The 144179-nt window shown below is 46.2% G+C and overlaps 2 protein-coding genes across 3 annotated transcripts in view; one reads left to right on the top strand and one right to left on the bottom strand.

Annotated features, from left to right (window-relative positions):
• Nucleotides 1-548, top strand: part of LOC149360214 (uncharacterized) — a 7923-nt gene extending 7375 nt beyond the window's left edge. For both annotated transcript variants that reach the window (XM_089569217.1, XM_089569216.1), the window contains one exon: nucleotides 1-548. This exon is cut by the window's left edge and continues 97 nt beyond it. In XM_089569217.1, the coding sequence (XP_089425343.1) occupies nucleotides 1-128 (128 nt within the window). In that variant the 3' untranslated portion in view covers nucleotides 129-548.
• A 25170-nt stretch (nucleotides 549-25718) lies between these two features.
• LOC149360213 (uncharacterized) lies at nucleotides 25719-111031 on the bottom strand. Its single transcript, XM_089567807.1, has 6 exons — nucleotides 109794-111031; nucleotides 109600-109736; nucleotides 96906-96979; nucleotides 96607-96787; nucleotides 26007-26060; nucleotides 25719-25904 (listed from the first exon to the last, which is right to left on the bottom strand). The coding sequence occupies exons 1-6, from the start codon at nucleotides 110887-110889 to the stop codon at nucleotides 25719-25721; spliced, it is 1728 nt and encodes a 575-aa protein (XP_089423933.1). The 5' UTR covers nucleotides 110890-111031.
• Nucleotides 111032-144179: the final 33148 nt, after the last annotated feature.

Here is a 144179-nt window from a genome sequence, read left to right as displayed (position 1 = left end):
ATGTGGCATTAATAAAGCCAGTTAAGGTGACCTTATCTATGTCCTTTTGCAAGCATGCTACACACATGAGAACCATCCCACGAAGCACCGTTTCTGCAAAGCTTGTTATCTCACAACATGCATGCTGAATGAGGCAGTGACAGACAGATGAGGAGGCCTTAATGCAGTACATTAGCGTACCGTGTTGAGCAGTGATGTAGGAGCCTTGCAGCCATGCAAGGTATTATCGGCATCATGATGGTAACTCCATTAGACACTGTCTAGTGCTCTGTGAGCCAGACTCGGCTCTTGAACATTCTGGGACTCACCCTTGGCTCTCGGACATTCTGGAAGCCTCACCCGGCTTGCGCATATTACGCGAGGATGTCTCCTGCTGTACGAGCCTTACGTGGCTTGCGCACTTACGTGAGAGATGTCTCGCGTTTGCGAGCTTGCTCAGCTTGCGCAAATTATGTGAAATATGTCTCGCGTTCTGCGACCTCGTTCAATCGTCGCATTTTGCGTGGCAATAAACACGCAAAGATAGGCACGCAGAATTCACGCTCAATATTTTCAATAGGGTCGCCCATTATTAAGCTTTTTTTTCTAACAGGCCAGAGATGGCTCGGGTGAGAAAGCATCATGTAAACCGGTTGAAAGAGCTGCTCCAAAACAGGAACCCCATACATACAGGAACCCTGAATGCCGAGGTTAGCAAGCAAATTGAGGAGCTCTTGGAGCTAGGGCAAAAAGCAAAAACGCATCTCACCGAAAGCATTCCATTCGGTGTCCGGACAGACAGGCATATGCTTACCATTTTTAAATAGATGCGATAATAACTCTCCATTCCAAAGAACAAGCGTACAAGCATACTTTGACTTAAACGACCATGAAAACAAGGTAAAGCCCTGTTTTCTTTGTCTTTTCTTTAGGAGTGCCATTATTGTTCCTGTATCCATGGAAGTTTGCGCACATAAGCTTGAAATACAGCTCTCAAGGTTTTGGAGGCTTGAAGACTTCAGGAGTCCCTCAATACACGAACCATATTGGCAAAGTTTTCTTGTTTCATAATCGTACTCAGAGCAACAACTAAATAAAGCAGTAATTATGCTCAAAATCAGCAGTTGCATAGCGAGATACCATTAATACGAAAAGCAATCCCTTCTGAATAGGCTGAAATGCTCTCCGTCTCCTGCTTTAGATTTCACAGGCTAGCAGTCATATTTCCACCTGCACGCTAGCAACGACCGCCGTTCTCTGTCGCTGAAAGGATGGAATTGTTTAGCAGCCTTTTTTTACAACCAGCGCGCCCTTGATGCAGAACACTAAAAAAACTCAAAAAGCACTGGCAGGTTTTAAGTGACGACGCTCCTGACAGAATACACTGCCAGTGCAGGACAACAAGGCAGCCTGTGCCGCTGCACACAACGGTGATGGGTGATGGGATTTGAATGGAGGCCTATGCATATCCACGATTTCGCGCGACAGCATTCGTTTGACCTTACTAACTCCGCCTGTCATGCCTGGGGCGATGAGGCTAGCATTTAGACGCTTGAAAATAAATCAACTCGCATGGCATGGCATTGAAGTCGTGATGATCACATTGAATGACGTGGTTGCAACAGACAGTCCTTTTTTTTTTCTGCGACACTAATGAGTCCAAAAAAAACAACATGCTTCGCCCTGAATTGACGTCGTTTTCTTGGTAGCGCTGGCAGAGAAGAGTTTTTATTTTCAATATGTGAAACGGAGATCGCATTTTGGTGCGTATATTGATGACAGCAGCCAAGATTAGGGGCAATTCAGCAATAAACAAGAAAATAAACTTACAGACAACGCACGACGTGTCCTCCAAGAAAAAAATAAACCGAATAGAAAAGAGCGCTGATAAAAACTATTTGCAAATGCATAGGCGTTCTTCCTGCTATCTTCTGGCACACTTAAGTGACAACTTTTTGCCCTGCACTGAGTGAAGTACATCGTGCAACTGTATATACTACAGGATGCTAAAAAAACAGAAATCGAGTAGCAAACCAAGATATGTCAGCATATTTTTCTGTTAAATGGGCCGCGAAAAAAAAATAAAATATGACATCCGCTGAAATTTTAACAACTTCCTGGTAGCTGTTATGACGGTGTCGTACGGTAGCAGGAAATGAGCTATTCATTTCGTTGAAATTGGCCCGTGGTATAAAGCAAAAAAAAATTAATGCAGCCCATCAGTGCGTCCCAAGCGCATGAAACGCATGGGGTATAGCGAACAGGCGAAACGAAGTCCCGAAAAAGTAAACATGTAGCGCGCCTCCTGCCCTGCCTGGCCGAAGCGGTGAGGCTGTCAAGCAGCAGCGATGAAATATTCAGAAGGGAGACCCCAATTATGTCCGTGTAAATTATGGCCATGGTTTGAAACTTTCAGAGGGCTACCCTAGAAGTTCTGAAAAAGAAACGACGGCAAACAAAGAAAGGCAAAAAGTTGTCATCTTTTTCCTGGCGTTCGGAGAGTTTTTTATTCGCTGAAGGCTAAAACTGCAACATTTAAAACGGAAAACTAGCTCAGAAATTCAGATTGCAGACTCGCATACAGCCTCTAGATAGCCAGAGTCCATGCAAGTTTCAGAATTCACGCTAGATAGTTTTCATTCTGAGCGATATTGTTTATCAGACAAGAATATTGAAACTCGTGGTCTTTGCGAACCACCTTGGGTTTGATTTATTAGGATTTAACGTCACAAAGTGACTCAGGCTATGAGGGACGCCGTAGTTCAGGGGTCCGGCAATTTCAACCACCCGGGTTCCTTAACGTGCACTGACATCGCACAGTACACGAGCCTCTAGAACTTCACCTCCATCGAAATTGGAGCGCCGCAGCCGGGATCGAACCCGCGTCTTTCGGGTCAGCAGCTGAGCGCCGTAACCACGGAGCCAGTGCGGTGGGGAACCACCTTGGGCTCTACGAAAAAAAAACGACTTAATTCTGCTTGTGTTCAGTCCCTTCGTCTGGAGTAATGCGCGAGAAGACAAATTTGCGCACTCACTCAATTCCAACTTTCAGGAAGTAACGGAACGCGATTCTGTTGGCGCAGGCACAGCACTAAAACTTTCAGTCGTGCCCACAGCTTGTCTAACCATTGCGAAGCACACTTTTTGTTCAGAAGCGCCGCAACATCGGATCCTGTGCGGCAGCGCGCACATACACCCTTTTAAGGTCATAACTAATCGGAAAGCAGTTAATTATTTACATGAAAGAACAAGAGAAGAAAATTTACCCAAGGCAAGTGGGTACAAACCGTCACATACGTGTCCAAACCTGCAGAGACTATTTTCACCGCCACAACCCCATTTTTTTTTTGCTGCTTGAGCTCTATATGCATAGACGTGGAAAAAAAACGTTACCATCACACTTATTGTAATGGTTACAGAGAAGCCATGTATGGGTAACTAGAAGCATTTTTAGAGCGAAAACTCGGCTCCTCCCGTACAAAGCTGAAGGTCATGTGGCTATGAAATTTCACTTTCAAACCAGGAGGAGTGGAGGCTTGGCTCTGACGTCATGCCAATGTGACTCCACGCGCCTTGCCACAGCTGCGCGCAAATGGAGGAGTCAGGAAATTGTACCCAGCAGAAAAATTTCAGAATAAAAATAGAAATTAATGTATCAAAAATGAGGTATCAAGAAAGACACTGCCGAATGATTTCACACGCCAAATGCGCAAGCGCATGCATGATGAAATGATGTGAGCATTGATCAATGATTGCTTTCTTAGACATTTTTCCCCAAGAAGACCGCTGGCAGCGTAGATTTGTCCTACATCTCGGCCCATGTTCTAATTTAGCATCATCGTTAGAGGAGAAATATCCAGCACTTTTTTTATGTGCGCGTCTCGGAATTTCTTTTAATCTAGTCTTTGATTCGCCGCTACAGTCGTAGGTACGTAAGAAAGCAGCACGCCTCTTTTTTTTTCTGACAAGCTAATATGATAAGAGTAGTATGGAACGGTACGTTCATTGATTTTTTCTTGTTATGGATGAACTATACTGAGCTACAACAAAGAACAGCATAACTGGGCCTTTGCAAGGTTCTCCATAGAGAAGATAACAGAGTACTCTATTTTATGAACTTACTACTAATACCAGGTCCAGGATATAGTTTGTAGTGTGCCGAAGGACGAAGCGCTCTTAGGATGCTATCCCCGGTGTAACCCTCCTAGTACTACTTGCTACAGATAACGTTTCAACTCTGTCTTCCATTTTTGACATCTGTTTTGAGTGGTTTGACTTTATACTAATTTTTTTTGCCCCAAATGGTTTAAATTCATTCAAAACATGTTCGCGTTCTGTATCATCAAATACACGGGCAGCGTTTTACACATGTAATCTTGCCTGCTTTCCCATCTCCACCTCAGTAGTGGGAACGATGATTTATATCCGTCCGCCTGAGCGCGCCGCTGAGCCGTTGTATACGTCGTGTACGACATTTGCGGTTGCCGCAGTTCCTGAGAGACACACCTGCTTCTGCCGGCGTTTCTACTCCCTAGCTTCGGACGGGCAGGACATGGTAGGCGGCATGTGTTTCAGGCGTATTCTCTCGTTCCTTGACTGCGATCTAGCAGAGATAGGAATGTCTATGTAAGCAATTAGAGGATATCTTCCACTGCAGCACCTGAAGTTTACGCGTGGGAATAGGGACAGAGTTCTGATTTTGTCCCTATGTTTACCAGGCCCGTCAGGTTGGTGTTTAAGCTTTCGTACTAGACGAGACATGTGTAAACATAATAATTCCGTCAGGCTCCGCAGTATGCGATACGAGGCTTGCAAGCGGCAAAGTGAAAAGACGCTGCAAAGGCTTTAGGCGTTGCAAGGGTTATGCGGGTGAGCAGGTGGAGTTAGAGTGGCACGCTTTAACTATAGCCCGAAAAATCGCGGAGTTCTAAAAGCTTTTGGCTCATGACATTTCTGCAAGAACGTTGAGTGGTGTGCAGCCCTCAAGCACGGCAGTCCCGTGCAGCAAGAACAACAGCAAGAATAATGCAGTGTGTTTACGACATAGGGATGCTTGCGTTAGCTTGCAAACTCCAAAATCTCAGCAAAGAATCCCAGATTGTCTGGCCTAGGCTGGACCACTCAAGTGACAAGAATTGCTGCGCTGAGAGAACACGAAAGGTGGTGGACTGAGAGTGGTAGCTAAAGGGGCTTCAAAAACTGAAAACTGCTGACGAACACGAAAAAGGGGGTAGAACGACATGTCCAAAGGTCCCTCAATTTGCAACCGTAAATTCCCTAGATTTCTCTAGATACGCAAAATAGAGTTAAATTCTGAAAGGACGTGTACTTATGCGACGTTCATAGGCAAGTTTTATTATGCAGCTACCCTATACCTGCGCGGCCAGCTGTATTTGTTCAGTTCTTTCATGCGCTAATGTCTTAGTTTTGAGTACATCGCTAAATGTCGGTTTAATACGTGTTCTTTTATCCTTGGTTCGAGCTTATTAAACACCTTAATGAACCACCAGCAGCCAGCCGCCCTGCTCTTCGTTTTCTCCATTTTCAGCTCCTTGTCCATTCAGGTGGTAGGTAAGCTATTCTGATTCATAGCGATGGCTTTGTCATCCTTTACATAGGTTTCCATCCGGGCTATCCGTCTCCATCCCGCGCTGATGTCAGGAGATAACGACCACACAACCCCTGGCGGGGCGGGGCTAACTCGCTATACGCCTCTAGTCCTTTAAAGCAGTCCTTTATCACTGCCAACATTGCCAACCACTGCCAACGCAGCTATGACATTAAGGGTGGTCGCTGTACCGTAAGATTGCAGAATGACTTCGCCCAGCGGAGTCGTCTTACGGCAGAGCAATGTACGGCCGAAAGCTCGGCTGCAGAGAATTGCTGTGTAATTATTGTTGGACGCGCCGAACTCGTTCATACAACAGGCAGTAATCGCGCACTAGGCGAGTCGCTGAGCCATTTCGCAGAGCTGACGAAAGGCCATACTTCGCAGCGTCCTGACGAAAAAACATAATGGCTTGTCCCGATACATTGTGCAATTATCGCGTCTTTTGCTTCCGAACGGGCTTCAACGTACAGAGAGGGAGGCATGCAGGTTGTTTTTATGAATATGAAATGTTCGACGGAGTTGTCCTCAAAGTTGCGGCGAAAAATTTGCACCATTCATGAATAACGCTGGTTTCTGACAAACGCGAAGTAGATTAGATATCATCCAGCAATTGCTGTATGATGTAGATCACAAGCCTCTTAACGTAATCGCCATTAGTACAGGAGGATAAAAATTGGCCGAATAACTCAGTACTTACTGCATTCAATTTTCGCATCGTATAAAGAATGAAAAAGATCACGCCTACTTAAACTACGACTTGTAAACCATTCATAAAACCAGTAATTAGAGCAGCAGAAGGCATGCGAAAGTTGAAATGTGTAGTTTGCCAGCTCTGTCATCGGAGACCAAACTCTAGAGACCAGAACTTAACAAGGCTTGGCGGAGTTCCTCCTGCTGTACCTGTACACCGTCTCATACCTCTTGTGGGCAAAATATGAGCTTCCTGACAGGCACTCTTGTCTGCACAGGGGGTGACTTTGCCTTTCTTTCCCAGGTAAGATTGTTCGGGGAAAAGTTCCAACATTCCCTCGGACGGACTATGTATGGGCATGACCGCCTATGCCAGCACTATTGATTATGTCGAGATCGGTGAGGTCATCGTCACCGCCGCATTGCGGCATAGGCCACAGATTTAATGCACTGAGGCTCACGTTGTTTTTTGCTTATGGTGCTAATGGCGTCTACCCTTTTTCACCATTCCGCGACTCTGATCTGCCTGAAAGAAATCTGACTTAAATGCCACGGTCTCTAGGCGCAAAAAGCATTTGCGGCTGCAAACTTGCTTTAAGATCGGAGTATTTTTTTTTCACTCCTGTTTCCCTTAACTTTGCGTTAGCAAGCCACACTTCATGGAGTTTTGCTCGGATATTTATTACAACATTCAATAGCAACGTAAATGCTTGCACCCTGACAGTGGATGGACGTTTCAATCTGTTCATGTTTTGAAGGGTATCTGTCGCCGACGCATCCATCGTAGTCGCATCGGTGGACAGGGTTGTAACGAGGTGCGTCTTTGCTTTTCATCTTTCAACTATCTTCCTTTGACCTCTATCCTGCATGCACGTGACACAGTTGGTACGAGTCGACAAGCCCACGCACTTTTCTCAATATTCTTCTTGCGGCCACATGTATCAACAGCAGAAGCCACAGCTAAACAGTGTTGGTCTTAAATTCATTTGTCTCTGTGTCCGTACGAAGGCACTGGCAAGACTAGCGAGCCAACACCAATGACTTTCAACACGTTAAACCAGCGGAGAAACGCGTATTCCTCAGAAACCGATAAAGTCGCTTCATGCTTGGATGTGCTCTCGACGACGAGATAGCCTATGACATGCCGATTTTTATTATTTTTTCCGTAAACATTTGTGACATTTGTAACTAAGCTTGAGAAAATGGAAAGCGTGATAAAACAACCGACAAGTAAAATCGTTTTTCTCATATCCACAGCCATGGTCGTGTCCACACTGCTGCGTAGAAAGACGTATCAAAAGTGAACGTCGTTCTTTCGGTCACTGTTTCAATACTAAGTAACCAGAAACTAGGAATATTCGACTCAACGCAGAAATAAAAATGTATTTGCTGTGTCGCTTAGCTGAACGCAGCGTAGCTGCGGCACATATTACAGTATTCCACAGCTACAGTGGCATTAAAGTGCGACAGGCTTCGCGAACCGCACTGTTGCATTTCGGCGCAGCACTATCAGCACAGTTTCGAGGCTAATTTAATAATTTTTTAAACCACTACATATTTCCGCGTCTATCAAGAATATGCACTGTAAGCCACCTAGCAGTCAGCTTCGTTAGTACGCCGATAGGAGCAGTGGCCTACGTTGACTCGTCGCCGTCAGGACAGCAAACGTTTTGGCAAAGACTTCTAGTTTTATTTTCAGGCTCCTCATTTCCTTCAGTCTGACAAGTAATGGAAGAGGTGAAAGTCTGTGCAAAAGCGCATATGTTATGGAATAGCAATATAAAGCAAAGTCACCTCAACAGAGCAACAAAGGGCAGGGAAATCAGAGGCTGGTTACTGCATGCATATCAAAGGAACCACACAGCCATTGAAACCAAGCAATGGATAGGGAAATACACAAGGGTGCCTAGAGCTCGCGAGTGAGAAATTAACGGGAGGCTGCTACCGACTCGGGCAGCAGAGAGGTGAAGTGTTTGCCTCCTGGTGCACCAGCATTTGATAGGGGCGATGAACGCGGGTGGTGAAACGTGAGCACCTAGTACGTATTCTATACTAGAGGCCCGAAAGGAGTTCTGTAGCCTGCCTAAACGGCGCTGATTATGCAGAGTAGGAAAGGCCCCTTCCTGGTATTCATTTCTTCAGTAAATTCGCTAGCACGCGGGACTTTCTTTTTTGTTGTTAACATCGCTGCCGGTAATTGAGTGTTATTCTCTTGAACTTCCTTGTTGGCTCCCTATATAGAGTTTGTGGTACATATTTTGCCATCTTGCCTTTATATGTGGTGAGTTCCCTGAACTTCTGTATCGCTTAATACCTCCACCTTGTGTAGGGCCGCAGTTGGGGCTGCAGTATTTGTGCGCAAATAATTCAATCAATAAGTGGTTTACAGAATAGAGGTTTAACGCACCAAAATGATTCAGGCTATAAGAGACACCTTAATGAAGGCCTCTGGAAATTTTGAGCACCTGGACTTCTTTAACCCGCACAGACATCGCAAAGTACAAGGGTCCTCTGGCATTTCGCCTCCATGGAAAGCGGCCAGGGATCGATCACGCGTCTTTCACGTCAGCAGCAGAGCGCCATAACCACTAAGCCACCGTGGGGGCTGACTTAACAAATTCCTGATACATATATATTCTTTAAAACAATAAAATAAACTGCAAAATTCATATTAAATTATTACAGGGGTAGAGTTATCAAGTTTGAAGCTTAAGAGAAATCGCATGCTCGAGAGCGCAACGTTGGTAAAAACTTGCTCGTACCTGCAAGGTGAACCTCCCCTGGTGTTTCGTAATTACAGATTCTTTGCACAACAAAAGGGACTCTAGGGCAAAGCTACTTTCAGGGTACTACCGCTTTTTATGTGATGGCGGGGTCGTGTTATGAAGTACAGAACAGTCAGTGGTCTAGACGGAGCGAATTAAGCGGAGCGACCTAACTTCTGTCTGCAAACAATGGCGACATCTGCGGATTGCATATTCGTTAGCATTGCTGCGACATGACAGCATTTTTCAACAGCAGTAGCTGTCCGCCACAAAGGAAACGGCACAGAACAAAGAGACCTGCAGCCTCATAAATATACACTCATGTGCATTAGCATACACCCCCACACCCACAAACAACAATCCATGTGGATCCGAGAGTGAGCATTACGACGACAAATATCCACTGGTCGCGCGAACAATCTCCTGACAGTTAATTTGTCCGTCCTTCTTTCCGAAAAAAACCGGAAGTACAAGTCACTGTAACCGACACAGAGAGAGCAAAAAGCAGCGTCAGGTTCTCCTCGTATAACGGCTGATATCATTCCTTGCCTTTCTGTCGAAAATAAGCCAACGAAGACATGCTGTTTCCTCAAGCCACTAGTTTTCTTCATATTTGTATACTTCTCCACGTCGGAGGGACACCTGGGGGGCTCTAGATTTTTACCGAGAGGCTGTTCTGGATTTTTGGAGCTGCTCGTGTTTCCCGTTTTCAAGATCTCGACCTCTCTCAATGGCGGCTACCGTGGTGGCATCTCCATTAGCACCGAGGTTCTTGAAGAAGACGGCATCTCATGCTACGCTGCGTATTTTTTTATTTATGGGGAGCAGGTGGGCCTCCTGCATCTGCGATTTTCCGGACCCTCTACAATGCACTTTCCGGTATTCATACTCTTAGTAAGTATCCCAACATGCTTTTTTTCAATCGTTTGAATCTTTAAGGATGTGTTTCAGCCGCGATTCGGTTCAATCTTTAGTTTCAGTTTCAGTTTATTTCCATAAAAAATTCTAGTGGGACACCTGGGCTAAAAGATTCTTTTGTCAGCTTGACGAGGCCCAGGGCCCAGCGTATTACAAGGCACGGCAAGCCATACATATATTGAAAACAGCAAAATAAAGGAACATAAAAATGTAAATACTTAAACACACAGCACAGATAGACGCGTAAAATGTGGTTACAAGTAGAACGTGTATACAGTTTTGAAGTAATGTAAAACTGAAAAAAAAACATGCATATGGATGATTTAAACACATTCAAAATCAAAATAAATAACATGAGTCGAACAGGAGAGAGAAAAACAGTGGACAAGAAAATAACAAACCGTTTATATAATGTGGTTACAATGGTTGTGTGGTAGAAAAAAAATATAAAGAAAAATATTTGGGACAATGGAAAACAGTTATTCACCAGAACATCTATACGGATACAAAGTACTGGCGTAACTGGTTAAGGCGGTGTTTGGTAAATTGCGAGAATTCATTTAAAATTAACGGGAGGTTGTGCTTAAGGGACTGTAGTTTGTAATTGGGGAATTTGTAAATGGGGAATTTGCCATAAATCATTGCTACGTGTAAATGCATTATTGCTGCTATGTTAAAGGGATGAGATTGTAGAAATAAATTGTCTGAAACGGCCTGATGAAACATAAAATGAGTGCAACATGCGAAATTCATACATATTTTGTATGGCGATGATATTGTACTGACGAAAATACTGTTAAGTAGAAGAAAAGTAGTCAATGTTAGCTATGTTGCGCACAATCTTTTTTTTGTAAGATGTGGATATTTTTAATGTTCCCTTTAATAGTTGTTAGCCACACTAAATTGCAATAATTAATATATGACGAGAACAAGGCGTGATATATTTGAAGTTTAATATGAACTGGGAGAAAAGAACGGCATCACGATAAGGCGCCGGCTGTTCTGCAAAGTTTTGTGCATATGCTGTCAATGTGTGAATCCCACGTTAATGTTTCTGAAAAGGTCACTCCTAGAATTTTATGTTCCCTAACGATAGCAATTTCTTCCCCTTCGCACTTAACAACATATTGGTCAAATGTTTAGGGGAATCCTCCAAGGTGGAGTAAATTTGTAATAAGGGAGTAATTACTCATTGGCATTACTTTTGTTTTTGCCGTATTAATCTTTAGTTCGTGACACTGTGACCACAAAACCAATTTTTCGAGCAGGTCATTACACCATATTACAAGTTTGTTTTCATTAGGGCCAGATAACAGTGTTACTCCCATCGGCATAAGTAATAAATTGAGTCTTTGAATCAATGATTAAAATGTCATTAATGTATACATTAAAGAGAAAGGGTCCTAAAATACGGCCCTGTGGAACTCCGGCACCAATGGGGAAAAGAGGACGGCTTATTACAAACATGCACATACTGGATTCTGTCGCGTAATTAAGATCGTATGAGATTAAGAGGTGTTCCTCGTACTATGTGTAGATGTAATTTGTGTAAAAGAATGTCACAGCTGAGGGAGTCAAACGCCTTAGAAAAGTCGATGAATAGGCCGAGGGTGAAAAGCTTATCTTCTATGTTTTCTAGGATGTTTTCTTTCAGTGTTAGCAAAGCGTTTTCAGGAGACCTCCCCTTTCTGAATACATACTGCGCGTCAGAAAAAAGCTTCATCTTATGAAAAAAATGTGTTAATCTAGATGACAGTATTTTTTCTAGCCCTTTCGAAAACACGGGTATTACTGATATTGGCTTGTAATTCTTAACATCATTTCGGTCGCCACCTTTTTGTATGACGGTTACCCTTGATTTTTTAATTTGCATAGGAAACTCACTATCCTCAATGATGAAATTAAAAATGTACGTGAGAACAGAAACAATTAACTGTAAAACATACTTTATGGATTTTATTTGCAAATTATTAATGTGAAGAGCTTTGCTAATGTTAAGTTGCATAAATGTCCTAGTTACTTCTTCCTCGGTAACAGGGTGACAAACAACACTATTAACTGGGCTATTGATTGGAGGTGCTGCAGAGGACTGTCATCTGGCGTTATGCTATCGACAAATTCCTTATTGAAGTGATCAGTCAGTGCTTGGTCAGAAATTTCACGTTATTGAACATTATCTTATCAGGCGCGGAATTTTTAGTTTGATGACCCAAGACTCTGTTGATCGCTGTCCAGGTGGCTTCTGGTTTTTCTTCGCTACGTCGAGAAACAGGTGCTCAAAGTAGGCAGTATTTGCATGCCGAAGTTGACTGTTTAACTTATTTCGCGCAGCTTTGAATTCTTTGAACGCATTCAGTGCGCGCGCAGTTAAAAATGCACCATACAGATTGTTTTTCTTTCTTATCATAGCTAAGTGTACAGGAGTCACCCATGGCTTTTTTATCTTTTTGGATTGGTGAAATGTTCTGAGGGAAAGTGCGCACAATATATTTTTATAAACGCTTGAATGTAAGCTGTGTATGCATCATTCGAATTTCGTTTCCTAGGTGTAAACGGCCAGTCTTGTGTTCTAATGTCTTTTTCGAAAGATTTAAGGGCTTCGTCTGAAATGTGTTGGAAAGTAAAAGCATCGGGACAATTTTTTTCGGAATTTTGGGTGAATGATAAAACATGGAAACAGGGCAATGGTCACTTATATCTGCAGTGATCGTACCAGCGAGGGACACAGCTGTTTCAATATTTGCGATTAACCGATCAAGAGGGAAGGATGTGGACACAGTGACAGGGGTTGGTGTCGTGATCACATTTGTGAAACCAGTTGAAGTTAGAGTTGTCACAAAATCATAGGTACTGGCGCTAATGTCTAGCATGTTCAAATTAAAATCACCGTCACAAATTAACAGACAATTATTGGCGCACGAATATTCCAAGATACTCTGAAAAAAATCAATAAACTGTCCATACCTGCCATGAGGGACGGTAAACAACGGCGAATATTTCGAGGTTACGCTTAAGCGTTAAAATTTCATAGTCACTCGTAATCAGGCAGTATGCAGGTACAGGCTCATAATCCCAGGAATCATCAATATAGATGGCTCCGCCACCTCCGCGGCGGCCACCACGATTACTGACGAAGCTTTTGTAACCATCAAGATGAACCCTATCACCGCCATCATACTACCAAGTTTCGGTAATCATTATAACATTATATTTAAATGAAAACTTGCTCAGTAGATCGACAATATCACCTTCTTTCTTTTTATAGCGGAGCGCGCATTGAATTGTAATATTGAGTTTTCTGATGGGAGAGGAGATCGAACAGTGTGTGGAAAAACAAGCTCGAGGTAATTCATTTCAGGGAAGGCAAAGATGTACGCCTAGTGGGCTGAACTGCCGGGGGGCGCGGCGAGACTATATTAAAAAGGGCTTTCTCACTGATGGTCTGAATACTTTGTGATGCGTCACTTTGGCGAGCGAAAATCTTCCCGTTCTGCATCCAAACAGACTTCCAGCGTTGCTCCTTTTTACGTTTGATTGCCTTTCCAAAAAGCCGCTTCAGAGTTGGGCAGAGGTGCTCAATAATGGAAATGGCGCCCGTGCTGATGAGTCCAATGTCTTCAATACTGATTCTGGCCTTCCTAGCTTTATAGAGAGTGGCGTCCCGTTTTGCCCGAGACTTGAATTTAACTACAATAGTTGATGTGTCAGGTGTTCGAATCGGAACACGGTGGCAGGCTTCAATATCGCACTCAATAATAGGCTCCTTGATGAGTCCTCTAATTTTGGATACAGTTTGCAAAACATCCTCATTGTCACTCTTCGCGACTCCTTTAATCTCCAGACTGGCAGATCTTCAATACTGTTCTAGACCCACCAGCTGATTTTCATGTTTGGTAGCTTTCCTTTCTCATTTAGCGCATTTAGCGTGCAGTACCCCGTTCTCTGCGGCTATCATTGCATTTTTGGCAGTTTCAGCCTGAAGTTGTTGCTTTAACTTCTCAATATCCTTATGTGCGAAATCAAGACTGTCAGTCATGTTCCTCTGCTCAGTTCGCAATTCCCGTATCTCGTTGCGCAGGTCTCTTTCAAGTGATTCTCGTGCCATTTAGATTTCCAGCTTCAATTCCTCTCTCTGCTTTACAAAATCATTTTTGAGCTCTTCCTTATATTTCGCAAGATCTTTAGTGATGGTTTAATCTGTTCCACGCAGAAACAGCCACTCAAAAACACCACTTGGCAGCAGCGACGAAAGATCAGGAAGAATGTAATAAATCTGCAACGTAACATGCAGAGCGAGCACCAACCTGCAGCGGAAAAGCAGAGCGATGCTCATTCCGTGCTCAAAGCGGTTGTAGCCACTGCCAAGTAATGATCCGGTTCCCGAGCACGCCCTTTTGTAGATGTTGCGATGACGTCACTGCCCGCGTGACAGATAGCAGGTGTCGCTGATGCAGCCGATGTCGATGATGTCGAGGATGCAGCCGATACGTGTCCCAGCAGGCGCACACGGCTGATGGCAGTCACTGTCCCTTTAGCAGCTGCACGGTGCTGATAGTGAAGACACCACTAGTGCGAGCACCAACCTACAGCGGAAAAGCATGCTCATTCCATGCTCACAGCGCTCGTCGCCACTGCCAAGTCAGTCAGTTCCGCATTTCCGCCGCAGTGGATGACTGGCTTTTGGCGCCCAGCTGCTGAGCGCTAAGTCGCAGGTAAAATCTCGCGCTTCTAAGCAGACGAAATCCAAGACGCGCTCGTCCGCAGTGAGCCTCGGTAGTGAGAAATTAAAAACAAGTGCACTGTCCTGTGACGTCTCGCGTAGCGTTCGTACAGCAAAGGAGCATTGAAACCTAGCACATAGCAATTTATACCGCAAATACCTTCAGTGCTGCACGCTGTCATCTGCAATTTGTTATTTTCCCTGGTGCCTCATATCGTCACCAACTATCTGATGACGCCGAAAAAAACCCAGGAATCAGTACCTGTTTTAATGATGGTCAAGCGCCTTGTGACATTTTAACTGCTCTTCCAGAAAATCTAACTGCACAGACATCTTTGCCGAACAAAGTTAAATCAATGCACAATAAACCGTGTGAAAATGAGAAGTCACTAGACGATATTAAACAACGGCCCAGTAAAATAGAAAATGACTGCGCTCTGTCAACAGTGAGGGCGCCAGTCGAAGGTGTCCAGATGCTGGCCGAGGATGAACTGATGACGAGGACAGATGGCCTTGCTGCAACCTTCAGTTTTTCGGCCACGGTGACAGCAGAAGTTAAACGTGGGCGCCGGCCAGAGGAAATTATCCTTGGCACTGCAGCATTGATCTGGGTATCCACATGCAGAATAGAATGCAGAAACTTATCCAAACTTATAAACCCGTGTTCATGGTAGCCTAGAGCATAATATTCTCACGATTCAACGAAGCTGTAACTTGTGTCTATAAAAAAAAAGCAAGTATTTCGTATCGGGAAACAGTCTTATAGCACATGAGCTTGGAAAAAAATATCACAATGCAGAAAACACATTTGATTCTTCGGCAAAAAATAAAACGATGCGATTATTTTATTTATTCGTCATATCTTCCATGCTACGTAAAATTGTTTAAAATTTTTGATAAAATAATAATCACCTCATTCCATGCGCTTTTCAGGGCTCGACGAAGGTGGGACCAATATTCCGGACCTGGACACTGACCGATTATTAAATTCAACTTTTTATTGTGTGTTCACTCGTGAACCTTACTGCACATTTTCATATTTTTCTTGTTTTTCATCACCCTCGGATGCTTGACCTAATATTAGCACCCAATAGAACCATAAAAATTATTTAATAACTGAAAGTTACTTCATCCGATGGAGTAGACGTAATCAATTCAAAAAGATTTATGAACACCACGCGTGTCTCAAGTAACATTTTATCCCATCCTTTCAACAGTTTAACTAACTCTCCATAAAAACAAACCTACTGTTGTAAAGTCGGGGTAAGCCTCTTGTATGGCTTAAGGAATCGTAGTACCGCTGATATTGTCTTGAGGTTTTTACGTTCTTTCATGCGGAATGGTTCTAAACAAAGGCGTATTGACGAGTCGATGAATAGGGGAAGCGGAGCTTAATGCACCGCGAAGTCGATAACGGTTGTAAACACTGGCGTTAAATTTTTGTGGTTTTTGGACCTGCCGACCGCTTTATAGTGGGCGCGCACATGCTATAAAAATTCATCTTTAAAGCGCGGGTGACCTGCGTGGAGCATCTTTCATCACCCTGTCGCTTCTTAAAAACAATTAATTTCTGTCCCTTTGTCTTTTTATAGTGTTCGCGAGTTTAGCGACGTCGGGTACACGCATTGTATACAATTATCGGAGGTCTCTAAAGAAAGTTGATGCGCCTAGAGCTATGAAGCACGAAGAACTATTTATCTTACAAAATGCCTGCAGCCATCAACGCTTTTATAGTAGATACAGTCAACCTTCTTCATAGGCAGTCTTGATAACGTAACCTATCGTTTTCAGCAAGCCACAACTGAATTTTATGCATCGTTTATGTATCAATTTTAAGTATCATTATATCTCGGCAGGTAAAAACTAACTCATCCAACAACATGCAGCGCCTTTAACATTGCTCAGTTTTACCACGCTCCAAGATTACGCAAATGTATGCTTGAATAATACGTGTAAGCAAGAATCAACTCAGTGATCGAAGCATATCGCATAGATGTATGAAAACCACTCACACCTTAAAAACCTCAACAAAGTCTACACTTTGGTCACATGCAATCCTCGAAACCACTCGCAATGATGGCTCAATGGCTTTGTTTCTCTGCTAACATGCAAAAAGAAGAGGCGATGTATCAACGCTGATAAAAGCATAAGTGCCCGCATGCTTCACGAAGCGAGTGCGCATTGAACAACCCGGAGTGGTCTAAATTATTCCGGGGACCGCTACGAGTGTATCGCTCGTATCTTCTTATGGCATCGCGATGAAGACCATATTATACGCCGTCTTCTAGTATACTGTTCTATTGCACAACAATTTTCAACAGTTTAACTAACTCTCAATAAAAACAAACCTATTGCTGTAAAGTGGGGATAAGCCTTTTATATGGCTTAAGGAATAGTAGTACCGCTGATACTACGTGTGCTTGTACTACGTGTGCTTTTTTCCGTGAGCACCGAGAAATGAATTACATGTTAATATATTAGTTATATTGTGTAGGTCCCCAAGTGCGGCATAGTCACTGTATCGCTCCTTCTGCCTTACTACCAATCCTTTAGTCATAAGGAGTTGCAGGCCACACATGTTCCTCCAGTTGACCTCTCCTCGCCTTTCTGGCATAGTCCTTCTGTGCATCTCCAAATGAAGCCAAACGTAACGCCAGACAAAGGTACCGACACATTAAAATGAACCACTATAAGTGTACTCTACGGGGCGTTTCGAGCTGCGTGCGTGCTCCAGGGGAATATATTAGGGCCATCGCACTTCGATTTTTTTTTATTGAACACAGTTGTCACCACAGAGAGCAATAATCGTTTCATAATTTACGCCGTGGACACGAGTTTGTTTCTATCTGACAACATTAATAACGAGTTAAAAAAATGCTACAGACCTCCTGAAAAAATTGAGGTATAGTCCAATAATAATCTTCTGTCCAGTCATGGTGCAAAATCTAAGGCAATGCTTTTGCACCCAGAAAACAAAAGATGTAACCACCACGGCAACTTATTTTATAAAAAAGCTTAAAATTAGGTTGTCAGAAAATTCAGGTCACTTGGTAAAACAATCAATAGAAATGTGCAATAGGGCGACTGTGTAAACAGCATAGCATTGAAGACATCCAGAGCCAAAGGATTATGTAAAGTTTCAGAACATGTCTCGCACAAAACATTAAAATATTGTACTGAGCATTTGTTCCCTCATGTCTGAACTACTGCACATTTTTATGTTGCACATCAATTCAAACCAACGTGAAAAAACTAGTTTTTTAACTTAGGAGGGTAGATGTGTAGGCCAGTTGGTGAGACATGAAGGAGCTAGACACCGCAGCGGACACGGGACAGAGAAAGAAGACGACACAGGGCGGTACTTGCAACTAAAATTTTATTTGAAACTTCATGGCTTTATAAAGACAGAGGCACGTGTGATCTTGCAATCGGGTAAAAAAGGATGAATGAAAAACAACAGATAACAACACCTAACTGACAACAATGCACAGGAAAGATATGCGAGTCACAATGTACAGAAATCAGACTTTAAAACGTTATGCAATGCTCATCATGCGAGTCACAATCTACATATACCAGAAGTGTTAAAAACCGTCGACCGCATGTGGAAGCATGAAAACCACAAGACAAAGGAAGAAAAGAACGTGAAAAGGAAGCCACCCAACCTGTTACCTGTCAAGGAAACCCAGTTCTTTTTGGAGGATGGAAACCGAAGGCGAACTAACGCATTCATCCGGTTGCGAGCGCAAGATGGCAATGGCCTCTACAATCTCTCTCTCAAGCTGCCCCTTCCTTCTTCCAACAATCTGGGTCTGGCTGAACTGAGGGCAACAACCCCGACACTTGCGGCAATGAACAGGCAGATTCGAACCCCCCGCCTCCCCCAAGGAACGCGCATGTTCTCTCAAGCGATCATTTAAGCACCTACCGGTTTGTCCAATATAAAAACGCCCACAACTGAGGGGGATCTTGTAGATTACCCCTGTTGCACATGCGACACGCTTATTTTCTTCCAAATGTTTCTTGCCGCAAGTTCCTCGAATCGAGTCCCCTTTTCCCACTAGATTGCATAATCTAGAGAGCTTACAGGGTGCCGAAAATACAATGTCGATGCCATATTTGCCTGAAATCTTTTTGAGATTATGTGAAACCCTGTGCAGATAGGGAATGACTTCCACTTTTAAAAACGACCGCTTCAGTTTATTTATAACCTGCCGCATAGGCACACAATAAAAAACGAATTTTCAAGACACAAAATTATCAACGTATTCAATTAAATCTCCATGCTTCGTGATTATAGCGCCCTTATAAAACAGACCAGAGGATACGTTAAATATCTCACTTAGCTTCGGTGCAGTTATGCCATTCCACGTATCCACACCAGAATAAATCGCACAGGATATTACCGGCAGTCAGAATAAACTATCGATGCCAACATATGGACTTCCATCACTCCTAATAAACTAATTGATGCTGCAAGTATTGACATAGAGATGAGTAGAACCTCGGACCTCCTCAACTACTTTCCCCATAAGAGCTCCCTTTCCTAATCTGCCATAAACCCGTTCATGTCGAGCAACCTAGGCATCCTGTCTTGGTTTTTCCTAGTGCACACGGGAACTTGTGTCTTTGTGTAACATCGTGCTTACGCCTTTTGTCTCTAGTTTTCTTTCTTTCCTTTTTCTTGTTTTTACACTGTAAAATAAAATATGAAAGTGTACTGGGATTGTATACTCCAAAGTGATAGAATGATGCCACTGCGTACTGTAGAGAGGGGGTGGAAGCCTTGTCCAGTGGTAATCGCTTTTATTCTTCCCATCCATCGTTAGGTAATAATGATGGAAAGAATCATATTATTTTTCTCACGTATAGGTATGTCGGCGAAAAACGTATTCTCTGCAGATGCTTATCATCACCTTCAGCGAAGTACTAGAAATGGTAAAAAAACAAACATTGCTTTTATTCGTCAAGAGATCGTTACAAAATTTCAGACGTAAACGGTGCAAAGTAAACAATAAAAATTGCACAAACATTCACGGCAATATGATGACGCCACTACAGGCCTTGTCCCTTATCAAAATGGTCTATATGCAGTCTACAGACTTCTGGTAGACTCTATTGCCTTCCTATAAATATTTCTTTTTGTGTACTCATAATCAACAGACTGTCTATAGAAAAAAGTCGACTAGACGTTTATGGCCATAAACCTAGAGACTGTCTATAGACTGTCAATAGCATTTGTATTGCCTATAAATAACTGTTTTCTAGGAGTTGTTTATAGCAAGCAAATAGACTTTATAGAGAGATGTCTATACACAGTCTACAGACTGTCTAAAAAATTTTTGTAAGGGTGTGGAGCCAAACTTTGCGAGCAATGGCCGCTTGTCTTCTCGAAAGGTATGTACTTGAGCAAAGAAGAGGCTTACAAACGAAGCAACACATCAGACAGGTACAGAGCGCCGTTTTCTCGCCCTTCTCAAGGTTTAGTTATGAAGCCTAGGAAGTGAACCACGACGCCGTGTCTGGCTCCATGTGCTTTACTGGTGGCAGAAATCGATTTGCCTTAGGAACTTTCTCTGCATGTCTTACACGAAACACCCGCCGAGGTAGCCTTTTTGTTGCTCAGTAGGAATGGATACTCTTTAACAGCATTGGACTGACGTAAAGAACGAAGGCAGAAACGATGATGAAAGAGCGTCAGGAACGTGTACATAATGTACATTCGGGATGAATGGAGAGACTGAGCCCAGCCAAGTTGCCCTTAAAGTCGCATCACCTGTTTACTGTTTTTGTTCATGTGCTAACTTGCGAGACCATAGCGAGCAGCTGGCGTAGCTCCTGTTAGTGTACCAACACAGGCGTAGGAGGAATAGGCGTAGGAAGCAGTCCGGTGGAGCACCGAGCTACGTGCTGATCTTGCTGCTTACTTCTAGGTCCTGTTTTTGCGATCGCCTGCTGCCCCCGTTCACTTTGCCGCCTGCCGGCTACTTGCCGGCTGATCAACGAGCGAGCAACGGAATACGCACGGCGCAACATCTAAGCCAAGAGCGTGGGCGGGCCAGCGATAACATCATCGCTTGATGTTCAACGGCAGCGGTGACGTCAGGGGCCTGGAAGGAGCTGAAGCCTACAAAAGGAAGAGCCAAACGATGCTGGGGTGCAGTCCGGTGGAGCACCGAGCTACGTGCTGATCTTGCTGCTTACTTCTAGGTCCTGTTTTTGCGATCGCCTGCTGCCCCCGTTCACTTTGCCGCCTGCCGGCTACTTGCCGGCTGATCAACGAGCGAGCAACGGAATACGCACGGCGCAACATCTAAGCCAAGAGCGTGGGCGGGCCAGCGATAACATCATCGCTTGATGTTCAACGGCAGCGGTGACGTCAGGGGCCTGGAAGGAGCTGAAGCCTACAAAAGGAAGAGCCAAACGATGCTGGGGTGCAGTCCGGTGGAGCACCGAGCTACGTGCTGATCTTGCTGCTTACTTCTAGGTAAGAGGCCTTTCAGCTGAGTTCAGACGTCTTTCTTTGCTCCACTGGACTGCATTCCTGTATTGAACCATGCCGCCGCGAGATTGCATGAAATGTTCAAAGTTGCTTGAAAACGGTCAAGAGAGTGTATCATGTGCTAAATGCAAAAAAGTATACCATGCAGGTAAATGTGCGGGAATGACTAAAAAAACTTTCAAAAACATGACAGCACGCGAAATCGACCGCTGGATGTGTGAGAGCTGTAAAAAGAAGGACACAGAGGAAGAAACATCAGAAACCAGTGACCCAGAACTAAGTAGAGAACGAAGGGGAGAAAAGAAAAGTCGAATGAGTCATGTAGCAAAACTGATTGAGGAGATTAGCCAAAAGATGGCTGCAGTCTTGGTTCGGCTGGAAGCGCTGGAAACAAAGGTAGACAGCCAGTGCACGACAACAGCAGGAATAGAAGCATCGATGGAACTCCTGTCGCATAAATATGACGAAGTTATCGCCACCATGGCAAGGCAAGAAAAGGATATTGCTGAACTAAAAACCACTTCAGCAGAGCTGATGCAAAGGATTTCAGAAAAGGACACTGAAATCGCACGACTGAAGGAAAACGTTGAGAGTGCTGAACAGTACTCAAGGCGGAAAAACGTCGAGCTGCATGGCGTTCCCTATAAGCAGGGCGAAGATCTGTACAAAGTTCTAGCGGAACTGAGCGCAAAGCTAGAAATAGCGACAGTCGAGCGTCACTCACTAGAAGCCGTTCACAGGTTAAAAGAGCAGAAAGATAAGATACCCCCAATCATTGTCAGATTTAAGGACTTGGCTGATCGTGACCTTTGGATTTCGAAGAAGTATGCACTGAAGTCTGATGACATTTACATAAATGAAAATCTCACACGAGCACAAAAGAAGTTATTTTGGCAGAGTAAACAGAGGGGCAAACAGCAGGGCTACAAGTTTGTCTGGATGCGCAATGGCAAAATCTTTGCAAGGCGGGAAGAAGGAAGTACTGCTATCAACATTGCAACGGAAAGTGATTTGGAAAAAATTAATTAATGGCTGAGTTCATGTCTTTTTTTGAGTGGGATTCTCATGTAAAACAGGTTGCAAAAGAAGAAGGGTTGATTCAGGAACTAAGTTTATTGCATGTAAACATACGTAGCATAAAAAAAAACTGGGATCAGCTATGTGCTTATGTGAATAGCCGGCAGAAGAAAGAAGATGTAATTGTCCTAACCGAGGTTAATCTAGACGCAACCCAACAAAACATTTACAGCCTTGTTGGTTACTCTCATTACACTTGGTGTCGAGAAAACAGAAAAGGAGGAGGTGTGATCGTGTTTGTTAATGATACCTGGCTGTCATACGAAATTCAGGTATCCATAGACAACGCAGAAATGGTTGTTGTTTCTCTTAACAAATTGAATGTAACTTACACTGTGTGTGCAATATACAGACCACCCAGCAAGAACACCACTTTATTCCTGGAAGAACTTAGCTCACTAGTAAAAACATATATGAACGAGAAGCATTTTATTTTAGCCGGAGATCTAAATATAGATATAATGCAAGAGTCAAAGAGGGTAGTCAGGGACTATCTTGATCTACTGGCAGAGTTTGGCTTAGCTAACCTTATTAATAAATGTACTAGAGAGGAATTTTTAGGTTCCAAGATAACGACATCGTGCATCGACCATATAGTTGTTCGCATGGCAGACAAACACTGCTCTTCAGGAGTAATTAAGCTGAAACTCGCAGATCACTACTTTGTGGCACTAGTAACCATGACAGAAACTTCCAACTACGAAGGTAGTGCGAACATAAGACCTATAGCTAGGAAAATTTTAGACGACAGGAGTGTAGACAATGCAATTCAGCAAACAAACTGGGATGCGATGTTATCTCTGGATCACATGACTTTGTATAATACATTTCTTGCAAAGTTGCACCTAATATACTCGACATCATACAAATCTGTCAAAATTAAACAAAGAAAACCAGACAACCACTGGATAACGCAGGAAATTATGGAGTTGTGTTACTTAAAGGATAAAGCCTGGCAAAACTGTAGGAAGGACCCTGAAAACACTGCGCTTAGACAGCAATTTCGCACATTGCGAAATCTTGTAACAGCCAAAACGCGACTGGCTAAAAGAAGATACCTATCCCAGCAGTTTGCACTGAACAAGAACGACGGAAAAAAGACATGGAAATTAGCAAACAGTTTAATGGGCCGGGTCAAACAGTCTACGATTGAGGAGACGATCGAAAAAAACTTTCCGAAGGAAGAAACACAGTCATTGTGTGAACTGTTTAACGACACATTCATTCACGCAACAGATAAGCTGCGCGTCGCTCATGGAACAAAACGTCTAGAATACAAGCCAATACTTACATGCGCACAAACAGCGTACCTTCCCGAGTTAACAGATACTGAGTTGTGGAACATCATACGTAGAATGAAGATGTTCAAGCCGCCAGGTTTTGATAAGATCCGTGTGCGCGATCTGTACTGCAACTTTAACATATTAAAAGGTGTGATCCTCAAAATACTAAACGGCATATTAGAAACCGGAATAATGCCCAGACAATTTAAAATATCGATAGTGAGGCCTGTGTATAAAACCGGAAAAAGAAATGACTGCGCAAACTACAGACCGATTTCTATTATATCTGCTCTTGCGCATATTTTGGAAAAACACGTGGGATTAGTTATGCAGTCTTTTTGCGAGAAGTTTTCTTTAAATAACCCGGCACAATACGGCTTTACAAAGGACCGGAACACAACTACGCTCTTAGAACAATTCTCGGATTACGTTAACACCGCAATTGAAAACAATCATCTTACATTAGCACTATTTTTAGACCTATCGAAAGCCTTTGACACTATTGATCACGCATTAATGTTGCAAAAGTTAGAAAACATGGGTTTCCGGGGACGATTTCATCAATTCTTTCAGGGCTATTTCACAGACAGAGCGCAGTGCGTTAGAATTGATGATAAATACAGTGAATTTATGGCGATCAAATTTGGTGTTCCACAAGGAAGTACACTGGGCCCATTACTATTCAATATGTACGTCTCTGAACTCGGTTTTTTGGAATTAACGTCGAGAATCTTTCAGTATGCAGACGACACAGCACTAGCACTAGAATTCACTGATCTTCATTTTGCAAGCAAAAGCTTTCAGCAGGATATATGCAAGGTAATAGACTGGCTTGCTCAAAACTCAATTTATTTAAACCAGCAAAAAACTAAACTTCTCTGTTTTAGAAACCCGCACAAGCGAGTACTCCTAAATGAGTCACTTTTTTTACATGGCTCGCATTGTGATTCGTGCACATGTAATGTCATACCATTTGAACCTTCAGTAAAATATCTCGGAATAATATTTGATGAGCATATGACATGGACTAATCATGTGCAGTATGTATGTAACAGGCTTAGAGCCGTGTCCGCGATGATGTACAACCTCAGAGGTAAGACTTCGATGCACTTAAGGCGCGTCATATTCAAGGCACTAGCTGAATCTATTATAACCTACGGCATTACATTATATGGCACCTGCTCTGATCACAAAATGGGATCCATAAATCGCATAATTAAAAGAATTGTAAACAGTATAACTTATGGTACTATGCTGCAGGAGGTTGATAAGGAGGAAAAATACAGTATACTAGGTGTACTGGAAATGCGGGAACTATTTTATTACACAGTGCTCACACGTCATTACTTTACAAATGCTTTCAAAATACCCGTCAAGAAAAACGCTGCCTTAAGAAAGACAGAAGCTTATATTAAGCCGCGCTGCTTCACGCATTATGGGAAAAAGATACGGAGATATTACGTACCACAGGTATTCAATACACTTGGTGAAGAATTTTACAATTTCAAAACAAGACGTAAAATGACTAAAACAATAAGAAAATGGTGCATATCCTTGCAGATAAATCACTGATGGCCTCTTACATGTTATAATCTACTTTCTCTGTTTTTGCTATAATCTACTTTCCCTTTTGCTTCAGATTTTAGAGTTGTTTAGATATTTTTAGATTTGTTCAGTTGTTGAGATGGCTCATTTCAAGTTGTGATGACGTCTGTTCATGTTTGTTTTCGTTTTTCTCGAGTTGCATTCCTATTTGCTCAATTGCATACATAATTTTTGTATAATATGCATGCATTAGTGTTCTCAAATTTATTGTTTTGTGCATAATTTTTTGTACACATTCGGTGATTCACTGTACTGCCTGAACAACCAACAAGCACGCTGTGCTTAGGTTGGACGGGAAAACTCATGTACTAAATGAAAATGAATAAATTTGATTTGATTTGATTTGATTTGATTTGAAGACGAAGACGAAGTGTCCCTGCTACGGTGGCTGCACATCGCTCCAGTGAAAAATCTCGCCATCCGCGTAAATACGTTCCTTATACCAAGAGTTCCTTATACTTCATACCATCTGAAGAAGCTCCCGAAGCTCATGCGCCGTCTGGCTGTGTGGCATTGACAGAATGTCCCACAGTCATCCCTGCAACCGGACTGTGCTCCGAGACTAGGCCTAGGGCCTCCGGTGACGCGCTGGCGGGGGTAACTCCACCGGTGTCGCTCGTCGCGACGGCTTCAGCGGCACCTCTTCTGACAACTGAGCCTGGGTCCCAGCTCCTGGTTCCTGCTTCCGGTCCATCAGCGGCAGCGCACATCCCGCCTTCTCCAAATGTTTCTCAGCCCGTGAGCGATCTGCCCTCTGGGCGGAACACGGCAATGGCTACCCAGCCTCGACTTTTGGACGGGGCCTCAACCGCGCTGCGTGAGGAGGAGAGCTCTCCAATGGACATGATTTCAGCACCTGCACCCGTGACTCCGGCTTCTCGCGGTTCTCAAAAGCGTCCATCAGGGGACACTGCACAGGATTCATCTTCGGCCAACAACAGCTCACAAGGCAAGCGTTCCTGCCTAGCAAATGCCAGCCACGTTGTATCGACGCCTGGATCGGCATCGTATAAAGTGGCCATTAAAGCTCTGGCAAACACAAGCCTCACAGACGTCCCGAACAGGATCCTTCAGGCAAACCTGGACGCTTGTCTTGGAACCAAAGGTTTTCGTGGCTTCACGGCTAGAACGAATTCCAATACCATCGCTGTGTGGCTCCCGACTCTGGCTGCTGTCGAGCGTCTGCAAACGCTCAAGTGTATATCGATTACAAGCGAGATTTCGGTGCCTGTCCAGGTGTACCTTGTAGAAGGTTCGGACCTACAACGGTGTGTTGTGTACAACGTCGACGTCGCCGAAGAACAGGCAACCCTACAGCGTGAGCTATACTGCCCTTCGCACCGTGTTATCCAAGCGCGGTATATGGGCAAAGGGCGCTCCTGTATCGTCACACTGCAAGGCCCACCAACTCCTCCAGAACGCCTTTACTATTATGGCTGTATTCTGCGACCTCGGCCATACAAACCGAGCGCTGTCTACTGCTACAGTTGCTTCAGATCTGGCCACATGCGCCGATCATGCCCTTTTACAACTCAAGATCAGGCTACGCCACAAGGCACACCGTCTTACCGTTGCGGACTTTGCAAGACCGACGACCATGAGATCACCTCTCCAACCTGCCCAACAAAACAAAAGGCAACTGAAAAGGTTCGGCGTAGGATACATAAACTCGTGCCTCCACCTGAAAATGCAGCCCCTATACAGACATCCAACAGGTTTGCGGCCCTCCAGTGGGATGACGACGACTGGCCAGAGCTTTCCGAGTCCAATCCGCCTGCAGCCTCTGTTCAACTGTCTTACAGAGATAAAGTGCGCAAGGATCGCCGTCGCCTTCAGGCTACAAACAATACCAGCATGCTGGAGCCACTCCCTGAGGACATGGCAGCAGTTGACGACCAAATCGCACGCCTTTTAGCCGAAGTTTCTAAGCTACGACAGCGCCGTGAGCTGCTTGCTCGTCGAAGACCAACAGCGGAATCCAACCTTGCGCCACTGAGTGCTGCCGCACCGTCGACTACGTCCAGCCCTCACGCATTGTTTGCTGACTCTACCAGGTCTTCTGCTGCACTGCGGGATAATTCTACAACATCCCTCCTCCGATTTATGGTAACCCAGTTATCTAACCTGACATCCGTTCTTTTACAACGCTTGGACGCTTAATCGAAAATGACGAGTACACGTTGTTGCGGCGTGCTCCAGTGGAACTGCAGAGGCCTCTCCACAAAGGTGGGAGAGCTCAAATATTGATTTCGCATGAACAAGCTCCAGGTGTGGGCCCCGCTACTGCAGGAGACCAATGCCTTGCCATCCATTCCGGGCTTTAATGGATACATGTCTCCATCAATGACCGACCGTCGTGTGCACACTGCAGCCCCTCCAGGAAAGGCGGCGGTATATGTCGATACGCGCTTTCCTCAAGTTCGCCTCTCCCTAGAAAAATGGTGCACCTCATATCAGGAGGTAGTTGCAGTGGCCGTGAAGTTTCCCAAGGCAACTGTTGTGGTCGTGTCATGCTATGTAAGGCCCGCCGGTGGAGCTTCCTCCCGCATTAATCTGGGGTGGTTATTAACTCTGCGACGACAACACCCAGGGTGCCCTATTTTAGTCGGTGGTGACTTTAACGCCCCTCACCCAGACTGGGAATACCTCACTTCTAGCCCCCGTGGTAGGCGTGTGCGGGACGCCTTCGCGGATGCGTTGCTTGTATTACTCAACCATCCCGATTCAGCAACGCGGGCTGTGCACCATGCTCGCAGTCCAACGTATGCTCCGGACCTTACGTGGTGGTCCGGTCCCGGCACTCCCTCGTGGCACCTGGAGCCTGACTGCTGGGGTAGTGACCACCACCCTATCATCATCGGTCTTCATCCGTTACGAGCCCGCCGATTACGCCGTAGGTGTTCTGTGGTCAATTGGGACACCTTTCGCACCACGCTCGAAGATCTCTCTGTGCAGTCATCTACACTACGTATGGACTGCATACAAACTGCGCTCAACAAGGCTACAACTGTCACCTGGACAGACGTCAATCGTCCGGCGCCGGATGTGGGTCTGCTTAACTTGTGGGCTGCTCGCCGACAAGCGGAGATGGCAGCTTCCCGAGACTCGACTTCTGCCCAAGCACGCACAAGGCTGAATTACCTTACTGCCAAGGCTCGCAGATATGAACGTACTCTATCGCGAAGGCAGTGGCATGCGTGGTGTGACCAGTTTTCAACACAGTCATCGAATGCTTCTTTATGGCGAACATTTAGCGCTATGGAACGTGGTTCTCGTCGTCCTGACGCAGCGGCCACAGCATGCTTCGCTGCTAACTTAGCTCCGGATGATTTCGCAAGAGAAGCAGCGCGGAAGTTTTTTCCGAAGTATGACGTGTTGCCTCCAAGGACCGCAGGAGCCTCCTTGGCTGGCATTCCAGCATATGTCGACAGGTTACCATCTACAGCCGACGCTGAGGGTATCGCAAGCCCATTTTCCATGCCCGAGTTGCTTGCAGCAATAGATGAGGCCCGTCGGAAGACTGCACCCGGCCCGGACTCCATTCCGTACGAGGTGTACAAGAACATGAGTTCCGCTCTACTGCCTCAACTCCTCGCCACCATCAACAAGGTATGGATAGAAGGCGTCGTACCAGAAACTTGGAAATCGGCTATTGTGATCCCCATCCCAAAGCCAGGGAAGCCGCCGACAGACCTTGGTAATTTCCGGCCTATATCACTTACGCCCACTTTGTGCAAGCTTACTGAAAAGATGCTTGCCACACGCCTGTCGTGGTGGCTTGAGCACCACGGTTTCTATCATCCCGCCCAAATCGGCTTTCGAACGTCCATAGGTACAGAAGATGGATTGGCTGTCTTGGCGTCATCAGTTCTAGCATCAACACGCAGCCACAATGTGCGTACCGTACTGGCCATGGACGTTCAAAAGGCGTACGACAATATCAGTCATGCTGCTATCCTGGAATAACTTGACATGCTGCATTTCCCCGTTAGAGTGCGCAATTTTGTAAAATCCTTTCTGGAAGGCCGACACTTTGCCATACGCCTCAGTGGTGAGGCCGTCGGATCCTTTGTGCCTCTTCGCGGCGTGCCCCAGGGATCGGTACTATCGGCAACATTATTTAATATTACTTTTATCCCCCTTGCTTGGCGCTTACATGAAGTGACTGATATTAAGTTTTTATTGTACGCTGATGACATCACTGTGTGGAGCACCCACCACGACCTGTTGACTCAAGCCTCCGCCCTACAGTCAGCCCTAGATATAACGTCGACTTATGCCTCTTCAATTGGTCTTCAGCTTTCAGTGAGCAAAACTACGTATGTGTCTGTTGCCAACCGCTGGGGACGCCGTAAACTCGCTGCGACACCAATTCGTCTCCATCTATCCGGAACTCCACTTCAAGAAAGTTCGATAGTCAAAATATTGGGCTTGACGATTCACGAGTCAGGAACAGGGACTGCTTGGCTTTCTCGAGCTAAAAAGCAAGCGATTCAGGCGTTAGGTCTGATTAGACGAATTGCTCCTAAAACAGGCGGCGCCCGCTCTCATGTTGCAAGGCAGTTGGTGCGGGCGGTTGTGCAACCGCGCCTCGTGTACCAAGCCCAATTCCAGCATTTGACGAGGGCTCAGTGGGATCGCCTTGAAGCCGTAAATCGAGAGGCAATGAGGGTCATCACTTGCCTTCCCTGCATAACCCCGATCGTGGCGCTCCAAGAACATGCGCAGCTGAATACTCTAGATGAGCTGGTGCAGCAAAGACGTGATGCTCGCCGGCTGAAGTCTAACCTTACACACGCAACGTGTGCACTCAGGGCGTATGCTTCCTCGCACTCCATTCGACAGCCGCCTCCGCCAGTTCTCCCTCCCTGGCATTTTGTGCAGCTAAGCGATAACAAACCAACAGATCTATGCCGGCCATCATCTACCCTCGCGGCGGCGTCGTTTCGCGAACGAATTACACAAGAAGACGCCCATCTGCCGCATGGCTCCATCGTTTTATACGTTGACGCAGGCATCCAGGCTTGCGAAACCACTACTGCAATTTACTGCCCTTGCAAGCCTTCCCTCAACAAAACGTCCAGGTTTCGCTTACCAGAACCTCCTTCCTCCTTCTGTGTGGAGATGCTTGCCGTTCAAGAGGCACTATGCTCAGTGGCCGCCGTTCCCCTACTACCTACGGCTCGCATTGTCATCCGCACCGACGCTCTTCAAGTCATACGCCTACTACGACGCGTCAGTCGCACCCCAGGCATTTGTCAGGACATCCATCGTCTTGCGACACGCATCCCGCAGCCAATCCGAATTCAGTGGGTCCCACGAGACCTCCTGAGTTCGCAAAGCCGTGCAGATTCTGCGACCCACCTTGTGACCCCAACTTCGTCTTCGCCTCGAGTCCTAACACTGGATGACACCACCCTCCTTTTAACAAAAAAGGAACACCTCCGGCGCCGCACACGTGCTCTAATCCCTCCGTGTGCGGTAACCCTCCCCCGTGGTCTTACCCGTGCAGAGGAGGTTGCGCTTCGGAGGATCCGGGTCGGGATTGCCCTAACTCCAGCCGTTACACGAAAGTGGCCGCAATTTGAAGGTGTATTTCCCCGCCCCGGGTGTCCAGTCTGCAAGAACCGAAATCTTGAGGCCGACATTCACCACCTGCTGTGGGTTTGCCCGGCGCTGAAGCCTACAAGAATTCGGCACCTGGCGGCAGCGGGTCTTTCGCCCGATAACAGTGCTTCATACACCGCTTGGACACAAGGACCTCATCATCGTTCACTGCTCGATTTCATTAGATCAGCGAACCTTTACTCATTTATTTAGGCATCCTCATTTATCATTACATGCCGTTTTATGCCCTGAGGCAATAAACATCGCATTAAAAAAAAAAAAGAATACGCCCCGAATGTTCCCTTCCGGGTATGCAGCCAAGATTCTATTAATCACTGTGAAAACGGACCCTCCTAATGCAAACCGCGAAACAGGTTACAAATATAACAGCATTCCTGTACTCTGGTTTTATTTGTTCGAGTAAACCAGGGAATTACTACTCAGTTAAATATCGCAAACAAATAAGCAGCGAAAGGGCAGCTCCCCGCGAAAAGTTGCGAATGCCCTTTCCAACTACTGTCCATCCTGCTACCCCTCCATGACTCACTTAAGAACAACACACCCTACTACATCAAGCGAGCAAATTCATTATCCCGCATCACCCATGAAGTAGCAAGCGTGCAGGAACTTTCCGGATGCTGTTGTTACCCGTTGTCGGGATATATCCATTAAACCATAATGTCACGGCAAATCCGTATGTTTAGCAGCCCGTTTAGTTTTACTCTCGGTAACTGCATAGGATATTACGGGCAGCAAGTTTTGCAGCAGGTGTTGGGAACCTTGTTCGACAAATCGCTAGGTGCAGTCTGAAATGCGACGTGCGAATCCACACTTTTAAAGATTCCGGCCTGTTAGTTACAAGGAATCTGCTATATCTTGATCCCTGGTATTTATTTCTTGACCATTTCGCACATTGTCGGTCATATTTAGTTGGGTTAAGGCGAGTCAAAGGATTGCCGAACCAGATCTCCTTTGACCAATATTTACCTTTTACCAATATTTACCAATATTTAATATTTTATTATGGCTACTTTGTACGCTTAGAGCGCGTTTAATTCTTTAGGAAGCATTAGCGCTGCAAAAGGCTCATTATCGTGATTATACAATGTTTATGTAGCAATTCTTCATGATAAAAAGACTTCAGAAATCATCAATAACCTTCTGCACAGAGTTTAGGGGCGATATTTGTTCATACAGAGACGGGTAAAAATTCCATTTTAAAAAGTTCCTGCATTTCATTCCCTGTTTTTCTCCTTACTGTACAACATTAATAAACTTAATGACGGTTGATTTTTGTCATATCATCAGCAGGAGCAACAGCAAGTTAAACAGGTTTTGTGCGCGCATATTGGCGATCACAAGTGCCGTCCGGGTTTCGTAAAACCTCCTAGTCAATCCATATTAGTACGTACTGCTTCTATTTCTGTAAAAAAAGAGATGTTCTATGCTTCCCTTCGCTTTATTCCTTTCTCATCTATTTTCCACAGCAGCAAGATATATCTGTAACCGTCATTCCAACAAAAAAGTCATTGGTTCTTTCTCAGTACAGAAAAATTTGGCAAAAATAAGTTTACTTTACGGTTTTTTGAGTTCCTTTTCTTCCACTCTAATGAATCAGCAGTTAAATCGAGGAGAGCGGCCAGGTTGCACCTGACCATTCCCGAGGCGCCTTTCGCAATTGATGAAGCTTCACGTGATCTCTGAGGGCTGACAAGATCTGCGTACAGTTTGGAAACGCAATGAAGAAATGAAAGAAAGTGACCATTTCAGGAGGACAGATTTTAAGCTCCCCCTCTAACACCATCAATATTCTCGGTTGGAGAAGCCCAGCTACAAAATAAGATTCAGTAAATAAAGAAGGCACCATATTGAGGACGCTAGGGATTTTAAACGTACATCGTCGGGAGAAAAGTCACAGGCGACAAACCACGCCTGCGTTCAGGATTTGCTTCTTCGCCTTTTTCCGGCAACACTAATGGGCTCCATTCGAACGCTAATGAATAGTGGCCCCCTTCACCGTTCGAAGAAGGCAGGAATGTTTCGCACAGCAAGTCAATTTCTCTCACTTCACAAAAGGCGGATCGTCTCTTTCGATCTTAGTAGATTGAGGAAGGTTTGTTAAACATTCTTCTCTTACGAGAACATCGAGCTTTAAGAATGCCCGCTGACTGGATGGTGGGAACACCGGAACCGGTCTATTTCAAACTCGCGGCTAGTGGCTTTTGCTCCAACCGAGGGCTTTTTTGTGAGCCGTAAAATGTGAAGGTTTTCGGGAATTCAGATGAATGATTTCGATTAGCAAGCAAAAAAATTCACAGAGGGCTACGATATTCGGTAATGCGAAGTTTGAGCGCAGCTCTTCACACTCCACGTGTGGTGGCGTGTGTGTGTGTGCGTACACACCCCCTGGAATGTGTCGTATTACGGTGCCAGCCGTCCTCCGGGAACATCTCGTGGCAGCCACCTTACGAGTGGCGTTTGGCTGTGGTACAGACAGCCAGTTATGCCGACAACGCGGAACGCAAGAACGAATGCGTAGGAGCTGCGCTCTAGAATATGAATACAAGAAGTTGTTCCGTCTGCGGTACATTAATGAAACAATTTTGGACTAACGGGCCTCAAGGAACGTTTAAGAGAGAGGGGAAAAACGCGCGAAATGGGGGAAAACGCTACTTTTTGATGCTTAGCGCCCCTTAACCTATAAATGATCTACCATATAAACTTGATACACGTATGATGTTCTCCAACTCATGTGAACTACGATGAAATTCAAGGCTTACTATATAAGCCCCTCTTAGAGGAAAAAACATGGCGCAGTCAAGGCCAACAACTCTGCAAATAAAACTGAAAAAGGTGCAATAGAGGCACGCAATTTTAAAGCATCTCGTAGCCACGCTACACAAAGAGTACGGAGCTAAAACTACATGAGCATGGAGCGGGCCACGGGACGAAAAATTACCATATTCGGTCTTAATACACGTCTGCCGTGCTAAAAGGCTCGTAAAAAAATTGTAGATGAAAAAAAAATGAAAATTGGTGTTGGGGAAAGGAAATGACGCAGTATCTGTCACAAATATCTCGGTGGACACATAAACCATGCCGTAAGGGGAGGGATAAAGGAGGGGCTGAGAAAAGAAAGGGAGGAAGAGCTGCCGTAATCGAGGGCACCGGAATAATTTCGACCACCTGGGGATCTTTCACGAGCACTCACATCGCACAGCACAAGGACGCCTTTTGCGTTTCGCCTCCATCGAAACGCTGCCGCCCCGACCGCGTTCGAACCCGAGTACTCCGGGTCAATAGCCGAACGCTCTCATCACTGAGCCACCGCGGTGGGCAATTTTGGAGATGTTCATGGAGCTAATTTTGTGTGCATTCATTTAAGGGTGAATAATATGGTGATTCTGGAAGGGCATCTCATTTTGTCCCGTGCAATGTCTCATTGGCCCCGATCTTGTGGAGCAAAATGCGACATTTAGGAGTTTTAAATTTCAAATCTTTTTCAGTGTTCCCGTATAGCCGGACTTTTGTAATTTAGTGGGCATGACGACTGGATGGTTGGGAATAATTCGGAACTATTTTTTTATATGCTATGGGCGAATGAAAGACAATAGAGACGATTTGCACATTTGTGTCGCGTTTTGTCCGACTGTCCCTGATACGTCTCATCTCTCGTACATGTTCTATAAAACCGGTGCTGTTTTTTGTGCATTCTGCCTTTTTCCTCTTTCGCCTAGCACAATGTTGCCAACCGAGCACGAGTATGGGTATCATATCGGCTTTTTTTCCCTTTATTTTTCTCCTGCTCTCTCATCATGCTCCAACTTGCGCAACGATTGCACTGAGCTCCAGAAATTTCCATTGTCCTACAAAGTGTGCTCAGTAGTGAACAAAATATTTGTTACTTACTCAACATAGTAAAGTACAAGAGGTACAGCTAACTGCAAAAAATAAAAGTGATTGTGTTATGGTTTATTGACCGTAAACTTCGTTCACGTGTGCAACAGCCAGTCTAGGGTTTTTGTGTTAGAGACTTTTGAATGTTTCTCTGAAAACGCTGCTTATATGATATTATGTCCAGACAGCTCTTGACAGCCGAACGTCTCTCTCCGGAAAAGCACTGCGTATTTTGGTCTTGCAAAAGGAACATTTTCAGCTCTCGTGACTGTGAACGGTCCCAACCTCCGAATGGTTTTGATTTCCAGAAAAGAACAGCTGAGGACGAGATTAGGTGACTAAAGGTGGTTGGGAAAACGTTGAGACTATCGTTGTCGTTTTCATTATACATCATTAAGCCAAAGGGTCAGGCGTGTTCTTGGCTAGGAGTCGGATTCCTTTCATGACCACATCAGGTATTCTTGCTTTCACAGCATCGTGTAGTTTCTGCAGCAGGCTACAATAGTCGGCACCCATAATGGTCCGGACTTTCGCAAGACATCCTGTTATGCTTATGCTCAAGAGTCTAATACTACTGCAAGAGCGTCCATGGATGTTCCTGAATATTGGCTGCTTGTGAATTTTCGAATAATCCTGGCTTCCATGTTCACGGAATCATATATCGGCTGCCAGAATTCATCCACATTTATTCGACACGCCGAATAATTATTTTCATGCTCCTCCTACACCACCAGCCTCTTCTGTGAATGTTCATTATAGGTTTGCGTTTGCACTGGTGTGAAATAGTAAAGAAAACAGAGTGCTCACCCACTAGATATGTGCAGTTGCTCGTGGGCATATTCTTCACACATCTGCGCAGGGAATGCGCTCCTCACATGAGCTAGTTTTAAATGGTCAATTGTGGTTAGTCAAGGGCTACTGCCAGCACTTTTACGAAGTGAATACCATCCGCAATGCAGGGGAGCCTAGACTTATACTCGATCATTAACCACGAGTGTTCACTTGCAAAAACGTTTTGCCCAGCTCACGTCTGTGTCACATGATGGATGGATACAAGCAGCCTTCATTTGACAGCACAGAAACTTGATAGCACAGCGGTCTTCAATATTGTGCATCACGTAGACAGCTGATGCAACGTGCGCTCAAAAGAAATATAGAATTCTGGTTTTTCACTTTTTCTACAGAAGGAAGAAAGATTATGCTGATAAATTTATATTTCAGCAGTTAGACAAAAGATCATCTACGGGAAAAATCTTTTAACTCATGTCCCGTTTGGTGTTCATGCACAATTTTTTGCTAATTTACGTTGTGCACAGTCTTGCTCATGACCGTTATTTTAATGTATGGGCCAGAGTGCAACAGTAACCGAGGGAGACAAAAAAAAACAGTGGTTAAGCCACACTGGTCACTACAGAAGTGCACGAAAAATAGGAGAATACTGTTACAGTTAATGCAGTCGGTGCAAGTGCATGCTTTTGTCGACAAGAATAGAAAAGAAAATTGTTCGAGCACAATGCGCGAGTAAATTCCCAACAACATTTATCATGTGTTGCTGCCACTGATGCCGTCGGAAACAGCGATACCGGAGTAAACGTTCTCTTCACGCTGGAAGGGGCAGGGACCAACGGATGCGCTAAGCCTTGTGGTGACATTTTTATCCAATCTGAGGCGAGGCTACTGCGCTCGCTGCCTTATACTGCGACGTGCCAGCGCAGTAAACGATCCTCGTTGGCCAGACAGCAGCGTGTCCAAGCCATGCGTGCCGGGCTGTCAGAAGCTGTCACGAATCAACTTCTTCCTATTCCACATTTTTCTCTACCTTCCTTTGCGACGGAAGAATTACGATCCATCTGGCAGTTATCCCGACAGCGATGAAGTCCGCTCATGTCTTCCTTACGTATATAAATCGTTGTTTAGTCAGATCCGGCCAAATGTGACGAGGCCGAGCAGTCAACCGTGCCCAACTAGCACTGTTCGTAGGTTGGAAGTATGGCTGAAGAATAAGGCTAGCACTGACATAGAATGAAAAAAAAAAACAATGCGCTGTGCTCTTTACTTCATTTTTACACTTGTCTGCAAAGAACATACAAGCAGTGCAAGAACGGAGAGAAACTTCATGAGGCTTGCTCTTGGTGGAGATGCAGACTGCTATTTACGAATATTAATTATAATCTTTCCATCTTATGTAGGCGCAGAAAAAGGGGAGCAGCAGTCTCAAAGGCAAAACAAAAGTAGTATATCCACGGAGCGGGACACTGACCCTATAGGAAGCTGGCATTATATTTCGGAACCCTGACACTAGTGTCTATCTCGAGAGCACAGACTTCGTTCTTTAAAATGAAACCCAACTAACAAAACTTGTTTCTGCCTCAAAACTTGTACTTGCCGTATTTGCAGCGCTGTATTAGGGCTCTGAAATACTAGGATGCACACACTTCCTGGTATCCACCCGGTTTCCTTATCCGTATCAATAGTGTAAGTTTTGATCTTTTTGCTCAAGTTTGTGTATTGTATTGTTACTTGAAGGCCCAGTTGACAAGCGCTGCGTACTTTAAACGAATACTGGCACAATGCGTGTTCAACAACTCGCAGCACTTCTCATTCCATGCTTTGGCAACAGTCGTCAGCCGGAGTGTTTCCTTCAAGTGTTCGGGATAAAGGGAATATTCGCTTCTTTTCTCCCTAGCCCAAAGCGCTTTGAAATCTCCCTCTCGTGGCTCATCGTGACTAGACTTCGCCTCGGCCTCCCTTGGGTGACGATGGGCAGCGACACACCGTCGCCAACTTTGTAGACCGCACCCGGCTCCGCCGTTCTTTTCTCTGTGCGCTCAGGGGGTGTAAAAGGAGAAGCCGAGGGCGACGGAGGCACTTTAAGGTAAGCAAACGGAGCGGGAACACCGGAATGATGGCCAGGTGAAATGTAAGGTCTTCCATGCCGGCCTGCTCACTGCGCCTACTGGCTCTTCCATTGTGCCACAAGTGATCGACTTCAAGGCCAGAGGCGCGGAGCGGAGTGGTCTTTATATATATAAAGACCACTCCGCGCCTCTGCCCTTGAAGTCGAGCTCCGCACCACACCTGTTGCCTGGATGTAAAGCACTCAGCAAAGAAAAGAAATAAAGCAGTAGCAATTGGTTCGGCTTCCACTCGCTTTAAACGTCAACAAACCAGACATTACCGCAAGGAATGATAAATGCTCAGAGTGGAGCGTGTGATGGCCAAGCATTCTAAGTGTCCATGTGAAAAGCGTCAACCATCTTATTCTAAAGATAGGTAAGTGTGACTGATAGTATTATACAAGTGTGACTGTTAATATTGTGACTGATAATACAGCCAACGAGAAATCAAGAAACAAGAGCTAATGTTCGCACTTCTTTGACTATCACGGCTCCATTCACACTGTCCATTGCATTATTCAATCGGGTGGTTCTGGCATCACCAAACTATTGCGTTGTGAAAAATAGAAAACAAAGCCTGTCTTCCGACCTTCATGTAACTGATTATGGAGATGAAATGGGTCTATCACGAAAGGAGAAGTAATTGTGTCTCCAATGCGAGCTGTACAAACCCAATGATAAGTCATCTATATTGATGAGTAGCAACATTCCTTCAACTTCAAAAGTTTCAGAAATATGCATACTTCATTAGCTATAATACTGAATGTAGAAGTCGTATACAGAATATTACCGCCGACGCATCAACATTTCTTCTTTGCGGAAACTAACAGAGACAGTGGAGCGAGATGCATCAAATTACTTATCGATTCTTTGCATTAATTTTCGACTGTCTTGTCCTTTGACAGCGATTGCTGCAGGCAGTTTTTTTTTCTCAACTGACTACTTTGTCAAACATGGTTTCATTATTCACTCTTGTGGAATTTTCGTTTCACATGAGCTAGTAGGAGTCGCCGCCACAATTTGAAGCACTGCTCACACAAACTGCTGTGACGACCTACTCCTACCAGTCCTCGTTGCCTCACAGAAGCCATCTGTTTGAATGCATAGCCTTTACTCGAAAAGCCATATATAGTGTTAGATTAGAGGAACTACTCTTTCTTTAATCAGATCGTGGCATTTAGGGTTCCAACATAATAAAGTGTAAGTACGGGAGGGATGTCACATTCGGCGGCCCAGTCATAACTGCTGCGGCTGTTACTGCGCAGGCGTTCAGGATGACTCAACCTGCAGACATTTCAGGATGTGATGTCAAGCTGCGTTTCAAGGCGTCAGGCTATGTCTTGCGACCGAAATCTCCTCCCGATAACGACGAACTTGGACCGCGCCACCGGCTTGGTCCACGGGGTGGTCAAGCTATCTTAGGTGCTTTTACACGGCGAGCACAACAACACTACTGTGCATTTTTCTGCAGCCTTTTTCTTAACATCTAGAGCTGTAAAAGAACCGATTTGCACCGCTTAACATTGTGCTAAGCGAAATTCTCTCTGTACCGTTATAAAAGCAGGCAGATGTACGGCAGCTTTAAAAACCCAACATTTTTTTTTTTTTACTATGGAGCTTTGAATAAAGGAAAAGAGCATTGGTATGGCCTGTGAACAATGGATGCCTCGTTGTCAGGCGCATAACAACCACCCATTTCTGAATTCTTTATTGATATCTGGAACCCTCTTTTTTTATGAAAACTTGCCTGGTTTCAAGCGCCGGCATTAAAGTTGAAAATTACACTCCTCTCTAGATGTTTATACCCTTCTACAATTACGCTGATTAAGGGAATGCTTATTTCAGAGATCGCTCGAGAACTACCTTGTAAAATATCATTACCTATTTTACCAGGAGAGGCTCGGTTGCAGCTGCATTGTGTTTGCCACCTCCATCGTCGATCCTTTTCAAAACAAAATCTTTTAGCGAAGTCTGCATATGCAGCGCGTTACGCTTTTTATTGGATTTACTTGTGCAACGTAGTCTAATTTGCAAGCAAAGAGGTTTATAATACCAACTTATATACTGGATGCTTCATGTTGGACCGCTACTAATTTAAAAAAAAATAGGTGTTTCAAGTTATGAAAATGGCTTCTACGGCAGTATTTTACCAGCGCCGGCTGACATCAGAAAATAGGTGCACAAAGTCGGCTAATTAGGCGGTTAACTAATTTCAGATAAATCCTTTTAACTATCACTGTTATGCAACTGATTGTCAATAGAGATATTAGTGGGTCGTTATTAATAGGCATATCAATTTATAGAATTTAGAAAATGCTACTACCCTCGGCAATGTGGCCCAACTAATTGTCGATACATAGCCCCAAAAAAACATGCGCTTGCAAAAATCATGCAGGCAAAGACGCGCATTCATAGCTGAAACACTCAAATGTTTAAAAATTAGTGGTGGTCTTCCCTGAAATACCTGGTATAGTTTATTTCAGCAAAAGTAATTAATTTCAACTTCCCTCTCCTTGGGGCATAGTAATTTTATACTAGATTGGGGACTTCGCAGGACCTGCCCACTTGCGACCATATGAATTCAAGACCCACCGCTAAAAGTAGCGTAACTTGATAATACAAATATTAGAATTCAGACAAAATAACAACAATCGATACTTGCTTGATATATTTATTTGCTTTCATAATAACAAACAAATATTATTTTTTACTTGTACAAGAAACCACAATGTTTATTAATCCAGGCATGTCGTTGAAAGCAGCGTGTAAGCCCCCCATTGACTGCGCTTAGGAGCAAGAGTTAAAGCAAAAAAGCAAATAGATCATTCCACCGTACCCGAAGCAGACATTTTTATTTCAATATACGCGTTCGTTGTACTGCTAGAATCAGCGTGTACTGAAACAAAGCATCACGTAGTCTTGCTGTTCTGCAAATGTTTCCAGAACGCTAGCTCAGCCAGAAGCAGTCCTCAGCACTATGCGTGTAGCTTCTTTCTAGGTGCGAATATTTTGTGTGTAGCCACCAGCTATGTACTCTCTGCCAGCTCCCGTGCCCAAACGCTGTGTGGCACATAGTATTTTTGTTGGATATTCTCGCATTTTCGCAGTGGAGCGTATGCCACCACTGGAGTTATATAACTAAGGTGGCAAGGGAATTTGGCTCAAGCGAAACAATAATTGCATGGTGCGAGCGACTCGAGGGAGGTTGGAACAAATATTCAACCTACGTGCTGAGGTTGGTTACACCAACTCATTAAGTTGGTTCACGAGCAGCAAAAAACAAAACGTGAATACACCACGCATAGCTTTGTTTTGACGGCCTGATTTCGAAAGTTCTGTTACCCTAGCCGTCAAGGCAATGTCATCGCCAAACTTAAGCTGGCTGCTGATGCAAAAAAAGAAAAGGGGAATGTGAACATGCCATATTATCCGTGTAACACTTTTTTATCAACGTGTCGCTGGTAAATGAACAAGTGGCGGAACTGCATACATTTTTTGGTCATCAGATTAAAGCTGCTTCTTTCGACCGATGAAACTTTGTCAGGAGGCTCACGCAACAGCTGTCACCAATATGCTCCCCGGAAGTGTAAACACGACTGCTGAAAACACAAATCGACGAGAAGCGGCGCTTGATTAAAACAGGAGAGGCAGACAGATCGTGTAGCGCGGTGTTGTCGGGACATCGTAACAGCATCTCTCCCGCAGCTTGCGCCCCCGTTTTGCTCTTCTCCCTCTGTCAACAACTAAGAAATCAATACGTCTGCCTCGTCGACGCCCGAGATAGGAAGAGAACCAGCAACAAGGCAGGCATTCGTAATTGCTTGTTGCGCTGTGTGGCAGCAGGCTTGGACCTCATTAAGCGTCGGACTTTCAAATTTTATCTGCGACTTGCTTCTACCTGTTATTTTCTCGGGACTGGTCCCTGTTGCTGCGCATGCCGTCGGCACGTTACAGTTTGATAATCATGCCTTGACGCCAGCTGCAGTCTGCATGAGTGCTTTGGGACGTAATGCACCAGATGTAGCCAGCATAGTTTAACATTCTGGAAATACTGAAGCAATGAATAAGCTGCTAACTTTGAAAGGGAGGCTCAAGGCTGTTTATTGAGGAAGTGGGTTATTAAAGAACGGAAAAGTAGAGGCATCCTATATATCGGTGAGATGGCTTGGGTTTTCGAGCCACGCTCTAGGCTACTTTGTAGAGGCCCCTTGTCTTAATATGTTTCCCAATGTCTCCCCATATGCCGTTCGCTCTGGCTCTGGTCATTGCACGGAATTCCTCGCCATCGGTGAGAAAACCATGCTTGGCGATGAGGCTGTTGAAAGAAAATCATTAGCTTCTCGTCCTTTCCTACGGCCCGACAAGCAGGCCCAAAAACGATAATCACTTTTCACAGGACTATGATGACATTTTTAAAATTGAACCTTCTATTTTCTCGTTTCTCGGTGAAGTGTGTGCCTTTAATCTTCGCATGCATTAGTTTTGCTCCAGGTCTTTTCTTGTGATGCGACTTGTCATGGGTTGTCATCGCGACTTTATCTGATTATGACCACTGGTGCGTGGCGGTAGGCTGAGCGGTTTTATTGCGATCTATACATTATTGATGGCGTGATTGAAGCCAACAATTAACGTACTTTTTTAATTTAACTTATAGCAGCCGGCGTTGCTTAACAGCGTTAACGATATCTCCGACAGCTCCACTGTACACTTGGCCTTCTTGACCATTACCCGCTGAAAGAAATTAAGGTCCTCGCACGGGGAAGCAGCGGTCACCACCTCTGGAAGTCTGCCAGACCCTCCTTTGTTTTTCAAGGACGTCGTGCGTGCGTCATAGGCTATGACTTAAGCCTAGTATTCATTTTAGCTCAAATTTTCCTTTCCCTTTTTTCTATCCCGCCTTCATTTCCCGCAGTGCAGGATAGCAAATCGACACCACCAACCTTCCCGCCTTTCCTACTCCGCTTTCTTATCCATCTATCACCGACACAGCTGTGAATCCTTCAGGCAGGCGAAAATATAGCGGCAGAGTTCCGACCTGTTTCTAGCCAGTATACACGCGAGAAACATGGGAATTCGACACTGTTCTGGAACTTAGTTGCAAGTTTGAATTTCAAGCGTATTACTTCAGCCACTTTTGTTCGTTTCATTTCGGAACTTTTGTAAGTAGACGGAAGCTCAGGGCCACTCATAGCTTTATATCATTGCATGCCCAGGATTCCGGGACGTCCTACGGTCGCTCCTCTTGGAGGTGATCAGACAAACTGCCGAAAAGCAGGCACCTACTGCGGAGAACCTGGTGGAGGTAAAAACCAGCTTTAAAGGTAACAATAAAAGAGCTGTTTTTGAGGCATTCTGGTGACACAGATTTCTCGAACACTAAGGGTTAACTGTTGTTTTGTGCAATACGGCAATGCTCTTCGCATGTCGGGAACGAGAAAATGCCGACCTGTGCTCGACACTTTCTTGCATAGTTTTCTCTTCCTTCGTTCCCTCCTTTAGACAATGTAATCTTTTACTTCCTGTTTGTGCATAGCCGGGTCTGTAGTGGACTCTGGACAAACTCAGCCTCTTTTCTATAACTTTCGTCCTTTTTAATTTAATATATCTTTAGGCATGGAATGCTTTAGCTCTTATTTAGGCAACTCCAGAGGAACACCATTTTTGTGCCTTTCCATAATGGCACAGACGGGACACATGCTCCTCCTCTCACACTGATGCATATTTTTAAAGCTTCTAAACGCAGGCGTTTTCGTTGAGGGCAGAACACCAACGCAATGTGCACCCTACTCAGCCACGGGAAAATTCCATTTCGCACCATGGCTCTCATAAACTACTTATTTCTCAAGGGCCACAGATGGTCAGCGGTTTGATTGCATCGCTGGCGCAAAAATTAATCGCAGGTTGCCGCATGCAAACCGGCAGAACCAAACCTGCTACTGGTGATTGATTATTCTTCCGTATCGCACATGCCTCAGAATTTTGGAGGCTTACCTTTTCATATTAGCGTTTTATTCCGGCTAGAAGTTCTGGCACGCTGTTCAGCGCGCTTATACATGGCGCCGCTGTCAATCGCGCTGGCTCCGATCACCACCGTGGTTCGGTGTGGCCTGAATCGTATTGCTCTTGACGATAAACGTACCCTGCAAAAGTGTAACAATGAAAAAGGAACGGGATCATTAGGGATGTTTTTTTTATCTTTTCGGCTCCATCAGGTTTTCTTAACCCCGCCATTGGCTCCTTAAGGAACTCAACCAAAAGGGTGAGCAATCTATCACTTGAAGCTACATCCGCGTTTATACACATGCTTTTGCCTTCAGAGTTTGCTTCTTTAGCTCAGCTACGCCTCTGGAGAGCGCCAAACACAGCGTCCTGCGCTACCCTACGTCTTTATCTTGACTTATGAACTAGAGTGGACCAGTATCATCGTTGAATTGAGTAGGGCGAAAGAGAATGCAGAGAGGATGATGTGTTTTAGTGTGCCTTGGTGTATTCCATGTGCTTTCATCTTCTTCTACCGTAGTTCAGTATAAGGTTAAGGCGGTTTGAGGTTCAGTTTTATGGGGTTTAATCTTCCAAAGCGACTGGGGCTATGAAGGACGCTGTAGAGTCGAGTTCTAGGTACCTTCGATCACGTGGGGTTCCTTAGCGTGCACTGACATCGCACAGCACACGGGACTCTAGTATTTTGACTGTACCGAAACCCGACTGCCACGGCTGGAATGGAACTGGCGTCTTGCGTATCAACACCCAACCATGTATAACTACCAAGCTACCGAGGTCCCCCTGATTGCCGTGTAACGGAAGCCCGTTGTAGCTGTAGTAGTTGGAGTTCTCCTCAATCGGCTTGTCTTGGCTTGGCACCAAAGCAGGTAGGAGAAAAGCGAATGAAAGCCAAACCAACAACCAAGCCATACCAAAGTAAGAGAAGGAGAGAGAATGATGGATACAAAATAGAAGATTGAAGAGGGTTGGATCTTAGTGGATCTTGCCTGTGGGGAATGAATGTGATGACTATCGAAAAGGGCTGTACTTGTATTGTGGACAACGCACCGAGCTATGGAAAAGAAAAATATACCTGACATTAAGACCGAAACAGAGAGAAGAATGGGTCGGTCACAGAACAAATGCGGATTAATTTTCAGCTATTGAAACTCAAGAAGGAACGGCATGGGCGGGGTGTGTAATGTGAATGCAAGATAGCCAAAGGTCCTTTAAGGCAACGGCGTAGATACCACGAGACGGCAAGTCTAGCAAGGGCTGAGAGCGTGAGGTCAGTGGATGAGATTAGGGAAGCTTGCGGGAAAAAGGTGACTGTCATGGGATATCGCTGGTTGGAGAGATATGTTAGAGTTTATGTTTTGTGGTGAACGTACACAGAATCAAGGAGATGATAATGTCCTACTGAATTTAAGCATCAAGCATTTGCTTCAAAAAATTGTTTACTCTTTTCTCTCCAAAGCTCCTAATGGTGGATACCCTCTTTTAAGCTATCACTACAAGCAGAGAGACGAGATGAGGAGAGAGATAAATATGTGTTACAGCCAGCTGTGCCCCATTTGCTCTTATTCAGATTTCACACCACGCCGAGAACAGAGCAGTGGCTTTAACAAGACAGCACAGGTCGCGCCATTTTATGCTCTGGAACGTCGCCTTCCCGTTATTTTCCCAACTTGGCGCGAAGAAACTATTATTAGGTGCGACAGCTTTCGCCAAGCACATACCGCTGGGCAACTGGGCAATCTCTTTCTACACAGACCCCATTTCTGTCAGTCCTCAGCGTCGCTCTCACCTCCCAGCCTTCTCATTCTTCTCGCGCAGAGATGATTACTATAGCAATATCTGGCACAGGCAGAAAGTTATGTGCAAGGGAGTCAGCGGTGCAGAGGGGCTAATAAGAGGAAAACCGCAATGACATTTTCAGAGAAATTAACGCTCATGCGACGATGTTCTGTTCCTGGATTGAAGCGCTGTCGGTTGCCCGCAAGCTTGAGCTTCTTTGAGTAGTAGTGCTTCGCAAATGTCAAAATCACTAAGCACGGGAAAGCAATATAGCAGTGGAATCTGTGCTTTCATGTCGACGAATGGCATTTAAAGAATATAAGAGCAATAAAGCTTGAATCATGGACACTGATATGTGACGAAAAATAACCAAAGAATTTCTTAAAAAGAAACGGCGCCACTATCATAGAATGTCGCGATATTCAAAGATTCAAATCTGTATAGGTTGTAGGTGAAGAATGCCAAGTGTTTTTGCACTAGCAAATCAAATAGTGACGTATTCGGCTATTGAATTTTGTGCTTCTTCTCGAAGCACGGCCGCAGCGCGAGGAGGTTCGGTGTGACGTCACAGAAGGTATGACTTCATATTAGCGCTGCCGTCAGCCGCACCCCGAAGTGCCTCGTTGGAAGGAGGAGGAGGAGGATATAGAAGAGGAAAGGCAGGGAGGTTAACCGAAATAATAATCGGTTTGCTACCCTACACGGGGGAAGGGGGTGAGGGGATAAAAAAAGAACGAGAAAGGAGAGTAACAGAAAATTGAAGTCACTATAAAACGTCACTGTTCGTTAAAGTCACAGCCTATCGTGCAGGCCAGAAGTTCTCAAGAAGCGGAGCAGTGCCTTGCAGGCCTTCTCCGCCGACGACCACCGCAGCCAGTAGCCGAGAATCTTCATTTCCGTGAAAGGGCGTGTATCTAGGCGCTCCAGCGCACGGCTGAGAGACTGCCTTTCGGTGGTGTAGCCAGGGCAGTCACAAAGAATGTGGGTTATGGTCTCGTCATGCCCGCAGATGGAACATGCAGGACTATCAGCCATACCGATTAAGAATGAGTAGTGGTTGGTGAACGCTACACCAAGCCAGAGGCGACACAGCAAAGTTTCTTCTCGTCGTGGTAGGCCTGATGGTAGCCGGAGCTTCAGATCTGGGTCCAAGGATTGTAAACGGGAATTGCAAAATTGGCCAGAATTCCACGCGGCAAGCGTGATGTCCCGCGCAAGTGCGCGAAGCCTGCTCGCTGCATCCGATCTCGAAATGGGGATCGAGACAAAATCGGCGTCGTCGTGCGCAGTTCGCGCGACCTCATCCACGCGGTGATTACCTGCTATGCCGCTGTGCCCCGGTAGCCATTGGTAGATAATGTCATGTCCTTTGTTGATGGCAGAGTGATGTAGCTGTCGAATTTCTGCGACCAGTTGTTCATGGGCTCCACGGCGAAGAGCTGCTTGTAAGCCTTGGAGGGCAGCTTTCGAATCGGTGAAAATAGACCACCGCTGAGGGCGCTGCTGACTGATGTATCCAATGGCGACACGAAGAGCGGTGAGTTCTGCACGCGTCGAAGAAGTGCGGTGACCTGTCCTAACTCTAATTTCTGTAGTGCTTGCAGGTATGACGACGGAGCCAGAAGAAGAGATAGGGTTCACTGAGCCGTCGGTGTAAACGTGCACCCGGTTTGCATGGTGCTCGTGTAAATATTCAAGGGTGACTTGTTGTAGTTCTGTCGGCGATAAGTCTATCTTCTTCCTGATGCCAGGTATCGAAAGAAGCACTCGGGGATTGTGCAGGCTCCAAAGTGGCGAGGACGGTCTAGAGGCAGGTGTAAACTGGGACGGCAGAATGGCGGGATGTGCGTCAATGATATCTGTAAACGATGTGCGCGGCCTGATAATAGGAAGACTGGCAAAATGGTGAGAGGGAACCCGGGGAATGTGCCGGAAATGTGCCCTCAGTGCGTCAACTGTCAAGTAGGTAGGGATTGGATGCTGCTGGGCGATAAGTACAGATGCGGCCGTAGAGGCACATTTCGGCAATCCTAGGCAAGTCCGTAGAGCTTGAGCTTGAGCGCTTTGCAGACTTCGTATGTCTGTTTTTCGAATATTTCCAAGTACAGGGAGGCTGTAGCGAAGAAATCCCATGAACAACGCTTGGGGGAATTTGCCTTCAGTGGTGTTGGTTTTTTTCCGTTTGAAAGCAGGCGTTTCTGCGTGAAAAATGCGCCGATGCCTTCGATGACGTCATCATGCGCCCTCCATTTGGCGTTTGGCGCTCTGAAGAAGCTTGAAGGCCGTTGCGATTTTAGCCGGGGATTACGGTGACGTCCTTTTGGACTTCGCATGCTTTAGCTGCAAGTTTCACACATTCGATCCTTTGAAGAAGTACTTGCTGTTGGGCTAGTTGGCTCATCATAAGTTTGAATGGCGCAAGAGAACGAACACAGGAAGACACGGGGACAGACCGAGCGCCTTTCTGTCTCCGTGTCTTCCTGTGTTTGTTCCTTTGCGCCATTCAAATTTATGACCCATTGAAGCTCGTCGATTTCTAAAACATATGCATAGCCCTTTAATGCTTCTCGCAGATGTTTATTGGTTGTTTTTCTGAGATTTCTTCCGTCCTCTAAAAAACGTCAGCATTGAAACTCAGTTCTCTTTACGATATTTATATCCGAGAGAGTTCGAAAGGCGCTCGGCTCGACTATCACTGCTAGTGTGCCAATATGACGAAAGGATTCATAAGACGGCTCGGCAGAAGAAAGAAGTTCTCGTAATATTTTTGCCATTTCTTTTATTTTTGCGCATCTCGGGAAAATATGTCGCATTTTTTTCTTTCGAGTATCGCGTCCCTTTATTTTCTCGTCGTTTTTGTAATGTGTTTCCTTTGTTAGTTTTTCTCTGTCCTGGTTATTTTTCAGGTGTTCTTTTAATTGCTATAGGAAGGTGTTTTCACAAAATATAAATGCGAATCGTCGTTCACACAGCCGCCATATTACCTCAGTGAGGGGAAGAATATATTAGCGATTTCCGTGGAATATAAATTGTACCACAATCGAAGTTGAGAGTTGTATTTAAAAGAGACAAAGCGCCGACATTGAAGCTGGCCTGTATAAAAAGTTTCGTGTTGTAATGACCAAAAAGCTGGTTTCACTAAAAATGGAGCTTTTGTAGGCAAAAAGGAGTCCAGAAAATTGTACATAGGTGTTGTCACTAATTACCGGAGTTTTTTAACCAAAAAATGGAGCGCCACGGTTTTTTTAGCGCCGATATTCCATGAGACTAGATTACACCGCCACTTATATCGAAACCATAATCATAGTTTCTTTTCCTTCTTGGCGTAACCTGTTTCAATCAAATAGACATAAATTGTTATTTTCAATTTTCGCTACTATTATTGCTTGTTTTGCGGCAAAGAAAACATTAACACGGCCGAAAAAGCACAAGGCCGGTGTATATTCCACAGCATTGAAACTAACAATTGCTTTGAAAAACGTTTTGAAACGGCATCTGATCGGTTCCTTTACCGGATGATTACGCATGTGCGTCGTCGCTAAAACATCTAAGACAATTGTATGAGTTAGGAGTGCCACAGCTCTAACAATGTGTATATGTGTTAAAAATTTTCTATCAGTTAGGAACAGAATCTTCTGGTGCGATAGATCTGCGATATGCATAATAGAGGCGTTTGATCATGATGTATTACACCCTGGGATCCAGCTATAGGTGTCATACGCCGTGCAGAAATTGCGGCTCTTCCAGATGCACTGCGGGGAATTATTCGCAGTGTCTTAAATTAAAATGGTCTATGTTAAAGCGATTTGTTACATTATTTTAATCATTGTCGCAATAATTAAATTTAGACTAATGACAGACAAAACGGAGCTTATGAAGACATGGCTCGTTAGCGACGCAAGCTTCCTGAAACGAAGCCTTCCCATGGGATCATGGGCTGTGGCATTAACTCTGGCATCCTGCTGTTCTCTACCTCTTGATGGAGGGCGTTTGGAAAGTTGGACGAAGTATATGGAGACCTTATTCGCGTGAGCATATAAGCCGACTTGACATGATCCTGGTCAATGACATCCCACTATAGGTGTATCTAGTCAAAATACTTTGTTCTAAGTTTCACATCCATTTTCAGGCATGGTCAGGAAATCCTCTACTTGAACAGTTCGAGGATTCTAAAGAGTCGCTGGCTGCAATGAGCAAGAGATGATAAGAAAGCAGTTTGAATACCAACAAGCAAAACCGTTTTACGGCTGAAATGGTGTCGATAATTTGGACAAATAATTCAGGCGTTCTTACATTTTTGCATGATTCACACGCACGCAGAAAGAAATAACGCAACTAAGCACTGTCATTGTACCTTGAGTAATTATTGCTATTTTTGTAGTACTTGCCTCTACCCTACTAGAACAAAGGCGCTATTGAACGGCGCCCATTTCTTTGCAAGCAGTTTGAATTGATAAAGTAAAAAAGGATTTGAAAGTGGACCTATTTCGCGGTTCCTGCAACTTTTTAATTACATTTCAGGTGATAAGTCTGATGTTGATCATGCTTTTTTATCCAACCTTCAGTGACTGCACTACGTTAACATAATGCGATTGTGTGGCTATTTTCATTGTTTCTTCGCAGTCCTTGAGAACCGCTGTTCATGCGCGAATACACTTCACGCGTCATCTATCTTTGCCAAAAGCATAGATGATGCTGAGCAAACAACTTGTAGCTGCGTCTAAAAGCTAGTTTCGGCAGCAAGAATAATTATATGAAGGTATCGAAAAAGAAGAAAATATGAGCTGGTTTGATTGTTGAGCGAAATCTTGCTGCGCACCATACCTTGGGAAAATGAAGGACTACTCACTGATCTAAACGCCTCCGTTTACTGGCAATGATTGCTATAAAAAAAAAACAGAAAAAGATAGCGAATTGTATAGTGAAATAACCGGGAAAGACTTCATAAAAGACACGAGAAACTTTAGACACCGCTCATAGGTGATGTAAATGATACCAGGCCCACGTTTGGCGAGAGAAATATAACCGTTGGGCACAACTAAGAGGAAATGAACCACGTGGCATTCTAAAAAAAAAAAAAGAACCGAATGGTGATTGAGTATCTCAAATTTCTACAAAGAAATAGACCTGTCACCTTTTCGTAGCTTATAGTAACAAAAGATTCAATGCTGAATTGATTACAGACATCGAACTTTTTGCTGTTTTGGTAATATGCTGTCTTGACAGAATCCTTCCGACCTGCGTGTACTTTTGTTTGTATGCCACGGAGGTTCATGTCTGCGCATTTGTTTTACACAGGTCTTGAAACTAATATCAGCAAAATATATGAACGTCTTTTCTTTGTCGTGTGCCTCTGTAGAAAGTGCAAGAAGCTTTCAGGTTGATATTCTGTTTTTGTCGTCTGCTAATGAAATATTAATTCTTCCAGTTTCAATACCTTGGCATTTGTTTCCAAAGAAAATAAATGTGCTTAATTAGCATGGCTCGGTTTATACGGCCGCGAGCTACGATGCGCTTTTCGGGAAAGCACTCTAAGATAGATGGAGGGTGTAAAAGACCGATAAAGTTGCGTTCTAACTACTTGCTATGATGTCGTCAGCTAGTAGGAGGCATAATATTTCAAGTAACATGATTAATAATAGCCATTTTCTTATTGAGCTGAAAAGGTCACTGCCCTGGACTTTCGCTAACTACGCCGCCTGCAAGCCTAGAGTTATAATTATCCCAAGAATTTCAACAAAGGTTGATAAATAAGAGCTGAAATAACATCTAAAGCTAGATAACTGATCGAAAAAAAAACTGAGCTGTGCTGTCCGCGACCATATTTCCGCACATTTTGAACATTCGCTTATGAGCACTCTATTTTCATCTGTCCATCAAATACAACATACAATAGAGCAAGCAAAAAGGACTGAACTGCTCTCACGTTTGGCAGCCTGTTAGAATAGTGGGGATGTTCGTGAGTCCTGCAAAAAAAAACTATGCCCATAACTTTCCTTTCTAGCCCTGTGCCGGTGCTCAGAAGGATGATTGTTAAAACAACTTCCCCACCATAATTACGCAACACTTTGAGAGGCCAATACCAATGCAGCTGCGTTGTGCCAGCTTGGACATTGAATAATTCCGAGTCACTCTGTTACCGTCTATCAGTTGCAGGCCGTCGTGGCTGGAGCGTCGCGGCGAGATCGTCGTGGGACTGGTGTGGGGTCTATAGACAAGGGGCCGCATTCTCTAACGATCAGTTTCATTTTCCATTTTATTTGGCCGTGGCGCCAATGTAACTAAAGAAACAGCAGGCAAGAAGAGTTAGCAGAGTATGCTGCTAATCCCTGAAAAAGCTTGTCTGATGGCGGCAAAACCGCTCGCAAACTTCGCGACGCCTCACTGAGTCCGTCTGAGTGACGAGGACAGTTCTGCGCCGATTAGTCGCATGAACGACGCTCAGTTTCTTTGCCGAGGCTGAATTAGCGGCGATGAAGCTCGGCAAATGTGTGAGAAGCATCGTCGTGCCCCGACACTCATGGGCATCGTAGCCGGCCACCCAGTGCCACATAGGATCGAGCCGTGTTCATGCAAGCCGGGGCCGTATTCCATAAGCTGTCCATTTTCCGTTGTCTATTTCGTGTTCATTCGGAACTCTTGTCAGTGGCCACTCAGATATGCCCGCGACTTTCAAGTGTCTATGCCTAGCGACGCGGCCGGCGGCATATCGTAGCCATTGGCAGTGGCAAATATCCGACTGCCGAGAGTAAGCTGTTTTGCTCTTGCGGAAGCTCCAGAATACTGGTTCAGTTTTCTTGAAATTAAACTTTACTCCTTAGGTTCTACTTTTGTTCGTTATTCCATAGTAACTGACCACATTATTTTAGTGCATTTGGCTATGGCCTACATTATGCAAGGTTCGCCCTTTCCTCTACCTCCTCCATCGAATTATTCAAATACTTTTAATGCACCGAATGCGTATCATATATCGTATCTGCTGGTGTTGAACCATTGTTATATCAATACTTATTTCTAATGATATAGAGAACTATGGATGCCATGGATTCCCAGCTGGCCTATTTTTTGCATATTTTCTTATGTTCTTATCCCTGCTTGGTGACACAATGCCGGTACGCGATAAAAAAAAACGCGCACCCTTATAGGTGCATTTCCGTGTCTACAGCTCGCCCCCTTGAACCCTCCAAAATAGGTGCAAAGTATGCTTGTCACACTGTCATAAACTTCAGCGCATTTCGAAAAAAGAAACAAAAACAACGCCGCGTAAACGCCTCTTGCATTCGAACGTTGTGAAACAGGGGAGAAGGAAACCCCGGAGAGCGACTAGCCTTGTGTGTGTGACTGCCCCCTCCACCACCACGCCAAGGGATTGCGTCAGAGCCTTCTAGAATGTCGGAGTCCTTTCTGTTCGATGTTGACGGAGGGGCGTAGCCTTGCGTGTGCTAAGAGATGCCCCCTCCATCTTCACTTGCACGTCGGCGGCGGCGCCAGACCAGAAAAATCTGGAAGCAACTCGAAGCCAGCAGACCAATAGGGACGCGCGCCCGGCGCGAGAAGGAGAACGAGACTGCAAATCCTATACTGTGTGTATGTGCGCGCCTACCTTGGCGCGTAGAACAAACAGAGGAGGACCAAGCCTATATAAGAAGGGCGTTGATCGCTGCCGGTTAGTCCGAGCCGCCGTTTAAGCTTTAGAAAAGCGCGCCCACTCGACTGCCGGCACCACATCACTCGCCCAGCCGCGGTTCAACGAGGCAGCGCGCGCCAGTCTGTGGGACGGCATCGTCATGAGCCTGTGGTCGTTGGACTGTCGCAGTGCCCGGTGAACAAACTGTGTTTTGTTTGTCTGCCTCTCTCTTGTGTTAGTGCGTACTAAGTGCAATAATTCTTTCGTATTGTTATCTCTCTCCACTGTTACTTTGCACGAGTTGCATTGTTTCGTTAATCACTTTGTTATGCTTGTACTAGAGATTGTGAAATCCTCTGTATCGTCTCATTGCTGTACAAAGTTTGTTTTGTTTGAAAACCTTTGGCGCCGACCCATTCTCTGGCTTGCGACCGGCGAAAGCTGGGCGCCAAACGACCAAAACATCTTGTCACTTCATAGCTGTTCTCCGCTGAGCTTGCCACGCTGAGTCGAGGGCATCTTCTTTAAGTCCGAAACTGCTACCCCCACACGCTATAAATGTGTCTGGGAACGGACGCTAAAGTGCGTGCGTGCCTCGCTCGTTGCAAATTGCCCTGTCCAACCAAATACAACCCAAGGGCCCAAGTCACATTACTGCACTGAATTCGCTCTGGTTATTGAATTTCAGCCTATATGCGTACGTCAAGCCTTGCATCGTCTCCGCTGTTTCCTCACGGGGTGCTTACAGTGATCTACATCATTGTTAAGTACTGCAGAGGGCACAGAACAGAGAGTTGAATCCTGTTCACTTTTCTCAAAGAAGACAAGGGTGCCACATGGTCCTTTCCAAGACATCGTTTTCTTCGTACAGGGTGAGGCGGCATGCTCGAGGACAATCTTGAGATTCGGTCGAACAACACCAAACGATGAACGATCTAACCACGCTTTGATACAGACAGCAGCAGTTTTTCTGCCCCTGCCTCGCACATGAAGCCTTGTCCTGAACATCCGACGTAGCATTACTTTCATTTTTTTTTCGCCGTAGTTGTTCGCTGAGCATTAGAAAGAAAAGCTGAAGTCATGAACGAATACCTACTCCATTCACCTAGATTGTGATTGTCCTTTTCTCTCCGCCTTCCTGACTTCACTCCAATTTATCTGGCCGAATTATTAGCTGTAATTTTAGCCTTACGTAAATTAAATCCTACAGTTTCCCAAGTCATGGTTATGACGGACTCTATCTATTTGTTCTTCATTATCATCACCCACTGAGTCTCGGGTATTACTCCTCCTTAAGCAGCTGATCCCGTTCCATCTAACTTCGGTGCGGTTGCGTTGGGTACCAGGGTACATGGGAATTCAATTAAATGAGGTTGCCGATTCCTTAGCAAGGGCCCCGCTCCGCGACCAAATAATTGCTGTCCTGCCATACTGCGCATATACAGCTGCGCTGAGGCATCGCAGTTACACATTATTTCAGGAATTTTCAGCCTCGGAACTTACTTCATCTCCCGAATATCAGCATCTTCTGCATCCTTGGAGTAGCAAATACTGGGGCTCGTGCAGACTGGAGGTCTCTTTCACGCGTTTGCGAGGCAGAGTACCTCTGCTAAATTTCTATATTCTTAGATCTGGGCTGGCGCTTTCTCCACTGTGCCTATTTCGTGCCGAGCCTGAGACAGTGGATCACTACCTGCTGTTCTGCCGCCGCTTCTCTTCTTTGAGGAGGTGCCTATTAGAAATTCCGTTTCACCACCTGCGTCTGCCTGTGTCCACTGCGGTTGTTCCTTCCTTTGGCGCTTCTTCGCTTGGGCGAAGCAACAGGAGTGTGCGCTGTGTTGTTCAAAATTTTCTTCTAGAAACGCAGTGATTGCCATGTTATTTTATTTCTTTTTTTTAGTAATATTATTTTTCTATTTCTTTTTATTTTCTGACTTTCAAAAGTTAATTTCAATAATTTTTTCTCTCTTTCAGTCAGTGCAAAATTGAACTATTACATGCATTGCATTCCAATTTGCACAAAAAGCCATCGTCCAGTCTTCGATCTCCCAGCTAACAGGTCCCCTGTCGTTTCGTCGTCCAATCTGTCAGCCTAAACCCTATTACTACTCCCTTTCCTCTATAAATGCTCCTCTTTCCAGCAGTTCACCGCCTGTGTGTTGGCCACTCCCCCGTGGTGGGTATGTGCCATTTTATTTTAGGCCGACCAACCAACCAACCAACTTCACACTCCAGATGTCTGATGCAACGAATGTGGTTGACACTAGAACCAGGTTGTATGTTCCAAAGCTGTGCGACGGAGCGATTCAAAGGACTGCTATTTGCTATCTGTCTGACGAGGAACTTAAGATGTCAAAGTCTTCGTTCTGGACTGAAGAGGCGGTTTGGTGAGTGCTCCTAATATCACAAAAATAAAAACCTCCGCTAACAAAAGCGAAGTTATGGCTGTATCTTGGTATAATCTAAGAGAGTTCATCATCACCATTTTCTAAAGTTATTCAAAGATTTCTTGATTATGGTGTCCAATTTGTGACGTGAGTTCGGAGTTTGAAACGGAGTTCAGAGTATGATTTCACGCTAACTGGAGAAAAGGGTTTAACCACGACATTCATATAACCGGTCGACGCCATTAGCAGGAGGGCCTCCTTTATGCAGCATTTCGAGATTCGTTCTGCAGTTGTGTCGACTCTAGTTCTCTGTCAACTGCGTTAATATTTACAGTCAACTGCATTTCTTCTTTGGCGCATTCGTTTCGATTTGAATCAGTAGAAGTTCACATTTTGGTGGTAAAAAATCCTATTGTCATCGATCAGTGTAGATAATTGGTCACTATTTTTAGGCATTGACTATATTCGGTTGCAAGGCACTGAGAAGGGACAAAAGTTTCTAGTCTCTTAGATGCTAATGCAGATAATTCCGGTTACCTGCGCGAGACTTAACACGATGAAATGAGCTGAGACTCTTAGAAATTCAAGGCGTTCTTTTGGCTTGCTCGGCTCCAGTGTGGTTTGAGAAATGTGTTAGGTATACCGAGAAAAAAAAAACTACTGCTCTATTCCATCGCGTTACTCAAACAATTTGTGCCAGCCATACAGATAACGAACGGCATTATCATATTTCTTTTTTTTTTGCCATCAGCTTTCACATTTACAAATTGTTTTCCAAACGAACGTTTGCGTGCTGAGAAATGGGGCTCTAAGAACACTTGCGTCTTGGGAGGCTTTATTGCCTGTCGTGGGTTTCTGTTTTAATATTATGCACATGCACATGAAGGGCATCCATGCACCTACCTCTCGTACCAGAAGAGGTCGTTTCCATGCAGGCCGCGCTTCGTATGCTCCAGGTTTTCCTGCATAAGCACGCAGTAGAAATCAATAGCTGCTCAGAGAGCAGAAGCGTAACGAGAAACGGGTGCCAAATGGCCTCCTCCTTTTACCGTTTCAGCTATGAATCAAAAGCCATATACTGGGCTTTGGCGTTCTGCCGTGTTCCATTCACATTTTACACCCCACTTTCCTGCGGAGTGCGGTGGTAATGGGTCGAGGGTATTTATTGCCTGTGTGGAGTTTAACGACCCGAAGCGACACACGCGCCAGATGGAACGAAGTTTAGGGAGGGCACCGAAATTATTTAGATTTGCTGGAGTTGCGTGACGTGCGCAGATGTCGTACAGAACGCAAGGCTTTTTCATGTACTTTGTCTCAGTCGGAAGAGAGCCGGAATGTGAGCCGCCTTGATATTGACATAAAGGGTCCAGAGAGAAAAAGCGGGTAGGTTGATGCGGTGTTGGGGGCTACACTACAGTGTGAAATAGCCAACAGTTCGAATCATACTGTAAATACGTACGTCCCCTGGCACATATTTAGCTAGGAAATGTGCAAACATTATTTGAGCTCCGTAATTCGTCAGTCCGCCCGATCATATATAAAAGTCTCCATTCGTAGAATTGGTTTAACGCGCTTATTCCACGCAAACAAAGATCAGCTGCCAGGAAGTTGTTATTAGTAGTAGAATTAGGCTAAATCATAAACTCAGGGTGCGCACTGGTGCTTCTCCTAAGTGCACTGGAATGTTGAGCGTTGCAAAGCTGCAAAACTGCCTACACTACAATCATTGCTGGTTTGTGGCGTATATAGATTTTTTTCTCTGTGTGTGAGACTAAGCCAACACGAAGTATTGCGCTCAATTCCAATGCCCAACATTAACATCAGCGGCGTAAAATTCATTCTTTACTATTCAAAGCTTGATCAAGGAAACGCTATGCTTGTCACCTTGTTCGAAAGAAATGTTTGGCACGGATACCGCAATCAACCTTTAACAAAATTTTTGGGGGGTGGTAAAACATTATGACAGATGAAATCTCCACTACCAATAGTAAATACGGTATTAAGATCAATACACTAGAAAAAAGTTTTTTATAACGACCCTTACGAGCAAAAAAGTGTACTTGGAGTTATTTAGGTGTTTAAAATGTCAGTGCGAAATTATTATAGTTTGGACATGCACTTCTAAGGCATTAAACGAATGATGTGGCAAATTTCCGTAAGTTGTCTCAGTACAGGAATGCGGCAAAGGTAGTTGCATGTGCGAATGCGGAATAGAAAGGCTGGTTGGCCGGAAGGTTGACGAGTATGACTTGAATGAAATGCAGTCATGTACAATTGTACATTGCAGCGGCTACGCATCAGTGTAGGCCTAGATGCCGACCGCATACTTGAAGTTCACTTGAAGCAAGCGGGCCGTGGACGTGCATATCGCAACGCCAAGAACAGTCCTGCGGAAAGTGCGAATTACGACGTCGACCTGATTCAGGACAGTGCATGTCAGTTGATAAAAGGGAGGCTATATTTTATACAGCTGATGGCAAAGGCCATGACTAAACGAGTGACATCTTCTTCACGCATCCCCTTGCGGTGTCTGCGGCTAGTCATTCAGGTAATGTTAAGGATGTATGTGCGAAGAATGGTAATGGTGTGGGAGGGTTTGCCGTCTTGCTGGGTCCACAAACCAATGACTCGCAAAGGCAGGCGCCCTCAATGGGACGTTTGTGAATTCGTTGGTAAATAGGTACGCGTGACTTGTAGTGTCCGTGAATTCGAAGAAATTCTGATTTTTCCGCGGCACGTTGCACGCCTTTTTGCATGACAAATATCTCGACAGTTAATAGCTTTTTTTCGACATTAATCTTATCCGCGAGGGTACATCGGGCAGACCAGTGGGTGACACCGCCGACGCACATGGTGGAGCCTGTTTGATCGCGCGCAGTTTCTTGGTGGGCAAATAGAGCCGTGACAGTATTGAAAAGAAGGTGTAAGAGGACAGCCCCTTGCGGGGTACTTTTGTGGTGGAGCGGAAATGTGGGGATCGTGTGGAGCCGATGCCAGTGCTGGCAGTGCGATTGGATAGAAAGGCCGAGACGTAATGAAATATCGGAGAGCCGAAGTCTATGTGGCTGAAGCCATCAAGAATAGCGCTATATGCCATGTTGTCAAAGACTGCCTTTATGTCCAGGGTGAGCAGGAGGTGCTAGACGCCGGAGGGTACACTAAAGAGTAGCTCTTGTTGAAGCAGATGAAACGCATATTGAGTGGAGAGACCAGGACAGAAAGCAAGCATGGAGGGGTCGGAGAAACAAGCCGGGTTTCTTAATATAATTTTCAAGGTGGGTATGAATGACCCATACGTACAGCTTCGTAAGGCAGGCGGTGAGAGAGGTGCGTAGAAGCGCAGAGATGGAAGGTGGTTTTTTAAGTTTCGAGATTAGGCTAGCTTCTTCTTGCTTCCGTTCTTGCAGAGGCACCAAGGAATCTTTATTTGACCCTTCATATACTTTGTAAGGGCTTGAAGTGCATCGATAGATAAACTGCGCAGAATGGCGTTGGTGATTTTATCCGCTCCTGGTGCACTCGATTTAGTTGCAGATCGGGCAGCAGCGTCTATCTCCTCAAAGCCGATGGAAGCGTCTAATTTCCCTGTGGAGATCTGCGCAATTTGGGGGAACTTGCGTAAGTTGATAGTCACCAATGTACTGTTTGCAGAAGTCATCGAGAAGTCTGAGGAGGAGCTACGGTATTTTCCTGCCATATTTTTATAAAGAGGATATGAATGTACGGGAGTGCTCCTCAAAAGGAAAGCAATTCTATCACTTTCTACATTTGCTATCTAAGTGTTTATAGCGACAGCTTTTGGTTGTCCTCTGAGAAATTGTCTCTGGCTTCTCTGTCATGAAATTATGTGATTGGTTAAGAGAGGTCACGCTGTCTTGCGGCGTCATTACAACCTGGCCAACATGGCAGGCGGAAACCTACTCATCGGATTGTGAGCATGTGGAGGTCACCTAAGAGGCGACCGCGGCCACATTTCTTAGAGGGGTACCGGAGAGGAGATAGCGGCAGAGCAGCGCCGGCAGCGTCCGGCCGGGGATTGGGTACCAGGGCATTCTCTAGCGCGTGCCGGTGACCTTTCGTGCCCTTCGGCATTTCGCCACTCTCGGTCGCACGGGTCGCTACAAGGGGAGAGCAACATGGGTGCAAGAAGCCCCACCGATGGCTTTACCTGAAAAACAACCTACCGGGGAAGTGGCGCATCGCTTAACCACTGCGCCACTGCGTGGAGTCCTCATACCAGCCTATGAGGACTCCCCACAGTATATGAATGCGGTTGAGAGGGTCTTGAGCTCATCGACACCACGTGACTATCATAGGACTAGTCATAAGGCACCGCCAAAATTTAAAATCCGACGAACCCTAAATTCGGAAGTCCGCCCACCTATGAAAGATCCAATAGGCCCTCCAAATTTTATAAGTAGGCCGACATCAGGAAATGGATTAAGATGGATTAATGGGCAGTGTGTGAATTATTGTGGATTAACAAAGTCGCAACACGTGTGATCAATTTAAAGGGTGTTGACTGATGCATGCCATGCAAGTGCCATGTAACTGGTTGCAGCAGGAGTTTTGGCGTGAAAATGGGAAGAATATTAGAGACTCGTTGCAACTACCACACCAGGCAGCTCTAAATGGTGTCATATTTTCTTCTTGAATAATGTTTTTAAGAAATCCCTGTTTTTTTTGTATTCGTTAGCACCTAATATTGTGACCAGTTCGCACTCGCTATATTTTCGCGCTATCCTACAGAAAATGCGCAAGGGTTCGGTAATAAAAGCTCGAGATTTTTAGGCAAGATGAAATGTTATTACAAAACTTTCAATTTTGGGGGGTTTCCTTGCTCGGTGCAAGCTTTTTCAACCTATATGTACCATGGTGTTTGAAAATGGCTGACATGGCGGCGTCTAATGACAGCAGTTGAATGCGCAATCAAGAAGAGCGAGGAGTTTAATGGAGGAAAGCGCTCGTTCTAGCGACACAGCTTCATTTCTGAACGAATGCGGGACTCGGGCGGCCTCCTGAGGGGAATGCGGTTCGAATGTTCGGCTCTAATGACAGGCACTGAGTGGCGGAGATCGGATGCCTGGCGAAGACAGCGGGGCCGATGGGGAAGGACGGCTGTCGTGGCGCATTAAGGGCGCTCCCTAAGGTTTCTTGGACGGTTTGACCGGCTGACTCTTATCAGGAGATCGGCATGATGTCATCAGCTTTATGGCTGCTTGTATCGCCAATCTGCTATGTGGATGTGGGAATTGGACTGCGGGCTGCTTAGAATTTCCCGGTACGGTTTCCGTTTTCTTGAACACTCACTGTTTGTATGACAGCAAGCAAGCGTGGACGTCAGATACAGGTGGTCTTGTGCGACAAATGTAGCCGGCAGATCAATTAATGGGACGCTCAACGCATGTGCCGTTGACGGAATGGGCTGATTGCGACTAGCTTGGTTTGGTTGATGGTGTTTAATATTTAAAAAGGTCTCATGATATAAGGCGCGCCGTAGTGGATGGCTCCGTATTATTTAGACCACCTGGGATTCTTTAACATGCACTGACATAGCATATTACACGGGTCTCTGGCATTTTGTTTCCTTATAATTGCGACCGCCGCGGCCGGGATCCAACCCGCGTCTTTCGGAACAGCAGCTGAGCACCATAACCACTGAGCCACTGCGGCCAAGTGCGACTTACGTTTTTCAAAAAAAAATCGGGCCAGTGTGATAACAAAAGAAAATTTCAATCTTAGAGCAGAGCTCTGCAACTCCAGCCTCCAACGAGGGAAACAATTGAAGCCGTCGAAATCGACAAAGATGGTAGCACGTGCGTAAGCATAACACGATATCGCTCACAATGAACAGAAATGAACTTCACTGAAAGTAACACCAGGGCAATATTTATGCAGTTATGCGTGCAAAATTAAGAATGGGAGTTAGGCGAGAGACGACGGTTGCTACAGCACTCTGATTCTCTACTGACACTCCTGTCACACAGACTGAAAGCACCACTCACACTATTAGAAAAGCCATGTGAGTGAATCAGTGAGTGAGTGAGTGAGTGAGTGAGTGAGTGAGTGAGTGAGTGAGTGAGTGAGTGAGTGAGTGAGTGAGTGAGTGAGTGAGTGAGTGAGCCGCCACTCCGGAGCAGGTTTCTCTCACTTCTTTCACCCTCCCCTTTCAGGTGTTCACACTACGAGAGTTACTGCGCCTTAAATTTACATGCAAAATTACTGTCCTTATTAGTCCTAGTAGTAGCGCCTTCATGAGCACGTGCGACATATTCAGGACCTTCGTAATACAACTGGCTGAAAGCGGCAAAACACTTTTATTTGCCTTTTATAGCAAGAACTCTCTATTGCGCAGATATCAATGGCAATGCAACCACATCACTTAGCGTCTTGGGTAACGCATAGCTTGCACGCCTTTCTTGGTTTTGAAATGAAAATAAATGCAGTGTTAATTTTAGATAATAAACAAGAACGCATTTGGTAGGTATAAAAGCAAGAATTCGTTTGAATTTTTACGTACGCGTTTGTGTTGGGTGCAACAGGTCAAAAGTACGCTTAGAGATTCGTTTTTATCTTCGCACGTATATTTCCTGGATTATTTTATTGCGGGCATTCAATATAAGTTTTTCTATTCAAGCACCTATATCAATAATAGCCTTATATTGGTGTGCAGTGCTTTGAACGTCCTAATGAAGGTCGCTTGTTTCATAACAGCCACAGCTCGCATGGGGATTGAATATGGCAATAAGGTGCTTTGTGGACATTTTATTGGCATATTTTGTTAAAATTAGAAATATTAATAAAGTAACAGTCGGCTCATATAGAAAGGCTTCCGAAAAGCTTGAAGTGCTATACCACACCTATTTGGAACCGGAGTAGGCTGAAGGAAAGGCGCATGAAACACGGGTACGAGGTACGCAGCAAGTTTCTTGGTTAAGAACTACACTGTAGTGAATTCTACCATTTTGAACATAATAGTATCATCAAATATGCTAGGGCCTGTTCGAGGAAGCCTATCCTGTGTTATTTTCTCTTTTCCGAAAGCTTCTCCACAGCTTTGATTATTTTCTAAATCGTTCTTTTGCCCGAAGTTTAATTAATTCTTGGTTATTACAAGCATCTTGCCTGCAGAGGTGCTATGGTCTCTTACAAAAATGGTCTCTAGGCAGTCTATAGACTTCTTATAGACTCTCTTGCCTTCCTATAGATATTTTTTGTCAATTCAAAGTGTACATACTGTCTATAGACGAAAGTCTACTAAAACGTATGGCCCTAATTCTATAGATTATCTATAGACTGTCTATAACATTTGTATTGCCTATGAAATGTTCTTTAAGACTTATCTGTAGATAGTCTACATACTTTATAGAGAGAAGTCTATACGCAGTAGACTGTTCAAAAAATTTTTGTAAGGCGTGACAGGGCGGCTTAGTTTATTTTCCATTAGAAATATACGGCATTGATGTGCATCTTCAAGTACAACATAAGTTTTGCTTGTGGTGAGCATATTTCCGTATTTACTTGGAGCGCGACAAACTTCATCTATGCAGTTACTTCATATAAAAATCTAGCGCCTCTTTTTTTAATTGTTGACATCTATTACTGTAACATGCGGCCATCAAAGGGGCTCTCTTAATTGTCTGTTGAAAAGCGAGACAGAAAAAACAAGGTAACGATCCTCAATATTCAGAAATAAAACGTTTGAGTGGTTGAATGTTCTGGTGGTGTAAGTCATTACGTTTGGGAGCAGCACTTTCGCTGTCACCACCGCTATCTTATCGGCCCACATCGCCGTCATCTTTTTTTCTTCAAGACTACATTTGATGCGTTTTTCTTGGTTGGGTGTCCTCGGCAAGTGGCTTCCGAAGTGGAGGCCAGCGCAGCTTCTTTAACGCAAAACTGCCCTATCTAGCGATATACCTTTTTCGAAGGAATAAGAAACAAACCTGTGAAATACTCATTCAAACCTGCATGTATCAGACAGCGTTGAAAGACATAAAACTGCCGGGGCTATTTTTATGGCTGCACGGCAGAAGACCTCATACCTATTTTTTTTATCTCAGATATTCGGGCACTGGCTTTACAATCTAGTGGAAGGCGTTTTTACACAACATCTAAACAGCTATATCTCTCGTTCTTGTGACGTATGATGTGCGAAGAACGGCTGTAGCATTTAGTCGGTGTCGTAATCGTGAGCTACGTGACCCATTTCAGGCTCACGAAATGGTTACAAGAAAATGTTTGGTACTCTTTGTGCCTCTAAAACACTAAAATGACGTTACAAACAGTTCTGTAATTGTTTCTTCGAGGAGGCGCTCCAGCTCGTGGCCCATTACTATTTGTTCAGAGCAAGCAACGGTTCCTCTTCATCAAGCGGACAATAGGCTCCCTTTACGCTGATGTGGGCCTGGAATGTTTGCGTGGGCGAATAAGTGCCGTTCCTCAGGAGGCAAGTAGCGGCGCGGGGACTACAGAAGGAATGACGACAAACACACCGGGCAACAAAAGCGCGTGTGTGGGGATGGAGTCGATTCCTTGGAAGGTTTTACTGCAAAGTTCGTATTTGCCGGCAGACAGTAGGAAGACAAATATCACTCTCGAAAGCGGCAACGGTGCGCGTGCAAAGAAAGATTCAAGGAGCGTGACGAGTCTTTTCGCGAGCTTTAGATGACGGGTGCAAGGTTCCTCTTACAGCTCCTTCTCATTCATTGTGTAGGAGCTGCGAAATTCTCTGATTGACGCTTAAGGGAAGCACAAGATGGCGAAGGGCGAGGGAAAAAATACGCTTGCTTTGTAGTCCAGTAAAAAGTATGCATACCCTCAGAGGCAAAGACACATCATTCACAACGGCGGATAGCCTTTCCTCCGTTCCAGGGGCTTGTAACTGGAGATTTTCGTATTTACATGCGAAAATGCGAAACAACTGCTAACTCTTCTAGCATTCGACTAGTGCTCTGTAATTTTTGCGGCGTAAGATCTTGGCTGCTGAGAGGTGGCTATGCGCTGATCGCTTGGCCAGCATGTAACCTTCGTAACTGCTGAAGTAAACGCGCCGGTCGTATTTATTTAAACCGAACATTTTGCGTGACGGCTACCCTATCACGTGGCTCTGCGTTCATCGGCAAAATGTAAATATCAACAGGTCAGGATGAATAAATTTTTTTTGATGTAGAACACATACATAGAATTCATTTCGATTTTTCTTTGTTCTAAAATTTCGCCCTTGTGGTTACCTGAACTTGCAAAGGTTCTACGTTCATTCGAGGACCGGCTCCGTAATTTCACCAAAGATGCTGGCAGGAAGGCCATTCGCCTGAATCTGCTCACCGGGCCACGATTCATTCGCTAAAAGGTTGCGGTAGTGGTTTGTTCTCAAACACCTCTAAAACTGTAGTGGTGCTGTCGGTTATCCCAATACATCTCATGTTGTTTTTTTTTTATTTTGCATCCAAAGTAGTAAAACAATGCTCAAAGATTATACTGGTTTAGAGACTATCATACGCATAACTGCACCGAAATTACATGTACCAGGCCACGCTGAGAGTTGGCGCTGCTTTCAATCAATGTTATTTTAAATATATTGTAGAAAGGGTTGCTTGAAAAAACAGGCAAGCATTTATTACTTAACACTTGAATACGTGCCCAAGACAAACCACGTAGCAGACTTGAGACTACTTTTGTGTTGTGAATGCAAATGCACGCACGCGGGGTATTCGGCCGCGGCTATGGTGTACTGCTCTAATGCAGCGACGAGCGATGCTGACCAGTTCACGCTGCCCGAATGGAAGTTCAAGATGGCGATACCCAAGCACAGCGCGAGTGACTGGAAGTCAGGCGCGCGTGATGCTGTGCTGCAGCATAGCACAGTGCAATAATATGAAAAAAGGCACACCACAGTGCTGTAATGAAGTGGCCAGCAAAGCTGATCGGTTCGCGCCGGCCTCGGTTCGAAACCCACTTCGAGAGTAATTTTATTTTTCTGCCTTTTCTTACGATATAAACACAGTCGATAACATCATGAGGTCACGTGAGTTTTGACACCGTGTTGCGTGGACAAATACAACGCCGGATTTTCCGCCTCATGGGCAATTGATTGTTTTCGCATTTTAAAACTGCTACTTATTGCGTGCAAAGTTGTCTCTTGGTATTAGGCCACTGGTCTCTAACGTATATTTCATGCGCTACATTGCAATTTTTATGCAGGTTAACGGTTACTAGAGTGGTTAAACCCCTGGCAGCCCATTATTTTCTTTTTTCATTATTTATGAACTGCCGATTCCATTGGGCCGGTTGGGAAAGATAGCAGGAGTATTTTCGCTATTTATTATGGCTCGTTTAGTGCCTACGATGAATCCTCTGCATGTTACACAGGTTACTTAAACATTTCAGTACCTTCAAGCATAGATGATTCATAAGATTCAAGTTTGTGACGATGCCCTACATTTTTCGTTTCCCTTTTCCATTGCAAGTTGTTCGCCAGTAACTACTATGAGTGTCAGTGCTGCGTCGATCACACTGGCTTAAGTACCATCGACTCCCCCATTGAAACGCTGAAAATAACAAGAAATTGCCTTAATTTCCATTCAGTAGTAAAATAAGAGGCAAGAAAATAGAGGTTACTCGCACAATACCTTTTTATTTGCCCGGTGTCTCAACTACCACTTTCAGGAGTGTCGGAAGCAGCGCAGCAGATTAAAATATTCCCAAATTAACACGGGAATTAGACCGTTTGTAACGCAGCGATGAAGAGGACACAGCAAAGTTAACCACTCAAGCTGTTGGTCAGGCGCTGTGCACCTCTGTATGAGTAGAGAAAAAAAAAGAATTAAAATGAGCTGTTCGAGTAGCAAGCAAGAATGACATCAGTAAGCTTGAATGATATCCGAAACTATGCTGCCGCTATTGGAAAGGTGTGTGTGTTGTGTTGTGTTTAATGGCGCATAAGCGGCTAAGGCTATCATGCGCCAAGAACAAGGTTTAGTAAAATTGGCTTGGGCAGAGTTTGAAAACAAAGTGGATAAAAACGGTGGTGTAAAGGGCCTAAAAGTTATTTTTACTAACTAGCTGATGAAAGACAAGAATTTTAAAAATGTCTGAGAGCAGAAACTTTTAAAGGTTGGGTCGCCTCCGCAGACATCCTTGGCTCGGCAAGGATCTCGAGGTCCCCAACTACTCAGATAAAAACCTCAGCCTCCTTCTCAGGACTGAGAAAGTGGCTGAGGTGTATCGTTCTAAGTAGAGAAGCACAGGGTCGGAACATTACAGGTTTTGAAGCACACCGGCTTCCCTTAAAAAGCTAAAAACATCAAGTATACTAACGAGTGCATGTTCAGCTAAAATCAGCGCTGGATGAAATGGGATATGTTCTTTGTAAAATGCAGCAAAATATTTTTTTCTTAATGGTTCAAGTTTTGTGCATGATAGTAGTATGTGGTTTACGGTAAGTTCATGCCCGCATTGCTCGCAAACAGGTTTGTCTTTCTTTGTTAGCAGGAAGTTGTGTGTGAGATGTGTGTGTCCTATACGGAGACGGCATAAAATAACTTCGATGAATCGTTTTTGGTGTGAGCATGATTTCCATTCGTCTAGGATGGGTTTTACTAAATGTAGCTTATTATTTCTTTCGATGTTCCATTGCGACTGCCATTTATTTCTTAATTTGCACTGCACCAACTTCATACCATCTTTGTAGGGAATGTACACTTTCTTTATTTCTTTTTTTCGAGCTTTTCCAGCGCATTCATCTGCTTTCTCATTTCCAGCTATTCCAATGTGACTGGGAACCCAGCAAAATTTTATGTCTTGTCCCTGTATTGTGGCGCTTCTTATGTTGTGTATGATATCACCAATTAGTGGTGTCACTGCATTGTTATGGTGAAGTGAGGTTAATATGCTCAGAGAATCAGTGTAAATGATGCTGTTCTGAATGTTCTCATTTATTATTTTTTCTACAGCTAGCAAGACTGCGTAACACTCGGCGGTGAAAATGGATGTACACTCAGGTAGCCGTACTGTTTCTTCCCAATTATTCTCAACTACAGCACTTCCCATGTAGTGCGCCGATTTTGATCCATCGGTATAAAATGCTTCGTATTCTTCGTATTTTTCGTTCAGTGCTAAATATTCTTGTAGTATCTGTTCATGTGGTGTATGTTTTTTCCGAAATTGTGTTAATGTGAAGTCGCACACAGATGGTAGGCAGTACCAAGGCGGGAGTGGATCAGGTTTGCGGGCAATATTAGGTAATACGTTTATTATGTCTAGTTCTTGGCATTTCTCTTCAAAGCGGAGAAGAAGTGGTCTGATTGCTAGAGGTTTGTTAGTAAATAGTGTTCGGGATGGGCACTTTGTAACGAGTGGGTAACAGATGTGTCTAGGCTGGGAACGGATCTTTAAAATGTATGAGCATGTGAGCATTGTTCGTCTGTCTGCAAGTGGTGGTTCATTGGTTTCGACGTACAGGCTATTTATGGGTGACGTCCTGTATGCAGCAGTTGAAAGGCGCAATCCCGAATTGTGCACAGGATCCAGTCGCTTCAAGTACGATGGCCTTGCTGATCCATACACTATGCAACCATAATCTAAAACGGAACGTACTACAGAGCGATAAATGTGTAGAAGACATACCCGATCAGAACCCCAGTGTTTGCGTGATAGGACTTTCAGTATGTTCAGTGCTAGCGACGCCTTCTTTTTCAGTGCGTTTATGTGAGGCAGGAAAGTAAGTTTTTTGTCGAAGGTGATGCCTAGAAATTTGTGTTCCTTTTTGAAAGGCAGCTCGGTTTGGTTGAGGTGTAATGTTGGATTTGTGTGCAAGCCTCGTTTGAGTGAAAAAAGTAAGGCTACTGTTTTCTGTGTTGAGAACTGGAAACCATTCTTGTCTGCCCATGTTGCCATTTTGTTGATTGTAAGCTGTACTTGTCGTTCGCATGTGGATATATTGGAAGATGTGCACGCTATCTGAAGATCATCAACATACATGGAGTACATAATGGACCTTGGGATTATTTTTCTAATAGAATTCATTTTTACAACGAACAGAGTTGTGCTTAAAATGCACCCTTGAGGAACTCCATTTTCCTGAATGAAGTCCCTCGAAAGGGTGGAGCCTAGGCGGACATTAAATGAGCGGTTAGACAAAAAGTCTTTAATGGAGTTGAGCATTCTGCCACGGATGCCGAGCTCAGCTAAGTCCTGGAGAATCCCGAACCTCCAGGTTGTATCATATGCTTTTTCTAAATCAAAAAAGACGCTAAGACAGTGTTGTTTGTGTATAAAAGCTTCTCTGACAGTATTTTCAAGGCGGACTAAGTGATCTGTAGTGGAGCATCCTTTTTTAAATCCACACTGATGGATATCAAGCAGTTCACAGGATTGAAGAACAAAGGTTAGTCTTATATTTAGGACACTTTCGAAGGATTTGGCGAGGCAACTGGTTAAGGCTATGGGTCTATAACTGCTAGGAGAGGTTGGGGGTTTACCAGGTTTGAGAAACGGTACAATAATAGCTTTCTTCCAGGCTACAGGTATTTTCCCTGACATCCAAACTGTGTTGAAGAATCTTAAAAGTGCTGCTATGGCAGGCTCAGAAAGATGTGCAAGCATTTCATAATGTATATGGTCGGGTCCTGGAGCAGTTTTTTTTCCGGCAGACAGTACTCTGTTGATTTCTTGGCGGGTAATTAGACTATTGTATTTTTCATTTGCACCTCCAGTTGTTGGCAGCCGCTGTTTTTCAGCTGTATTTTTGTATTTTAAAAAGGACTGCGTGTAGTGTGATGAACTTGAAACTGCAGTGAAATGTTCCCCCAATATGTCTGCCTGTTCCTGTATGCTTGTTTGTGTGCCAGGTGTTGTTAAAAGCGGAATTGTGAATGGTGAAAAGCTACCGTTTAATTTGCGAACCTGCTCCCACATTTTTTTAGATGTCATCTGACTGTTAATGGATGAAACATAACTCTGCCATGATGCTTTCTCGGAACCCCGACGGACGTACCGAGCTTTGGCTCTTGCCTTCTTAAAATTAACGAGATTTTCATGTGTCGGGTACCGGCGAAATTTACCCCAAGCTCTGTTTTGTAGTTTTTTTGCTTCCTTGCACTCTTTTGTCCACCATATTTTATGACTATGTTGCACCACTCCTGACGACTGTGGAATAGCTGTGAGTGCGGCAGTTATGATACAATTAGTGAACTTTTCATTTATCTGGTCGATGGAGAGATTATCTAAAAGTATATTTTCTAAATTTGCCTTTGCTCTAAAAAGTGACCAGTCGGCGAGGTGAAGCTTCCAGCGCCGTGGCCTTGTGGGGATTATTTCGGGTGGGGACGTTAAAGTGATTAGTATAGGGAGGTGATCGCTGCCATATGGGTTGTCAATGACATCCCATTTAAAATCATTAAAAACAGAAGGTGAGCTAAAAGACAAATCTAAAAAGGTCATTTTCCCCGAGGCAGGGGAGCAGTAGGTGGCTTGTCCTGTATTTAAAAAACATACATTGTTTGTGAGGATAAAATCTTCGATTATTTGACCCCTAGAGTCACAGTGCTCGCTTCCCCAAAAGGGGGAGTGAGCGTTAAAGTCCCCAACTACTAGATACGGTTCTGGAAGTTCATTGATAAGTTCTTGTAAATCGGAAACTGTTAATGTAGAATGTGGAGGAATATATACAGAACAGAGAGAAATTGTTTTATGGCTGACGACACTGACCGCAACAGCTTCAAGCTTCGTTTTGAGTGCGATTTCTCGAGCAGGGACGCCGCTTTGCACGACAATCGCGACGCCTCCAGAGAGTCTATTTGCCTGTTCACGATCTCGTCTAAAAGTTTTATAATGCTTCAGGATGTTCATATGTTGCGGACCTAGATTGGTTTCCTGGAGACATAAGGCTACGGGTGACATTGACCCTAAAATGTTTTTTATGTCATCGTAATTTCTCAATATTCCTCTACAGTTCCACTGAACTAGAAAAGCCATGTTTATGTTTTGGGGTAGGAGCAACGAGAGGTTTACTTATGTTCTGGGGCCGTTATGGTAGCCCTGCCTTTTTTTCGCTCAAGAGAGCTGTTCCGCCGCTGTAGAGCAGGCGGGCTGGGAGTTTGGTCCATCACCTCGGAAGAGGTGCTGGACGACCGCGAAGAAGCCGCGGGTGTGTGGGTGTCAGGCCTCCCCCGACGGGGGGAAGTCCTGCGGGATGCCGACTTGTGGGCCGGCACTCCCTGGCTTGTAGTTGGCAGAGCAGCTTTCGCTGTCTCTGCCTGGGGCGTGGATGGCACTGCCACAGGCGCGGTGGAAGTGGCCGCGGCAGGTGCCGGAGCGCTGTGTGGTGCTACGCCCCCGCGCACCACATCAGCGAAGTTTGGTTTCGCTGTGAAGGAGAATGAATTGGTAAGCGCAAAACGCCTCCTCGCTTCTTTGAATGAAATGTTTTCTTTGGTCTTAATGGTGATGATTTCTTTTTCCTTTTTCCAGGACGGACACGCCCTGGAGTATGCAGCGTGATCTCCTTCACAATTCGCGCAGCGTAGGGCTGCGTCGCATTCCTCAGAAGGGTGGTCCTTCGAAGCGCATTTAGCGCAGGTTTTGCGGCCGCGGCAACTCTGTGAGCCGTGGCCAAACTTCTGACAGTTAAAACAGCGGCGGGGATTGGGTATGTAGTGTCTCACGGTGATTTTCAGGTATCCAACATCGATTGTTTCGGGCAAACTGCTGGTGTTAAACGTGAGGACCATGTGTTTGGTGTCTATTTCTTTGTTGTCTTTGCGGATTTTGATTCTGTGCACGTCAATTACATTTTGATCAGAAAGTCCTTCAAGCATTTCGGTTTCTGTTAGATGGATGAAGTCAGCTTCTGAGATAACGCCTTTAACTGTGTTAAGAGATCGGTGGGGAGTCACGGAGACAGAGATGTCCCCTATGGAAGCAATGTTTGAGAGTTTCGAGCATTGGATGCTCTCACGGAGTTCGAGGAGTAGGTCGCCACTGGACATTTTGGATACCTTGTAGCCAGGCCCTAAGGTATCTGTTAAACATTTGGTTACAAGAAATGGGGATATTATTCGAGCTTGCTTTTGGTCACTGTTGCTATGTATCACATGAAACTTTGAGAATGTAGGTTTCTTTTTCGAAAAAAAGTCTGATGCTTCGTTCCGCACTCTTTTAAGAGAGCGATCAGGTTTTGAAAGGGGGGGAGCCATAAAAAATTGATGTTTTTCGGTCATGGTGCCAGCCACCCACCATGGAGTCCAACAGGGGGACGCGACAGGAACTTGAAAGCAAGTCCTGCCCACGCCAGCTGTACACCTTAACTATAACCTAATATGACTCAACTCAGGGTAGTTGGTCACACACGGTTAACCCTCGCCGCCAGGAAAAAGAGGAAAAAACGAAGAAAAGAGGAGGATACAGGAGAGTTGTAAGAAAGGAGATAGGAAAGTGAAAGATGAAGAGGAGAACAGGAAACGGCGACTGCCGATTTCCCCCGGTCGGGTCAGGCCGGAGGTGCCGTCTACAGGAAGCTGGGGCCAAAGTGGTGTGTTGCCTCCGCCGAGGGGCCTTAAGGGTCCAAACGCTCGGCATCGGCTCAACCACCAGGATCCCCTTTTCCCCGGACACGGCGATGCCACGCACGGCTAAGCGCGGATGCTCGGGTCCGTGGTGACGCATTGTTCACCATCATCCCCCTGCGGGGATGTCCCTGCGGATGCTCGGGTTAACCCCGTGGTGTCGCCACTCACCAACGTCTGCATGCTGCAGACGCCTCCCTGCGGGGACTATTGGAAAGGGGGCAAGTTTAAAACAAGGTGCGAAGAAAGCATACGTGCCACATTTTGGCCGCCGTCCAGGCGCTGGAAGGGAAATACGCCACTGTGCTCCCTTCACATAGACCGAGGCAATGAGCTTGGCAAAAATGAAGAAAAGTGCCTGTGAAAGAAAAGAAAAATGCGACTTACACGGAGAACGCAGTACCGGCAAGTTACGAAGAAGCTCTCGAGCAGGGAGAGCATGATTATCACCTCAATGTACAGCTTTGCTGAAGCGGAATATTTATGATGTTTTCATACGAGTGGTACTTAATATGAATAGCATGAAAACAACATATATATTAGGCTCCCGGGTACCGTTGTGATGGTCCCATAAGCTATGCACACTAACTCAAATGAGCACCAGCTACTCTTCTTCATCCAATTGCAGAGTGAAGCTGAACATAGAGATTCATTCTCAGGTAAGCAGCACAAATGTGATAACATTGCCATGGTTGTTTCTTGCCGGATAATAATCTGAGGCTGTATCCTCACATGACGCAGTCTCATAGTCGTTGCCGAGAAAAGATGCTGGCCTTGTGCGCCAAGCAGCGTTTTTGTAGCAAGCTGCCGTGGTGTGGGGCCTAATGCAGAAGGTGTAAAGGAAGAAAAAGATACATTCTGAGGTGTGGAGACTGCACCAGGGAGAAACCATTAAAGTTTTGCAGACAGGTTTCTTTTTCGTGAAAATGGAAAACTGGTGCATTAGGAAGCTTGCATTCGGCGACAAGGAGAAGTGAGATTTCAGGCCAATATTTCTCGGAAAGGCCCGTATGGTTCTACACCTGGCCCTTTTTTTGTGAGTGAAGTATTCAGCTTCGAGAAATGTTTTTCGTTATTCATTTAGCTATTTGCCACCGTTTTCCTATGTGCGTGTTTCACAAAGAGGATAAAGCGACTCTTTACTTCTTTCTTTTCTTCGTACAAAAGTTAGCGCAAAACACGACACTCACAAGAGGGGTGGACAAGACAACGCGTTGTCCTGTCTACCTTTCTTGTGAGTGTCGTGTTTTGCGCTAACTTTGGTACGAAGAATAATGCACCAATTAGCCCAGCAACAAGTGTTACTTCAGTTTCTTTCTTTTCATCTGTTCAGCAGCAGTAGAGGCGCATTGTGAGCTTTTTTTATTTTACGTTATGTGCTTATAATAATTGTCTTTCTTTCAATGATCCCTTTATTTTTGGCAGAGTTTATAGTTCATTGTACGCGTAAACTTTTGACGTGTCGACTGTATTTTAACGCGACAAAGTTAATGCTGGCGTCCAGGAGAAAATTCGGTGTCGTCGAGGACGGTGGCGGCGATGTGAGCGAAAAATGTACCTACGTAGGGTGGGCCAAGTGGCCCCCCTACGGCCAACCTGGAACACAACCAGGAACACAAGATTCGCGCAACCGTATGTGCAACCGGGAACGCTAGATTCTGCTGGAACACAACCAGGAATACAAGATTCGCGTAACCCGCCATGGTCGAAAAATGGGCCGGTCATGTAACCTTGTAACGTCCTCCTAGGTCACATGACTCCTGGGTGTCGTCACAAGCTGCCTACCGGTCTGTGAGCTAACTGTCCGCCGTTGCAGGTGGCAGTTAAATTAACAACTGGTTGCTAGAGGTTGCTCGCAAAGAGCGACCTGGAACTCAAAAGCTCGACCGATGGCAGCACCGGCCATCGCAGGGCAGTGGCGCATCGCCCAACTGCGGCCTTACTGCGAGAGCAGTGGTTTGAGGACTCCCAGGGATCTATGAATGTGAAATAGAGAATGACCAATCTCTCATATATCGGCGTTAATGCAATAATGCTACCGCATCATTTTCTAAGCTTTTCTGAGCTTAACTGTCTACACCAAATTTTCGTCACCCTCCAGCGCTCCATTTATGTGGTGCGTACATGTGTTTGTCGAGTGTGCAGTATGTTGCAGTTCTTTCCTCACTTCCTATTTGGTCGTGCTGCCCTGCATTACAGAAAACCATATATATGTGCGCACACACATTTTGCTTTTGTAAATGAAACAGTATAAAATAAGAAAATAATACAAACGCAAACTGGGCACGCAGTGATGTGGACGAAACAAATGAAATATTAGTACGGAGGTATGCGGATGATGATGATGGGAAAATTTTTATAGATGCTGTACTTCAATCAAGATGGGACACCAGCGTTGTCCGTCTGGTAACTAGCAAATTGCCATTAGCTGTTTAAAATCGTCTTCTGCGTGAATGCATTGTACTTGGAGACGATATTTTTATTTTCTTAGGCCTAATGCATCCTACTGTACAGTGCATCACAGATGGCATCACACTCATGTCTCTTGCTCTCAGTGCTGCAATAAATGGTTTGGTTTGGTTTATGGGGTTTAACGTCCCAAAGCGACTAAGGCTATGAGAGACGCCGTAGTGGAGGGCTCCAGAAATTTCGACCACCTGGGGTTCTTTAACGTGCACTGCAAAATGCTATGACAAAACACATTAAACTCCAAGCAGTATAACATATAAATCATCTCTAAAGAAATGTTGTTTAAACTACAACGATTATGCAAAGAACGAATTCTAAGAAACATGGAAAAAAGGAACAGTAAGTGCTTTGCAGTCGTTAAGGTGTTCACATACTAGCAGAGCGAGAAAATATTCAAGTGAGCACCATAATAATGGGGAACAATCTGACGACTGAAACGGTTTCCTTTCTGGGAGGTGCAGAAACTATCCTCCAGTATGCAAGGACGATCCCTCTTATAAATAAACAAAAACGGGCCGCGATTCAGAGCACCTTGGCGTTCGCCCTTTTGTTTACAGATAGAATTGGCTGTTAGGGCATTGAAGCAGTTGGATGTAACAAAAAAAAGTAACGTTATCATTCGTGAATAACTTGGGGAAATACAGAATTCGTCGTATTCTAAATATTTACGTTTCAGGTCATTCAATTCATGACAGATTGTTTATTATATTTATTTCAAAGAAAACGGGTAATAAACTGACTAATGCAATAGGCGGGCGCAATTAAAGCGCAGGAAAGATAGCGAGACTGAGAAAGGAATATTTCAGTCTTACACAATGAAGGGGCGCTGAAGAGAACTGCGCTGAAATATTATTCTGATTAGAAATAATCCTCTGGCTCTTTTGCGTATGTTCAGATTGGTGCAGCAGAAAAGAGGCATTTATTCTAAAAAAAATTTGAAATTGAAAAATTTCCTCTCCATTTGATTCAGAGCTATGACGCCTGCACAGAGGACCGGTTGCCGCCGTTTTGACCTGAATGGTGCGGTAATCGCGGAATCCATACACAAGTTTGGTGTCGACGCTCGAAGTTTGCATGGGAAATCAGCCGGCAATGGTGACACCTGTATTTCGTTATTTTGTGTTTTCTCATTTATGCCGTAGTCTATCGATGCACGCCAGCTTTCAGCAATTCCCACAGTTCCTTAAAGCAGTGTATAATCCCAGGGTGCCGGGAGTGTTGTCAGAGGAGGAAAAGGCCAACCGGTAGGATCTTCTTCATCATGTGAATGAGGACCCCGATTTTTTGCCCAGCACAAGGCGGCAACGCTGCCTCAGCCTCCTACAGCCTCGACTAGGCCCCGCCAGACTTTATTCTATTCCCGAGAATAAAATCGACCCTCAAGGGGGACCATCACGGATCGGTAGAGGTGGTTCAACAGGCCGTGACGAGAGAGCTAAACAGCATTCCGGTCCAGGCGTTCCTGGAGGCGTACGAATACTGGAAAACTCATTGGCAGCAGCGTGCAGGTGCGGAAGGGTGCTACCTTGAAAAATTGCAATCGTTTGTACTATTCTCTCGAATAAATTTTGTTTTAAAAAATGAGTCCTACTACTTTCAGAACAGACCATGTATTAGTCTCGTTCTTTATTTCCTCCTAGTCACTGGTATTGCTTAATCGGCCAAGCCAACGGTGTTTTAAGCACAGTGCTTCATGACACATTTGTGGTCACAAGTCACAATTATATCAATATTTGCCTGAATGCAGGTTCCACTAAGCTTATCCTTTAGGTTTTAGTGGGTTTAACGTCCTTTTCGGACGCTGTAGTGGCGGGGCTGCAGATAGTTTCCATTGCCGGAGGTTATTTACCGTGCACTGACATCGCACGGTAAAGGGGCCTCTAGCATTACGCCTCTATCGAAATGGTACCACTGCGGCCAGGATCGAACCCGCGTCTTTAGAGTGACTAGCTGAATGCGAGAAAAAAATAGCGCCAAGCCATGCATACCACAAGAAAGGAATGAGGACCACGTGTCTCGTCCTCGTTCCTTTGTTGTGGTATGCATGGTTTGGCGCTATTTTTTTCTCTAAATCAAGTATGCACCAACTAGCCCTAGAAAATGTGATAATGCATAGCTGAACGCCCCTACCACTAAGCCACCGCGGCGGCTACTAAGGTTTTGTGTAATAGAATCTGCTCATTCATTCATTGAATGCCTGCCAGAAATGTTAACAGGTTTTACAGCGAAGGACTAGATGGAAGTGTAAAAGAGCGCCCTTCCGTAACCTTGCATTCAAGGATCATGTTTTTGTACAGTTTTTTAGATGAAAAACAGCGCTTCCTTGCTGATATGAAACGACAACGTTGAGCTGCACTAGTATGCTCCTAATGAAATGAAGAAAAAACAATGATCACCATTAACCAGTTTCGGTATAGCGTACGCAAATACAATAGCGAGATATACCATAACGGTTAAAGACATATACCATAACTTTCTGGTTAGCGCTGCGCACACTAGAAGACGTTTCAGCATACCGTCTCTCCCGTAACAGGTTGCCGTAAGGCGAAAACGAGTGATGATGATGGCAGACGCCCCAGCATTAATTACAAACATACGCATGCATTACAAGCATTTATTTGCAGTGAGATGCTACATGCTCTTTAAAGGGACACTGAGGAGAAATTGAAGTATGCTTGTATCGACAAAATACCAGCTCCTGATTACAAAAACGCCACTCATACTGACAACAAAGCTCTTGTAACGTAGAAAAGAGCAAGAACCAAAATACAGGTTTCGCCGCCACAGGCCAAACTCGCAAGTACAAGCGTGCTGACGTCATAGGACAAAACAGTGTTGCTAGAACCAATGGTTCTAGTAAGACTAGGACACAAGAGCCACAAATCACTGAGGCGCAGCCAATTCATGCGTAAATCTCCTTGACGTCGCCAGATGGCGCCACGTACCCGGAAGCTACGTGCGCGCCTGCAGCATCGGGACCAATCAGCGCCTGCTCACCGGCTGTAGGCGGGCTCCCGGTATTCCGCTAACGGTAACAAGGTACACGGTAACAAGGTACACGGTATGCTAAAGGCAAAAGGTGTCTATTTGCGAGAACTTCGTTGACGACTTCGAGAACAGGATCCATCGTAACGCTGTCAAAACGCCAGTGCAAACATAAGCGAAGCGACGGTAGCGACGGCCGCAATGGCTGATAGATGCCTTCAACGTGCGGCGGGCAGTAGTTTTCATTTCGGCTGCAGCTAGGCCGCTCTGCTGGCCGTCAGAAATTAGAGTTACTGTATATGCTACCAAAGGTAGCAGAGTTGCGCGTCTGTTTTCCCTCGCAGCTCCGAACGCCATTCGCCGAGAGGCGATCACATGATTTTCGTGACGTCGTGTGTCCAATACTACGCGGATAAGCTGACATGAGAGGTGCAGCGCCGAGCGAACCCTTGTCAGCTCGACGCCTCACGTGAGCCCGCGCTGTCGGCTACATTCATTTGTTTTCCGTGCACACCTGTGGCGTCAGGTTTGGTGTTCTGCAGTGGCAGTGACGGACGCAGTCGTCAGCTATGACTGGGTGCAGTGCGCCAAACTGCAGCAACCGCACGGGTAACGGCAAAGTGTTTTACGCAGTGCCAGGCAGGATAGGCAAAAATCGCATGTAAACAAGTGTCGCAAATCTTGATGCGGCGAATAATTTCAGCTAGAAGACAGGAAAGCTGCCTATAACCTCGGCTTTAAAAAAAATCCAGGAGTCGCGAAATGTTTTGATACTCCGACCTAACCCGAATCTACGAAGAAGGAGTACGAAAATGCAAAGCGGAACATTAAATTAGTTTTTCCGAACAATAAGGATGAAGCAGGCAGGAAATCCTACCACAGTAATCAACAACTATTGTAATTTAATAACTAAGGTGAAACGATAGTGCTTATTGATAAAAAATGAGGAAAGTTAAATGATATCTACCTATAAGAGCACTTTCAAGGTCCTTTAAAGATCCGTCCTATCACTGCATTTAGCAACGGGGTACATTTTGTGAAATGTGTTTGGCAAGCAATTGAGTGTTAATTTTTTCGTTATGTCAGACTCGTCTCGTTCAATGCATTGGCGTTGCTTTAGTCTGCTTGCCTACAAGCTGCAGAATTATTTTAATGTGGTTCTAGAGAGATGAGTTTTCGTATTTTCCGCGCATAACTCGTACAGAACACGCGGTGGTGCTAGTTGTGAAAAAAGTAATTCATCGCTATACTCTTTTTGTTCTTAAGACGTGCACGCAGGAAGACAGGATGGGACAGACGCTGTCTCATCTGGAACGAAACTGCTTGTTTTTCTGAAATTACTGGTTCCAGAAAAAAAAAAATCTCGCAGGCCGTTTCCAGTCATTTTTCTTCAGTTTGTCATGATTACGATTTGCTGTTAACCTTTGGCGATTTTTTTTTTCGTGCTGTATGCACACCCTCGGCAAATCACAGATTAGTTTTTCAGCGTTACGTTTAGAAACTTGCCATCAAGTCAATCTATTTAAATCAGAAAAAAAAGCCCAAGCGCCCTACACAGCCAGCTACGCAGCCCCTGTACGTACGAGAAGTGGCTTTCCCGCACAGCTTGGAACACGATGGCGGACCTTCGCGCAACTCTGCTCCATGCGGGAGCATATACAGGAACTCTAACAGCGAAACGGCGAGACTGCGGGTAATGTAGGTCTCGCTACAAAAGAGCGGAAATTCGTTCAGACACTCTGCTCGGTGTGCGATCAGTTCTGGTCGCAATGCGATATAACGCCACTACTGCACAGCACAGCGCACAGTAAGCCGGCACGAGCCGGAGATTTATGCGCTCAGGAAAGAAGCTTAGCACTGCCCCATTTTTATTGCGAAAGCAATACTACTCGCACTTTCAAGCCTTCGCGTGACCCGGCCGCAGTTACGTTTGACCTTAAGCGGAGTGTATATGGGCGACCAAATCGCTCCTTCTGATAGCCCGGCTGCAGTCACGCCTCGCACCTGTGGCGCTACTGCCGCTGTGACGTCATACCAGCTGTAGATTATGGACGACCAACTCGCTCCTTCAGAGAGCCCAGCTGCAGTTACGGTATGTGTTTGCCGCGCTGCGCACCTGTGGCACTACTGCCGCTGTGACGTCATACCAGCTGTTGATTTTTTCTCTCAGTCGCAACAACATCAAAAACAAAAGATAAAAATTACCGAAGACTCTTTGAGTCGTCGCGCAGCGGCGGCCGGTAGCCACGCGTGACCTGTAGACGCGGCGGACTGCGTTCCTTCCGTTGGCGCTGCGTTTTTGCTTTCGCAACCTAGCAAGCTCAACCAAAGCTAAGCCCCCACCAACTGTTGTAGCAACAACGCTACAAGTCGCACGCATGATCACCCGCATCACCAACAGGCGACATGGCATGCGTGAAGAGGACACACTAAAACTAGTCAGAAGCCTAGTAGTTAGTCGAATCACGTACAGCCTCCCCTACCAGTGCCTCAACAAAAATGAAATACAACAAGCGGATGCCCTGCTACGCAAAGCGTATAAGACAGCGCTCCGACTACCTCGCAACACGTCTACAGAAAAACTCATGGCCCTGGGTTTACACAACACCTTTGAGGAGCTACGAGAGGCGCAGCTTAAGTCGCAAAAACTCAGGCTGTTGCAAACAACGACAGGAAGAGCGCTCCTACAGAGGCTGGGATACCGCGAGCAGATGCGAGAAATGTCGAGGACGGCAACGATCCCCGACGAGCTTCGCAAGACCCTCAAGGTAGCGCCAATACCAAAAAACATGGATCCCAACCTCCATCGAGGCAGAAGAGAAGCGAGGGCCGAATGCATCGAGAAAACATACGCTCCTCAAGCCAAGACCGTGTATACAGACGCGTCTTGGAGAGGAGGAGATACTAAAACCGCTGTAGCGGCGGTGGTCGATTCGTCTTTACGCGAAATGACCAGCGCGTCTCTCCGAGGCTGCACAGCTGCAGAGTCCGAGGAAGTAGCCGTTGCTCTAGCGGTGGCGGAGGGCTATAGAACCGGGCGGTCACTAACAATACTCACGGACTCTCAAACAGCCTTCCGAAATTACATGAATGGCAGGATAGGTCGTCACGCGCTCCGTATACTCCTCGCGGCGAGCGACAGAATTAAAAACCGGGAAGAACAAAACGACAAGATCCGACACAAAATTGTGTGGGTACCGGGGCACACGGGGGTGGCAGGGAACCGAGAGGCCGACAGGATAGCTCGAGGATACATTACTTTCCGAGCTTCCGACGAGACCGCGGAACTCGCGCCAGCACCCAGGGAATACTCGGCGATACTACAAAACTACAGAGGCAGAAGAATGCAATATCCCCCACCGCACAAATCTCTCAGCAGAGAGGAAGCTGTCACTTGGAGACAATTACAAACAGGCTCTTTCCCAAACCTACATATACTAAACAAAATGCACCCTACGATATACACGAACAAATGTCCCTGGTGCGACGAAAAACCGACACTATACCACATCACATGGGCCCGCCAAAACATAGACGTGGTCCCCAAAATACAAAACCCGAGTGCGGAGCAGTGGGAGACTCTGCTGTCCAGCGACCGCTGCGAAGACCAACAAGGTCTGGTACAGCGAGCTCAACGGGCGGCAGTGGCCAGCGGAGCCCTGGACTGAGGGCAACCGACCACTGATTAGAGGCGGACGACTTCGACAGAGAAGGCTCCTGGGGGGAGAACCAAGACGTCTCTGAAGATGCCCCCGAACCGCAGGAAAAACCATTAGTGTAAATAAAGTTTTCCCTTCCTTAATGTAGTTTTTAAGTCGCATGGAAAACGTGTTAGCATTTATAATTCGCTGTGGGCGGTCTACTCATGGTACGGATTGCTCTCCAGTGCTTCGATTAACAACCGTGACTTTGGTTCACTTTGGCTGGCGTGCAATGATTACAGAAAAAAAAACTACCGCTCTACCCACCGTAATAGAATAACTGCACTCGTTAGATAAATTTTTACTGTCGACATTACATTCAGCATCGCACAACAGTCATATACACTTATCAGTAAAAACAGTTTAATAAAATCAGCGACACAAAACTCACAGGAATAAGGGAGTCAGCGCGAATAATTTTCAGTGTTCCAAAATATCAGCTGCGTCAAGGACACCCCTGAATAGACTCGACAGCTGCTGGTTATTACAAGTTAGTGTCACTTAAAAAAACCTAAAAAGGTCGTTCTGGCGCAAATCATGGAAGTAGCTCGAACATTACTCGCAGTTGATCATTTTCCACGTAGCCGTCATCGAAAAGATATTCGAGATTAAGCGACTGCAGAGCCAAGTATGTACTGCTGTTGCTGCATGCCATCGGCCTTTGAAAAGAGTGAAAGGCAGGATTTCCATTGCCCTCAAGCACAAGATCTGGGCCATCTTTGGGATGCATCACACCCAGCTTGATCGTGTGCCCGAATGGCCACTGCACAAGATCGTCCATATTGCCCTTATACAATCGGAGTAGCGGGTGCATATTTAGAAATCCACCCTTTTTATTGATCAAAACGCCCGGTGACAGGTTGTAACCGCGCAGGTAGACCAACTCGCTCTCATACTTAGCCACTCCCGTCTTGATCGCGGCCTCCAGCAGCGACTTGACACCTTTGACAAAGAACACGCAAAGCCCCTTGGCTAGTTCCCTTTTTTGCAGTAGGCTTTTGATGCAGTCCAGTGTATTCTGACTAACATCATTTTTTTCTTGCGATTCCGCTTTTACTGTTTCCAAAGGCGTTTCAGTCAGTGACAACTTGTGCCGTGTCTGGCTTTCTACGTCACCCGTTTCATTCTTCGGCGTTTCATTTAACTTGAGCACGCTTGCGGAAAGATTAGGTGCGTCAGAACTTGTGGCCACAAGCCCTAGCTCCTTGTCAGTGGCGTCCTTTTCTGACATCAGCCGCGTTAAACTGTCACGGCGTTTTCCAACTTCAACCATATCTTCGCGTTCCTTACTTTCTTTGAAGTTCGTTATCTCCTGAGAAATCTTATTAAGACTGTCACCGTGGCTCTTAACGTCGCTAAGCATTTGCCCAAGTTCTACGTTGGCCTCCGCAACTTGTTCTTCGAATGTCCCCTTCGCCGAAGAATCAAAAGCTGTTTTCTTGCGTGGTGGATGCCCTTCGCCCTGGGTTCTAAGAGAAGCGACAAAGTTGCAAAAGCAGTCTTTCAGGTGCTGAGTCATGCTACGCCATAGGACGGCGCCGGAGCACTTGGGACAGAGGACGTAGTGGAATCGGCAATCGCCCTGGAAATGCTGGGCGATCCGTGATACAGGAGCCACATAATCGCAGCCATTCTCTTCATTCCAGCACTTCACCTGCGAAGACAACACAGCACGTGCTATTTACTAATAATTTATTAGCTGATAACTTACTATTCAGTACTATTAATGTACATAGTGCATGCCTAGAAGTTGTGCTCCTTTCGGGGATTTTTACTCCTTAAAAAATAATTTATATAAATATATCACTTCTCCTGCAATGATAATACAGCACGTTAAATTTACTATTAACAATGTATACATGCTTAGAAGATGTAGTTATGTTCCTATCGGGAAACTTTTACTGTTTCAGGGTTTTTGTATAAATAAGTTTAAGTTAATAATAAACATAATAATAATAAATAATAAAGTTATAATAAGTTCTATATAAATAAGTTTCAAGAATAAGCGAATAAGCAGGGGTATGCAGAAGAAAAAAAAAGGTGGCTGCCACACAGAGATGTCTACGGGGGCAGGGCGCGAACCATTCTACAAAAGCAGAAAGATTGGATCACCTTAGCTAACGCTTAAATGTACTTTGCGAGTGCATTAGCATAAGTTGAAGTCTAGTGTTTGACGGAAACCCGTCTGGTCGGGATGGTACATGACGAAATTAGAAGGCGCCGACCAGAACAAAGGATGAGATGACGTTTGGGCTCCCCCACGGGTGCCTTGTTCACAATGAGGCAGAACGTAGCTGTGTTGTCCATTTTATACACGGTGCAAGAGCGAACCCGGGCACCCGGCGTAGATTGGGGGCAAGTTCCCGTCATTCCGATTAAGCGTATGCGCTGTCGTCTGAATAATCAGCGATTCCAGATAGAGGCGTGATATCTTGTCCTTTTCTTTTTCGATCACACGTGTCTCTGCCCAGTCTATGTCGTGTTTGGCGGATATTGAGTGCTCGGCAAGCGCATTTTGATCTCCGCGCCGGTTTTTGACGTCATTCTTGTGATCACGCAGTCTCCGCTTAAAGTCACCAGATTCGCCAATGTACACAGACGGGCAGTCCGCACGTGGGGTCGACATAACTAACTAGGTCTGATAATCCGTGACCCTATTTAACAAAGTGTTTGCTATCCACATTGCTGTAGGAGGTGATCGCTCAACGCATCTAAACTGCCGCTCTGAAAGAGCGCTCCCTCGTGGTGTGACGAGCCCGGCCTCCGATTCAAAGGTCAGCTGCTCAATTCTCGCTCGACCAGATTTTTCGTTGCGGCGAAAGTGCTCTTCTTTCTTCGGAGGCGCCTCGCAATAGTGGTTGGATAACGTCACGAGCCTCTCGACCAATGGGAACTGCGCTGACGTCAAGCGCACGCCTCGACCTTTTTGGCCAGTGCGCTTTTTCCTGACAGGGTAGGAAAAAAAATTACGCGGACACTTTGACTGTCTAAAGTGCGTACAGGCGAAAGCGTTTTCCGCATCACTTCGACGGCCTCTGTGGCACTGGTGACGTCACCACTGGGTGACGTTACACGTGATTACTGGCTAATTACTAAGCAATTACAGTAATCAATGACTAATTGTTTAATACCTAAATACTAATTAACTGCTAATTAATGACGCTTAAGCTTCGCCTTTAGGAGTCGAACGCGACAGCGTGTTGTAGCCCTGCCAGGGAGTCCACGGAACGCCACCACCCGTTCGGCGCCATGCCTTACCCTTTGAACGCAATGCTTTGTGAGGAAAGGAAATGGCGCCGTAATTTTGTGTCATCTCGGTGGGCACCCGAGCCGCACCGTACAGGAAGAGAGGAAGTGGTTGTGAAAAGAGAAAGAGGGGCCGTAATGAAGAAAACGAAAAGTGTATTTGAGGAAAGGAAATTACGCAGTGTCTGACACTCGCTCCTCGCGCGTGCGCAGTTGGGGCTCTCCGGTGCTTCGCGAACTCGCTCGCACCTTACGAATTAAAAGCAACCCGCTGTTCTCAAGAAAGGGAGTTCTAATGCTGCCACATTAAAACATCGGAGGGGAGAGGCAATTTATTGCACACTCTAAACAGAGAGGTGCAAAAATGGAGTAAATTTGTCCTCTAGCGCACATCTTTTAGAAAAAGGGAGTGAGGTTGAGGACAGTTTATTCCCTTTGTACTCCAGTATAGGTGTATTTCTGTTTAGAGGGCAGTGCAAAAACATTTCCTCGTGGTCACTTCTGAGCCTTCTCGAAGCACGACCGCTGTTACCACTGTTACATAGTTATTGTATTTCGCAGTTATGCAAATTTTATGCAAAAGGTGGTCCCCGGGGGGGGGGGGGGGGGGTGTCCAACTTCTGTGGCTGTTACACAGACTAATATATAACGGATCGAAACTATAGGTATCAATTGGTAAACTATAGGTAAACTATAGGTAGTTGCTGCTCTCTTGTATACTGTGGTAACGTGGTTACTTTTTGTTTTTATGCGTAGCATACTGCAATCACTCAGTTCAGCCCTTGGGCGCGGCCGGGCAGCCACCAAACCACGTGACGTGACGTTACCAAACACGTAAAAAAGGGAACAAAACAATAAGAATATAAACAAAAAATACAAAAATAAAAAGTAAAAAAAAACGACGGCTGAGCATGGTGGCGGTTGCCACCGCCCCGTTTCAAAGGGGGCGCTCCTATCAATCCATCCATCTATACGTCACGGAGGAAGGAAGGGAAAACTTTATTTACAGTAATGGTTCTTCTGCGGTTTGGGGGCTTCTTCAGAGACGTCTTGGTTCTACCCCCAGGAGCCTTCTCTGTCGAAGTCGTCCGCCTCTAACCAGTGGTCGGTTGCCCTCAGTCCAGGGCTCCGCTGGCCACTGCCGCCCGTTGAGCTCGCTGTACCAGACCTTGTTGGTCTTCGCAGCGGTCGCTGGACAGCAGAGTCTCCCACTGCTCCGCACTCGGGTTTTGTATTTTGGGGACCACGTCTATGTTTTGGCAGGCCCATGTGATGTGGTATAGTGTAGGTTTTTCGTCGCACCAGGGACATTTGTTCGTGTATATCGTAGGGTGCATTTTGTTTAGTATATGTAGTTTTGGGAAAGAGCCTGTTTGTAATTGTCTCCAAGTGACAGCTTCCTCTCTGCTGAGAGATTTGTGCGGTGGGGGATATCGCATTCTTCTGCCTCTATAGTTTTGTAGTATGGCCGAGTATTCCCTGGGTGCTGGCGCGAGTTCCGCGGTCTCGTCGGAAGCTCGGAAAGTAATGTATCCTCGAGCTATCCTGTCGGCCTCTCGGTTCCCTGCAACCCCCGTGTGCCCCGGTACCCACACAATTTTGTGTAGGATCTTGTCGTTTTGTTCTGCCCGGTTTTTAATTCTGTAACTCGCTGCGAGGAGTATACGGAGCGCGTGACGACCTATCCTGCCATTCATGTAATTTCGGCAGGCTGTTTGAGAGTCCGTAAGTATTGTTAGTGACCGCCCGGTTCTATAGCCCTCCGCCACCGCTAGAGCAACGGCTACTTCCTCGGACTCTGCAGCTGTGCAGCCTCGGAGAGACGCGCTGGTCATTTCGCGTAAAGACGAATCGACCACCGCCGCTACAGCGATTTTGGTATCTCCTCCTCTCCAAGACGCGTCTGTATACACGGTCGTGGCTTGAGGAGCGTATGTTTTCTCGATGAATTCGGCCCTCGCTTCTCTTCTGCCTCGATGGAGGTTTGGATCCATGTTTTTTGGTATTGGCGCTACCTTGAGGGTCTTGCGAAGCTCGTCGGGGATCGTTGCCGTCCTCGACATTTCTCGCATCTGCTCGCGGTATCCGAGCCTCTACAGGAGCGCTCTTCCTGTCGTTGTTTGCAACAGCCTGAGTTTTTGCGACTCATGCTGCGCCTCTCGTAGCTCCTCAAAGGTGTTGTGTAATCCCAGGGCCATGAGTTTTTCTGTAGACGTGTTGCGTGGTAGTCGGAGCGCTGTCTTATACGCTTTGCGTAGCAGGGCATCCGCTTGTTGTATTTCATTTTTGTTGAGGCACTGGTAGGGTAGGCTGTACGTGATTCGACTAACTACTAGGCTTCTGACTAGTTTTAGTGTGTCTTCCTCACGCATGCCATGTCGCCTGTTGGTGATGCGGGTGATCATGCGTGCGACTTGTAGCGTTGTTGCTTTCAGTAGGGTAAAAGTGTGAGTACTGCGCTGGTTGGATTGAACCCACATGCCCAAAATTCTTATTGTTGTCTTTTCGGGTATGGGCGTCCCATCTAGGTAGACGTTGAGTTTTAGGTCCTCGTTGGTTGGGACGGTCCGGTTTTGCTTGCCTCTCCAGACTCTCAGCAGTTCCGATTTCTCGGTCGAGCATGCGAGTCCTCTTTCTGCGAGGTATTGCTCTACACAAGAGGCCGCTTGCTGTAGCCTTTGTTCCTTCTCTCCGAGACAGCCCGTGTTTGTCCAGACTGTTATATCGTCAGCATACATTGCATGCCTGATGCCTTCGATGTTCTCTAGTTTTCGAGCTAGGCCTATCATAGCTATGTTGAAGAGTAGGGGTGAGATAACTGACCCTTGGGGTGTTCCTTTGTTTGGAGTGCGAATTTTTTCCGATCGAAGGTCTCCTATGCCGATGGTGGCAGTTCTATCGGACAGGAAGGCTTTGACGAAGCCGTGGATTCTGCGTCCGCAATCCAGGTTGTCTAGGCCCGTAAGGATCGCTTCGTGGCTGACGTTATCGAATGCCCCCTTGATGTCCAGGGCCATTATGACATTTTCTCCCGTCCGAGGTACGTTTCGCAGGACATCTTCTTGTATTTGGAGGAGAACGTCTTGCGTCGAGAGCTTCGCTCTGAAGCCGAACATGGTATGTGGTACACAGTCGTTGTCTTCCATGTAATTTTGCAGTCTGAAAGTTACAACCCGTTCGTAAAGCTTGCCAAGGCACGACGTGAGTGATATAGGCCTGAGGTTTTCAATTTGTAGCTTTTTACCAGGTTTAGGTATCATTATTACTTCGGCGTGTTTCCAATCTTCGGGAACCGTCTCCGCCTCCCAATGTTTGTTAAGAAAGGTGACGAGCTCTTTTATGAGGTCGTCGCTCAGGTTGCGGATTAAGGCGTTGTCGATTGTGTCCGCTCCGGCTGCCGTGTTTCTGGTGGTGTTTCTTATGGCCGCGTAAACTTCTTCCACAGTTATGGGGCGGTCGAGTTTCTCGTTTTCGGCTCCTCGATACGTTCCTTGGTATCGCGGGGGGTTGTGATCGCCGAAGCATTTTTCTCGTGCCTTCTCCAGTAGGGCGATGTCTGATCCCTCGAAGGAGTGGATGAACCGGTGGATGGCTTTATTGTTCTCTGATTTTATTTTGGTCGGATCGATTAGCGCTCTTAAGAGATTCCAGGTTCTGGCCGTGCCTAGAGTTCCCCTAAGTGAGTCGCTGAGTTGTTCCCAATTTTGTTTCGCGAGTTGCATCGCGTATTCTTCCGCCTTTGCCGTAATTTCTGCTATCTTTAGTTTTAGTTTCCTGTTGTGTTTTTGCTTCCGCCATCTTTTGGTGAGACTGCGTCTCGCTTCCCATAGTCTGAGGAGGTGGGCGTCTACTTCAGGCGTTGCTGTCGTTCTCCTTAGACTTTTTGTGCATCGTTGTCGCGTTTCTCTCAGCATGCCGCTCCATTCCTCCAGTGATTGGATACCGCCTTCAGATTTGTTGCAAGCCCCACGAAACGCGTTCCAGTCAGTGATTTTCGCCTGTCCAATCTGGCGTCTTATGGTGTCGGATGCTATTCGTGTCCGGAGGATAAAGTGATCGCTGCCTAGATTTTCCATCATGTTTTCCCACTGTGACTCCCTGCTGTTCCTTACGAAGGTGAGATCCGGGCATGTGTCCGTGCTCACGCTATTCCCGATTCTCGTGGGGGTCGCAGGATCTGTGATTAGACTGCAGCCAAAGTATTCCGCTACTTCCACTAATGTCCTTCCCTTGATGTCTTGTTTCTGGTATCCCCAACTCCTGTCCATGGCGTTGAAATCTCCTACGATGATGAGTGCATTTTCTTTGGCCAGCTTGTGCGCTCCATAAAACAGTTCGAAGAGTTTGGCTTTTCTTTGTCTCGGCGGGCTGTACACGTTCAGTAAGAACGTGCTGCGTCCCTTTCGCTTTTTCGGAATAAGTTCAACAAGCGCGTGTTCAACGTCGGTGTCGGCGATGGTATCGTGCCTGATGGCGGTAATGGTTTTGCTGACTAGGACGGCCGCTTTACCTTCGTTTTGACTCTCGTAAACCTCGTACCCTTGTAAGGTCGGCTTGATTCCGGTCTCTTGGAGCGCAATTACATCAGGAGGTGTGAGTTGTGTGTTTATATATTGTTTTAAGAGGGCCTGCTTTTTGCGGTAGCCTCTGCAGTTCCATTGCCAAATATCTAAGTATTCTTGTTCTTGCCGATACGTATTGATCATGTTTACGCGTTACTGCTGTTGCCTTGTTCGCTTGCGAAAGCTGTTAGCGCTGGACGGTTGTACGCCCTTTCCCTAATGTTTTCGGTATGTTTTTGTTTTCGAAAAGCGCTTCTCATCTCTGAGATTTGCCCTTGGAATTGTACTTGCATCTGTTGCATTTGCGATTGGATTTGCTGCATCATATCCTGCATCATCTGCTGCATCATCTGTTGCATTCGTGTTTCAAGGTCTCCTTCGTTCGATGCCTGTGGTTGTCGTTTTGGAAGGGCTCTAGTCATGTCGAGTTCCCGCTGTTGTTCCTTTAGTGTTTTTGTGAGTTCCTCAACTTTGCGTTCGAGCTCGTTTTGTTTGATTCGAGCCAGTTCTAGCTCGCGTCTGAGCGCATCGCTGTTCGCGTCCTTCGGTTCTGTGACACGACTGTCTTTGTTGTTTGTGTTGTTTATGTCACTACCCTTTCCTACCGAGTGCGAAGCAGTGGTAGAAGCCCAGCTCACCTTGCCGCCGCTTGTCGGGGAAAGCTTCTTCTTTTTCTTTTTCTCTTGTTTCTCCCCCTCCTGTGGGCCGGCTGGTGGTAGAGGCGGGAAGGAGTTGGACCTCGATCGGCTCCTCGATGTGTCTCCCTCTGAGCTGAGCCATCGCTTGGGTGGTCGCCCACGTTGGTCGCTCCGTCCTCTTCCTCCTGTGGGTTTTGGCCTTGCTTTTTTCAATCTCTCTCGGCACTCCTTGGATCCGGTCCGGTGTGCCTCGCCACAGATTATGCACTTGGGCGCGCACTCGTGGTCGTCGGGCGGGTTTGAAACTCCGCACAGTCCGCACACAATAATGTTCGGTGTGGGGCAGACGTCGGAGCGGTGTCCTTGCTGGAAGCAGACGTAACACACTTGCCTAGTGGGGCGGTACTGGTAGCATGGTACTTCTCCTCCGTAATATATGACGAATTTCGGCAAGACCGGGCCGTCGAACGTGAGCACTGCCGTCTTGGATTTTCCGAGCATCCTTGCCTGAAGTATGGTCACTCCTTGAGTTCTGACTCGTAAGTGTGCTTTGAGTTCTTCAGGAGGGGTACCTGGGTCTACACCGTGGATCACGCCGCGCAGGACGTCTTCCGGTGCTGCCACGTAAGCGTTTACATCATAAGTCTTTCCGTCGAATTTGAGACGGGTAATGTGCCGCACTAGCTGGGCCGTTTGCTCGTGCGGGGTGCTAACGATAATGATATTGGATCCGGTGCGAAGCCTTACAAGTAGGTCATCGTCCTTGCATTGCTGGCCGCACGCCATGACAATGGAGCGCGCTACTTGGTGGGTGGTGAGGGACTTCACCATGAGTCCTTTCTTAGGTCGAATAATGATCTTGTAGTCGCTTCTGGGGAGTGGCGGCATTCTTCGCCTAGGCCTGCTCTGCTCCCTTGATCCATTGTTGTTGCAGCCGGTCGCATCACCCGGTAATTTTCCATCTTGAGGTTTGGCGGCCGGGCCCGTTCCCGTGCCTTTGCGTTCTTTTCGCCTTTGAAGTTTTCTCTGGCGCTTGGATTGTGCAAGCTCCCAGCTGGCATCGTTGTTGTACCCGGCTGGCCTCGACGAGGAGTCGGACGGGATCTCGTCCTCACTTCCGAAGTCGGCGTCTCCGAAGTCGCCTTCATCCATTTCTTGGAATTCGTTGAGAAGGACGTTTGGTGATTGTAGTGGCACATCGTTGTCTTGGCTGGGCCCCGCCATTCGGTCTGTCGTTGAAACGGCGTCGATGCTAGGCGTCGGCGTCGTCGACAAGGTTAGCGGCCCATGATCTCACGATGTCGAGCTGGGTGGCCCGTTAGGGTTAGCGGGCCGGCGCCCGCTGTATAACTTTCAAGTCCGGTAGAAAGCCGAAAACTGGTCCTACCGCTTGAAATTTCTATCCCGGGGATCCAGCACTTGATATCTTTCCGTTCCGAAGAAAATCCGGTGGCGAGAATGATTCGGTCCGGTCGAATTCGATCAAAATGTGCGGAACCGATGCGACGCGCGTCCGCTTGCTTGAACCGCCATGTAGCGTCCCCCACGTCACGGAGGAAAAGCTGCTGAGAAAATCGAGTGCCGCCAAACAATACCTCGCGCAAAAAGACCGCGCAATATGCTACGCATTCTTGGCTTAACCAAGCTAAGCCTGGACAATTTTTTTTTACCTTGATTGCAGGCAGACGCGCCGTTGACAAACGTAAGTAGTAGGAGCTAATGGCTCTGTGTAAAAAGTACTCCCCAATAATTTCAAACAGTACATCCTTTACCAGTTTTATCTGACCTTGTCTTCAAACACTGTATTGATCAACATTATGTACAGCGCGAAAAACTAAGACAGGTGAAGAAACACGCAAATACGTCGTGTTTGTTTGCGAGTTTCTTCCCCTGTCTTAGTTTTTCGCGCTGTACATAATGTTGAACCTTCACCCACTCGCCCAGTTTTCTGTACTGTATTGATAGTAGTGCGGGAGCAACAGAATAAAAAAATTGGTACTGTTTTAACGCAGTTAAACCAAGTAGACATGCGAGATTATGTGTTTAGCCTGGGTCGCTCATGATTTTGCTTTGCTGGATCGCCAGCACGTCTGGCGACAATTTTAGACTCAGGTTAAGCTGCGATCGATGTTGGGCTGATCTTATCTATTCGCGCCGCAGATAGAAGTTAATGAAGACGACAATGTTTGGATTGGTTTATGGGGTTTAACGTCCCAAAGCAACTAAGGCTATGAGAGATTCCGTAGTGAAGAGCTCCGGGAATTTCGACCACCTGGGGTTCTTTAACGTGCACTGACATCGCACAGTACACGGGCCTCTAGAATTTCTCCTCCAAAGAAATTCAACCGCCGCGGCCGGGATCGAACCCGCGTCTTTCGGATCAGCAGGCGAGCACCGTAACCGCTGAACCACCGCGGCGTCGAAGAAGACAATGTGCAATGCACAGTGCGAGAATGTTGCAATTTAACATGAGGCGTGACCGGCGATAGCCTAGTACTCTCATGCAGCGGCTTGCGAAGCTGTTCTGTTCGCACCGCCGCGGGTTCGACTCCCAGTCGTGGATAGCTATTTGATTTATTTTAAGGCGAAAGCCTTTAATGCCTCATACTGTCGTTAGCAGACGCGTCGGAAGGAGTGTCGACAGATGCGTCGGCAGCCGTGTCGACAGACGCGTCGGCAGCCGTGTCGACAGACGCGTCGGCAGATTCGTCCGCCTTTCGGCGTCACTGCTTAAAAGGCTCGAGGTTCCAGCATGAATAAAGGCGCATCTAGTGAATGCATGGGCTTCATAAATAAAATAAAAAGAGTAAAGTCAAGGAAAGGAAAATAAAAATAAACAAAAATAAAATAAAAACAATAAAAATAAGATGTGAAAATAAAAAATAAAAACAGTAAAACTAAGAAAAGGAGCAAACAAAATAAAAACAAAATATGAAAAATAAGAAAGTAAATAAAAACAAACAGCGGCCAGGAAACGCTTTCGCCTTGCAGCACTTTAGAGAGCCAAAGTGCCCCCTGAATTTTTTTATTTACGTACTATCGCCCTCAATATGATTTGCAACACCGGGAAGCGTGGCCATAGCGCTTACCGGCAGCATGGTGGGGCCGCCAATCGGCGGGCTAGAAAACGAAAGGGAGAGGATTTTGCTCTTCCAGCAGTGACCCTTCTCCCCAGTGTTATCTTGTCTTGAACGAAGAATAGCGTTATCACATTGCCAACCCTAGCATGGTGACATTTGTGTGACAGTGCGAGGCGATTGTCGCAGTTGATCTCACATTGCGCAAAGCAGACGACGCGGGGGATGCGGCTGACTGGTGGAACACCAAGCAAGCAGACCGCTTGCTGGCTCTACCGTGCGTCCGGAAAGCGCTGCGGTCGCACGCTCGTGCGTTACAAGTCATATTAGACACTTTATTAGACTGCGATGCGTACGCTGTAAATAGTGTAAACACGACACTTTTAGCTGGCCGTCCCGTAGCGTCCCTCAGGGGCACGCGTAAACGGTAAATTCATCTAATGACAAAATGCCGAAGCACATCAATGCTGTGTTGAAGAAATTTTCATCCGTAAATACTGATAACTATGGTGGGTGCATTGCGACCCTTTTTTCGTTTCAAGCAGAAAAACTGCACATAGAACAAAATGTAACAAATGACTAAAAGCTAGACAACTGTTTCGCCAGGTGCCGTTCTGGCGAGGTAAACAGACCGCAATTAGTTTATTTATTTATTTTACCCACAGGGCCTTGCAGGCATTGGAGAGGGGAGTGGGCAGAAAATATAGAACAAAACAATGGAGAAAAAGGAAACGGGTACATAAAAGATTAGTCCTGTGTATACAATGTTAGCTAAGACAAAATACATTAGTGCAGAACAAAATCGTTAGAGTTTACACAACACCAGCCAAAGCTTTGCGAATGTTATTTACGTCAGTAATAGATACAATTTCACCAGGAAGATCGTTCCATTCCTTAGAAGTACGCGGGAGAAATGAGTGTAAGAAACAAACTGTTTTACATAATGGGATGGCAACTTTGTGGGGATGATCAATGAGGCTAGATAAGTAGTAAGGTCTATGAAATAAATTATTGTGTAGGCTGGAGTGATAAAATAACTTGTGAAATAGGGTTAGCCGACAAATTTTTCGTCGCGAGGCCAATGACTGAAGACTAAGGTTAGCTTTCATTTCCGTTATGCTAGCTCTTCGGTTATAATTAGAAAGAATGAAGCGAGCGGAGTTATTTTGAACACGTTCAAGCGAAGTAATTAAGTAGTCAAGGCTAGGATCCCAGACTACTGGTGAGTATTCTAGCTTCGGACGTATTAATGTTTTATAAAGAACTGATTTCAAAGAAGAAGGCGAGCGAGAAAAATTACGTCACAGATAACCTAAAGTTCTGTTAGCGTTATTGATTATGTAATCTATGTGAAGCCTCCAAGATAGGTTAGAAGTAATGTGAATGCCTAGGTATTTATAAGAATTGACGCTTTCAAGTGGAATGTCATTCAAGTAGAACACGGGAGACGGATTAGCAGAACGGGATACACGCAAGACCTTGCATTTGTTAAAGTTTAGTTCCATTAGCCACTGATTGCACCAATTAACTATAGCCGTAAGGTCGCGCTGTAGGATGTTGATATCGTTATCGCTTTTAATCTCACGAAAAATCACACAGTCGTCGGCGAATAAATGTAAGATAGAGGACCCATGAGAAGGAAGATCATTGATATAAATTAAGAACAGTAATGGTCCAAGGACGGAACCCTGAGGAACACCAGAAAGTACATTAACAAAGGGTGAGTTGTAACCATTAGCAGCGACAAATTGGGAACGGTTAGTCAGAAAGCATTCAATCCATTTGAACAAGTTATTGTCAATATTTAGGTGACGTAATTTATGAATAAGCAAGTAATGGCAAACCTTATCAAATGCCTTTGAAAAGTCTAAAAAAATGCAATCAGCGATTTATGACCTGTCAAGTATATGTTGCAAGCTGTTTGTGAAAGAAATTGATTGAGTGTCACGTGAATATGATTTTCGGAAACCATGTTGTACAGAGGAGAAAAATGAATTGCTTTCGAGAAAGTTCACAAGTGTAGTGAATATGATATGCTCGAGCAGTTCGCAACATGTGCTAGTGATAGATATGGGGCGATAATTAGCAGCAGATGTTTGCTCCCCGATTTGTGAAGTGGAACGATCTTCCCGATTATCCTAGTTAGGCCTAGGAGCTTGAAAATCGCCAAATTATCTGAAAAACAGCGGCTATTTATCGCTTATGTCTCTACGCCTGGGCTAGAGTGTGTGAAATAAAAGCGAACCGCTACCATTTGAGCGAGCTATCGCGTCAAAGAATCCAGCGGTTACATGCATTTATTCCGAAGCGGGCGAGCGGGGCGCCGCTACTCGTCAACGCATTCCGTAACGCGCCCGTACCTGCACGCACGCAACGGCACGATACGTGCGTACAGCCGCCCACAGACTTAACACGAAAGACTGAATGCGTGGCCTGGACTGCCGTCAGCGCCATGAAGCGATAGTCATCGGGTGCGAGATAATTCTCTCGCAATGTTTGCGGTATCTGACGATAGAAGGTGCGAACCGCGGCAGCTTAGCGGGCAGTTCCTGGCTGCCGCGATAAGAAAACTGCAAAGAGCGTTGCCGGGGCCGTGGAAGCCGCATCGGCGAGCAAAAAGCCCTGAAATGCCCCCGTGACGAGCGCGCTGTCCACGCGGCGATCAGGCACAAGCGGAAAAGCAGTAAAAGCGAGCTGCGCACCAGCTGTCGTCAGCCACCGCAAACATACCGAGAGCATTGTCTCGCACCAATGACTATCGCTTCGTGGCGCTGACGGCAGTCCAGGCCACGCTTTCGGTCTTTCGTGTTAAGTCTGTGGGCGGCTGTACGTATGCAAGCGGACCAGAGGTACGGAATGTTCTGCGCATGCACACTAGCGACCCGCAACGCTCCTGCGTACGCAAGCCCGTTCCGTACGACCAACTAAGTGTCTTTTGAGCGCGACAGTACGTACGTAGGTGACAAGATTCTTGGTCGGTGTTGATGAGCGTATCAATGCTTTCGCACTAGAACTCACGCCACGGTACTTTTGAGAACAAGCGAAGCGCAGAGCCGGCTGCCGGATGTGTTGCATTTTGCGGATCGCTTTAAACGCATATAGGCCGTGAATGGCGTGTGAAATTGGTGACGTTGTTCATTCATTGGAGTAAAACTTAAGTCTTGCAAACCCGAACGTGCGTCTTTTTTCCTGCGATCGCACCACTCACACAATGTTAGCCTCTATACTGGGTCTGACTGTAAACTTGTGGACACCGATTGCTATGAGCCGCATGACGTTTTGCTAACAATTCATTAGTAAGGCGTTTTGGCTCACGCTCAGAAAATGTGATAATTTTGTACTTGTGGATATATGTTATACCCGCAAAAAATTTAGGCCTTCAAAGTATTTGCAAAGCAAGTCACATCCTTTATCAAAGAATACCGGTATCGTCACTTGTTTAGTTGAAATACTTTGAACAAAGGACACACGCAACGCATGCACGAGTTTGAAGCACGTAACGATTTCACGCTTTCTTTGGCAAACACACAAATGGAATGGTTAGCGTTAGTGCAATGGTTAGCGGTTAAGGTGCCGGTGATGTCAGAACTCGGAGAGAAAGCGTTATAATTGACCGACTTAATGTAAATTGTCACACATAACACTTACTCAAGGAGCGTTGAAGCCTGCCTGTTCGCAGTGCAGTTCCTTGTCCTCTGCTCTCGATAAGTCATAACCACTTGGAACCTTTCATTGATAGAGATTTGAAGCTCAATCAAATTACACTTGCAAATTTTTCGCCTGCCCTTTCGGAGCATGGAATTAACAACTGTACTGCAACCATTTTCCTGGCCGAATTATCGCACGCACGTTAATACCGGCTGCTTATTTCAAGACCACGCACTCTGCGGCTAAAATGTCTGTTTCCGGGGTGGGCCCGAATAACTGACCATTTTCTTCCGACAGCATGTGAGCATCACACCGACATACTTGTAATATCGCTCAACGAAGCCGGCTACCTTCGTTCCGTACTCGCTCACCTTTCTCTTGAACAGCTCTTCTGCGTGGAACTCCGTCCAGAGGAAGTCTTCATCCTTCCACTGGTAGCCGTCGAGCGGACAGACTACGGGGCCTCCTTCAAGGAACTGCTCGTAGCAGGATTCGCACAGCGTGTGGTCGCACGGAAGCAACACGGTTTTCGGGCGCACCAATCCACAGGCACTGCAAACCATGTTCGGTGGAACAGGACTGAGGAAGTTCAGACGCCTCCAGTCTAGCTCCGTAGAAAATCCTACCAGAGTGTAGTGCATGGTTCCAAGACGCAGTGTTCAACGCCCACACAAGGTCGACTGATGTACTAGGTCTCGAAGGCAAAGCTGGGTGTGGCCTAAGACCAAGTGCCAGTGACATCAGCTAGGGGCAGTGGAAGGGCAGAATCAGGACGAAATCAGTAGATAAACATTATAATAAAAATGTTCCTGCATATATTCATGGGTCATAACGTATAGCACAACAGCAGTGATTGGTATTTAAAAACTTTTCAGTTACGAAAACTAGCTTCTAAACAATTCGTTTTTCTTATCGCAAAAACATATATTCATTCTGTTGGCGCCCTCTCACAGCAGCGGTGGTTAGGCCGCTAGCTGCCTTGCTTTGCCGTCCAGCGCACGTCTCGTAATCTCCTGATTTCGTTACGATGGGCTGCTCGCCTTTTATCAGGGTTAGATTTAAGAACTTGGTTATCTTTGGTCCTCGTGCAACGTTCAGGACGGCTAGGTGTGCGCCCTTGTTTTTTTTTTTGTTATAACAGCTAGAGTTCAAGTCCTAGGATTTGGCGCACGGCACGCTAAAAAAATGGCAGTGGTTTAGCTCTGGCTAAACCTGGAGGATTGCGAAAGCAACGAGGAGAGAGAGAGAGGCGATGGAGAGCGCGCAGCAGCGGCGGCGGCCCCGGCACGCTATAGCTATGCGCCGCTACTGCGCATGCGCAACTGGCGAGTGCGGCGGCGGCACCTCTGAGTCACCCGCGCAGCGACGGCGGCGGTGCGCAGCTGTGAGCCGTGTGACGTCACTGCTCCTCGCGCATGCGCAGTATGGCCCTTCCTCAGCTTCGCGAAATGGCACTTACAGAAGGACTGAATTATTTCATTTCATTTTGTTACCTTAAAGAACCACGAGGAGTATTACATAAGGGGTGGGTACATATATTTTGGTGAGCAGGTGTTGACCTAACGAAACATGACTGGTGCCACCGCGGTGGCTCAGTGGCTATGGTGCTCGGCTGCTGACCCGAAAGACGCGGGTTCGATCCCGGCCGCGGCGGCTGGAATTTCTTTGGAGGAGAAATTCTAGAGGCCCGTGTACTGTGCGATGTCAGTGGACGTTAAAGAACCCCAGGTGGTCGAAATTTCCGGAGCCCTTCACTACGGCGTCTCTCATAGCCTCAGTCGCTTTGGGACGTTAAACCCCATAAACCAAACCAAACCGAAACATGACTGGTAACATTATTGGCAAAGTTGGATGAGCACATGATGGCTGCGATGCCGTTGGGTAGGTCGTTCCAGTCTGCTGCAGTACGGGAAAAAAATGATGCGGCGAAGGTGGTAGTACGGGAACGATGTCTGGAAACTTGAAAAGGATGACGAGTGCGATGAGATATGCGGGCTGGAAGGACGATGTAAGGTGCGCGGCCTAGTGAACTGTGGAAGAATTTATGGAACAAGCAAAGGCTGGCAATGCGGCGACGAAATGATAAGGGCAATAAGTCGGATTCAGCTTTCAACGCTGATACACTGATGTCGTAAGAATACGATGAATGGATGAATCTGGCTGCTCTGTTTTGGACTGATTCGAGTACATTTATAAGGTAAGCTTGGTGCGGGTCCCAAATGGGTGAGGCATATTCTAATTTTGGTCTGACAAGGGATTTGTATGTTAAGAACTTTACATGTTTAGGGGCTTGGCGGAGATGACGTCTTAAAAATCCAAGTGTTTTATTAGCAGATTAAATTATTAAGCAATGTGTTTAGTGTACCGGGCGAAATAATGTAAAAGTGATCATGATGAAGTGACCGCCACCGTGGCTCAGTGTTTATGGCACTCTGCTGCTGTCGCGAAAGACGTGGGTTCGATCCCGGCCCCGGCTTTCGCATTTCCATGGAAGCGAAATGCTAGAGTCTCGCGTACTGTGCAGTGTAAGTGCACGTTAAAAAACCCCAGGCGGTCGAAATTTCCGGAGCCTTTCACTACGGCGTCTCTCATAGCCTTAGTCGCTTTGGGACATTAAACCCCATAAACCTAAACCTAAACCTAGTATAGGACCGCCACTGAGGTCCCATACTAGGGACCTCCACCTAGTGCTTGTAAGGATCGGTCCCTTACGGGCTGATCCAAACATACCCCCTGTCCCTTCTTAATAAATGTTTTCACCACCGCCACCATTCTGCTACATGAACACCTAGCGTGCGTCCGGCGCCCAGCGTTGATCTGTACTCTCTCCTTCCGAATCACTCTCCGACGCGGGTTTCTGCACGCTTTCTCCTCACCCTATCCTCCTTGCGGAATGGGATGGGTGGATGGAAGATAGGAGGATCCCCTTTGATGGGTTGGTTTATGGTGTTTAGCGTCCCAAAGCGGCTTCGTCTGTGAAAGACGCCGTAGTGAAGGGCTCTGGAAATTTCGACCACCTGGGGATCTTTAACGTGCACTCACAGCGTTTTATCTGCTGTGGGGAATCTGAGCCTTGCAAGCCTGTAGTGCTGCAGGACCACCTGCAGCACTACCACCTGTCCTTGCCGGAGTATAGAGCGGGCGGGCTGCACGAACCAGCTCGGTGGCACAGTTCTCGAGCTATGTTATGAGGCGCTTCATTACCAGCAGCAAGGGAGGCATGAGCAGGCGTCCAGAGTAGGCGAATGCGCCGTGTGGGCTGATAATTTTTCAGAATTCATGCTGCTTGTGGGGAGATTCTCACCAACGTGTAGTTACGCATCGCCAATTTTGAGTCGCTGACAACGGTTTCTGCCGAGGATCCCGCAATGGCTAGATCAATGGCAGTTGCTTTCCAACACGTGCGTGCTGAGTGAGTAGTGCCCCCAGTTATGAGTGCACCACGTTCCATGGTGACCACAGCCGCCATCTTGTCAGCCGAAGAATCTGCTGCATCTACATATACCACAGAAGTATCATTAAGAAAGCGTTTGCCTAATGATTTGGCTCTCTCAGCACGACGTTCAGCGTGGAGACTGGGTGCATGTTCCGAGGTATTGGAGGAATGACCAGAAGCTGGCGTGTATGTTTGGGAAGGTCAGTTGCTGGTCAGCCTTGTCATTCGTATGTTATGCCTAGTGTGGACAGAATATGCCTGCCAGTTGCTGTGGCGATAGTCGATAGTCGTTCGTATTACCCGGCCGCGGCGGTTCACTTTCTTTGGAGGAGAAATTCTAGAGGCCCGTGTACTGTGCGATGTCAGTGCACGTTAAAGAACCCCAGGTGGTCGAAATTTCCGGAGTCCTCCACTACGCCATCTCTCATAGCCTTAGTCGCTTTGGGACATTAAACCCCATAAACCTAAACCTAAACCTAGTCGTTCGTATTGCGAGACTGTGACCGCTCCATTAATCTCACTTAGGGTGTTATGAAGACCGAGACCTAACACTTTCTCAGTCCCTGTGTGCATGAATCAACGTTTTTAGATCAGAAACGTTGGCATGGATAGCCCAACTGCCTGTTTGACGCATTTTCTGATTAAGGCTTACACTTACTCTTCTTCAGCTGTCTTGAGATGTAGGTAAGGGCATATGTAAGCTATGCGGCTGATCACAAAGGCTCGCACTAAACGGAGAGTATTACTATCCCTCAAGCCTGAGTGGTGGATGCTAATGCGTCGGAAGAGGCGCATAATTTGCTGCGAGGTTCCCTGAAGCTTTTGGATTGCGTCACCATTGAAGCCGTGTTCTTGTAGCATTAGGCCCAAGATTTTAATTTTTGGTACTCGAGGAATGGCGACTCCGCGAATACTGAGTTCGATGGCCGGGGGGGGGGGGGGGGGGGGGGCGCAAGGGATCTGATTTTGCGGAATACGAGAAATTCAGATTTGCCTGGAGAGCACCGCAGCTCCGTTGGGGTCTACGTAGTTCCCTACGATATTGATGGCACGCTTGAGTAAACTTCAAACTAACACCTATCGAAATCCCCAATTGTGTAGCTTCTATTCGGAAGTATTCTACTCAGATAAAGGCAAAAATTGTGATAGCAAAGCTGATCTAAATTATATGATCTGGAACTGCCCGCAGTCCCTACCCGCGAGTTAATTCATTACCGACTCTGATCATTGGGAGGCTCTAATGCTCAGCCCCGACCCGGGGACACAGATCAAGCTCCTCCAGCTGGCCGCCGTTTATGCGGGGGGCGACTTCGAGTCGCTCCTCGGTATCCGCTAGAAATAAACTTTCACCACCACCACCACGTGCACTGGCATCGCACAGTACACGGGCCTCTAGAATTTCGCCTCCATCGAAATTCGACTGCCGCAGCCGGGATCGAACCCGGAGCGTCCCCTTTGAAAGGGGGTGGGTGGAATGTCAGTGCACTTTAAAGAACCCCTGGTGGTCGAAATTTCCGCAGCCCTCCACTACGGCGTCTCTCATAGCCTGAGTCGCTTTGGGACGTTAAACCCCATAAACCAAACCAAACCAAACGAATGACCTTGAGCCGTCGCCTAGCAACCGCAGCAGTTGCTGCCTCCGCACTTCGCCAGATGGCGCTGCCGTCGCCGGCGCTCGCTTCGCCAGACTGAACACGCTTGACCACAAGCGAATCCTGAGCGTAGCCAAGCAGCCGTTGCTTTCGCAACACAACCAGGTTTAACCACAGCTAGACCACTGCCCTTTTTTGTTAACTGGCCTGTAAATTGATCTTAAAATTCGCGATATTTTTCACTTCCACCGCCTATTTATTTATAGTACTATTGTTTGAAGGTTTGAAGGTTTGAAGGTTTATTTCCGCAACTAGGTGTTGCGAGGACAGCCAGGGAAAAAGCTGTATAGATAGCTTGAGAGGTCCTGGCTTCCTCTTACAGTGCAGCATTGACGGCGGCGGAACAGCACATCAAACAAATTGTAAGAAAAAACTCGTATGTTCTGTACATAGAATGACACATGTACTTTCAGTAAGCAGTACATTCTGCTTGTAAAAGAAAAAAGAACTATATTAGGTCAAAGAGACTATAAAGGCAAACACAGGGAGGAAAAAATAAAGGACAGCAGAACTGACAGGTGCACTCAAAATGGTAATAGCAAGAAAAAAAAGAACTACACGAATATTTGGGGCAATTCCTTCAGAGAAATATTGGAGACATCAAGATTCTTGTGGCAGTACAACTGGTTCAAAAGTGTCGGTAAGGTATGCTGCAACATTTGTTTGCCATAGTTTGTACGGCATTTCTTAACATTCCAAGGCTCTGCTGCGCGGGTATCATACACAGTTCTGCTTTGCTCTAACCTAGCAAGTGTAAGTAAGAAGTCATCATTTTTCATTATGGCGAGTTTATATTTATAGCACAGCCTATAGGTATACACGGATTTCATTGGAATAACGTTGTGTCGGTGGAAAAGGCTCGCAGTGTGGATGTATGGATGGATGGATGGAAAACTTTATTGAGCAAGTGAGTTTGGACCGTACAAGGTCTCAGGGCCACCGCACAGCCCTCACATTACGCGCATGTGTCCAGGCCACGTAGGGCCACGGCACTGGCACCCCGGTTCACACAGCGAAGTTGCGCTACCGGGTCCTGCGACGCAAGGAGGGCCTCCCATTCCTCCCATGTACCGATGGCGGGCTGTCCCTGCGGGGGAGGATCGGCAGGGCAGCCGAAGAGGATGTGGTCTAGGGTGGCGTGCGGTTCTCCGCAGAGAGTGCACTCGGGGGAAACATGGCGGAAGTGGGATAGAAGCTGAGGGGTAGGAAGAGTTCGGGTCTGGAGTCGCCTCCAGAGGATTTGTTGGGAGTGGATAGACTCTATCCCCCTCCCCACCCCCGCAGTGTGGATGAAATACGGCACTTTACATGCAATGCGTATAATACGTTTTTGTAAGACAGTGAGTTTGTTAATATTTTCAGCTGTTGTTGTTGCCCACACCATACATCCGTAGCTGGCTATGGAAGAGAACAAAGAGTGAGAAAGTAACATGTTGACTGACGTAGGAAAATTGAAGCAATGGCGGCGCATGATACCAACTGTTCTGGAAAGTTTCTGAACGACGTAATTAATATGGTCATTCCACGACATATCTGCTGCAAAGTAAACGCCCAGAGTTTTCACAGACTGCACAAATTCTATTCTGGTATTGTTTAATTCAATTAGAGGAAGTTCAAAGTGTTTGTGACGTGGGTGGAACATGACGGCTGCACTTTTACTAACGTTAATTCTGAAGTGATTATCAGCAGTCCAAGTATTTATTTCTTTTAAGGTTTTATTAGCTCGATTTGCGAGATCAGCCGTTGAAGTACCCGAAAAAAACAGACTAGTGTCATCTGCATAAATTATGTACTTAGCAGTGCTATCGGTGCGAACAATATCATTAATATAAAGAACAAAAAGAAACGGACCCAAAATGCTCCCTCGCGGAACGCCAGAAGCTACCGCTTTCAACTGGGAGCATTCGCCGGCAATACTAACAAACTGAGATCTATGTCGCAAGTATGAGGAAATCAGCATATGGGCTATGCCTTGTTATGTCAAAACCAAGGGCTTCACGGAGTGTGACTGTGCCTGCTTCGAGATCCGGAAGGATACCATCACATTCGAGTATGAGGTGCTCAATTGTGTCTACAGACAGACCACAGACAGCACATGTGCCATCTAGCCGCCGCGGTGGCTCAGTGGTTGTGGCGGTCGGCTGCTGACCCGAAAGACGCTGGTTCGATCGCGACCGCGCCAACAATATTCCAACAGCTCTCTGATTTACTCCTAATCACGACTGAACTTCTGCCCTTAAGCACAGAACCGCATTCCTAAAAGTAAATCCCGGCACTATTATTCCTTTCCGAATATCTCTGAGTACTTCATATTTGTTGTATCCCCGTAATGCCCTATGTTTCGGTTTGGTTTGGTTTGGTTTGGCCCTATGTTTCACAATTCCAGCAGCTCTTCAACTTTTCGCACTAATACACTGTTCGCGCTTCTTCGTGTATATGCATCTGCTTTTAGCGCTCTTATCGAAGTTCAGTTGTGTCTGAAAGAATTTACCAAATGAAAATATCTGCCCTTTGTATAGCCATACCCCAAGATATCTGTATTCGGCCACTCTCATGGCCTTGTATTGTAAGCACCAGATTAGTTATATCATTGAGAATCATCACACCTGACTTAGTTGCGCTGAAACTAAAAATTGGCAGTGGTCTGACTCTGGTTAAACAGGGTAAATTGCGTAAGCAATGGCGTGCGCGTTCTTCTGGCGATTCTTCGGCGCGTTGCTTTCGCCTGGTAGAACTGTGGCGTTCCTGAGCAGTCAGGTGTTGAGATTCATCGGATAACGTGGAACCACTCTGCGAGGTAGAATGTTGTCTCCGAGCTGCATCCTTAGCACGATGCTTTGCAAGACGTTCTTCATGCTGTTCTGGCGTCTCTTGTGCACGTTGTCGCTTTCTCGCTTCTTCCTGTCGCTGTCACTTTTCCTTAGAGGTCCGCATAGCAAAGCATTCACGCCAAGGCAAGCGCGTATTAAGCATGAAATGCTTTTAGCTCCCGTTGTCGGCAGTGTGGTGACGTCACGCTGAGACCGAGAGCCATCATCCGGGCACTGAATTCCACTCATCCGGGCACTGAATTCCAGTCATCCGGGCTCTGAAACGAGAACATCCGGGCACCGTACGAGACTTGACGAGATTTAACGAGACTCTCTAAGCCCTCCTACACGACCGGCATGCAAGAGCCGGTTGGTCTCCAAATGAGACAAAAAATAACTGCTGCCAGTGCCTTCTCAATGTTTATCAAGATATCAGTGGAGCTGTGGGTTTGATAATGCACGGAATTATAATTTCCGATTTCTAATAACGCGTGCAAAAAGCACATAAATGCCACGTTACACTTCGTTGTCATACGTGATCCGGGGGAGAAGCGCTGCGTTCAAAGGGCAAGGCATCGCGCCGAACGGGTGGTGGCGTTCCTCCCTTCCTTTACGGTGCGGTTCGGGTGTCCACCGAGATGGCAGAGAATTACTGCGCCATTTCCTTTCCTCAAAAAACCTTGCGTTCAAATGGCAAGGCATTGCGCTGAACGGGTGGTGGCGTTCCTCCCTTCCTGTACGGTGCGGTTCGGGTGTCCACCGAGATGACATTAGGCCCGTAAACATTTCATGCTTACTCTACTCTCGTTTACGGGAGAGGCAGAGATTTTTATAGACGCTTTACAGCGCGGGAGCATGGGCGCCGCCATGTTTGGTCACGTGACCATTCCGCCACGCTGACAAGAAGTCCACAGAACGCCTTCGCCCATTCGGCTGTACGCCTTGCTCGTAGGTAAATTGGTTTTTGAGGAGAGGAAATGTATCTGTCTCGCACATTTCGGTGGACACCTGAACCTCGCCGTAACGGGAAGGGAGGACGACGGGAGATAACGAAGACACCGCATTCACTAGACGTGACGCGCCTTCGTTCAATCCAAACCAGCGAGCTGGCATGGCGGAAATAACATAGTTTGGCAAAGCCGAAGAAAGCCTCACTTGAATAAATTTCCGCAGGAAAGGGTCGCGTTGATCTCGAAGAAACAGAAATCTTGACACCACCTGCCTGGTGGTGGTGGTGGTGTAAAACATTTATTTATACTATATACAAGAGAGGTATTGCTTGGACCGTGCCTGAAGGGCCCGGCCCTCACAATAACTAGGAGGGATCCCTAGTCCGGGACCCCTGTGGCCTCCGCGGCGGCCCGGGCTCTTGTCACCAGGGCTCGTTGGTCCTGGAGAGTTGAGCAGACGAGCAGGGCAGCCTCCCAGTCCTCTCGGGTGGGGTGGGGGTGGGGTGGGAAAGCAGGATTGGCAGGGCATGCCCACACCATGTGATACGTGTCCGCAAACACTTCCCCACAGTGTGGACACTCGCCCGAAAATGCCGAATTGAAATGTTTGAGCACTGCCGGGCACAGTACCGTGTTGGTGTAGAGGCGAAGTAGCCAACGCTCCTCTGCCTTATTGAGTCCTTTACAGGGGGTGGGTATCGGCCGTGAGCGTTTTGATACAGGAGAGAGATCTCCCGAAAAGTAATAGCCGGATTAAAATCAGTAGCCGGATCAGGCGGCGAGAGAGGCGATGCCCGGTGGTTAAGCGCGCGGGCGGTAGTGTCCGCTACCTTATTTCCCTCTATCCCCGCATGTGCTGGGGCCCAGATGATGGTACGCCAGGTTGGGAAATCCCGGTACTCACAACTGTGTAAAATTTGGAAAGCACGATCTGGAATTTGGCCCTGTTCAAAATTGCGGCAAGCTTCTCTTGAGTCGGTGATAATGACTCGGGACGCTGGATCCGCAGCTGCAAGTGCGATAGCAACTTCCTCCGCGAATGTAATGTTGGGGGCACGGAAGGTGAGGCCCTGAACTGGGTTGTTTTGGTGGACAACGGCAGCCGTGTACCAACCCCCATGGTGTGGACCTGCCGCGTCCGTGTAAAATACCCCTGGTCGAGCACCGTACTGCTTGGAAATGGCCTCCGCTCGCGCGAGGCGGCGGCCATCATGGGCATCTTTTGTCATGTTATTGGGGAGGGGGCGAACCTTTAGTGCGAAGCGCCAGGCCTCGGGCATGGATACCCGCTTCTCCTCTTGGGTTGTGTAATTGATGTGGAGGCGGGTCAGTAGGCGGCTACCCGCACGTGTTTTGCTTAACCGCAAGTATTGATTGCTGAGATGAGCCTCGCGCAGCTCCCCAAAGGTGTTCGTCATCCCCAGGCCGAGGAGACGTTGGTTAGATGTTGCAATTGGGAGGTCTAGAGCTCTTTTATAGATTTTTCGGAGAATCACTTCGAAAGCGTTCTCATCGCATTTGCGCAGGTGGAGGTACGGTGCCGAATACAGGATTCGACTGGTTACGAATGCATTCGCCAGCCGCAGGGCGTCTTTGCATCGCAACCCCCCTCGTTTGTTTGATACCCGGCGGACCATACGGCCCACCTGATCCCCCACCTTGCGGAGTTGCTTCAGCGTGGTGTCAATCTTGCGGTTCTTTTGTATGTAGAGTCCCAATACTCTGATTTCATCTTGTTCAGGTATCGGGCCACTAAGCAGGGAGAGGGCAATTTTGGTTGTGCACCTTGGATTGGGACGTATGTGCACGAATTCCGATTTGTTCGGGGAGCACTCAAGGCCGCAGCAGTGTGCATAATCGTCCACAATAGCCGCCGCTTGCTGCAGGTTGGCCTCGATTTCTCCAACCGAACCGTGTGTTGCCCAGAGGGTGATGTCGTCCGCGTACAGGGCATGCTGCACACCCGGGACCTCACCCAGCAGGGTAGGGAGCTTCATCATGGCCAGATTGAAGAGAAGAGGCGAGAGGACTGCTCCCTGTGGAGTCCCTCGCGTACCAAGTTGGTACGGGCCATGTTCACTGTCTTGGAGTCGGATATATGTTTGCCGATCTGTGAGGAATTGCTTGATATATTGGAATGTGTTGTATCCACAGTTCACTTGGGACAGGTGGGAGAGGATGATATCATGAGTAACATTGTCGAAAGCCCCCCGCAAGTCCAATGCGAGGACCACCTTGTCATCGCTAGGGTGCTCGACGGGATCAAGAATCTCTCTATGAAGTTGCAGCAGCACATCTTGTGCGGACCGGTGTGGGCGGAACCCGTACATGGTGTCTGCAAAGGCGTTGTGCGTTTCTAGGTAGGTGGATAGTCTGTCACGGACCCTGGTCTCCATCAACTTCCCCACACAAGAAGTGAGAGATATGGGCCGGAGGTTGTCAGTGTTGAGAGGTTTGCCTGGTTTGGGTATGAATGTGACGAGAGCCGTCTTCCAATCCACTGGGAGAGGCGTACCTCCCGTCCAGATGGCATTGAAGTATTCGAGCAGCCGCTCGTAGGCCGGTTCGGGTAGGTTAGCGAGAAGTTTCACAGTTACCTTGTCCCTGCCCGGGGCTGTCCCTCGTTTCATTTTGGCCAGGGCCGCTTTGAGGTCGTGAAGCTGGAACGTTCGATCCAGCTCTGCGTTCTCAGAACCTGCATAAGAGTACGCCGGACCACGCGAATCCTGGTCTGTGTACAGATATTTGTCTCGGAGCGCGTCAGCCAGTTTGGCTGTGTCTCCGTTGAAGGTGTGAATTGCGCGTTGAAGATGTTTTTGTGTTTCGGTGCGGGTTTGGGTCGGATCAATGAGGGCGCGGAAAAGGCGCCACGTGCTCCGGCTCGACATTTGCCGAGCAGCGGTGTTGCATCGGTCTACCCAGTTCGAGTCGGCGAGTTGGGCCGCATACTCTGCCGCTTGTTGGGTGAGTTCCGCGATGCGGATTTTGAGTTGCCGATTGTACTTCTGCCGGCGCCATCGGCGGACGAGGCTGTGCCGGGCCTCCCAGAGGTGGAGGAGGTGGTTGTCCACCGCCGGGTTCGCCTCTGAGAGCTGAACGTGGTTTTCGGTATCTTTGAGTTGGCAGATGAGGTGTTGTGACCAGGTAGTGTAACCTTGATCCGCTATAGGGGTAGGGTTAGTGTAGTTGGATCTGAATTTGGTCCAGTCTGGAAGGGTTGCTTTAGTGTGAGGTCTGGTAAGGGGTTTGGTGCGGATTGTGGTCGCAAGAATGCAGTGGTCGCTACCCAGGGTTTCCTCGGTGTTGTGCCATTCTGCATATCTAATATTTTTGGTAAAGGTGAGATCTGGGCACGTGTCGCGTACGTGCCACGGAGTTCCCAATGCGAGTGGGTTGTGCAGGATCCGTGTGAAGAGTAAGGCCCAACGTTGACGCAAGTTCCGCCAGCTTGCGTCCTCGTTTTTCTTCACGTATGTATCCCCATAAGGGGCTGGGAGCATTAAAGTCCCCAACGATTATGAGGGGATCCCTGTTCGCCAACTTTAACGCCTGACTGAATAAGTCTGCAAATGTGACGTTTGGAAGTTTGGGAGAGCTGTAAACGTTGAGTACGTGTAATGGGGGGTCCTGTTTGCGTAGCGGAAGGATCGTCACCATCGCATACGAGAAAAGCGCCTTGTAATCCAGGTCCACCGGGGAGGCCGTATAATTTTTATGTACGCAGAGGCAGCTCTGCGCATCCTGCTGATACACTGAGTAATTTGTGAGGGTGGCTGCGTCCCCCGGCTCTTGGAGGGCCACTACAGCAGGAGGACTGGGGAACGTTGTTAAGAAAAGCCGTAGGTCGGCCCGCTTAGTACGGGCCTTGAAACCTCTGCAGTTCCACTGTAAAATTTGGACAGGGGCCGAATTGCTGCGTGAGTACCATCGCGGTTTATGAATGTCCGCCATGATTATGATTAGAATTTATGCTTACTGGGAAGGGGCCCGCCTCTGAGCCGGGTGCCCCAATGACAGCAGGTTGCGTCACGCTGGGCAGGTTGAGGGCGGGCTCCTGTTCCTCATGTGCGACTTTTGGTCTACCAGCCTTAATATTGGGGCTGCTCATACGCTTGAGTTGGCCGGAGCGCCTGGTAGTTAGAGTTTGTTTCGTCATATGTGCGGCTATAATGGTAGGAATTTTGTCTAGAGCCGCCTTGATGGTGGTTGCGATTTGCATTTCTAAGGCGGAGAATGCGGAGTTCATCTGGGCCTCCAGTGCGCTAACCCTCGCCTCAAGCGCAGACTGGGCGGTTGCAGTCTGCGCGTTCGCCGGTGTGTCGCTATCCATCTCCTCCACCGCGGGGGGAGTGGGCATTTGGGTTTGAAAATTTTGGCGCGCCTCAGTGAGGGCAAGACGCTTCTGTAGGTTAGCGATTTCCTCTATGAGGGCGGAAGTTTGGGATTGCTCGGCCGTTTTTGTCGGCGGTTTGGAAGGGGGGGTATGAGGAGGGGCTGCCCTGCCCTTGCTGCTCACCTGGGATCCCTGGATGACGGCTTGCGCCCATGTCCGCGAAGAACCTGGTGGGGGGGTACTCGTTCGTTTCTCCACGTCGGCTTGGGGTGGCGGTGGTACTGCCTTAGGCAACTCCGGCTTGTCGGTAGATGGACCGCCTGGCTTTCCGGGAGATGGACCGCCTGGCTTGCCGGTAGATGGAACGCCTGGCTTGCCGGTAGATGGACCGCCTGGCTTGCTTGGGGGCTGGTTGGCTCCCTTGTCCTTGGCTTGACGGGGCCGCCGTTTCCGGCGTTTACGGCGGCCCTTCTTGTGCGTCAGTCCCTGCTCCGGGCGCAGGGGCTGGGGGGTTCGATACTTTGCAACGCACCCGCGGGCCCCTGTGGTATGGGTTCCGCCGCACAGAGAGCATTTTGGAACGCACTCGGGAGAGACCCGCACCCCCTCAACGAGCTCGGCTTCTTGGCCGCACACACCACATTTGTCCGGTCTTGGGCCGGGGCAGGCGTCCATACGGTGACCGACAACACCGCAGTGACCGCAGGCCGGGATGGTGCGCTGGTATTCACGGACTTGGATGAGCATGCACTCGTAATGTACGTAGCGCGGCTTCAGCTTTCCGGAAAATGTTATTCGCGCCTTGTTTGACGTGCCGAATTTGCGTATATCCAGAATCTCGCCATGGCGCCACTCGAGACTTGAGCGGAGGGATTCCGCTGTGTCTGTATTTCGTACTGTTACCACGCCGTAACAGACGTTACCACCATCTTGCCTTAGGTGGCCTGTAAGTTGGACTTTCTTATTTTGCAGATTTATCTCGAAGTCCCCGATAATTTTATCTGCAATTTCAGCTTTTGAAGTGTAAATTAGAATTAAATTTTGGTCGCGTACCGGAAGAATTGTGAAAAACTGCGAGCAGTCCGGTCCGAGGTAGGCTATGAACGCCCGCCCGTATCCGTTCTCCTCGAATACCTCTTGCAATGATACTCGAGTTCGCGGCTTGAGGACTACCACGAAGTCTTCGGGTGTCGGTTTTGGTAATGGCTGCGGCCTCCAGGTCGTAAGAGGCCGGCCCGCTGTGCGTTGAGCGGAGTTGTCGGAGCTGGCGCCGGCGGCGGGAACGGCAGGGGTGGCCGCGTCGACGGACGCCGCTTTTAGGGCACGGCCCTGCGCTCGGCGAGCTACCGCGGCAGCGAGCGCGGCGTTCTTGAAGCTTGCTGCTGTTGTCTCACCCAGGTTCTGGGGATGAACGGTGGTCCACGCCATCGCCTCCGGGTCATATCCCTGGCTGGTGGCTTGTTGGAAGGCCATATTATCGCAGAGCAGGCGCTCCGCCGCGCCAGGCGTTCGCGCCGCTGTCAGGCCTAGCGGCGCCGTCCAGCGTGGTCGAAACTTCGCTTTGCCAGGATTTGTAAAAGGGGATCTCACCTCGGAAAAAAAAAGATATCCGCCGATCCCCTGTGACTTCCGGAGCACGGTGGTGCAGGTGTTGTTGGCCCGGGGTGGACACCACCTGCCTCAGGTACAAGTGTGGCAAGGAAAGACCCCCTTTTCTCAAACGCAGAAATAAGTTATCACGTTTAGTCCTCCCCCGTGAGGACTGCCAAACAAAAACTGCGAAGAGACGATGAAACTTTTGAATACTAAGTCGAGAGCATGAAAGGACCTGCAACAAACAGCACACTTTTGAAACCAGATATACATTGCATATGTTTGCGCGCGTGAATACAGACAGTTCCTTTCCCGACCATTTCTGTGCACGCGTGGAGAGTTCTTGAATTTTTCCTTCCAAAAGTCATCGTTATCTCGATACTTGTCAAGAGGTACTATGTTATTTCCAGTGTGGACGGGATGAGATACAGTGCAAGTAGGTTTTTGAAAGAAGTGGCCTTTGCTTTCCGGTTTCATAATGCTCGCTTCAGTTTGAAATATCTTTCTAATGTCACGCGTAAGAAATTGTTAAAAGATTTGCTTGACTATGTCTTCCCGGAGCCAATCTATCGATCTTTGTATAGTGGATGACAAGCAGGAATTGTTTTAAAGAGAGTACGAAAAATGGTGGTGCCAGCGGTTGTGAAGACGTTTTTCTTCAAGTTACAAATGGGACGTTCCCGGAAACATGGATGGAGGAGAAGGGATTGTTTTTACTATGGGGTGCTGACTGCTTGTTGTGTCACAAACCAGAGTCAATAGAACACGTCTTTATTAATTGCTGGGATGCGCTGCTCTTTTGGGACGTGCTCCAGCGTACAATAAAGACTTACCCTTGACGCCGTATGGGATACGATTCCTGGACGTTGAGCCGGATCTTTATAAATATGATGTAATTTTCCTGCATGGCCTGCACAGTATTTGGCGAATTAGGATGGCTGTACGACAGTGCGATGAAGATGCACGTTCTGTCCGCGATTACTTCAAAGAAAACATATTTAAGCTACGTGAGGTGTACAAGGAGCTATGTTTTGGAGATGAAGTTATCGAGTTGATGGGAGAGTTGTGTTCCCTGAAACAGTTTTGATTTTCTCACGCGAGGGAAACACATGTCCGCTCTTGATGTTTGAGAATGCAGCGCAGAACATCTGTTTATGATCTGTTGTAATCTGTCAAAACAGGCGATAAAGACAAAAAAAAATCAGGGGGCACTTTGACTGTCTAAAGTGGGTAGAGGCGGAAGCGTTTTCCGCACCACCTTCGCTGTTTCTGTGGCACTGGTGGCGTCACATGTAATTGAGTACTAATTACTAAGTGATGACAAATCACTGATTAATGGTTAATTACTGTTTAATGCCTGAATACTAATTAAATGCTAATTAATGACGCTTAAGCTTCGCCTTTAGGAGTGGAACGCGACAGCGTGTTGTAGCGCTGCCAGGGAGTCCACGGAACGCCATCACCCGTTCGGCGCGATGCCTTGCCCTTTGAACGCAACGCTTTTTTGAGGAAAGGAAATGGCGCAGTAATTCTCTGTCATCTCGGTGGACACCTGAACCGCACCGTAGAGGAAGGGAGGAAGTGGGAGTGAAAGTAGATAGATAAAGAGGAGCCGTAATGAAGAAAATGAAAATTGTATTTGAGGAAAAGAAATTACGCAGTAACTGTGTCACAAAATTCAGGGGGGCACTTTTTTGACCTAAAGTGTGGTCACTGATGTGTGGTTAAGATGTTAAGCTTCGCCGCTAAGAGTGGAACGCGACAGCGTCTTGCAACGCTCCCAAGGAGTCCATAGAACGCCATCGCCCATTCGGTTCTATACGCCTCGCTCGTCGGTAAATTGGTTTTTGAGGAAAGGAAATGTATCTGTCTCTCATTTGTCGGTGGACACCTAAACCTCGCCGGAAGAAAATGGAGGAGAATGAGAGTGAGTGAAGACACCGTATTCACTAGACGCGCCTTTGTTCATTCCAAACCATCGAGCTGGCATGGCGGAGTGGATAGCATGCTCCTCTCTCACGCCGAAGACCGGGGTTCGATTCCTGAGCTCGACCAATTTCTTAATCGGTTTTATTTATTTATATGGCCTGACTAGTAAAGCTAATTAGGCTAATTGGGTAATTAAGCAATTAACTAAGCTCAGTCCCACTTACTTGGAGCATCACTATACGATCCCTTCAATTGGTTGCATGGTTTAAAGGCAAAGTAGAATTGGCCCCGTTTGAAATTCGGGCACTGTGACGTCACGACCGTTTCCACCAATTGAAAAGCGTGACATTTTCTGTCGACAACTGCTGCTTACAACGATGAGACATTAAAGGCTTCCGCCTTAAAAAGCTGGCATGGCGGAGTGGTAGCGTGCTTGTCTCGCACTCCGGAGACCCTGGTTCGATTCCCCAGCTCGACCAATTTCTACTCGGTTTTATTTATTTATCTGAACTGACTACAAAGGTTAATTACGCTAATTGGTTAATTAAGTAATTAACTAAACTCAATACCACTTTCTTGGAGCATCATTATACAATTACTTGAATTGATTGCATGGCTACCAACCAAAGTACAATTGGCCCTGTTTGTAATTCGCGCACCATGGCGTCACCACCATTTCGACCAATTGAAAAGCGTGCCATATCTGTCGACAATTCCTGCTTAAACGATGCGGCTTTCATTAAAGGCTTCCGCCTTAAAACTGCTTCACAACAGCTTTGAAACTTCCGCCATCTCTATGCTATGGTGTCGTTTATGCCAAACTTTTCCAATATTTTCCCTATGCCATCAGTACGACTACACGCTTGACGCCAACCACAAATTGCCTTCCAACGTAGACGTATAAGTGGCGAGCACAAGATGCTGTACCGATGTAAAGTGCGGATGCTATTTAAAAAAAGAGCATCCTTTTCCCGAAGATAGTTCTGCGCATGCATTTTAAGTGCGTTCCATGACCTGCGACTAATTTTTATATCTTTTGACTTTCCCCGAGGGTAAAGTAGCACATCTCTAGGCTTCGGCAATAGAAAACGTACTGTAACTCTTGAATGACTGACAGCTGACACCGCAAAGCGCGTGGTGACGGAAGAAAAGGAAGAGAGAGTGAAAATGCCACTGGATTGAGTTGAATGTCCTTTATTGTGCAAGAAAGGCGCATGGCCATGGGAGGTAACGACCAGTGGGTGGGTGGTGGTGAAAACATTTATTAAGAAGGTTGGTTGGTTATGGGGTTTAACGTCCCAAATCGACTAAGGCTATGAGAGGCGCCGCAGTGGAGGGCTCCGGAAATTTCGACCACCTGGGGTTCTTTAACGTGCACTGACATCGCACAGTACACGGGCCTCGAATTTCTCCTCCAAAGAAATTCAGAAGGGACAGGAGGTATGTTCCGATCAGCCCGTAAGGGACCGATCCTTACAAGCACTAGGTGGAGGCCCCTAGTATGGGACCCCAGTGGCGGTGGAAGCATCGCGCTCCGCGGTGTTCCTATCTTGCTCTGTGACAGCGTGACTGTACCAAGCGCTGCACGGCGGCCCGCACGCGTAGCTCATGTAAGGCACGGTCTCTGAGATGGGATGGTAAGGTGGTAATAGTGAAAACTAAATTTATAAACTGGAAATTCAGGTGTTTTGAAAGCCCGTGGGTGCCTCATGGGCTACGAGGTACGCCTGAGCTGAAGGAAATTCTCCACACAGTAAGCATACTGCAGTTTCTCATCGCACTGTGTCGAAGGATGCGACGGCGCATAATCCAATGTAACAAGACTAATAGGAACGTTCTTCCTAAAGTGTTGGAATTTCAATGGTGCCCCACGTATTCTACGCAGCAAATATCAGTTGACGCTGAAGACCACTCCACTTTCGGTGCAATCTGATGTGAGGTGTCCACCTTGTAACTTTCAGCCACTATACCCTTTCCTGAAAGCGAGGTTTAGGCGAATCCATTTAATAATAATAACAATAATAATAATAATTGATTTTTGAGGAAACGAAATGGCGCAGTATGTCTCACATATGTTGGTGGACGTCCGAACTGCACCGTAAGGGAAGGGATAAAGGAGGGACTGACAGAAGAAAGGAAGGAAGAGGTGCTGTAGTGGAGGGCTCCGGAAGTATGTCCACCACCTGGGGATCTTTAACGTGCACTGACATCGCACAGCGCACGGGCGCCTTCTGCGTTTCACCTCCATAGAAACGCTGCCGCCACTGTCAAGTTCGAACCTGGGTACCCCGGCTCGGCAGACGAGTGCTCTAACCACTGAGCCACAGCAGCTGGGGTCACGTTAATATGAAGCAGAAACGCAAAAGGTGCCTGTATACTGCCCGACGACAGTGCAGTAAAGACCCCTGCACTATGGGATCCCTTTCTTTCTTCATTCACTTCCGCCTTCCTCACTTCTCTAATGGCGCGGTTTAGGGGTGCACCGAGAAGAAAGTTATCGCACCTTTCATTTCTTCAAGACCAATTTTATGGATGAGGAGGAAGGAGAGAGGCTTTAATGAATACCGGAGAGGTCTGCCTGGTTGTTAGCCTAGCATGTACTCCAGATGAGGGTGACAGAAGAGAAGAAAAGAGAACGAGAAGAGGGTGAAAAAGAGTTGAAAAGTGAAAAAATTGGCTGTGGCTTAGGTAAGGTCATGCCTGGATATACGTAGCGAAAAGTGCCATGGTCTCTCACACACATCACAAACATGGCCAACGGGTTGTTCACAAAGTCCGACATAAACACTGTGGACGCACGCAGGGAGGAATATGGAAGTAAACGAAGACACTGTTTTCACTAGACGCGCGGTTGTTCATTGCAAACTATCGAGTTGGCTTGGCGCAGTGGTTAGCGTGCACGTCTTGCACTCCGGAGACCCTGGTTCGATTCGCCAACTCGACCAATTTTCTACTCGGTGGTATTTTTTATTTGTGTCGTCTGATTAGAAATTAGGCTAACTACTTAACCGATATCATTCGAATGCCATCGATACCCTGCGCGCCAATGCTGCTAACGCCGGCTTCAATGCCCAGAAGCGGCGGGCCTCCTAGTGGCGCCATCTGTCGTAGACAGAGCAAATTGCTCGGCGGCGCGCCTACGGCGCTGGCATCTGGCGAAGCGCGGCTGAAGCAACGCTTTCAAGGTCAACCGTGGCCAGCGCCGGGAGCTACGTGGCGGCTCGAAACCTAGCGCACTATTGCTTACGCAATAAAACCTAGACCGTCTGCTTCGTAATCGAAAAAATTAACCAGAGGTTCTTGGCTATCTGCTAGTAGTACATAAAATAGCCATGTTTTAACCTGGCTGAACCTAGTAAGATGAGCGAAAGCTCTATTAAACATAGTTATCCAATCTGATGCGTTTCCATGTAAAGATCATGCAGGATCTGCTTGAAGGCGACGATACAATGTCGAAGCACTGGCTTCGGCACGTTGCTCATCCATGTTTTTCTGTTAAGATCAGCACACGCCACACACTTTTATATAGTGAATGGCGCGTCACGCGACTTCCAGCAGTTGCGATAGTACCGTCGGCTCCGCATACGCAGCTGTGGTGAGGCGCAGCGAGTCACGTGATTCGAAGATGACTGGGGTTTAACTCAGTTACACCTAATGAGACGTGCGCAAGCGCAGAGTCGAGCCCCTAACGGCTCCGACTGAAGCGAGCGCGGCGAGGCGCGCGGTGTAATCACGTGCTCAGGTCACGTGGCACGGTGGAGGCTTGGCGCAGTGGTGAGGCGTGCAGAGCGCGCAGGCGGAGCTCGGCTCTAGCTGTGGCCAGTCACGTGGTATGACGTCAGGTGCGTGAAGCCTGGCTCAAGGTCAAATTGAAACCTTGCGGACCTTGGAAGTTGCTACTCGGATAGCGGAGCTATCGCTACAATATTGTCCGCCTATATTAAATGTGGGAGCCTTTGCTCAACGACCTTTCCGGCTAACAGAGTTCGTACAGCCGCCCACAGACTTGACACGAATGATGGAATGCGTGGCCTGGACTGCCGTCAGCGCCATGAAGCCATAGCCATCGGGTGCTAGATAATTCTCTCGGAATGTTCGCGGTGTCTGACGACAGAAGGTGCGAACCGTGGCAGCTTAGCGGGCAGTTCCTGGCTTCCACGGTAAGAAAACTGGAAAGAGCGTTGCCGGGGCCGTGGAGGCCGAATCGGCGAGCAAACAGCTCTGAAACGCCCCCGTGACGAGCTCGCTGTCCACGCGGCGATCAGGCACAAGCGGAAAAGCAGTAAAAGCGAGCTGCGCACCGGCTATCGTCAGCCACCTCAAACATACCGAGAGCATTGTCTCACACCGGTGACTATGGCTTGGTGGCGCTGACGGCAGTCCAGGCCACGCTTTCCGTCATTCGTGTTAAGTCTGTGGGCCGCTGTACGACAGATTATAACCTAGATTACTTTCTCGTAGCCTTCTTTCCATATTTGTCATATAAAGCATGAAAAGCAGCGGTGACAGAGGACAACTTTGGCTTAATCCTTTGCGATCTTCGACAGTTTTACTTTTTATACCTTCAAATGTAATTTCACCTTTATTATCTGGGTTTATTTCTTGTAGAAAATACACTACATCTTGACCGATACCTTCGTCGTTTAATATGTTCGCAGGAGTTCCCTGTTCACGTTTCCCTACGCACCGTTTATGTCCAGGAAGGCAAAATACAAAGGTCAGTTTTCCGCATTAGCTATTTTTATGCATTGGGTAAGCACGAACAGATTATCATATAAGCACCTACCCCTCTTGAACCCATTCTGAAGTTCGCCAAGTATCTTATTACTTCCAAGCCATGTCTGCATTTTCAATTTCACTGCCTGCACTGCCAGATTGTATATAACAGGTGTTATCGTAATCGGTCGAAAGGATCTTATGCGCACCGTATCTCCCTTTTCTTTATAAATCAAATTCATTTTAATCTGTCTGCAGCTGTGCGTAATTTGCTATGACTGTCTCCATTGTTAAATCTCAGCGCCATCTATCAGATGCCTCGCCAATCGCTGTCCTATGTGACAAAGCTGAGCACCTCTTATCAGCGGAGTCCGCGCTCCTGTCTATCTTACTCAGTGTACATGCTCAAGCCTTTTGCGACCGCCCCTTGTTTACAGGTCAGGTGAACGAACACATGTGCTAGTGAATTACATATCAAATGGAAGTTTACGTTAGGTTAGTAAACGAGAGCTGCGCAGCTGTTGACATATTTATTTATCTACAAAATTCCCGGCCAAAAATATTCGACTGCCGCAAAACAGAGCTTCTAAAGAGACCGAGCCTTCCAAGATGCCATGTGCATCGCAAAATGGTAGGTTGCAATGGGAGGCGCCTCATGTGCAGAGTCACTTGTAGCGGGAAAAAAATTTCAGTGCGTAAGCTCAGCTATGCCAGGATATACGTAGCGGGAGGTATGGTATATCCCTGGTTACGTCTAGTTGTTTTGCTTATCGTCATGGCTACGGGTTAGACATTAAAGACGAGACATGTGGTGAATTTTGGGTGGAAAAAACAGCGCGAAAGGGACGGAAGACAAAGATGAAGGAAACCACACGGACGAGCGCTGTTTTTTTTTTGAAGAATGCGACAAATACGTCTTGAATGCCCTGGTGACGGCTGTAGAAATCCGCACACGAGCGGCAGATCCGTGGGGCAAAGGCCGCGCTTGAAATGCCACGCAGCTACTCTGGCTCTGCATACACATACTGCATACAACGTGGCGATGTACGCTGGGGAAGACAGGTCTAAGTTGAAACATGTAAAAGAGCCCTGTGCACTAGAAATACACTGTAGTAGAATGGAAAGTTGGGCGAGTTGGTATACGTTCATTGTGGGTGGAAAAAACAGCGCGAAAGGGACGGAAGACAAAAATTCAGGGGGCACTTTGACTGTCTAAAGTGGGTAGAGGCGGAAGCGTTTTCCGCACCACCTTCGCTGTTTCTGTGGCACTGGTGGAGTCACATATAATTGAGTACTAATTACTAAGTGATGACAAATCACTAATCAATGGTTAATTACTGATGAATGCCTGAATACTAATTAAATGCTAATTAATGACGCTTAAGCTTCGCCTTTAGGAGTGGAACGCGACAGCGTGTTGTAGCGCTGCCAGGGAGTCCACGGAACGCCATCACCCGTTCGGCGCGATGCCTTGCCCTTTGAACGCAACGCTTTTTTGAGGAAAGGAAATGGCGCAGCAATTCTCTGTCATCTCGGTGGACAGCTGAACCGCACCGTAGAGGAAGGGAGGAAGTGGGAGTGAAAGTAGATAGATAAAGAGGAACCGTAATGAAGAAAATGAAAATTGTATTTGAGGAAACGAAATTACGCAGTAACTGGGTCACAAAATTCAGGGGGGCACTTTTTTGACCTAAATTGTGGTCACTGATGTGTGGTTAAGATGTTAAGCTTCGCCGCTAAGAGTGGAACGCGACAGCGTCTTGCAACGCTGCCAAGGAGTCCATAGAACGCCATCGCCCATTCGGTTCTATACGCCTCGCTCGTCGGTAAATTGGTTTTTGAGGAAAGGAAATGTATCTGTCTCTCATTTGTCGGTGGACACCTAAACCTCGCCGGAAGGAAATGGAGGAGGATGAGAGTGAGTGAAGACACCGTATTCACTAGACGCGCCTTTGTTCATTCCAAACCATCGAGCTGGCATGGCGGAAAAAATTGAGCGCCCTTTGATTCCACATGTCTGGTGGGGTCCAACAATATCCGATATCACTGTCTGCAGTCTACGCGCCAATACCTTCATAAAAATTCACATTCACAAAGCGCGCAGTGTGCTTGAAAGCTGTGACGACATCAATGGGCGAGTAGCGATGCTTCAGATTGACCTTGAAAAGGCATTTGATTGTGTTTCTCATGAAATTTTGTTTACCGTTTTAGACCATGTGAACGTCGGTTCAGTTATCCGTAAGGGTGTAGCCCTGGCGTATCGAAACTGCACGACGAGACTGATTGTTAAGAAGAGTTTGGGGGCCCCCATTAGCGTGCAGCGTTCGGTGCGTCAGGGCTGCCCCCTCAGCCCTCTCTTGTTTTGTATTTACATCGAAACGCTGTGCATGAAAATCATAGAAAACAATAGTATTAATGGCTTTAGGTTACAAGCAGCTGAAGTTAAGCTGCTGGCCTATGCAGATGACGTTGCAGTATTTACGGTTGATCAGGGGAGCATACGTGAAGCTGTCGGGTGTGTACGCGCGTTCAGCGAAGTCACAGGTAGTGGGGTTAACTGGTCCAAGTGCCTTGGCCTCTGGCATGGATGGTGGCCATCCCACCCGGACCATTTCGCCAACGTACCGTGGGCGACGACCCCGGGCAAGTATTTGGGCGTTCCGCTCGATGCTTATCGCGATAGCGAGGACTATTGGAAAGAGCAAACTAAAGACGCACGTGACCGAGCTGGGAAATGGAAAGGCACCAGCCTTTCAATTTTCGCCAGAGCTACAGTCTGCAATCTTTTTTTTATTAGCAAACTCTGGTATGTGACGCAGGTTTTGCATTGCTCGCGTGTGAACGTTCAGAAGCTACACAGGATTTTTGCAGTTTTCATATGGGCGTCCGAATGGGAACGTTGTAGCAGAACGAACCTGTTCCGGAGGGTAAAAGATGGGGGACTAGGGCTAGGGCACCTCTTTTTAAGGCAGCTGGTGAACCGTTTTTTGTTTTTTCGCGACGTCACAGACCCGTTCTTGCGCACCGTGTGCCAAGTGAAGCTGCGGCGATTGCTGCCGGAGTTTGTGGTATCCACAGAAGAGTTCTCTGGTGGAACTTTTGGTTACTACAAAGAGATTGTAGCAAGCGTTCGGTTTCTTTCGGCACGTTTTTCCACCGATTATTTGTGGAAAAGCAAAAGGAAAAAGTTGTACAATGATCTTTGTGATATTGTTTTCCCAGAGCCCATGTACAGGGCCTTGTACAGTGGAGGCCCGGGAGGGGATGTTTTAAAAAGGGTGAAGAAAATGCAGGTGCCACCAGGAGTAAAGACTTTCTTTTTAAGTTACATACCGGGACGTTACCAGTTAAAAAGTTTCTAGAGGGAAAGGATTTCTTTTTACCGTGGGGATCGAACTGCTTAATTTGTAAACAGCCTGAAACAATAGACCATGTTTTTTTGCACTGCTGGGAAGGGGTTTATTTTTGGGACGTGTTACAAAGGACCATAAAGAAAGAGCTACCACTTGACGCGCACGGAATTCGCTATTTAAGCACTGATAATGAGGATGGGGTACCTTTTGATCTCATAATGCTCTTGGGCCTCCACAGTATATGGCGCTCCAGAATGGCAGGCTACCATTGTGACAAAGACGCACGACCGGCCCGAATTTATTTTCGGGAAAGCATGGACTGGTTTCTTGCAATCCAAAAAGCAGCTGCGGAGCCTCCCGAGTGGCTCTCAAGACTAGAGCCGTTGTGTATGTTGCGGGAATTTTAAGCTGACGAAGCCAGTCTCGTGCTGGCTGACCACGACAGTGTCGTATGTATATAGCGTTATGTGTATTTTTGTTGTGCAATGTCATGAGCCAAAGACAGGCAATAAAGAAAAAAAAAAAAAAAGCTGGCATGGCGGAGTGGATAACCTGCTCGTCTCTCACGCCGAAGACCGGGGTTCGATTCCTGAGCTCGACCAATTTCTTAATCGGTTTTAGTTATTTATATGGCCTGACTAGTAAAGCTAATTAGGCTAATTGGGTAATTAAGCAATTAACTAAGCTCATTCCCACTTACTTGGAGCATCACTATACGATCCCTTCAATTGGTTGCATGGTTACTAGCCAAAGTAGAATTGGCCCCGTTTGAAATTCGCGCACTGTGACGTCACGACCATTTCCACGAATTGAAAAGCGTGACATTTTCTGTCGACAACTGCTGCTTACAACGATGAGACATTAAAGGCTTCCGCCTTAAAAATGAAGGAAACCACACGGACGAGCGCTGAACGCGGATGGGCGCTGAAACCACACGAACGAGCGTGCCACCTTCATATATGGTGAAGGCGCCACGTGTTATTCAACTTTACTAACTGCCAGAAAGAGGGCCCGGTGATCCGTAAACAAGCGGCCGTTCCGTCGGGGGCGAGCGGCGTCGGCGCGCGGCGCGGCAGCTGTGACGTCACTCGGCGGCTCCTTTCGGTCGGAGGCGAGCGGCGTGCCAGCTGCGTGGTTGTGACGTCACTCGGCTCCTCGCGCATGCGCACAAGTGGCGCCGAAGGCCCACATCGAATAGAGTTATTCTATATGCTACCAAAGGTATATGCTCCCTGCGGGAGCATATACAGTAGAGTTACTGTATATGCTACCAATATGCTACCAAAGGTAGCAGAGTTCCGCGTCTGTTTTCCCTCGCCGCTCCGAACGCCATTCGCCGAGAGGCGATCACATGATTTTCGTGACGTCGTGTGTTCAATACTCCGCGGAGAAGCTGACTTCACAGGTGCAGCGCCGAGCGAACCCTTGTCAGTTCGACGCCTCACGTGAGCCCGCGCTGTCGGCTACATTCATTTGTTTTCCGTGCACACCTGTGGCGTCAGGTTTGGTGTTCTGCAGTGGCAGTGACGTACACAGTCGTCAGCTATGACTGGGTGCAGTGCGCCAAACTGCAGCAACCGCACGGGAAACGGCAAAGCGTTTTACGCAGTGCCAGGCAGGATAGGCAAAAATCGCATGTAAACAAGTGTCGCAAATATTGATGCCGCGAATAATTTCAGCTAAAAGACAGCAAATCTGCCTATAACCTTGGCTTTAAAAAAATCCAGGAGTCGCGAATTGTTTTGATACTCCGACCTAACCCGAATCTACGAAGAAGGAGTACGCAAAAGCAAAGCGGAATATTAAATTAGTTTTTCCGAACAATAAGGATGAAGCAGGCAGGAAAACCTACCACAGTAATCAACAACTATCGTAATTTAATAACTTAGGTGAAACGATAGTGCTTTTTGATAAAAAAAATGAGGAAAGTTAAATGATATCTACTTCTAAGAGTACTTTCAAGGTCCTTTAAAGATCCGTCCTATCACTGCATTTAGCAACGGGGTACATATTGTGAAATGTGTTTGGCAAGTAATTGATTGCTAATTTTTTCGTTATGTCAGACTCGCCTCGTTCAATGCATTGGCGTTGCTTTAGTCTGCTTGCCTACAACAAGCTGCACAATTTTTTTAAAGTGGTTCTAGAGAGATGCGTTTTCGTATTTTCCGCGCATAACTCGTACAGAACACGCGGCGGTGGTAGTTGTGAAAAAAGCAATTCATCGCTATACTCTTTTTGTTCTTAAGACGTGCACGCAGGAAGACAGGATGGGACAGATGCTGTCTCATCTGGAACGAAACTGCTTGTTTTTCTTAAATTACCGGTTCCAGAAAAAAAAAACTCGCAGGCCGTTTCCAGTCATTTTTCTTCAGTTTGTCTTGATTACGATTTGCTGTTAACCTTTGGCGATTTTTTTTTCGTGCTGTATGCACACCCTCGGCAAATCACAGATTAGTTACGTTTAGATTGATTCCGTTAGATTGATTCGTCAATTGATTCCTGTTGACGCTGTTGGCCACGATACTGCTGCTACGCATCCGTGCTTACGAATGACGCTTGTACGTACAGGTGCTGCTGCTGCTTACCCTGGGCCAGCTACCGAGCCGACCCTGTTGCCTGGATGGGCCGAAAATGGACGTCTGGGAGAGCGGTGCTGCAGCCTACTTTACAGAGCCGTTTTACACCTGCCTCCCCACGGATTGGCCGCATTACCCATCACCGCTATGTCTGAAAGCGACTTCACAATTCGTCGAGCAACATGGGGCCACGTCACCTGCCCGGCTACTTGAAAAGGGCGTCATTCCTGTTGACGCTGTTGGCTACGACACTGCTGCTACGCATCCGTGCTTACGAATTACGCTTGTACAGTTTAGTTATCTTGAAACTAAGTGTTATCGTGATAATAATGTTTGCCTCTTTGCGGTGTCGTGGCCACCTGATGTAGTGTATTATGTGAAGCATGTTCGTGCTGCTGCGTTGTACATTTGGCGCCTTTTGGTTCTTGGCGGAGACGTGGAGGTAAACCCAGGCCCTATGACTAAAGGGCAAGAAGACAAGCTTGACGCTGTAGCTTTAGCCGTTCAGCGTCTTGAGGCGAACATTACAAGCATTCCTGAATCGATAAATCGTCTTGAACCTCCACGTCACCCTTAGGAACGACATGGGCTAATGGTTCTAACTCTACAATGGCCCATGTCACATCTGGTGTGCCTCAGGGGAGTGTGCTTGGTCCCCTGCTCTTTCTAATATTTATTAATGACTTGCCAAATTGCATTTCTTCACAAATTAGACTGTTTGCTGACGACTGTGTTGTGTATCGAACCATTACAAATGGCTGTGACCGACAATCCTTACAAACTGACCTCGATTCTATTAACACTTGGTGTCAGTTGTGGCTTATGACCCTAAATCCCTCTAAGACAAAGCTCGTCTCCTTTACTAGAAATTCTTATCGCATACCAACCGCATACTCTCTTAATGACCTAACAATTGAGTCAACTTCCACTTACAAGTATCTAGGAGTTCACCTTCAATCAGACTTAACCTGGAATTATCATATTAACTTGATTCTAGCAGCTGCTAACCGTTCTCTTGGCCTTTTAAAACGTAACCTTCGACATGCTCCTGCGCATATGCGTAAACTTGCTTATATTACATTGATTCGACCTAAAATTGAGTACGCTTCCGCCATATGGGACCCAGATCAAGCCTACATCAAAGATAACATAGAATCCCTGCAAAACCATGCTGCTCGTTTCATTTATTCTGACTACTCACGTTTTACTAGCGTCACGGCTTTAAAAGCTCGTGCTGGACTTGACAGCCTTTCCCATCGTCGTAAACTGGCTCGCTTAACTCTTTTTCACAAAAATACCATCATCCGTTGCTTCACGACGATTTCTTTCACTTACCCTCAGCAGTGTTTCCACGCCGTGACCATCCTTTCAAAATCAAACGCATCACATGCCGCACTTCAAGTTATGCTAAATCATTCATACCCAAAACCATTATTGATTGGAACCGGCTGCCTTACACAATCGCAACTGAAACGAATGCTACATCATTTCATGAACTTTTAAAAAATCAAAGCGATGTGTAGTTTTCTTCTAGTTCTGTTCTGCTCCCCGCAATGTGTTCGAGTTTTGCTTTTCGTTCTGTTTATTCCGTTGTTTTTATCTTTGGGTTTTCTTTTCTTGTTTTTTTATTTTATTTATTTTGTGTCTTGTTGTTCCGCCACATTTCGATTCTTGCTGACTACCAGTTATTGCTCTTTTCTTGCTTCTTTTTTTTGCCCTGTTACTCATGTTAATGTTCCTTCTATGTATTCAAGTCTATGTAATACCCTCGTGAAGAGGGCCTTTAGGGGTATCTTGAAATAAAAAAAAAACTTGCCATCAAGTCAATCTATTTAAAGGAGAAAAAAAAAGCCCAAGCGCCCTACACAGCGAGCTACGCAACCCCTGTACGTACGAGAAGTGGCTTTCCCGCACAGCTTGGAACACGTTGACGGACCTTCGCGCAACTCTGCTCCCTGCGGGAAGCATATACAGGAACTCTATCAGAAATCACGGAGTCTGCGTTACGTCATGTGTACGTCATGTTTCACGTCGCTTAGACCTGTGTAGTTATAGGAGAATCCCAAGTTTGAATCAGAGCGGCGGGAAAAACTTTTTCAACTTCGAATTCAAATTTCTTAGAAATAAATGCATCTTTAGCTGCCGGCCAAGTGGCAACAAAGCCATGAAATGCCAAACCATCGTATTTTGCTATAAAAAAATATTAATGGAGCTCTCCGCACTGTCCCTTTAATCATCTTTTTCTCCGCGTATAAAGACGTGCACACTACTTTTCTTCTACCCGCCGGCTCAGCGGCTTTAAATATACCCTGTCCAGTAGGCAAAATTTCCCCCTACCGTCATGGTCAAACCAGAAGCCACGTATATAACGCATGCAGAAATACACTGCTTTAGCGCTGAGCGAAGATTATGAGACGGTTCCATTCATTCCTTTCTATACTGGTGACGAAAAGAAAAATGGAAACAGCTTACTTTAATGTTCGAGATAAAACTAATACATCTTTAACACGTGCTATTCTTGCACAAGGACCCATGGGTAGGTCAGCAGGTGATTGCCATGTCAAGCACTCAAGATTAGGAGAGGTAGGTAAAGTAAATAACGTTAGATGACCGCAGCGTTGAGGCATATATATGCTCCACATGGGCATGACCCAAGGAAAGTTGCAAAAACACTGTGTGAGCCTCTGTCGGAATGAGCAGCACATCTGAGGAGTCGTTGTTGTGTTGCTGTGCACTTTGTGAAGAATGTGCTCCTTTAACGCGGTTTGGGAAATGTCTTTCTGACTTCCCTTATCTTTCTATAACGTTCGATTAGCTGACTCCGGAATCTTGCGCAGTTTCGGCTACTTCAATAAAAGGGGAAGAAAGAGGTAATGCACTAAATAACGAAATTCTTGGCGCCTACTTCTGGCACGAAGTGAAGAAAGAAATAAAGATCCGTCTACGTGACATTTAACAAGTCATGGCACGGTGTTACAGAATAAATGAGAGAAGGCACTAATATATAGAGTCTTTAAAACAGATAATGGCACGAGCAACGCCTTTCAGCTGACGAAGAGACAGGACGAAGGAAGGGGACGTACGACCGAGTGCGTGTTTCCGTCGTGTTCCCGCCGGTCAGAGATCCTGATTTTCTTTGTTATCTGCAAACCACACAATGGAAGTGTCAAGACAACCGCACACCGGTCGCAGCTATGGCCTTTCCTGTTCTTTCCGTCCCTGTTTTCTTAATGTTTGTTTGTTTATTGGGGTTTAACGTCCCAAAGCGACTGAGGCTATGAGAGACCCCGTAGTGAAGGGCTCCGGAAATTTCGACCACCTGGGGTTCTTTATCGTGCACTGACATCGCACAGTACACGGGCCTCTAGAATTTCTCCTCCAAAGAAATTCTGCCGCCGCGGCCGGGATCGAACCCGCGTCTTTTGGGTCAGCAGCCGAGCGCCATAAGCACTGAGCCACCGCGGCGTCCCTGTTTTCTTATTATCGGGAGGAATGCGTAAATGATTTCTTTCCCACTTTCGCACTTCCTTCAGGACTCCCTGTTATATGAGCACATCGTAGGAAATAGGCTAATTCTGGTGGCGACGTTCAGCCCACAGGGAGCTCTGTCAGGATCATCGATTGGGGGCCCGCTTTTCATTCGCTCACAAAGCTCCCAGTCCCCTTCTTCGGAATCATTCGTTTGCTTTAGAGTTTCCTTCTATACGTTAAATGTTGCCCGAGGGGTTCCCGGCACAATCACGTCTGTGCAGTGCGTGGCTAGTGTGCTGAAAAATTCTAGTCGACCCTAACGAACTGTTTTCAGTATAATGCCTACATGGAGCTTCTCTTAGTCAACTTTGCACTAGTACGTCCGTGGCGTTAAATGCTGAGTTATTCCTTAGCCTTTATCTCTCATCGAGGTGTAAGTTTTGTGATGATGTTTCGGCGTCCTTCATATGTGTCAAAAATGCTCGCGGATTTACTACCATCAAAATAATGATTACTTAAAACATACACTGAAAAAGCACTGACATGCGGAATTTCGTGGTCCCTTGTGTGTTTGATGTGACTGGTATTGCGAATCGTTTTAACTGAAACAATTAGAGCACTGGAGTCATCAACGTGGTTAGGCCATTTCCCGACCACCTTCCGGGGCAGCACCTATCATTTTGCCCCGCAGCCGACTTGATGCCAACAGTGAGCATCCTAAGGCCCAAACGGCGCAGCGCCTGGAAACAGACGTCGGACTATACCTCTTGCTCATAGACTGCATCAAGTCGGGCGAGTGCGCGAGAGTAGTCTTTATCCCCTTTTTCCTATTACTTTCCCCAAAAAAGAAAGCGCGACATAGCCCTAGATTGGGGACGCCGATGGCTAAAAGCATGTTTCTTGAGGCATATTTCTTGATAGAAAGTGCAAAGATCTATGGAAGGCACTAGAGCTGCAGCTGAGCTGATATCCGACCGGCATCCTTAGTCGCTATTTATGAACTGCTTATTAATTATCACTATAATACTATAAAGCACTTTCTCTGTCTTAGCATTCTGCAATTAGTTCTCAAATCTATTACACTTTGTCCTTTTCTTCTTTATTTTTAGTGCCTATTCTTGTACTAAGGAGCGAACAAATACTTTGTGCCAATTTAAGCATGCGAACTATTGTGTAGAGACGAATGCACATATTTATTCATTTACAAGTTCCAGCAAAGACTGTGAGAAGGCGGTGCACAAAAAAATGCATATATGCACGTGAGGGAGAATTGGCGAACAGATTTTTAGAGGGGGCTCAGATATCGTGTAGGCAACAGACGAAACTTTAGTGAGGATACACATGTGTTGAGAATTTTGTGCTTATCATATTAAATATATTTTGGTGCACATTAAGAGCCGCTCCGAGTCATAAATAGCAGAAATTCAAACATCTCATGCGGCAGCGTCTAATGACAACAACCAAACACGCGGGCCGATTCTGAGAATCCCGAGCGTCTATCGAGGAGGGCGCACTGAAACCACTTCGACGGCCTCATTTCTGAGGGAAAGACAATCCCGGCTTTCGGGTGGGAGAAGTACGGTTCCAAAGTGCCGGTCTAATGACAATCAGGGAGCGTGGGAGATCAAACGTCTTACGAAAATAGCGAATGACGCTGCCGAAGTGCCGGCTGCAGGGCGCGCCAAAGCTCCTCACAGAGGCGATATTTTGCGAGTGATCTTTGCTAATGGCACCAGCCAAGAAGATGCAGAATGGATTTCCTTTTAACGGCGGCTTGCCTAAGCGTCTTAGCTGTGGCACATGGGAACGTGCCGCAGGTTTCTCAGAATGAGTGCCGGATTTGCTCCCTTTGGCGTGCCCAATTCCTGACCTGGCGCCGGCGTGCGTGTACTGAATGTAAGATGAGCCCGACTTCACGCTGGCATATGCGGTTTTCAGTCGTGCATAATTTACGGATAACTGTTTGGACCCGATGGCTCTCCTTCCGTTGATTCATTTTCTTTTCTGCATTCACTGCAAACATGCGTAGGCAAAACACTCGGAAGCAAGACTGAAAAAGCAGAGTACAACACGAAGAAAACTTTATCTTCTCATCGAAAATAATGAGGTCGTAAAGCGTGTTCTCGCACAAAATGTCCCTCATATATTTACCTGCACAGAGCATTACATTTCTAGTCCTTCTGGCGCATTCTCTGCAAGGGAGTTGCCATACAGTTTGCCGGTGGTTTTATAGTAATGTATCAAACTATGCTGCTACAAGAAAACTTTTTCCTTTAGTACCTGGCCTGAGTTCATGAAGTTTCTCTGTTATTCTTGGCAGGAACACCCCAATCAAACAGCCGCCGCGGTAGCAATGGCAATACGGTGAACTCAGAAGCGTATGAGTCGTATTAATGTTTTCCATAACAAAAATGCAACTGCACGTTGTCTTCACATCATCCAACTCTATTATTCCCAAATCGCGCATTGTGCGTTGTCAAAGAGAGTGAATGACAGCTGGATAGGCTGTTGGGATATGGCACCCATGCTGAGTTTCGTGCAGAGAAAACGCAAATATATTTAAAACCTGCAGCTCGATGCATTTGCTACAGATTGACAGCAAGTTTCTAAGAAACAGTAGCGCTGCTGAAAGGTTCGTTGGTTTATAGAGTTTAACTACCCAAAGCGACTCAGTCTCCGAGGGAGGCCATAGTGGAGGACTGCGGATAATTTCGCCCTCCTAGGATTCTTTGAAGTGAGGGTGCAGACGTGGGGGTGAGACACAGTGAGGGTGCAGTGCGTGCCTTAAACTAACGCGCTACATGTGCCCGGTATAAGGAATTTCTCATTACATATTTTATTGTGACGCATGTCAGGTTTGTCACAGGGCAGCCTCTCTTCCACATTTTAAGCGCAGCTGCAGGGAACAGTCTCGCTGCTGCTTTCTTGACACTGTTTTTGACGGAAAGCATGTGCAGCATCAGGATGTTCAAAAATTAAGACTAGCCTCCATTCTCCCTGTGTTGCGAGCCTCTGCAGTGTGTGATGTTGTGTCTGCATCTGGTTCTGCGAAAAGTCAAGCGCGCTGAACCAGTATGAACATTCGACAAGGGCCGAACTCATATATATATATATATATATATATATTTCATACGTAATCAGTCATATACATTCTATACATAATGAAACCTAGGTGCAGTGCCGAAGTCACAGCAAGCGTTTGCTGAACGAAACCTCATAGAGAGGTGCTCGAAATACAAAATGAAGTCAAAGCAGTTTATAGGCGCTAGCAGTTTGCCACAGATGTTCATTAGAAGGCGGCTGAGTAAGGTTTGGCAAAAGAGCAAAAAGAGGCAGGAAAAATTGGGGTAAAATAGCGAGAGTTTGGCCCTTGTCGGTTGTTTGTGCTGGTTCAGCGCGGTTGACTTTTCACACAACGAGATGCACACACAACAACACGGACCGCAGAGGCTCGCAACACAGAGAGAATGGAGGCTCGTCTTAATTTTTGAACATCCTGATGCTGCAAATGCTTTCCTTCAAAAACAGTGTCAAGAAAGCGGAAGCGAGACATTTCTGCAGCTGCGCTTCAAATATGGAAGAGAGGCACCCCTATGAGAAACCTGAGATGCCTCACAATAAAATATGTAATGAGAAATTTCTTATGCAGGGCACATGTGGTGCGTTAGCTTAAGGCACGCACTGCACCCTCACTGTGTCTCTAAACATTAGTGAGGAAAATCGATACTGCTTCAAAGCGTGCTATGCTTTTGACGTCCTTAGGTTGCAGAGGGCTTGAAGGCAGGACGAAAAGGCGTACGCTAACCCTATAAAAGAAGCCGTTGATTCATTAGAAGGCTGTGCAGAGAGGGACGCCGCCGTGTTCCATTATGAAAAATTTGATTTCGGCTCGTCGGTTAGGGAGGACTTTTAGAAGCGTAGGTTGGTGTTCTCTTTTACTGGGTACAAAACGCGACGGTTCGAAGGCCATCTGAGGAACTGAGAAAGTCGAAAAAAAGGCGACGAGTTTTCTCTCTTTTCATATAAGGCCTCATGAAATGAACTTATAAGGGCAACTCTGGAGACAAGAAGACTGAGTCTATATGATAGATTGTGCTTTTGTCCCCTTTGCGATAAACTAGTAAACTAGTTTCGAACGGTAGTGGCTAGGAAATTTTAGCAGAAGGAAACTGGAAACGTAAGTTCAAACAAGGCTGATGGCTGAGAACGGAGCTTCGCCTTACACAGATGTTGTTTATACTACTTTTCTGCTCGTACTCATGTATACAAGGAGGGACCCGAAAAAAACCGGATTTTTTGTACAATAAATTTATTTATTAACTCTTGCACAAAATTCCTTCAGTCACCTTCAAAGTACTCTCATGAAATGCGATTCACTTGTCAAGTCTTTTCTCCCACTGTTTGAAGCATCTTTGGAACTCTTCAACTTTGATATCGTACAGTGCCCTTTGCCAAGCTGTTTGAACGGCCTCCACATCACCAAAACGCTTCCCTTTTAGAGTTTTCTTCATCCTCGGAAAGAGACAAAGTCGCACGAGGCAAGGTCTGGTGAATGTGGAGGGTGGGGAACGACAGTTCATCCCCGAGAGGCCAAATTGTGGGTCACTCGTAAGGCCGTGTGTGCGGGGGCGTTGTCGTGATGAAGGAACCAGTCACCTGATCGCCAAAGTTCCGGGCGTTTCCTCCGCACATCCTCTCGTAGACGTCTTAAGACTTCCAAATAAAAGTGCTGGTTAACAGTCTGGCCAGGGGTAACAAATTCTTGGTGCACAATTCCGCAAACATAAAAAAAGACAATGATCATTGTCTTCACATTAGACTCCAACTGTCTTGCTTTTTTTGCTCTCGGAGAGTTGGGAGACTTCCACTGGCTTGACGCTTGCTTAGTTTCTGGGTCATACCCGTAACACCAACTCCCATCACCTGTAATGACTTTGGTCAAGAAGTTTGGATCACTTTCAATCTTTTTTTTAAAATCCCGGCTCAATTTCAATCGAAAGTTCTTTTGATCATGTGTGAGAATGCGAGGAACATATTTAGCGGAAACACGTCTCATTTGCAACTGCTCAGTCAAAATTCGCTGACACGAGCTCCAACTCACACCAGTCTCTTCTGAAATTTGGTCGATCGTGAAACGACGATCTTCGTTGATTTTTTGACGGATTGTTTCAACGTTTTCATCGTTTCGAGACGTTGAAGGACGCCCAGAACGAGCATGGTCTTCGACACTCATCTCACCATGTTTGAAGCTCCCAAACCACTCGAAAACCTGTGTGCGGCTCATAGCACCCTCTTTAAAAGCCTGTTGAAACATTTGGTAAGCTTCCGTTGCCGATTTTTCAAGCAGGAAACAAAACTTCAAACACACTCTTTGTTCTTTTAAATTTGCCATAAAGATTTCGCAGGTGGAACAAAATAACTGCAAGCGAAACACAATACTACGCTCAAATGTTTACCTGCAAACTTATATCGTTCGCACAGCTGTTTCGTGAAGGTCTCTAGTAACCCCATGTAGCGGTAGAACTCTCTACTACGTCTACGAATGGCAGCGCGCTCTCAGTTCAGTTTCTTTTGGGTCCCCCCTCGTATAGTCCAACCTTTAGTAACCAAACGAAACGGTACCTATTACGGAAAGTATCACGTGCAGTGAAGTTCGGCCCATACACTAAAGTATTCATCGCTGCCTAAACTTTACTTTTAAAAGATTCAAGCCGTAAGCGGCCAGTTCCAGAAACAAACGTGACCACAAACAGCATCACAAATGTCGGGTTCGAAACAGACGGGCATTCAAGCCATCATTACCGCACACCTTTGTGAGGCGCCGATGCGTGTGCTTACTTCCAGCTTGTGACATTGCAGCCTCTGTCGAAATTCTGTCTTCCACACATTGCAAGTAAAAAAAATTCAAACTACAATGAAACCACTGAGAGCTCTTTTCAAACAGAAATTCGGTGGGGCCCGTAAAAAGAAATCAAAGCGAAGTGCCCCGCAAATGAAAGTGGATGTTTGAAACAGTACTCGCGGCCACTCTGATCGCCACACGACTGACGCATTGAAAGACTTAGCTACGGCAAGGTCTTAATAGCAATACCGTGTTTGCCAAGAAAAAAACATGCTCGAAAAAAAAACTTATTTCAAAAGCCGCGCCACCAAACAATCCTCTAAGTTGAAATTACAACAGTCACTGGCCTAACTCTCACAAGCGGTTTCTAGCGGTTTTTCTAAAGGCATTCGGCAAGGTTGGACAGATGCTAAAATGGGCAGGAAGACTTGATGACCGCGCATAATTCTTTGAAGACTTTAGGTAAAAGCATTTTCATGGGTACCTTAACCTGAAATGATAATTCCTGCGCTGATTTGCCGTCGCCAATGAGGCTGTTATATGTATTTGCGAGCGATTCAGTTCTGAGGACTACAGCGCAGTAGCTACAAGTACTAGAAAGCCGGACGCAAACAAACCGCCTATTTGCGTCCGGCTTTCTTGTACGTGTTGCTACTGCGCTGTAGTCCTCAGTATGATGGACCAACAAGCCAGCCACGACGTATTATACGGTTCAGGTCCATCAGCATTGTTCAATGCGTGCTCAGTTGCTTACGCTCTTTGAAAAGATGCAACCAGAAGGTGGAGGCGGTTTCTCTGAGCAGGTATAACTATCTTTTCCGCTCAGTGGTGGACATTGCAATGCCGCACCTTATGTTTCTCAAAACATGATGACTGTTTTACGTGCATCAACATGATGTTTCCTAGCTGTATCTAGGATTGAAAAATATATCAGATACAGAAATGTTGGGGAGAACGACAGATGACCGCGACAGCGATATCCTGCGTCACTGAATAGAAGATGACACTGCAGACGTCCTTAACCACGCTATCTTTTTGAAGGTAAGAAATCGCGTATTCACCTTGTTGGCAGGGTGAAACGGGGATTCGTGGGTTAATGGGAAAAAACTCACCAGCGGACAAGAAAAATATTGGAGCGGACACTTTAGCTCCACCTTAAGTGTATAACGCGGTAGTTTTAGTCAGTTAGCCCCCGTGTATGCGGAATCGGTCATCCTCGGTCTGACATTCACAGATCCCTGGGAGTCCTGATACCTGCTCTGGCAAAGTGATGCAGTCTTTACGCGATGGCCCTGCGATGGCAACTGCTGCCATTGTTAGGGCTTATGCGACCGAAGTTGCTCCTCCTGAGAACTTGTCGCGACCATACCATTAACTTAACAGGCACTTAACCACTTAACTGTCAGTTTACTCGCAATACGCTGGGCAGGTTCTGATGACGTCACAAGGTCACGTGAACCAGGTTGGCCGCCTAGGTTGCTTCGCCGGGAGTTTTTGCTCAGAACACTGACGCCGACGACGCCGCCAAATTTTTCGCAGAATGGAAGCCCCAACGCTATCGCATTAAAACAACTTTTAATACGTATATTATGTCCTTCGGCATTCAGCTGCCCAGTAGCGGCCGCCTCAAGAATCTACTGTGATACGGTGACTCAGCTACTGCAGAATCATTGATTCTGCAACGGGCTTCAATGCAAATGCGCCCGGTGGTGCTGAGAGCGTGACTGCGAAATGATGCTTTCAAAAGAACACAAGATGAGAGCGTCTAGGGAAACACACCGAAAACATAAACAACAAATTCTTTATTTACAGTATCATTTTTCTGGTCAAGATTTGTGTTTAGTCTTCATCTCTTGAAATAAACAAGACAAGGTGACCTGACACTGGCGAAGCCTAAAGAAAGAAAGAAAGAAAGAAAGAATCAAAGGAAGAAAGAAGGAGAGAAAGAAAGAATGAAAGGAAGAAAGAAATAAGGAAAGAAAGAAAGAAAGAAAGAAGGAAAGAAAGAAAGAAAGAAAGAAAGAGAAAGAAAGAAAGGAAGAAAGAAAGAAAGAAAGAAAGAAAGAAAGAAAGAAAGAAAGAAAGAAAGAAAGAAAGAAAGAAAGAAAGAAAGAAAGAAAGAAAGAAAGAAAGAAAGAAAGAAAGAAAGAAAGAAAGAAAGGAAAAGAACGGCACTCTACTCTGACTGGCTGCGTAATACTGCCAGAGGCAGTTTCCAGTAATCACCTCATTCATTTTCTGAGAGCTCCGCCAAAAGAAACACATCGCTCGCTTTTCTTCTCCTTTGCACTGCGCTAAAGTTTCTCAGTAATCACAGAAGGGCCCAACATCAAAGGCCTAGTTACTGGCTGCGTACGTTTTTCCCTGCTTTTATGTTTCCTGTGGTACCGAGAATTTCTTTTCTTTCAGGCTGATGTCTTTATGCCGGTGCGGCATTGCTGAAGTAGACGACTCTCAGCAGAATCATAACAGGTTTTGGTCCAATTCATATAACATGTTTCTGCCGGGTCAACATCGCTTTAAGCGAGTTTTCCCGAGAGCACCACTCATTCCAGCCCAAATCACACTTCTTAGATATTTGTGTCGCAAAACCTGCAGGTCGGAATACTTTTTGTCGAACTGAAATAGCTGAAAATACCGCTCTAGGTGTCGTAAAAACTAATAATCGTATTAAGCGAGGAAAACAATCATCAAGAAGGCGAATGGATAGGGAAGAGAAGCAACAGTAGCGTGATGAAAGATTTTGCCCAATGTGTTACTCCGCCTCTTTTCACTTCCTACTAATGTGGGCCTCTCTTGCTTGATATATAAGTCTCGATGATGCCGCTCGACAATCGCTAAGCACAGTGCTATCTGGTTTCCAAAGATTTCAGTGTCAACGCATACATAATAAAAAGAACAGGACAAAGGACCGAGATAGATTAGATACAGTCAGCTACACTACTTATCGCATTCTTACGGATACTGAAGGGTGTTTCGCAAAAGCTTCCGGTCATTCCAGGCTAGCGTGGTAAAGAACATACGCAATGAATATGTTGGCGCTGCATATGAGTTCGTAGAGCCTAGAATATTACAGCTGCAATGTACTATTAAGGGTTGTTTTTGTTAAATAAATTGTTAGCTGTGTTATGGCGATTAGGAATACATGTATTGTGTGATGGGCGCTTTGTTCTGTACCTGACCTTGTGGGTAACGTCCTGCTTATAGGGCAAGGTTTTATTGAGAGAGTTGATTGTCCAAGCAACATTTAGACCCAGCAAATTCTTTCGTTCCCACTTCACCTCTTCTGACCATAGTGCGAACGTAACTTTAGGTACGCCTTCCATTCCGACGAAAAGAGATGCCTTAGTGGGCACTTATTCATGCGCTCTTTTATGACCAATACAGACACAGGGTCTTCCTTTTTCTGTTTTTGCAATTTATTTTTCCTGAGTTGATTTTTGCAAACCGAGTCTAGACCTATTAAGATCATACAATGCTCGTACCATTTCCTGAATTGTTTTTAGTCTCAAATGCCTAAAGGAATCGTGCTATAAAGTCAATGCATTTCGCTTAAACATAGACGCTGGTTTCTTGCTGCTCGACATCTTTATTTTTTTTGTTTATTTCCTTCGTGATTGAGACAAGAAAAGAGGCAGAGCATAAAGGCGTATGAATATGTGGTTAAGGTCCCTGCCCTCTCGTGCAGAAAACTGAGAACACAAACTTCATATTTAAGACATTCATTATAAGCAACCTATTAGACACAACAATCTGGTCCAAACAGGGAGGCACAGAAAATTACGGAGATATGCAAACAAACCAGAGATAAGCAGAAACCATTGTAGTTATAAATAGAAACACGTGAGAGATAGAAAAAACGATCCGCATGCTGATCCTCTAAAATAAAGTTCACGATGGTGAAACCTCTTCAGATAAATAGATTCACACTATAGAACATGCGCTAGTCAAATACACAAATCTCTAAAACAAGTAAAAAGTATGATTCGGCAATAAATATTGCAATAGCATTTTCGGCAAAATTAACACAAAAAATTAAACAGTGTAGTCTTGGGAGAAAGTTTTATAGTATTCTATAATCAGATTTTATGCATTTTTAGAACAGACATAGTTAAGAGCTTCTACAAATTTCGTTCTAGGAACGGAAAAGGTAGAAATGAGGTGTGTAGACGACAAGCAGTGTCTAAAGGGAGGACCGGAGATCAGTTAAGGTCAAAAGTTAGGTTCTTCATCTCAGTCCTTTCCTCCCATCGAATAGACCTTTACCCACGTGCGAATGCCTTCGATTGAGGTAAAGTCGAAAGGAAAGAAGCCGAACGCGCACACCCGCACAGAAAATGTTACGCAGAGCAAGTGATGGAGGGTAAGAGCTGCGAAAACTTTATATAGAACTAAACTCCGAGTACTTAGTTTTTGCGTTGGCAGTGGTGTGTGTGTGTATGGTTCTCTCTGACTGACCTGGAGGATTACAATTATTTGCAGATTTTCTCCTCTGAAACTCATATCCGCTACGGCGGCTGAGTGACCATGAATTCAGCTCCTGGCTTTGTTGCTGACAGCGGAGGTGGAATTTCTACGAAGTATCAAAGCCGAGAAATTTTTTTAGTAAGGCTTAGGCTCACTTACTGGGAATTCCAGGTAATTTAAAGCACTCATTTATAACATTATGCTGTTATAGTTAACGTGTTATGGTTTATCAAGCTCATCCGAATAGCTTAACGGGTAATGCTGGCGCCTAATACGGCCCACAGCAGCTCTGATATGATATGTATGTTACGATAACGCTGCGTTTTTTTTAGTCGTACGCAGTTCTAGGTTAACTGTTTCGTATTGAAACGAATTACTTATTTTCCTTGTCTTGAATCTGCTTAACAGTTTCATTAGTTTTGCATCACTCTTGAAACGTTTAAGAAGATTCTGCACACCTCAGGATTTATTTAGTGTTTCGGAAACTTCCGTAGTTGTCAGTTTGGTTATTTCAGACTTCTAGTCCTTGATCTCCTTTTAGTCTATATCGTCTCGTTAACAACGAATGACACTTAAAAATACATTTTGCTTTAAGGCACATTTGTAGTTGAAAAATAAAAATGAAAAAAAAAATATACATATTTTTTCCACTGGTTCCAAGAAGTATGCCGCAGTCATTATTCTTGCCTAATTCGTTTTGGCGTTGAAACGTCTTCCAAAATCGATCACCGAACAACGTGTTTCTCTGCGCGAACTTTCAGGCCACCGCAGTCTGTGGCTCGGGGGAGAAAATCAAAAGAGCCGTCAAACGTTTCGGCCAACCCACCATAAAAGTGGATGCCGGCGTGCAACTTAAAGCTAGTTCTTAATTAAATTACGCCCGGCTGCGTTTCCGAACTCTTTAGAACTCATTAGCGAAAGTTCACGAGTTGAAGTTAAAGAGACAACGGGGATGGGGATCAGGCACGGAGTAAAGCGTAGTACGGACGCGATTCGATGTCTGCTGAGGAGCGCACAATTGCTGCCACTTTGTTCTCCGCTAGAATGAAAGTTGCGGCTTCATTGACACCATGTCTTTCAGTCTTGTCATTGGTGGGCGCAGCTTTCCTTTCTTTTGTCTCCGAAAAGCTCTGCCTAAAGGAATGGCCCACACCCCCGGCAGTTCCGCTTGGTCGGGTGATTGAACTGTACGCGAGAGCGAAAATAATAAGAGAAAATTACTTCACGTTACCTAGGCAGTGGAGAGAGGTGGCGCTGATAATGTTTAGAACATCTATTAACACTATTAAACATACACACTTATGCTCTATAATGAAGACAACATGTGAAGTATCGATTTTCAATGTTTTGAGGGTTTTGTGCATGCTCAGGATGTCCAACGCCTGCACTACAGCAACAAACGAAATACAAGCACTGGTCGCTCATCGGGTCTATGAGCGGGCTTGGTTTCAGGGAAACGATGGACCACACTCACCTGCGAATCTTTCCCTCTTGTATGCGCAGCTCCTCGGCCTGTGGGGCATTGTTCGTTAGGTGCCCCCCCCCCCCCCCCCCCCCCCCCAAGCCATCTCAGGTCCCGTCGTTCCTCTTTGTGACCAGCAGCCATGCTGTTGTTCTAGCGCTGACACGCCTCCCTCGTACAGAATTTCTGCACTCCTCGGGTGAATGCTGCTGTAACTAAGCCAACACATCTACAAACTGCGCATCACTTCGTGCGCAAGTGCGCCCTTTTCCCCTGGATGAACCACTCCGGCTACGCCCGCGTTGAGCCTGCCTTATGACCAAGCTATCGCCATTTCAACGCACCTACATAAAGCACTCCCACTGCAATGGGCCGCACTGAGCTCCGAATCTGCCGTCTTGTTTGTGTAGGTGAGCAACTGCTATTCCATGTATGCAATGCGTTCTAGTAACGGCTTTCTATTCATGCTGCCAAGTGTTTCAAATGGTGCAGTGTTTTATGCTTTGGAATATTCGAATAGTTAATCATGGCAGCATACGGAAAAAATCATCTTCGAGAATTGTAGCCAGCACCTAGATGTATTTATTGAGCCTCATGGCGTCGAGCGCGCCCATCGTCTTGGCACTTATTCTTCAGAAAAAAAAAGCGAGGTACTAGAGCTGAATTGCTTCACTTTAAAGACAAGCAGCATGTGCTATCATTAAGCAGCAAATTTTAAGATACTGGCGACAGCATCTCCGAAGATTATTTCCGAAACTCTCGTCTGACGCGTAAATGCATCTATAAATACGGTAAACATAATAAGCTCATTTTGACGGAATATGCAGCTTGGAGAGATGAAAGACACTGGAAAGGGGAACAATACAAGGATCGGTACCCTTTCCGGACCCTTTTTGTGGTCCGGAACTCGGGAAGTGTGGTGCAGCACCTTCTGGATAGCAACCCAGAGACGTGTTTTGGGTTTAGTATTGATGTTGATATTTATACTACTCTCTTCCCCATGACAAACTCATGGTTGCAGTAAAATAGTGCATCACCCAGCACAAAGACGAAGTGCAGTTTATAGGTAGGAGTGGGATTTCAGTTGAGAATTTTTTTAGCTACTTTCTTCCTACCTAAATACGATGTTTGTGTGATGGCGAGATAAACGCTTCCTTCAGAAACAGGATGTGTGCATAAGCTCCCGTGTAGCTCCGGTTCTCAGCAACATTTCCCTTGGAAAAGAGGATGAGGCCATGCCCCGTAAGCTTAATGGTCTGGCATTACGGATTTGAAGGTATGTTGACGATTACCTTGTAGTTGTTGAAAAGGACGGACAGGCAAGGCGTACTGTCGACGTCTTGAATGCGTTTAAAAAGAATGCCATGTTCCTAAAGTTCACATTAGAAGTTCCTGTGAACGACGAGCTCCAATTTATCGACATCAGGCACAGGTTCAGTCAGGGGAATGTGTGTTGGGTGAAGGAACCTAAGCCCAGAAATCCAATTTTGAACCTTTCGTCAGGTCACTCAAGTAGATTAAGATTAGTATCGCTCTCTCGTGTTCGCGCCCCGCACTTGTGAAGTCCTGTGTGCATTGCATTCCAGAAGGTGTGTTCTTTTAAGTACAAAGGCATGCAGCCGCAGGGTTTCCAGACTCTGTTATTTCAAGGGCGCGTGAGAAGCTCCTTTCCACGGTTAAGGTTGATCGTTCCGGGAACGCTAAGGGTGGTGAGGAGGGAGAGCAAAAGAAAAAGAATAAAACTGCGGCAGTTCCTTATGGCCACCGCATCTCGCACAATTTTAGGAATGTGGGGAGGAGGTTTGAAGTAGACGTCGTGTGCGCTGCGCCGTTCAAAGTGTAACACCTTTGTACCATGTCAAAAAGTAAAGTAGAACGGCGGCGTAACGTCAGCACGTTCGTGTACATGGAATATCACCGCTCTCCATTTTTGAGTTGTGTTTGCGGCGTCGTGTATGAGGTACCGCTTTCATGCAAAAAAGTGTATGTTGGCCAAACAGGGAGTTTGCCTGAGCGTTCCGCTCGTGGAACATGATAACCTTTCTTCAGACACCGTTCGTTCAAGCAACGCTGAACATTGTAGAGTTTGCATCAATAAAAATTAAAAAAAACGTGCGAAGCTTTTTCAAAGATACCACTGTTTCGTACCGACGTCGTGATCAGCGCACTCGAGAGATTATGGAGGCGTATTTTATCAGGAACAAAAAAGAAGTCTGTAATAGCCCTCCTTCCCACGTTGTATGAAAAAGAGAGCATTTTTAGAGCCTAATGATGAGACACCTGTTGATGTGTGGTGTTTTGTTGTTGTGTGTGTAATCTTCGGTTTTTTCTTTACGGCACGTTGGAGTTGTAGTGCCCTCTACGCTATCTATGCATTGCGTGCCTTTCGCACCTATTCCGTTTACCTGCGTGTATATACTGCGCTCCTTTACAATAAAATTCAGATCCGAGAACCGCTTGTATCGTCCCTCCTTCCAGTGACTTTCGTCCTTCCGCGCTGAATTTTCCGCCAAATGAACTACATACAACACGCCCAACTCATCATTCTTCTGCATAATAAGTTCACCTTTAAAATGCAATATGACTGGCTAATATCCGGAAAAAGACATATGTATTCGACCCTGCCAATAGCAACGCAATAACAACGTAAGCCCTACCAACTACTGCGACACAATCGGACAGTAAAACAGTCTCACCGCTTCCAGTTATCTTTCTTGTTCACAAATATTCGTAATGTAATCCCAGCACGCGACGTATTATGTAACCTGGTTCAATCAGGCTCCGCTAATGTATATTTAATAAGCGAAACTTTGCTTACCTCTGCAATTAACGGCACTGAGATATTGCCCTCTCTTCCTAACTTTGATACATTCCGAACGGACCGTAGTTACGTGAGGTGTGGAAGAGTTCTTATTGCTACTGATCCCTTATTACTTAGGTCTCCTGTGGACATTCCAAGGCAATTAGAAATGATATGGCTTCGCTCCGGTGCATCCTATCCACGTGTTATAACTGGTATCTGCTATCGTCCACCAAGCTACGATTCTTCATTTAATGCTTCATTTCACGAAGGCTTCAGCAACATAACAACCCTCTATTCCAACACTCCAATTTCTCTGTTTGGCGACTTGAACTTACTATATATCCTATGCTCTGATCTTGCTCCCACACTTTCCAGATATAATTCTGCCAGCGAGTTTGTACGCACATCCCTTCGGAAACCTTCACGCGATGATTTCTTTTTTTTGTTAATGGTACACTCTGAATTAGTTTTTTTGCAATCTCAGTTTTTATTCGCTTAATGTTCCCTTCGAGCTCGCGAAGGCTATATTTTCGAACTGACTTTATTTAGTGTTATTATGTCTTTAGTGTGTTTAAATGCTTGTCCAATAAGGCCTACTCTGTGATATCAAAACACATACTCAAAATGTATTGTTGAGTGTATTTTGGCAAGTTAGCAGACTACATCAATTCAGTTTATTTCCTTCAATTTCTGAATGTCGCGTAAGTGGGAGAGAAACAAGATGAAATAAAATTTTGTAGCGGCAAAAGCACAAAAAGGCTATGTAGCCGGGAAACAATGAGCGACAACGAAGGCAATTTTGTGTTCGGGTGAAGCCCGAGTTTAGTAAGAAAGGAGTGCACCAAGACAAGGAGCGGAAGACGAGGAGTTGAGAAAACACGGCTAGGAGGGCCTGAACAGCGGCTGCCATGGCAACCATTGGCACCCGCCATATGCTATAGTATTTATTTGTCATCATTCTTTATTTGTATGCTACATCATTGGCGCAGTCATCGTCATTGTCTCGATGACCTGCATTATAAGAAGGAGAATTAAGGCTAAGAATAAAGCAAAGAAGAACATGGAATTTGTCACATTTGTCTCCCCATCAGAAATATCTCATGGAAATGCTCGAGTCAATTCAAAGCAGAGCCGCCCAGTGCATTTTTAGTAATCATAGTGCCCTCGCCACTATCTGCCAGCTTAAAGGCTTTAATTACAAAGAGGGGCTTGAAATTCGTCGCTGCATTTCACTTCCGTGTTTATTTCATAAATGTGTTTACACCCGTCTTTCGTTGTTCCTTCTGAAATCGCCTTTCCGCTCTTCACAACGCTTACATAATCAACTCAGCTACAACCAGATATATGAAAAACCCAGTCATTTAATTCTTGTGCATTACTTACGGCAATTAAGCTCTGGAATGATCTTACTGACAACATAATCTCTTTCACTAATCCTGGTGTGTTTAAAAAACATGTATGTATACATTTATTGTCCTAGAATTGTTAGAATTTTACCACAGTATCACTTTGCTCTTAGCGTTGTTCTCTGATGTACCAGTGTTTCTGATGACCCTGGTTACCTTTTTTCTCATTTTCGTGTTTCGCTCTTTTTTCTTTTTATTTTTGTGTTTGATGTTATTTGAACTCCGTTTTGTATGAACTACGTGTCCTTATCATGTATTTTGCCTTGTACCGTGCCCGTTGTACTGTTATTATGGCTTAATATTTCCGCATATTCGTTTTTCGATATGCCCCCCCCTCCCCCCCTCACCGAATGCTCTTTGGGGACTCTGAGGTACAAATAAATAAATAGCAGCTACCATCTGCGGTGCACAACTACCCAGCTTTCTGGACAGAGGGGCGGAAAAGGTGATCGTGGAGAAAAATACTTTGCAAAAGTAAACACAAAGAAAGGAGTGATAAATTACCGGTGAGAGGAACAGAGGTCCCAGTGCGAGATGAGAACCTCATAATTACAACCCCTTTTATAAGTACTCCACAAAAGCATCGGTTACGTGGATGCGACAGGAGTCGACTCCAGTCAACTTTTTGAGGCAAAGAGCAGGTTCTGAGAAGGAACGACCTGATTCGCACTCTACTCTCTTCCTTGACTCGAATTTTGCACTCTCCCTCAAAAAGTGGAAACAAGTCGACTTCTGTCACTTTCATGTAAACCCGGCTAAAGATAAGCGCATACAAAGGGATTTTTTGCAAATCCTTCACATGAATTTATATCATTTGAATTTAGCAAAGAGACGTTCGCCACATTCATCTCTGAAAACACCTCGCCTCTCTAGCAGATGTCTCTAGGGAAAAAGCGAGCTGCAGTGTTTGCACCCGTGAATGTCTTCAAATGTCCATTCGATTCAAAAAGGTGACCAAGAACTGTCACTAGAAAAGATCGCACATGCTATACCGCGTCTTCCATTCGGCTTTCTTGAGCATCTTTTTTTTAAGCTTTACTGTGCCGCATACGAATTCGTTACCTATGCTCAGTGCCTTACGAAAAGACGAGCTTTTGCACTACACACACGTAGCTAGCGAACGAGGCAAAATCAGTAGAGTACTA

The sequence above is a fragment of the Amblyomma mixtum genome, chromosome 2 (genome assembly GCF_055824585.1).
Source record: "Amblyomma mixtum isolate Tamu chromosome 2, ASM5582458v1, whole genome shotgun sequence".
Classification (NCBI taxonomy): domain Eukaryota; kingdom Metazoa; phylum Arthropoda; class Arachnida; order Ixodida; family Ixodidae; genus Amblyomma; species Amblyomma mixtum.
This window is presented reverse-complemented; position numbering and strand designations above follow the sequence as displayed.

Excerpts from the sequence above, each read along its gene's own strand:
- LOC149360213 (XM_089567807.1), bottom strand. The coding sequence starts at position 110,889 with ATGGCCTTCCAACAAGCCACCAGCCAGGGATATGACCCGGAGGCGATG. Across the intron at positions 26,061-96,606 it reads AAGAGCTGTTCAAGAGAAAG|TGTCCCCTGATGGACGCTTT; the intron begins GTGAGCGAGTAC and ends AATCCTGTGCAG. Across the intron at positions 25,905-26,006 it reads AGCCGGAGTCACGGGTGCAG|AGGGCAGATCGCTCACGGGC; the intron begins GTGCTGAAATCA and ends TGTTCCGCCCAG.